This window comes from Ascaphus truei, chromosome 5 (assembly GCF_040206685.1).
Source record: "Ascaphus truei isolate aAscTru1 chromosome 5, aAscTru1.hap1, whole genome shotgun sequence".
Classification (NCBI taxonomy): Eukaryota; Metazoa; Chordata; class Amphibia; order Anura; family Ascaphidae; genus Ascaphus; species Ascaphus truei.
This window is the reverse complement of record NC_134487.1, coordinates 110,861,467-110,999,032: the sequence shown is the minus strand read 5'-3', so window position 1 is coordinate 110,999,032 and position 137,566 is coordinate 110,861,467. Positions and strand designations below refer to the sequence as shown.

General features: G+C 41.2%; 3 protein-coding genes across 16 annotated transcripts in view; 1 reads left to right on the top strand and 2 right to left on the bottom strand.

The window, feature by feature from the left end:
- Positions 1-29,597: 29,597 nt before the first annotated feature.
- Positions 29,598-88,181, bottom strand: C5H12orf50 (chromosome 5 C12orf50 homolog). 7 transcript variants are annotated; one of them, XM_075600475.1, is made up of 19 exons: positions 87,804-88,181; positions 87,355-87,397; positions 86,867-86,898; positions 86,586-86,661; positions 84,193-84,279; positions 79,402-79,515; positions 77,513-77,636; positions 76,788-76,946; positions 72,615-72,695; positions 72,420-72,536; positions 70,928-71,035; positions 59,163-59,267; positions 56,782-56,886; positions 55,114-55,323; positions 47,240-47,347; positions 39,710-39,925; positions 36,704-36,802; positions 34,855-34,947; positions 29,719-29,947 (listed from the first exon to the last, which is right to left on the bottom strand). In XM_075600475.1, exons 6-19 carry the CDS (start codon positions 79,405-79,407, stop codon positions 29,922-29,924), a joined length of 1,557 nt encoding a protein of 518 aa, XP_075456590.1. In that variant the 5' UTR covers positions 79,408-79,515; positions 84,193-84,279; positions 86,586-86,661; positions 86,867-86,898; positions 87,355-87,397; positions 87,804-88,181; the 3' UTR covers positions 29,719-29,921. The 7 variants fall into 7 exon arrangements, with proteins under 7 accessions (XP_075456589.1, XP_075456590.1, XP_075456592.1 ...); XM_075600477.1 differs by lacking the exon at positions 86,586-86,661; XM_075600476.1 differs by lacking the exon at positions 87,355-87,397.
- A 56-nt stretch (positions 88,182-88,237) lies between these two features.
- On the top strand, positions 88,238-111,517 carry RLIG1 (RNA 5'-phosphate and 3'-OH ligase 1). 4 transcript variants are annotated; one of them, XR_012801705.1, is made up of 8 exons: positions 88,238-88,408; positions 89,170-89,287; positions 94,694-94,789; positions 97,979-98,095; positions 108,074-108,271; positions 109,366-109,535; positions 109,982-110,696; positions 111,434-111,517. XR_012801705.1 is itself a non-coding variant. In XM_075600480.1 (7 exons), the coding sequence occupies exons 1-7, from the start codon at positions 88,319-88,321 to the stop codon at positions 110,156-110,158; spliced, it is 966 nt and encodes a 321-aa protein (XP_075456595.1). In that variant the 5' UTR covers positions 88,238-88,318; the 3' UTR covers positions 110,159-110,782. The 4 variants fall into 4 exon arrangements, 3 of the variants coding, with proteins under 3 accessions (XP_075456595.1, XP_075456596.1, XP_075456597.1); XM_075600480.1 differs by lacking the exon at positions 111,434-111,517 and having other exon boundaries at positions 109,982-110,782; XM_075600481.1 differs by lacking the exons at positions 88,238-88,408; positions 111,434-111,517 and adding an exon at positions 90,567-91,093 and having other exon boundaries at positions 89,172-89,287; positions 109,982-110,782.
- A 5,714-nt stretch (positions 111,518-117,231) lies between these two features.
- The window catches only part of CEP290 (centrosomal protein 290), a 137,300-nt gene continuing 116,965 nt past the window's right edge, over positions 117,232-137,566 (bottom strand). For 3 of the 5 annotated variants that reach the window (XM_075600465.1, XM_075600464.1, XM_075600468.1), the window contains 12 exons: positions 136,556-136,664; positions 134,857-135,825; positions 134,456-134,590; positions 133,492-133,578; positions 132,754-132,918; positions 131,842-131,964; positions 131,048-131,220; positions 128,812-128,953; positions 126,990-127,063; positions 125,973-126,076; positions 123,514-123,623; positions 117,232-118,719 (listed from right to left, as the gene is read on the bottom strand). In XM_075600465.1, the coding sequence (XP_075456580.1) occupies positions 118,531-118,719; positions 123,514-123,623; positions 125,973-126,076; positions 126,990-127,063; positions 128,812-128,953; positions 131,048-131,220; positions 131,842-131,964; positions 132,754-132,918; positions 133,492-133,578; positions 134,456-134,590; positions 134,857-135,825; positions 136,556-136,664 (2,380 nt within the window). In that variant the 3' untranslated portion in view covers positions 117,232-118,530. The remainder of the gene's footprint in view (positions 118,720-123,513; positions 123,624-125,972; positions 126,077-126,989; positions 127,064-128,811; positions 128,954-131,047; positions 131,221-131,841; positions 131,965-132,753; positions 132,919-133,491; positions 133,579-134,455; positions 134,591-134,856; positions 135,826-136,555; positions 136,665-137,566) is intronic. The other 2 variants (XM_075600466.1, XM_075600467.1) reach the window with 2 other exon arrangements.

The window sequence follows — 137,566 nt, the reverse complement described above, 5'->3', positions numbered from 1 at the left end:
GGTATATTGCAATTCATCTTACAACGGAATATACAGTATATGATGTGTATTTATTATGATATAACAACAGTATACCGTATTTATATAGTATATTTATTATATTACAACAGTATACAGTATAGTGTAGTGTATGTGTGGTCAATTTATATTTTTTGTGCAGCAGTATACACTTTTGGTATATTGCAATTCATCTTACAACGGAATATACAGTATATGATGTGTATTTATTATGATATAACAACAGTATACCGTATTTATATAGTATATTTATTATATTACAACAGTATACAGTATAGTGTACTGTATGTGTGGTCAATTTATATTTTTTGTGCAGCAGTATACACTTTTGGTATATTGCAATTCATCTTACAACGGAATATACAGTATATGATGTGTATTTATTATGATATAACAACAGTATACCGTATTTATATAGTATATTTATTATATTACAAAAGTATATAGTGTATGTGTGGTCAATTTATATTTTTTGTGCAGCAGTATACACTTTTGGTATATTGCAATTCATCTTACAACAGAATATACAGTATATGATGTGTATTTATTATGATATAACAACAGTATATTTATATACAGTAGTATATTTATATTACAACAGTACTGTATACTGTATATTTTGTCTATTTATATTTATAGTACAGCAGTATACATTTTTTGTATATTTATATTTACTGTATACAGTATTACAACATTACATGTACAGTATACAGTATACATTTTATATTGCTGCATATTAATAACACAATATAATTTCTTTGCATTGTAGGGAGACTACTCTTCTGGTGGACAGAATAAGTGAGGAGAATGATGAGAGGAGCGCATTAAGTGTTAAAAACACTCTGCAGGAAAACCACAATCTGACTGTATCCGAGAGCAGCATAAAGAACATGAGACACAGAATTGGATGGAAATATGGACGTGTGAGGTTAGTACTGGACAGTACAGGAGGTACTGTAAAGTAAAAGTGTTGTTTTGCAAACTGTACTGCGCTGTGACGCTAACATTTTTTATTCATTGTCATTACAGACCGTACCCCATGATACGGGACGCAAACAAAATCAAAAGAGTGCTACAGGCCCAAGCATGGATCGACAGCGGTGAGACTTTCCAGGATTGCATCTTCACTGATGAGTCTACTATGTCGCTGGAGAGATTTGCAAGATTTGCATTCCACAAAAAAGGCCGCATAACTTTGAACCCGCGGCCAAAACACCCTGTGAAGCTGCATGTGTGGGGTGCCATCTCTAGGCGTGGACCGGGATGCATTGTCGTCTTTGAAGGTACAATTTCTCAAATATAATGCCGCTTAATGCACTGTACTTGACTAGTGTTGCCTTACCCTATGCACTGTACTGTACTATTGAGCACTTTTCTTTTCTTGCTATAGGAATCATGAATAAAGATTTCTTCCAAGACAACATTGTGCCCGTGATAGTGCGATACATCACACGAGACTTTCCCAATGGTCATCGCTTTTCCCAGGACAATGATCCCAAGCACACCGCGTCGACGGCGCATATCCTTGAGCGCGGCATCAACTGTGTGAAGACGCCAGCGGAGTAAGTGCAGTAGACCATGTCCCATTTATGTTCCCCGCTGTTTTTACTGTGTACTGTATCTCTTAAACTAATTGTCCTTTCTTTCCAATCACAGATCGCCAGACTTCAATCCGATCGAAATGGTCTGGCATCAGCTGAAGGACCACATCCGTAAAGTGGCGAAACCCTCCAAGAAGGACGAGTTGTATAAAGCCATAATGAGTTTTTGGAACGATGAACTCACCGTGGAACGCTGCAATAAATATATAGACCATATTGCCACTGTGTTGCCCATTGTCATCGCGCGCAATGGGCAAGCATCAGGAAAGTAGTACAGTGCTGTAGTATTGTACAGTAAGTACAGTATGATACAGGTAAGTATGGCACAGATTTTTTCTTTCCCAATAGTCAGAGTATACAGTAGTTCCAGTATACAGTACAGTAGACTAGTTTGACAGTACTACAGTAACTGCCTACTAACTGCTCCATTTTTTTCTTTCCAGAGAAAGCTGCACCAGCCACCTACTGTACAGTAGTTCTACCATAATACAGTACGCACATACAGTACAGTACAGTAACTGAACAAAGTTTTTGTTTTCTTGTCGTTCCAGGAAAAAGGGTGCCCAAGGGGGAGGGGGGGCCTTGTGTTCCGTCAAATCTGCTTGTGCAGTCAAATGTACAGTATATAAACAGCAGTAATGATGTACACAAAACCTCTCCTCTCTCAATGAACTACTGTACCGCAGACACAATGAGGATACTGTTACAGTATGAAGGGAAAAAGAACAGGATGGGTTATTTAACATTATACTGTGCAATATTTATACTGTATATTTATACATACTGTATTTTTATTCTAAAGGTATTCGAGAATGTACTGTACTGTATGAGGACCTGGTGACTTTCAACCCTCTCAGACCCACAGAACGGATTATTTCACATTACTGTATATTTATCCTGTATATTTTCAGTAATTTAGAAACAGTGGCTGTTCTGAACAGAACAGTTACTGTAAGCAAACGGATGCACATCAGATTTACATTTCCAATTCGAGAGGGGATTTTTCCAAAGCAGGCAGGCCTCCCTCTAAGGGAGATGGATGGTGGGATGATACTGTACTCTGGCTGGCCTCCTGCTGAATCTTGTTACCGTAGCCAGCCCAGGGCCAGATTAACAAAACAATGGCTTGGATTGGATTAGCCAGACGATTGATGCTTGGCCAGGGAGGGATTAAAAACTCTAAGGGAGGGGGTGGGTGGTGTAGCTACTGTAGGATTGTACTGTGTCAGTATTTCCAACGGCAGGTCACCCTAATAATTGCATGGCTAAACCCCCAAAGACAAGGCCCAAATATAGTACAGTATACTGTATACTGCATATACAGTACAGAGCTGTATACTGTATTATAAATAAATAATCATACAGTACTGTACAGTATGTATTATTGTGTGTTGAGGTTTTGAATTGCTGTTAACTTGAAATGTTTCACCATTGTATTGTACTGTATTTGTAAATAAAAGTTTTTTGTGGCGACTTCAGCAATAAAAGAACTGGTTAATTTATCTCACATAAAGTCCGTGAATACGACCGCAATCACTATTGTACAGTAAATGGGTGCATAGGATGAAACGACAGGTGCTAAAGGGGTATAAATATGATATTTATCAGTCTTGATCAAAGAGAGTTGATCAGAAGGATTCCCCTTATAAAGTATACAGCACTCTATTGTCATTCATACAGTATACTGTAGTAAAGGGTAGACAACACATGGTCTTGCAGTATACTGTATTACTACAAATCTGTCAGGTTGACCAGAATCACTGCGGATATCGGAAAATAATACAATTTTATTAATTCTACGTAGAATTAATGAAATTGTATTATTTTCCGATATCCGCAGTGATTCTGGTCAACCTGACAGATTTGTAGTAATATACTGCAAGACCATTTGTTGCCTACCCTTTACTATACTGTACTGTATGAATGACAATAGAGTGCTGTATATAAGGGGAATCCTTCTGATCAACTCTCTTTGATCAACACTGATAAATAATTTATCTCACACTCAGTACTACAAACTGCTTTTTGCTTGCAGACTGCAAAGCCGCAAGACCAGCAACATTGTAAAAAAAGAGCAATGAGCGCGAAATTGGCGTGGGAACTTCTGTTCTAGGGCCCCTAGAAATAATATTCTTTATTTTATTTATAAACTCACATTTATAAACCCCGTCACCCACCCCCGCTACACACAATAAAGCGGGCACTTACAGTACAGTATATATTTATTTCTCTTCATGTATTTATTTATTTATTTAGATTTATTTATTAATTGTGGAGCTGCTGTGCGTGAGGGGCCATGGCCAGGATGGGGGGGGGGGCGGTAATGGTACAGTATGTGGGTAGGGGGTGAGGGTGGTTAGACCTCACAGTACATTATGCACATTGGGTCCCCCCCCTCCCCACATTTACATACACTGCACGACATCAATGCAGGGAGGGTTTACCAATGCAGGGAGGGTTTACCAATGCAGGTAAGGCTTTAGGCTTTTATATCTCTCTCCCTTCATTGTAATCTGTTTAAAGGGGCCTGTATCTCGGGGGGCACGGGGTCCCCAGACCTAAAACCAACGCGATTCAGCTCCGGAGACCCCCTGCACATCTACACTATCAATAAAAATGTATTTCAAATGTATTTATTGTCATTTATTTATTTATTTATTTAGATTTATTTATTTATTTTTTGGCGGCTGCTGTGTGTGTGTGTATTTTTTTATTGTGGGTAGCGGGAGGGTGGGTGAATGGGGTATTAGCCCCAACGATGGTTGGGGAGGGCTTGCGGGGGGGGGGGGGGTAGCGGGAGGGCTTAACCCCTTCATGACCGTAGCGGTATTAACTGCTACGGTCGTGAAGGGGTTAAGTGCACCCGCAACCCCCCCCCCCTCCCGCAAGTCCTAAACTCACACCAAGGGCCAAATAACCCCCTCACCCATCCCCACTACACACAATAAAGCGGGCACGGTGGGTTAACCCCTTCATTGCCTTAGCGGCTATCCGCTATGGTAATGACGCAGCATTTTCTGTAATTTTAATAATATTGAGCAGGAGCAGGGGGGGTCCCTGAGCATTAATTTCTGGCTCAGGGAACCCCCTGCTCACTGTACAATATTATTAAATCTCTCTCTCTGCTGCAAACACATCTCGCCCCCAGTATGTGCAGTAATTTACTGAACATGTACTGTAGAATAAATGCATAGTTTTATTTATTCGGGTTTATTACACAGTATACTGTTCGGCCGGAAAACATCAGCATACTGTACAGCACAATATTATCCATCGAAATCCCCCCATTAGCCGTTTTCTTTTCTGAGGAAAAACAAAATGAAAAGTTTTAATGTACAGTAATGGTCAGCCCCCTAAAGAAGTACCCAGCCTGCCCCACCAAAATAATACGGCAACAATACAGTACTCACCATACTGTATTACTGAATTTCCCATTCAGCTTGCGCCGGCGCCGGGCCACTGCCAGTCCAGCTTTCATCATCACCCACGTCGATAGTTTGCAGCGGGACTAGCCCACCTGTAGTCAGCAGGTGAGGCGGGAAATCGCTTAGGTACATGCAAGCTTCATCAAAACTGGCCGCGAAATCCGACTCTGTCTCAGGGTTGTCACTGACGGCGGGACCATCATTAGAAGTTGGTGCTGGTGCTGGTTCTGGTTCTGGCGCATTGCTTGGCAGGGACTGTCGCTTCTTAGTTGGTTTTAACACGACCCTTCGCCTTTTGCCGCCTCCATGATCATAGATACGGGAAAAACCCTGTGACACACACCAATACCCTCCAACAAATTGGGGCTCAATACGGTGAAAATAGGGGTCACTCCATAACCTTTTCCTTATTGCATGCTTCCACAAATGAGGAGTTGGCGAAAATCTGTAAAAGTCATAGTTTTCGATAAAATACTGATAAATTTGAACAACTGTTGCCATCTTATCCTCTGTTGCATTAATAGCGGCCCATATCAAATAAGCATAACTTCTGTCAGGTTTTTGGAACACGGGCTGCATTTGAACACTCATGTCTCTGGAGAATAGTGTAAGCGAAAATGGTCTTTGTCTTTATTTAATACAGTATGTAAAGCCTAAATTGATACATTTTTTGCAACGTCTTCCTTCAGTCTCAAGGCCAAGTTACAATAGCATACTGTACTGTGGTGCAGTATCTTTTTTTAAACGAAACAACTGCAAAGCCCACACATTACTTAAGTCATGAGTTTATGCCATCTGGTGGACAAGTGAAACATTGCAGCCTAGTAAATCCTTCTCATTATCATTTAACAGATCAGGCCCCTGTAAGCCAGGCATGAACCGTGGCTGGGAAGGCAAACGCAACGAAGCATGCAAGAGGTGAGCAGCGGCGGATTCCAGGTATCTGCCAGGTACAAACTGGGCATTTGCTCGAATAAAGTGTGTCGGTGCAGTACATAAAGACTATCTTTACGGAGGCCACGCCAAGCAGCGACTGCGGCCTACCGGCTTCAGACGGAAACCCTGCAAGGTATAGACGGTACGGTGCAAGTAGGTGATATTATCCACGCTGGAATTCACCCCACGCGTAGGAGGACGTCTCATCGGATCCGGCGGATCCACTTCAGTTGTATTGCGGTACCCGTGGCTGGAGCCCCGGGCTGGTATCTATAAATAGTGCACCAACACGTCAAGGGATAGCGCTATCTCCAACACACGTGGGTGGGTTTGGACATAAGGTACTCTGGGGAATACTTATGGTGATGCGTGCACCCGGTGCACTTCCATGTGTGGGTTATATGCATCTTGCTGTGTGGTACAGGGTACCAAAGTTATAAGTAGTAGCAAAAGTAAAACAGTTGTTAGCATACACTGTGTGCGTGTCTTATTATTGTGGTTCCTGTAAGAGGACCATCCCACTCAGGTGGGAACCCTTACAGGTGGAGGCGCTGTGTACGACGAATCAGGTAACCCCAGGCTCCCAGTGGCGGAGGTTCAGGTCTTCTGTGAGCCTATCAGGTAACGCACCACACCCGGTAACCCAAGTGTATTTTCCCACATGGTCCCCATCTGCGATAAGGGGGGGGGGAGGGGGAGGGACAAGGTGTTACATACATTACATCACTTTATCACCTACAACATTTTTCATCTCAGCTTCAAGGGTTATACTCCTCTGCCTCTGCTTATGCTTATTGTAGAAATTATTATGTACAAAGGTAGCGATAGCCATTTTATTTTTGATTTGGCTAATGATCTACATATCTGCCATTAGGGACCAGTGGAAACCTCAACTAATAAAAGAGAATGCACAATAAATAAGGCTTTTCTATGGCTTAGTTCTGCTGTGCTTCCAAAACTGCAACGATTAGGGCTGAGTTGTAAATACTTTTTGTAAAATTTGCTCAAGAAAGAAATGTTACAGGCCTTGTGATTATTGAAGTGAAACTTTTTTAGCGGCACCTACCACATGAAAATTTCCCTGGCAGTAAATTGCCTTGATGGTGACGGAAGTACAGTGCAAGACGTGATGTCACTGCTGGCAGAAGAGGCCATCAGTGTTGCCAGCACCCATCCATTACTGGAGAGAGGGTGAGACACACACACCCCCACACCCCCCACCTTACAAAATCTTCTGTGCCCCAGCTCCCCCGAGATCTCCTCAGTGCAGCTCCACTGGGGGGGAGGAGAAGGGGGGGCTGCTCCGGGCTGGGGGACTCAGAAAGCTATCAGGTAACGGGGGGGGGGGAAGGGAGAGCGCACCGTGTTTCCTTCACCACCGAAGGGAGGAAGGGAGGGGAGAGTGCTGAGTGCCGTGTCTACACAAACATTGAAAAACACACACACACACACACACACACACACACACACACACACACTGAGACACACAGTGACTGACGCATGCACACACCCACACACTGACTGATGCGCACACACACACTAATAAGTGTGCACACACACAGTGACGCACACACACAGACTGACGCACACACAAGGAATTCAGTGTTACTATAAATATAGAAGTGCAAATAGCTAAAACATGCGTTGTAAGTCAAACTTCTTTGCATTTTGGCACTGAAATTGTGTTTTGATTTTTAATTAAAAACATCACCATCACAAATACAATTTCTGTGACAAAACACTGACAAAAGGCAAAGAAGTTTCACTTAAAATGCACGTGCTCGGCACACACACACTTTTTTACATTAATATTCCTCCTTAAAAAACAAAAAAATCAACAAACATTTTTAGAATTAAATCACGATCTTCAATATTATTGGAGATTAAGGAAAAAGCTGAGGTAGTAAACAAATTCTTTGCCTCTGTGTTTACCAGGGAAGAATCAAGTTCAATAGTAGTGCCGCAGGAGGAAGCCACAACTTCCATATTAATGAACAATTAATGAACAATTGGTTAACTGAGGAAGAAGTTCATAAGCGACTTGAAAAAATTAAAGTAAATAAGGCACCTGGCCCTGATGGCATACATCCAAGAGTTCTCAAGGAGTTAAGCTCAGTAATAGCCAAACCATTATATTTAATATTCAAGGACTCCATTTCCACAGGCTCAGTACCACAAGATTGGCGTAAAGCAGATTTGGTGCCTATATTTAAAAAGGGAGCCAGATCACAACCGGGAAATTACAGACCTGTAAGCCTGACTTCAATAGTAGGGAAACTACTTGAAGGTTTAATACGGGATAATATTCAGGAATACCTAATGGAAAACAAAATTATTAGTAATAATCAGCATGGATTTATGAAGGATAGATCTTGCCAAACTAACCGTATTTGTTTCTTTGAGGAGGTAAGTAGGAATTTAGACCAGGGTAATGCAGTTGATGTGGTCTACTTAGATTTTGCAAAGGTTTTTGAAACGGTTTCACACAAGAGTTTGGTGTACAAAATAAAGAAAATTGGACTCAGTAATAATATATGCACCTGGATTGAAAACTGGATATAAAGGACAGACAACAGAGGGTTGTCATAAATGGAACTTTTTCAGGTTGGGCTAAAGTCATGAGTGGAGTACCTCAGGGATCGGTACTGGGACCCCTGCTTTTTAACTTGTTTATTAATGACCTTGAGGTTGGGATAGAGAGCAAAGTCTCCATCTTTGCTGATGATACTAAATTGTGTAAGGTAATAGAATCAGAGCAGGATGTAATTTCTCTTCAGAAGGACTTGGAGAGACTGGAAACATGGGCAGGTAAATGGCAAATGAGGTTTAATACAGATACATGTAAGGTTATGCATTTGGGATGCAAGAATAAAAAGGCGACTTACAAATTAAATGGTGATATATTGGGGGAATCCTTGATGGAGAAGGATTTAGGAGTGCTTGTAGACTGCAGGCTTAGCAATAGTGCCCAACGTCATGCAGTAGCTGCAAAGGCAAACAAGATCTTATCTTGCATCAAACGGGCAATGGATGGAAGGGAAGTAAACATAATTATGCCCCTTTACAAAGCACTAGTAAGACCACACCTTGAATATGGAGTACAATTTTGGGCACCAATCCTAAGAAAATACATTATGGAACTAGAGAGAGTGCAGAGAAGAGCCACCAAATTAATAAAGGGGATGGACAATCTAAATTATGAGGAGATTTATTTACATTAGAAAAGAGGCGTCTAAGAGGGGATATGATAACTATGTACAAATATATTCGGGGACAATACAAGGAGCTTTCAAAAGAACTATTCATCCCACGGGCAGTATTAAGGACTCGGGGCCATCGCTTAAGGTTGGGGGAAAGGAAATTTCACCAGCAACAAAGGAAAGGGTTCATTACAGTAAGGGCAGTAAAAATGTGGAATTCATTACCCATGGAGACTGTAATGACAGATACAATAGATTTGTTCAGAAAAAGGTTGGACATCTTTTTAGATGGGAAAGGTATACAGCGAAATACATATATATATAAGTATACATGGGAAGGATGTTGATCCAGGGATTAATCCGATTGCCAATTCTTGGAGTAAGGAAGGAATTAATTTTTCCCCTTAGTGAGGTTTTTTGTTTGCCTTCCTCTGGATCAATAAGTAAGTATAGATATAGGATAAAGGGCCTTATGCAGAGAGGATAGAGAATTTAATGTGAAAACGGCAAGAAAATAGCCACAGAATTGGAGCAAGTTATGGTCGTATGCAGAAAGCTGCGTTACCTAATTTTTCTGATGAGATTCAAAATTGCCAAGTTTTTCTGGCTAGATTGAACTCACTATAATATAGGGCAGAATGGCGAGTTGCAGTGCATCTATGCTACCTGCATACCACCCTATTTTAACATGGCGAATTTACCAATCTCTCCACGTGTTTGGCAATTTTTAAAGTAAAGAAACCTGCTGTGGAGAATTTTATGAATCTCTCCATGTTCTCTGCAGGAGAAGCTTCTCTGGGAAGTATTTTCTCCAAAATATGGTGCTATTTCCCTTCTCTATCCTCTCTGCATAAGCCCCAAAGTATCTGTTGTCTAAAATTAGCATAGGTTGAACTTGATGGACCTATGTCTTTTTTCAACCTCATCTACTATGTAACTATGTAACTATGATAAAAAGCCAAAAGTGAAGATGGATCAACATACAGTAAAGAAGTTTTTCTTGACACATATTACAATTACAGTTACTTAGATTGTAAACTGTAAGGGTCATGAATTTCATTTCCAATAGTGTGCTTTTATTTTTATGTAATATAATTCCCTTTGTTCTGATATGTATTTCGAGAAGCGTTACGTACATTGTTGTGCTAAATGCAGACTCACTGCTCCCGGCACCACGTGAAGAAAAGCAAAACACAGCAGCTCCGGGGACATTAAAAGCTGCGGCTGCCAGCGTGGGATCCATTCTTCCAAACGGGACCCCCCTATAGAGAGATTTCCTGCTGCCAGGTGATTCCGCAGGTTCCACCAGCAGCATGAGCAGTTAGTCTGGCTACATCTGTACATAAAAATATAAATATCTACATTATTTACCATACAATAATAATAAAAATAATAATAAAAAAAGTTATTAGCTCAATTTGAAAATATTAATGGATGCCACTTTAACCAACGCTCATTATGTTAGGAACATCTCTAGTCCTTCCTATCCACAATTTGTTATCACAGAAAGTGCCTCTACTTTATCTTTTTTTCCCTGATCACATTTTTACTTGTTAAATCCTCCACCATAAACCCGATCTCGGTCACTGCTGATCTGCAGATTTGAAAACCCTTGTTGTTAATTTTGTGAATGTTCACATCTTTTTCAAATAAAGAGAACTTGTCTATAAAATGAGGACCTATGACAGAACTAATTATGTTTTTGAATTGATTTCTACAGTATGTGTGGATTTCCACAGACAGCAGCTGACTGCATGAATGCCTTGCTGTATAAATGCAATGTCAAGTCTATGGAATCTTTTGAACATAAGCAATTTTGGGAAAAATTTTTGCAAAGAGGGTCATTTTAATTTTGAGACTCAGCGTCAATGTTTAAAAATCTATTTCTTAGCTTTTACCCCATGTGCATCAGCTTGCTATTTGGGTAGTATCAGAAGGAGGAGTTAAAGGGGCAGTCCAATTTGCTTCTTTTTTTTTTACATTTATTTTTTTTTACACAGGATTGAAGCAGGGGGTCTCCAGAACTGAACTCTATTAATTTCTACTCCTGGGACCCACCACTCCCAGAAATACTTACCTCTGTAGCGGTGCTGGTACCCACTCTGACTGGGTAGCAAGGTTCCCATGATGACGCTTTTCAAAGCTCCTGCACCCTGTGGACCAATAAGAAGACATGATGTCATCCGCTGCGTCTTTCTATTGGCCACGTGATGTGGAGCTTTAAAAAGCAGAGAGATACCGGTGCCCTCTTCGGAGGTCTGTATTTCTAGAAGCAGGTGGTCCCCGGAGAAGAAATTAATGGGGTCCAGCTCTGGAGACCCCCTGCTTCAATCCTGTGTAATAAAAAATAAAACTAACGCATTGATTGCCTCTTTAAGAAGGAATTGCATGACACACAGATTATTATGACATACAAGAAATTGAGTGCCACTGCACAGCACTTTTTCTTCATTTATTATGCATACAAAATCTGCCAGGTTTAAAGTGGTGCAACTATGTACCTTCAAATAATCTGTGCCAGTTGTTTGAAATAGTTCCTACCTGTGTCTCTATTGCGCACCAAAAACACACCTTCACTGCTCCAAAATCACCTAGTCCTGTACACAGACCTCTTCTTTCAAAAGTGCTGTTAGTGGCAGTAAGTATAAAAACACTGTAATCTCTATGCACACGCATATAAAACATAAAAACAACAAGAGCAAAAATATATATTTTTCGGTGCTCGAGATTAGAAGGCGGTCTCACATAATCTAATAGATTTAATCAAATAGAATAAAAATAGAGATCAATCAGTTAACCCACCATAACATTTGCAAATTAAAATACCATATTTATTAGGAGTGCAATCATGGGAAGCCTAGTGCCAATCTTTCAGTCCCTAGGGACACTCAGGGCAGAGAGGACAGGGTGTGAGGAGAACCCACCTGTATACCACCACCAGGTAAGTGTACAGTAGCAACATATTGAGAATGCAGTGGTATGGGGCGTAGGATGCCGATGGTGATATTATTCTACTATACTTTTGTTCCATCTTAATATTTTCATTATATATATATATATATATATATATATATATATATATATATATATATATATATATATATATATATATATTGTGATAGAGTATACTATTGTCAATGGGAAGAATCTCCAATCCATATATTATTAATTACTGTATTTGGGAGCTTGGGTTATCATTACTGGTTTGCTTGCTATAGTCAACCTATTATTTTTAATCATTATTACAAGCCTGCACTCACATCTGTGGGTTTGTTTTTGAAAGGGAAGGTTTTTCAATATGCAGTTTAATGAGCTACTATTCTTTCTATTTTTGTTATAATTTGTATTACATTTCTTATAGTGTAACATTCAGACTTAGATGTTTTAGTTTTCACTGGTTACACTCCTACTGGCTGTATTGTTACTATGGCAACATTAATATACTCTCATGCTGTTATTTCTTCCCTTCAGCTTGCAGCCCCACCTCACATGTGGTGACATCATCACACTCCTGTGTGTGCTGCCACATCATCACGCCTCATAATGCAATCATACATCATGATGTCACTCCACCTCGTGTTGCCGCCGGCGTCCTACACTCCAAAACGTTGCATTCTTACTGTATCGCTTCACTTACCTTGTGGTGGTTTATAAGGTGCATTCTCCACACCCCTTTTTCCCTACGCACTGAGGAAGGTCCCTAGGGACCGAAATGTTGGCCCGTCACCCCATTATTGTACTCCTAATAAATGTTTTTTTATCTACTAGTGTTATGGTGAGCTGATTTACCTGTAATTTGAATCCATCTGTTAGCCTGTGTTAGACAGGCTTCTAATCTTGAGCACCCCAATACAGTATATATATGTTCTGTTTTTCTTGGGGGGGTTGATTAGAAATTATAATGTTTTTGTACTTTTGAAAGAAGAGGTATATGTGCAAAAGTGATTTTGGAGCAGGGAAAGTGTGTTTTGACGTACTGCACAATGTTTGATTCAGTGGTAGTGAGTATAGTATACCTCCTAAATCCTCATTATCAGGTTTAACTAGGGGCGGATTGGGTCGCCGGGACACCAGTAAAATGCCCAGTGGACTGGTGGGTTCATGCACCCATTTAATGTCGTGAAAGGGGGGTTTGATGCCGGTTATAGAGGGCCCCGCATTCTTCCCTACAACAATTAAACTGATTGCTGGGGGAGAACGCAGGGAGTCTGCAAGTGTCTTTCCGGAGCAGCATCTCCTCCTGCAGCGTCGCATTGTCATGATGACACAATGTCACATGGCGATGTCGCCATGACGTGTCGTGGGAGGAGGGCCGGTAAGATAGATATCGCCCAGACCGATATCTGTCACCAATCTGCGCCTGAGTTTAAACTTTCCTCATGTAGATGATAAAGTGATGTGTTCTGCTCTTTAGGTGAAAGTGAGTGTTTAAGGTATGAAAAACTATGGCAAAAGCAAAAGATTAATAACAAGGTTTTATTAATTTCAGGAGTGTCTACTTTTTTGCATGAAAGAGAAAGGAGAGCACAACAAGGAGGATGATGTCACAGACAGGATCACATCAACGGCCAGGCAGCACCTGTGATGGTGCTCGTCTCCAATCAGGACGCAGAACCGCAGGGCTGAAGTAGGGATGCAGAATAACCTACCAGAGGAGCCCAGGGACAGAGTCCTGTTAGAGTATCCGTAGTCAGTAAACAGGCAGGAGATCAGGGCAGACGGCAGTGGTGCAAAGTCCAGTAAACAGGCAAAGGGTCAGGGCAGGCAGAAAGCAGCGAGGTTGGGGTCACAGTCCGAGGTCAGCAACAGGGAAATCCAAACAGACAAAAGGGTAAAGCGTGACAGCTTAGACAACAGGAACTGCAAATGTTAAAACCTTGCTCGGTGACTCCCACCAGGAAGTGCAGCCATACACTACCGACACACTTTATTGAAGTGTGGTCGGTACCGCAAGCCGGGAAATCTCCCGGCTTGCTAGTGGCCGCCCCTCGGCGTGCCGCGCGTCATAGACGCGCGGTCACGCGTCATCGGGAGCGTGCGCCCGCTGCACGCGTGTCCAGGGGCTCCCCGAGGGAGCCCTGGTGTCCCGCGATCGCGGGACAGCGGCAGGGGGTTCCGGGGGACCCGGCGGACCCGGCAGCGGTAGGGAGAGCGCCCCGATCGGAGGGCGCTCTTCCGCTGCTTCGGCGTGCGCCCGTCACACTCGGGCGCGCGCCAGGCTACTGCTGCGGCACAGAACGGGCAAATGCTCGAATAAACTGTGCCGCAGCAGTATATAGCAGGCTGTCGGTAACCAAAATGGCCAAATTGAGCAGAAAGGGCAGGCAACCTGGAAAAAACGAACTGGCAGCAAAACCCGTCACGGATCGAGCAGAATCGTTACAGCACCATGTGGAAGCGGAGGAAAGGCCTAGAGTAAAACATGGTCTACTGTGTGATCCTTTTTAAAATTTGAGGTGTGATTCGAGGGTTATCGAAATAAAATTACATTGGGATCTAAAAAAACAATTGTTTGTGACAGTAAGGCTCTGTTAAAATCTAATGGAAACATGATGCTAAGATTACATGAGACAGTCTTCCAATGATGGACACCATTGTAAGGTCACAATCATTTAAAGTCAGTTTCTCACACAGAGATGGTAACAATAGCAAACTTAAATCTTACTAATGTCAGTGAAATATTCACTTGAATGTTGACCGTTACGGATTAGAGATACTTTAAAATATCAGGGGATGGTAATGCAATCAGCCCCTTTCATGTGTCTGGGAGTAAATTTATAGGCTATGCACTTCTTTAACCCATGCTGTGCTGGAAAGCTGTGTAATACGGTAGGCATAAGTTTATAAGGGTCCTCGTTAAAATGGATAAGAAGCAAACGGTGACACTGTATGTTCATTTGCCTGTCATTGCCCAGTCCCTGGCTGCAGTGGAAGCACTGTATGCTAAGGCTAGGTCCCCGCTGCCTGCTGCAGCGCGCGCTATGGTGTGCGCTGCAGGGACAAGAACCACCCCTCAATGGGGCCGGGCCTGCTACCTACCTTGGCCTCCTCGCTGCACAGCCAGATTTTTCTGAAGAGAGAAAAACGGTCTTCAGAACTGGCAACAGAGCACTGGACACGCCCGGCGGTTCAGCCAATGAGGGCAAGCCTGCCGGGTGATGTCATGATCACGCCCCCCCGCCATGTCCGTTACACCCTCCCCCCCCCCGTCTTTCCCCCTGCAGTTCTGCACAGAGCTGCACGCACTGCCAGCCTGGTAGGCGCACATGTAGCACCGACACTGGGGCTGTAGCCTAAGGCCTTGTTCAGGGTGGCACCGAGTGGGCGGGCGTGATCCCGCTGGCCGCGATGAAACACATTGCGGCAATGTATGTGGCCAGCGTGAGCAAGCGCCTGAGCATGCACGACGCTTACCTGCTTGCCAAGCAAGCAAATTTTAATCTGCCGCTCGCTCGCGCGTCACGTGAGCGGCTTGTCCAATGAGGGCGAACCGCTTCTGTGACGTCTTGGCCACGCCCCCCACGCGCGCACCTAGCCAGCCACAAATCGCCCGGCCGAGCAGGGCGCAGCGCACGAGCGCCAGCTCGCCCAATCCCTGCCTGGCCGCAGCCTAAGAGATAATGGTGAAAAACAGGTCTGGAGACCTGTCTGTGATGTGAATGTGCTCACAAGTGAAATCTGTATTTGCTATAATTCTTTCACAAACTTGAGCATTACCTATATTGTGCCACTTTGACTGTCACTTTTCGTCAGTGTATGAAGGTGCTTTGCAGCTATTTTACTCTTCTTGTATCAGTTAGCGATTTGAGAAGTGTTTTTTTGTATTCAAATGTGCAAAATGTTCCCTAAACTTAGTGAACCAGGCAAAATGTCCCTTTTTTTTTTTTTAATGTAGTGAACATTTTAATTTTGCAAAAATTTTTTTTGTCAAGCATTAAAAGTCAAGCTGTACTTCACATGACCCTAAATTCAGCTCATATGAACGTTTATTATACACAGTACTGCCATTTTAACATAAATTGGCCCAAACTTTGAGGAGTTTCACCCTCCATGTAAATTTCACAAAAATGCAAAATTTAAGAGACATTTGCAAAACAATTTCACGAAGTACATTTCAAGACATTCACACATTTCTAGATTTTATACCAGGTAGGTGATGAGTTGCTTTGGACAATAGTATGATGACATGTATCAGAGTTGTTATCAATAAATTGTGCACATTTGTGTTAAATATTTCAGGTCTGAGGTGTCAATAAGCTCTTTCCTCAAAAGATATGAGAAGCTTGAATAACAATAAAAATGTGTGTTCCTGGGCAACATACAAATGTGTGTGCACATATTGAAATGAAGCATCTTAGCACTGAAAATATTATGCAACTAGGCTTGTTTTTATGAAACTCTCTTAAGCTAAGTAACAGATATAGGTATATAGTACATAGTTATACGTTCCTATGTAATGTGATAAACCATATAAAGGTTTGCTCAATTTCTCTTTTATAATTTAAATGTTAAGCATACATGTTAACCAGAAATGGTATTTCTCTGTGAATTATTACACTTTGTTGGCCTATTGCAATCAGGAGAGTTGTGTTTTTAAAACTTGTATGTTACATCCATGTGTATTTCCTTTGAACTATCATTTTTATTTTTGCGAATCTGCTGACCTCTTCTGGTCACTGGATATAATTATTTTACCATAATTAAAGATGCGAAAGCATACTGTCTAACTAAAATGAATGTACTATCAAACACAAAATCATCAGCATACATGTGATCTCCGTGAAATCTCAATCTTAAGATTTGTGCAGAAAGTTGCCTTAGATGGAATCACCTGCCTCTGTCTTTCTTAAATGTGGGTAGTATAAACATATAAATATACATTTTTAGAAAATGAACAAATGTTAATTTCCAAAATTTCATAAATACATCCTTTTTATTTTGCACTATATCACTTACAATACAAAATAATAATAACATATTATTACGTATATGTATTATATACTGTAGCTGAAAAAATCCTCTACTGAAGCCCCTCAAAGCCCGCGCCAACCCAGCTTCCCCCGCCTGTGCCAACCCAGCTTCCCCCGCGCGCACCAACCCACCTTCCTTCGCTGCCCACCTCCAGCCACACAATCCGCCAGTTTCTGCTCCCCCCCAGCTGCCCACCTCCCACACCCCCCCCCCAGCCGCCCACCCCCCGTGGCCCCACCTAACCACCCACTTCCCGCGCCCCCAGAGCCTACCTCCCACCCCGGGCAGGAGCCGCGGGGATATCAGGGGTAGGGAGGGAAGCGTCTGGCAGGGCAGGAAGCAGCACCCAACCCATCAAGGTCAGTCACCCACCCAGGCAGTCACCCAATTCGCCCAACTCACCCACCCAGTCACTCAGTCAAGTCACCCACCCAGTCACTCACTCACTCACCTACCCAGTCACTCACTCACCCACCCAGTCACTCAGTCACCCAAGCAGGGGTCCCTGGAGCTGAAATTAATGCAGATCAGCATCCGAAACTGCCTGCTTCCAACCTAGGGGGGGAATAAATATGTACTTATTTTTAAAGGCAAAGTTCCTGTAACAGTCTAGCAGCAGATCTTCCATCAACAGATTGAAACTTAACTGTATTTCTTGTGTGTCCAGGATGCTGTCTATTGTCTTGTCGCCTTTGTCTTTCTCCTGTTCCTGTAACATATGCTAAGCGGACACAATACAAATACCACACAGGAATCTGGAGTACAAAATCAGAGGAAGGTTCACCTGTTCCTCCAGCAATGTCGTGTACCTCATCATGAGCATGAAATGCCCAGGGGGCGGCTGCTACATAGGTGAGACGGGACAGGGGCTAAACAAGAGAATGAATCTGCATCGCCACAGCCTCACACGCAGAACAAGAGTCAGTTCTGTCGGCGAACATTTCTCTGACTCTGGCCATAAAATTAACAATCTAAAGGTGGCCATACTCAAAGGTAATCTAAGAACACCAAAAGAGAGATGTTGAATGAATATAAATTTATGCAACTGTTCGGGACACTTAACGGTGGCCTAAACATAGACTGCAGTTTCATGAGTCACTACTGCCACAAGAGAACTCTCTTCCCATTAGTGATAAAGGCCATGTCTATACATACTGCGCTATATGAATGCACACACAGCTGTCTCTTACACATACAAATACACAATGTAATTCCACTATATACCAATAGGAACCACATAATATCCACACACACTTATAGTATTGCAACACCCTCTTACATTTCTACACCTACCCACACCATTGGTATACACACCCACTCCACACACACCTTTTGTAAAGTGCTGTATACACAGTGGGTGCTTTATAAATGTATATTTACATACATACTGTGGCAGGACGGCCTTGTGGCAGGGTCAGTAAGAAGCTAGACGCAGTGTAAAGCTTTAACTGTAATGGTTTATTAGCCACAAACAAATAAACATAATGGGTACTGTCCCTTTAAATCATAATAAAACATAGAAAATAAAAACCTATTCCCTTTAGGGAAAGCTAATTACACCATAGCTTTCGCCCTCACTAACTGCATGGCCAGCTAAGCTGGTTCCCAAGCCAAAACATGCACTGGCATATGCAACCATGTAACACAGTCTCTGCATACAACAATCTTGAAAAAGAAAAAGTGTGCGTTGTCCTCAACTTCCCATCTCTTCACGGCCTATATGATTCTCCCTGCAGCTCCAAATCTCCCGTGATCAGCGGGGCAATATCCACATGCAAATAAAACCAAAAATGGGCGCATAAGAGAAATCACAGAGACAAAATAATGCAATTAAACACAATTTATATGTACACTAAGAACCATGTACATCACGCTTAAAAATAAGAACTAGATGGGCAGGGAAATACATGGAGATATTTTATAGGGAAGCTTTGGCACTCTTTTTACTCTTTAAGTACCACAACATGATTGAGGAAGCACACCACAATTACGGAGGCGCATGTTGGTGGACGTCTGACGAGCGTTTCAGGCAATCAATGGAGGCTCACCAGGGCGAGATAGCTTGGAACGTCAAGGACGTTGATCTTTATTTACAGTTTGTTTCTAGAGGAAGGGCGGCCTCCTTTGGTGGGGTTAGCAACAAAGGTTGGGGTGCATGGCAAACTAGCATTCCAGGGGGTAATGATACACCGCGCAGCCACTCAGGCGTCTGTTGGGCGTTTAACCAGTACAACTGCATGTTTGACAACTGCCGTTTCTGGCATGTCTGCTCCATGCAGAGTCAAAGTGTTTTAAAAAGAGCACATGCGGAGGTAGAGGTACAGGGCGGAAGATTGGGCACGAGAGCGGCGACACCGGTAATTGTCGGAAATTTGGCACCGAGGCTAGCCAGGTACCCCATATAGGGAGGCAGCCCAGCTACTATTATCTGGGTTTAAGGACGGGTTCAGGATTCCATTTGAGTATCAAGTGGGATCAGCGGGTGGATGGAATTTGAAATTGGTCAGTGTAACAGGGGAGTTATCCCTGTTCAGGAAACATGCCTCTAATCCAGCAGTGTGGTGGTTAACTGCTGGTAGTCAATTAACAAACACCACCTGCCTGATTAGGTTGCTTAGAAAAGCCTGCCCTTGAAACAGAAAGGGAGTTTGTGCCTGAATCTCACACAACTTTTGAGACTGACATGGGGACACATATCTTGAGCCTGCCAGAAGAAACAGCAGTGCTGCTTTCAAGACACAGGGGAAACTTTTAAATCTGAATGCTGACCAAACCTGAGGAAAAAGGTAGCAACGCAGGAACAGAGAAGACTTTCCCTCCAACCACAAGGAACAGATAAGACTTTCATTTACAAGACTTTTTATATCTGCTCATTTCATGATATATGTTTGGGGCTGGGAGACATGCTTTTCTAAAGGGAGTTGTGGACTGCATAGTATTTCACTAGAAATACTCCCAAGTGAATAGAATCTTTGTTTACCCCTTGTTTGGATGGTTTCCTGATGTTAAGGAAACAGGCGCAATAAAAGCCTTATTTAATTTCACCATAACCAGTCTCCCTTGCATAACTATGTGAGTGTCCGCCTACATATGGTCATCAGAAGTGGGACGAGAGGTGGTCTTTGAAGTTAGAAGGGACTGGAGATTTCCTGTGAAATTTTTTTTTGTGCTTTTTGCCTTCAAACAGTCTGCGCAACATAAACAAAAATCTCATGCAGCAGATCCAGAGTTAAAGTGATACACACCCATACAGGAAATCTACACTGCACTGAAACTTCCAAAACCACAGATGGACTCTATTCCCCAATCCCAAGAGGAGAGAGAGGGACTGCTGAAGCAGGTAAACCTTATTTGCCTATGACAATAAAGTGTAATAGGGTCTTTGAAATAGGGGGTTTACCTTCCAGCCATAGTCAGGGTTCAAGAAGTGAGTTAGCCCTTAAAAGGGATAGGCGTTTGTTGTTTTCAAATGTTTAGCTGAAGCAGTGAATACAGATGGTGACCCACGAGCGGTACTAATTCTGCAAGTAAAGGCTGCCACACCGCATAGGACTACCAGTTGTGAATGGAGTATATGCAGAAAAGTGTGAAAATTGATGCAAGACTGTGCTGAAGCAGGTGAATTTTCAGTAAACAAGTGCTGAGGGTAAAATTGTCCACTAGAAAAAAGGAATTGCTGAACTGTGTAAAAGGTATCCCAAAGTGTGAAGAGTGAATGTCATAATACCCAAAGTTGAGACTGAACTCAAGCAGAAAACCACATTATTTGATGCAGCAGAGATTGTACCTAGCAAGTAAATGGTGTAAAGCAAACAGAAGTTTTTACCTAGCAACTGCACATCCAGCATACCTAATGAGAGATTAAACCTAGCAAGTAAATGGTGTAAAGTAAATAGACGTTTTTACCTAATAACTGCACATCCCTTATACCTAATGATAGAAAATGCGTGCACAGAACTGCTGATATTGTAAAACTTACCCAAGAAAGAAAAAATCTACAGAGATGCCTGTGAGAGCTACGACCTCTACAAGCAAAATATGCCCACCTGTAGGACTATCACAATTGGGGGTTCTAGCAAATACAGTGGCAACAGCTGCAATAGTGCCTCCTGAGGTCAGGAAGAAAATTACACCTGCTAGCCCCAAAATGGAGGACAAGATGCAGCGTTCCTGTAATGAACCCTACCCCACGGAATACCCCAGTCCAATAAAGAGGAAAAGAGTGGATAGAGCGATGCTAAAATACTGTGTGTGTACACATGTGATCTTCCAATATAAGCACAGAAGTCCAGAAAAGGAACACTGTATGAATCCGATAAGCTGATATAAGTAGCTTCATCATATACAGGGAGGCAAAAATGAAGACCTAGCGGTCAGTCTGCATGACTACCGCATATATGGTCAATATTGCACATCCCATCAATTAGCATAGAGACCCCATGGATATAACAGGTAATAAAATAAGGGCTTTGATGCCCATTAGCTGTCCTTAGGATGAGCTGGAGTCCAAGATGCCAAAGCCAAATGAAGGTTCCTCAGCGTGCACTCCTGGTGTAGTAGTACCATAGAGATGAAAAAGAGCAAAGGATGCACTGCAAACTGGATCACTGTATGAAAAAATACGGGCAAACTCCAGAATAAAATCGAGGGTTATTTATTAATGAGCTCACTCATGGGTGTATACAGCAGCCGCACCAACGCATTTCGTCCAATACAGGACTTTATCAAGGTGTATGATGAAACAGGTAGCCACTCAAATATATAGCCCATAATTCGCGCAAAAACGTGCAGTGGCGCCCCACGCATGCGCGCCGATGCCGCTTCGCTGAATAAGGACGTGATCACACGCCCCACCAGTCAAATCGGAGTAGAAGGTGACATCAGAAGTGCGCACCCAAAACCACCCTGAAACGCATGATACACATGCGCAGCAGTGTCCCGGCGCACAGTCACAATGACACGTCCCACCCAATGACTGGTAGAAAGGCAGGGAACCACGGCCAAGCCAGGACCCGGATGCATCTCTAGGCGCATGCCTGTGCTGTCAGTGCACGTCTATTAGCCGTCATGGTTAAAATAGAACAAGAAAAACTTTATTTAAACACAAAATTATAAAATGAACAAAATACTATAAAAATTCAAAAGGACAACAAACAACAATAAGAAAAACAGAAAACTACGATAAATATTGGTCTCTTGATAAATAAAGAACATATAATAAAGAAAACATACAAACTGACAAGCACAGTCACAATTATTCATAACACAACAAAATGTACATCTATAAACTACTCAGAAATGGTGATAATTAATGAGTCAATGTACATCATGTGAATACTGATATAAATCAAATGGCTGTGCTTGCCAAATGTGCACGCTTCATCATGAAAGAAATCAAATACAAGGTAGTATAATATATGAAAAATATATATAATTTAAACAATAAAATAATGCTACATCACTAATTCATAATGGTGGTTTATAATAATAATTAGTAACCTCGTATAGATTTCTTATGCTGAAGATGTATACAGAATTGTATAATGGATTGCAGCAGACTTGAAATGTAATATTAACTTTAATATAGATACATTTTGTAAAAAATTAAGTCTGATAGATAAATGTGAAAATCACAGATAGAGTGATACTTGTCATTGATGATGGAGGAACCCTCAACCAGTCATCCCAGGGAAGCGGAGCCGGAACCAGTGAGTGACGATCCCTTGACCAGCCCTGAAGACGCCCTGAAAATTGCCAGGCGTGACTATGATCTACTTCGGGAACAATTGAAACTTGAGAGAGACCAATGCTGAGTTACAGAAGACGGTGCTCGCAATGTACTCTGAATCTGGAACAGAATTGGACGATCTCAAGACTGAGCTAGATACTGCAAACGCTACCATTTCTGCCATGGATGAAAAGCAAAGCCAATCTGATAAAATGATGACTAAGCTGAAGCGGAAGTATGAGGAGGAACTAAAGCAGATGATAGTCTTTCAGCAAAAGGTTCACACTCTTCGCGTAGAGCTGAACGCCTCACAACAGGAGGTCAACAATGTCCGGACAGAGATGGACGTATCTCAGAAAGAGGTTCAGACACTCAGCAGAGCACTGGATGCCTCACATCATGAGACCAACAGCTGCCGCACAGACCTGGAAGTCTCCAGAAAGGAACTACACAGTCTCACGGAGGAGCTGGACATTTCTAAAGAAACGATTGTCAATCTAAATACAGATCTCCAAGTCTCTCAGAAGGAGCTTCAGACCCTCAACCTAGAGAAGGAAGTCTCACACCAGGAGACTGTCATTCTCATAGCAGATGTGCGTAAATGGAAGGAGGACAGCAAGGAGGCCCTGAATAGTACAGAGACTGAAAAAGGAGAAAATTTAAGATTAAAAAGGGAAAACTTAAAACTGGAAGAAGAAAATTTTCATTTGACAGACGAAGTCAAGGAAAAGAATGAAAAGCTGCACGAGCTTAAGGAAATAAATAGACTGTTTGAAGGTGAGAAGCTTGAAGCAGAGCACCGACTGCAGAACCAACTGCAAGGTCTGCTTACGCACCTCCAGATGTCCGAGGAGAAGCAGCGAACTCTGCAGGAAGACAATCTGCAGGCTGTTAAAGAAATACAAGTACTGCAGGAACGTCTGATTACCCAGTATGTCCCCGCAAAGCAGCATGAGAAACTGAAGGCTACCCTGAGCATCACCAAAGCATCGCTAAAGGCCAAACTTAGAACCCAGGTGACTCGGCACAAAAGGGAGCACAAGAAGGTCCAGAAACTGAAACAAGTAACTGTGGCCCAAGCAAAGAAGTTCATAGTGCTTCACAGTGCAGTGAAAATGTGGAAGCAAGCTCAGAAAAAACAAAGTGTACAGATAAACTACCTGAGAAGAGACTTGCAAGACGCACTCAAAAAACAGGGATCTCTCGCGAATGAGATTACAGTTCTACAAGGACAAGTATTGACCCTGACTAAGCGTCAGTGTCCCACAGCCACAAAATCCCATGAAGACAAGAGTGCAGTGAGAACTGGGAATACTGCTCATCTGAAAGACAAGGTTGCAAAATTTGAACCACCTAAAGAAGCACTAGCAAAACCTTCAGCCAATCAACAGGCAACAAAAGAAGGTGCACGTGCTGAATCAAAACCAGAAGAATCCTTAGCTGATGAAGCTGAAAAGATGGGACATTCTCTAGAAGTGGATATGGATTTGCAACTTAATCCCAAAGAGGATGAACCAGCAACGCCATTAAGTGGAAAAAGTGCAGAGAGACAGCTTCAAGAGCGGAAAACTCAAAGGGCTGTTTTTAAACGCTCTGCAACTGCTGCCATACAGTCTACCGGCAATAAAATGAGCACCCGACGCGAGGGAAATCTCATGATTGCGCATGTAGCAAAAAGACTATACTTAGAAAAAGTCCTCCTCGAGTGACTGAGGAGTGCTGATCTCAAGCACCTTTGGGAGGAGACACGAATGAACTGGAGAAAGGGCTCCAATCCCAGCGGGACTGAGGGTTCTCTTCCTCCATCCACTCTCATTCAAGTCACAGAAATATCTAGAATGAGAGTGGAAGGATGGGCTTTGGCCGTGGCAAGCCCGAGCTTCCCACAAACCGGGGAGGTATGTAACAGGGGAGTTATGCCTGTTCAGGAAATATGCCTCTAATCCAGCAGTGTGGTGGTTAACTGCTGGTAGTCAATTAACAAACATCACCTGCCTGATTAGGTTGCTTAGAAAAGCCTGCCCTTGAAACAGAAAGGGAGATTGTGCCTGAATCTCACACAACTTGTGAGATTGATATGGGGACACATGTCTTGAGCCTGCCAGAAGAAACAACAGTGCTGCTTTCAAGACACAGGGGAAACTTCTAAACCTGAATGCTGACCAAACCTGAGGAAAAAGGTAGCAACGCAGGAACAGAGAAGACTTTCCCTCCAACCACAAGGAACAGTTAAGACATTCATTTATAAGACTTTTTATATCTGCTCATTTCATGATATATGTTTGGGGCTGGGAGACATGCTTATCTAAAGGGAGTTGTGGACTGCATAGTATTTCACTAGAAATACTCCCAAGTGAATAGAAGCTTTGTTTACCCCTTGTTTGGATGGTTTCCTGATGTTAAGGAAACAGGCGCAATAAAAGCCTTATTTAATTTCACCATAACCAGTCTCCATTGCATACCTCTGCGAGCGTCCGCCTACAGTCAGGATACACGGTAAGTAGCTAGGGTGAAAGTTTGGAAGGAAATCAAATTGGGGAGAATGGCCGGCCCCCTTTGATTTCCCCCCCCCCTTTCCTAATCTCAGGATTTCCCCATTGTGGGTGGTCCCCAAGAAAGAGGCGGGGCCCATAGGTTAATCCAATACCTATCCTACCCAGAGGGGTCGTCAGTGAATGACGATATCAATCGAGAGTTGTGTTCAGTGGCTTACGCAAACTGTGGTCAGGCGGCAGCACTAGTTGATAGGATGGATAAAGGGGCATTAATGTCAAAAGCAGACATCAAATTGGCATTCAAGCTTTTTGCCAGTTCACCCAGAGTGTTTCCACTTCTTAGGCTGCATACTCGAGTACCAGTACTACGTCGATTTATGCTTGCCGATGGGATGCGCGCTTTCTTGTTTTATTTCGAGACGTTTAGCACCTTCCTGGAATGATTAGCGTGAAAAAGGGTACAGGTATCGGGGGCTATGCACTACTTGGACAACTTCCTTTTTTTTGGCCGCAGGGATTCAGATTTATGCGCAGGGTGGCCGTTTGAATTTTCAGCCATGGCGCGAGTTTGGTGTTCCCTTGGCCGACGAAAAAATGGTGTGTCCGACAACCGTCCTTACTTTTTTGGGCATCGAGATTGACTCAGTAAGGATGGAGTGCAGGCTCCCGCCGGGAAAGCTAGTCGCCCTAGGCAAGCTGCTCCCGGAATTCATGGCCCTCCAAAAGACTTCATTGAGGCATTTCCAAGCACAGCTTGACCACTTCGTTTTTGCAGCACAAGTCATGCCGGAAGGAAGGGTGTTTGCTAAGTGCCTCAGTTGGGGTAAAATGTCCTAGCCACTTAATTCGGGTAACCGCTGAAATCCGCAAAGATCTGGCGGTTTGGCTGGATTTTAAGGGATTATAACGGCAGAACCTTGGGACGAGGGCGCCAGCCCATAACACCAAGCTACAATTGTTCACAGATGCATCAGGTTCCGTCGGTTTTGGGGCTTACTTTAACAGAGCAGATTGCGCGGAACAATGGCCTCTCCACTGGAGGTAGACTCAGCTCATTAGGAACCTAACATTCCTAGAGCTATTCCCCTTGCTTGTTGCGGTGTGTCTGTGGGGTCATTTGTTTGTAAATAAGGACCATGGGGGTAGTAGAAGCGGTGAAAATTTTCGGTTCACACTCCCCTCCAATACTGACCCTTCTGCACAATTTTGTACTTTCATGCCTGCAATTGAACATTGCGTTCAAGGCACGGCATGTCCCGGGGGTTGCAAATAACATTGCAGATTCTTTATCCCGGTTACAGATGGCGCAGTTTTGGAAGCTGGCACCGGAGGCAGACCCAAACGGCAGGCCATGCCCAGTAGTCTTGTGGGAACTGGCGATGGCCGAGCTAGTACGATTCTCTCTGGCTCCGGGTACGTGGGGCGCGATTATCGAAGCCTAGCGGGGGAATTGGGCCTGGAGGTGTCAGAAATAGAGACCTTACTGTCATTTGTTTTAAACTTAAGAGCAAAGGGCTTCACAGGAGGATCCATAGGGAAGAAACTGATGGGGTTTTCCTTCTTCTTGTGGTTAGAGGTCAAGGAGGATCCGACAAAGGCATTTATATTCAAAAAGGGTGTTGGCAGGGTTTAGAAGGGGGAAGACATCAAAAGGCCTGTAACGCCAGCAATATTAGAGGGTTTAATGCAGACAGTAGAACGTATGTGTTTTTCCACGTTCGAGGCATAGCTTCTTCAGCTGACATTTGTGTTGGCCTTCTTTGCAGTGTTGCGAGCCAGGGAGCTAGTCTGCGCATCACGTAAAGGTGAGGGAGGCTTGCAGTTCAAGAACGTAATTTTAGGGGACAGGTCGGTTAAGCTGCACATTCAAAGGTCAAAATTGGACCGGCGGGGGAAGGGAGCGTGGATTTCATTGCTAGGCCTACCAGGGACCATTTTGGCCCAGTTAACACGCTTAAGTTATACATGGAGTTCAGGCCAGGTGGGCAAGGTCCACTACTCCTACACGCGGATGGTGTACCGTTATCTAGATTTCAGAACCTGCAGGTTTTCCGCATGTGCCTTCAGCACCAGCTCCTAGACGAGTCACAGTACAGAACACATTCGTTGCGGATTGGGGCGGCAACGGAAGCGTTGCGCGCGGGGCTGTCAGTAACTGCGATACAGAGGATAGACGTGGAAGTCTAACAGATACCGGTCCTACATCAGGCCCACGTTGGCAGGGGAATAGCGCTTGTTGGAATAAACCTCCACCACCCCTTATACCTGGAATTCAGATCGTTTGGTCAGACAGTCTGCAGGGTGGTGGGGAGGGGTGCGCGTGCCCCTGGCGCTGTTGACCGAGGACACCTAAAGTTGAAATGGTGTGAAAATTTGTGACGCAGCGCAAAGGGTGGCGAATCAGCCACTCGGATTTCAATTGCAAATTAGTCGGCCTATTTAGGGCTGACGGCGTGCATTTATCAGAGATTGGGGCAGACTTATTTAAAGAGTTGCAAGAAGGGTTGGAGAGGGTCCTACTGAGTTTGGCAGAACAGGCCTAAATTAAGGGTGTTAAATAGACCCATTGTTGGCGGAAGTTTGGGGGGTAAGTGATTGTCCTTGCCAGACGGGGCTTGGGGCTGATAAAGCCCGGGGGGTAGTCATGAGTGGGCGTGGTTCAAGTAAACGTGACTCCCAGGAACCCAGTCGCAACAACGGCTGGCTCTTGGGTGCAGCGGGCCAAGGCCTGGCTGACCCCCTTCCCTTAACCCATTAAGTGAGCACTCTGGCAGGGACTAGCGGTTACTCTATTATTGTTTAATAAACAAAGCCACAGCCCTTTATACCTCCAAACCGAGTCTGTCGTTGCTTGTCTGTTATATGTGGGTATCGGTTATATGTGGGTATCGGAGGGGGGGGGGTCCCTTGCATCCTACCTGGTCATGTCATGGTCAGCTAATGAAAATAAACCATTTATGCTGTACGGGAATTACTTTCATATAAACTTCACACGAGTCATATATACCGAACTAAAATATTACACTTGGTACTTTTGTCATTGGCCATAAATTACTTTATTCTCAAAGGTAAACTTATGTATCATGCATATACTGTGGCAGTATGGAGTCCCAGCTGACGGAATGATAGCAGAGGTTAGAAAAGGAAATAGAAGAATCCTGACCAGGATAATGTAATGCCAACAGCTACAGTCACTTCAAACACATAGCTCTAAAAGCTCTGTGTGTTCTACCTGGGAAGTTATATCAGGTTGCTTTTAAGGTGATGGGAAACCCTGACTGCAATAAGAAATCAAACCCTGTACAGGCATACCCCGCATTAACGTACGCAATGGGACTGGAGCACGTATGTAAAGTGAAAATGTACTTAAAGTGAAGCACTACCTATTTTCCACTTATCGATGCACGTACTGTACTGCAATCGTCATATACGTGCATAACTGATGTAAATAACGCATGTATAACAGGCTCTATAGTCTCCCCGCTTGCGCACAGCTTCGGTACAGGTAGGGAGCCGGTATTACTGTTCAGGACGTGCTGACAGGCGCATGCATGAACTGCCGTTTGCCTATTGGGCGACATGTACTTACTCGCGAGTGTACTTAAAGTTAGTGTCCTTAAAGCTGGGTATGCCTGTAGTTAGAGAAGCAACCTTTTTGCATATACTTTGGCAATAGAAATCAGGATTTTTTTTAAGGACTTGAAGACTTACTCGGGAAAACATAATCCAGTTATCTTTTCACAATTAATTTTGAATGTACTTTCTTTTGTGTTTTTCCAACTTCTTTCTATACCCCATATTCTAATTTATTGTTTACAGTATATTTAATTACTTTACATTGAATTCAAGTTATGCATACAGCCCAAATAATATGTTATATCCATATGTGATTTCCTGCTTAAAAACATTCATAATTACAGTGTACTTTTATGGAAGCCTATTTATAATTTCTAGCCTCAAGCAATAGTTCTCAGAGAAACAATGTTATGACCATTGTGTGGTAATATGCATAGATTGGGGGACTTCTATAGTATGTGCATGGAATTACCTTCACCCAGCATGAGTAAAGGAACTACAGTGGTACCCCTTTTTATGTACATAATGTTGGATGATGTCACAACTATTAGAAGCATGAGTAATGGGCTTTACCGGTGTTATAATGACATGGTTTATAATTGATTACATGGGAATGGAGATGTGAAGATCCTTAGTGTTACCTGACTAAAGCCAATGCCCTCACTTTTTAGGTATCTCTCTTTTTAGTGACCAGCACACAAAAGCTCAAAGCAAATCTGCAAACCTCGAAGGACATTATTTATATACATATATTATTTTAAGATACCGTACAGCGATATTAGAAATATTTGTCATTTTTATTGGTCATCATTATTATATATACATGGTGAGAGATATTCCTTATTTCATCAGATTTTTCAATATCACTCAGATCAGCACTACATATGGGTTTTTGATGCATCATGGCATTTGCATCATTCTTCCTCCTTGTTAACCATGATATATGCGTTTATTTTTCTTGGGATTTCTTTCTACTTGCTTCCATTTCTTCTTTGCTCTACAAAAATAAATAAAAGAATATGAATTTCTGATCAATGTAAAACGTTCTACAATGCGATTAGATAGTTTGTCTTCCCATGTGAGCTCGTTAGCCCCATTATTTATTAAGTGGGGCTAAGGAGATCTTATGTGGCAGCTGCTAAATGAGTGAATAAGGGAGTAAATGGTCATCAAAGACATGTTTCAGTTTATAACTTGAGTCTTAAAAGTGATGTAGACTGAGTTACCAGTAGGTGCAGAAAGTTCAAGTTTTTAAACCAGGTAAGGAGAATTGAAGACTTGAACTGGTTTAGTCTTTCTATTTATTATGGAGTGTGACACAAATGAAATCTTTACTCTGTTTGGTATTTTACATCAGGTATCATATTCCAATGACTGAACCAACTTAGAAAATAAAAAACAAAGTACCAACCCTAGTCAGCATATACTGTACTTTAAATACAGTAATTTCCAACAAGACACTTTGTAACAATTTTCTGACTTCCAACATAACTGTTGCTTAAAGCAGGGGTGCGCAAACTTTCCTGTCAGCGCACTACTGCCTGCTCCCCCCCCCCTGCTCACGCCCCCCCCCCCCCCTGCTTACCTTGTCTCCGGCGTTTCTGACGTTGCAGCGTCATTTGACGCCGTGTTGCCAGAAGCTGCCGGAGACAAGGTAAAGGAACTAACAGAGGCTTTGCGCGCTCCCCCGGCATTTAATTTAACTGCTTTGGGGAAGAGCTTAGGCCTGCTGAAAGTGCTGCCCCCCTCTCCCTTCCCCCCCAGAAAATGTAGCGACTACCAGTTTGCCCGCCCCTAGCTTATGGTACAAAATTCTAACTTTTCAAAAAACTGTATTTAAACAGAAAATCCTAAAAGCTAAACAAGTTTCAGAAATGCGTTATTATTTAATTATAATAATACAAAAAGGGGAACATGACTTTTGGTGGCTCTTAAGTAGCATCCTAAGCGGCATATTCATTAAAGCACACACTGTGGAAGTTCACTTTTTTGTTTTCTTTACTCTCTGCCTCTAAAACCCGGGGGGTCACAGGAACTGAACCTCACTATTTCCAGCTCCAGGGCCCCCATGGTTCCCAAGATACTTACCGGTAATGTTACCAGCGTTCAGTCCCCTCCAAGGGAAAAAAATAGTAGTTTAAGCCTCAACATACACAGTCTTAATAAGCGCGAAACCAAACACAATTACTGTGTGTGTGTATGTGTGCACACACATATATATATATATATATATATATATATATATATATATATATATAGTGAATAAATGAGAACAAGGCACTCCGTCAGGTAGATATTGGTGGGTGCAAATCCTATATAAATCAAATAGGCTATACGATACCGTTTGAGCGAATATCAGAGGCAGCACTCCAGAAAGTAGTCAAAAAAAATTGTATTTAGTGTGACATATAAACCAACGTTTCGGTCCTCCACACGGGACCTTTCTCAAGGTGATATATAGATATATATACACACATATATATACACACACACTATCACAACTGGACTAACACGGCTATTTCCGTTATAACGGAAATAGCCGTGTTAGTCCAGTTGTGATAGTGCAGAATAAATGAGTACTTCAGTATTAGGTGATACCTTTTTTATTTGGACTAAAAATATGTCATAGGACAAGTTTTCCTCTCTTCCTCAGGTCTAGAGGAGAACTGTCCTATGACATAAATTGTTAGTCCAAATAAAAAAGGCATCGCCTAATACTGAATATATATATATATACACACACACACACACACACACACACACACACACACACACACACACACATATTTGTGTCATTTGGAGTGCTACTGGGCTTGTAACCTTATGTATACAGCCATGTAGACAAAAAAGCCCCAATGCTGCATCCGACTTGATAAATCATTTAGTACATTAATATGTATTTTATCTATATTCTTTCTTTATAACTGTGGGTCATTTACTTCAATCCTTTGGCCAAAGTATTTGAAGCCTGTGACCACATCACGGTAATCCCATATCAGCAAGTCCTACACTACCGATATTATATTGTTTTATGTATTTTATTCACTGCATAGAGAGGAGAGGAAAAAAACTTTAAAATTATCAAGAGCTTAATACAGTATATTCCACCAACAATGTCTGTTACATATTTGAGAGGGATAGCAGGGGAGTTACATAGTAACAGCATACTTTTATAATCTAAATGCAACTATTGTTTACATTTGTTACATAGCCACTTCAAATGAGTCTTAGGCCTCGGGCATGGTCAGCGCCCATGCTGAGGCGCGCTCTCGCTTACCAGTGAGCCCCTGCAGCCGCAATGAGAGCGGCATTAGCAGGGGCTCGTGCACGCTTCCGCAAGCGTGTGGAAGCGTAGGTTTTAGGAAAATTTTAGAGTCAAGCGCTCACGGGAGCGCAGGGCCGGTCACGAGAGCGGTTCGCCCAATGAGGGCGAACCAGCTCCGTGACGTCACTGAATCGCCCCCCGACACGCCCCCGGACGGCGCGCTAACCAAGGCCAGGGAAAACACCCGCTTTCCCTCGGCCTCAGCGCGCCTCCGCACGGCTGCTGCAACCCTGGACGCAGCCTTAGGGGTCAATTTATCAAAGTCAACACAAATTTACCACATTAATCAAAAGGAAAAAAAAGAAAACAATTCTTTCAATGGGATTCCTTGTCTCTGAAAACTGCCATTGATTTAAATGAAACCACTTCAGACCTTATGGTATTCGTCAAACGAAGATGGGGGTATTGCCCAATTCCAGTGTTAACTGCCATTGACTTGAAGGGTAGTTAATGTCGGATCAGAGTGCAATACCCCGCATTGCAACTTGATGAATCCTGGACTTAATCTTCAAGTAAATATAATTTATTACATAAACAAGTGAAGCCAAACGCATGCATCTAGTGCCAAAAAAGTCACGTGGGGTCATTTATTGTATATAAACAAGACATGTGGTCAAAAACATTTCAGGGCACAAAACATCCCTTCCTCAGGTAAAAGTAAAAAGACCTTAGGGTGACTTACAGTAGGGCTTACCATAATTTAGTAAATAGGTGGCTTAATAGGAAAAATATACCAAACAGTATAATCCTACAGTATGGATGCTTTTTTGTGCCATTTTATAATGTTTTACTGGTTTAAATAAAGCTCTTTTGCATGTGCAGTTAGGAAGATTTAAAGAGCTTTACCAAAAGGGACAGTATAATATAGACAACTACAAAAATGAAATTATAACACATACAGTTAGGTCCGGAAATAATTGGACACCGATACAAGTTTTGTTATTTCGGCTGTGTACCAAAATTAATTCAAATTACAGTTAAATAATGAATATGGGCTTAAAGTGCAGTCTATCAGCACTCTATCAATACTCTATATTTGAGAGTATTCACATCCAAATTGGAGGAAGGGTTTATGAATTACATTTCTTTAATATGTAGCCCCCTCTTTTTCAAGAGACCAAAAGTAATTGGACAATTGACTCAAAAGCTGTTTCATGGACAGGTGTGGGCTATTCCTTCGTTATTTCATCATCAATTAAGCAGATAAAAGGTCTGGAGTTGATTCCAGGTGTGGCATTCGCATTTGAAAGCTGTTTCGGTGTACCCACAACATGCGGTCAAAGGAGCTCTCAATGCAAGGGAAACAGGGCATCCTTAGGCTGCAAAAAAAAAAAGAAAATCCATAAGAGAGATAGCAGGAACATTAGGAGTGGCCAAATCAACAGTTTGGTACACTCTGAGAAAAAAAGAACGCACTGGTGAGCTCTGCAACACAAAAAGGCCTGGACGTCCACGGAAGAAAACAGGGGGGGATGATCGTAGGATCCTTTCCATGGTAAAAAAAAAAAAAAAACCCTTCACAACATCCAACCAAGTGAAGAACACTCTCCAGGAGGTAAGCATATTATTATCCAAGTCTGCCATAAAGAGCAAATACAGAGGGTTCACCACAAGGTGCAAACCATTCATAAGCCTCAAGAATAGAAAGGCCAGATTAGACTTTGCCAAACAATATCTGAAAAAGCCAGCCCAGTTCTTTGGACAGATGAAACTAAGATCAACCTGTACCAGAATGATGGGAAGGAAAAGTATGGAAAAGGCTTGGAACGGCTCATGATCCGAAGCATACCACATCATCTGTAAAACACGGTGGAGGCAGTGTGATGGCATGGGCATGCATGGCTTACAATGGCACTGGGTCACTAGTGTTTATTGATGATGTGACAGAAGCAGCTGGATGAATTCTGAATTGTATAGGGATATATTGTCTGATCAGATTCAGCCAAATTCAGCGAAGGTGATTGGACGGCGCTTCACTTTACAGATGGACAATGACCCAAAACATACTGCGAAAGCAATCCAGGAGTTTTTTAAGGCAAAGAAGTGGAATATTCTGCAATGACCGAGTCAATCACCTGATCTCAACCCGATCAAGCATGCATTTCACTTGCTGAAGACAAAAATTAAGGCAGAAAGACCCACGAACAAACAACAACTGCAGACAGCTGCAGTAAAGGCCTGTCAAAGCATCACAAAGGAGGAAACCCAGCGTTTGGTGATGTCCATGCGTTCCATACTTCAAGCAGTCATTGCCTGCAAAGGATTCTCGACAAAGTATTAACATTTTATTTATGATTGTGTTAATTTGTCCAATTATATTTGAGCCCCTGAAATAAGGGGACTGTATATGAAAATGGTTGCAATTCCTAAACGTTTCACACAATATTTTTGTTCAAACCCTTGAATTGAAGCTGAAGTTCTGCACTTCTATTGCATCTCAGTTGTTTCATTTCAAATCCATTGTGGTGGCCTACAGAGCCAAAATTATGAAAATTGTGTCAGTGTCCAATTATTTCCGGACCTAACTGTATGTGTCCAGAGTAGCTTAATGCACTATTTCATAAGAATAAAAAGAATACCACTAGTCTTCTGCTCTACTTGAGAATCTTGTTTTGGCCAAGGGACTTTTTTTCTCCATGCTGGCGCAGTATAATTACCCGGGTTATAGTTATCTGAAAGAAAAACATATTTTTGCTTTAAGAGATTCATCATGCTGTACCAATAAAAACAATGTTTAAAAAAAAGGGGGGGCACAAAAGGTGTATTTTAAAGGACCATTCTCAATTTTGCAGTTTTAATGGATTGGGCAGGGTTATGTTTACCCGATAAAATAATAATTCCGAAAATGACTAGTATTTGGAGACAATGTATCCATTATTATGCCAGTTTATGTTGTCTGCTAATAAAAATGCAAAGGTGATATTCCTGTATCTGGTTTACTCAGAACACCTGCGCTGGCATCTCCAAACCACATACAGTAGGAGAGGGGAGAGTTGGTGGTATGAAGGAAGAAAGGCTGGCACTCACAGGACTTGGTGAAGAAATCATTTATTTTATTTACCTACACAGATCGAGGTTTCAGTACTTTTCTTTAAAAAAGGTCCCAGGCAAGGACTGAAACGTAGATCTGTGTAGGCAAATAAAATAATTTATTTCATCAAGTCCTGTGAGCGCCAGCCTTTCTTCCTCTTTTGGTCGCCCTCTCTATCTGAGGAGAGGGAGTGAGTGTGTGACCCCCAAATAGGTGTTTATAATCCATGTGGAGAGATACCTGGGAAATATGATAATATACATGTGCTAATTTCCAAAGTATCAGATTCACAGGTATCTCTTCATGTCAATAAGCGACTATTTGAAGGTACAGTATATAAGAAAACGGGTTCTCTAGCACTTAGACTTTTTATCTCCCTTCTAGTCATCAGCCCCTCCCCTCTTTCTTTTCCCCTTTCTCCTGCTTACCACGTCACTTATGATGTAGCTTGTCTTATAGGTTTACAACATATACACTGGCGACACACTTTATTCGAGCTCGGCTAGTCCCACGAATTCGGGTATACCCGGGTGTATTGAGGTTTGTGACTGTTTTCTGCCCGAGTGCATTGAGGTATTTTCAGGCAGGGATTGAAGCATTTTATTCCCGCTGGCTGCAATACTGCACAGTATATATATATATACTGCATTACAATTCATGAATTTATGCCATCTGGTAGACACGCAAAGCATTGCAGCCTATTAAATCCTAATCATTATCATTTAACAGATCAGCCGCCCATCAGCCAGGCATGAACCCAGGCTGGGAAGGCAAACGCAACGGGGCTTGTCAGAGGTGAGGAGCGGCGCATTCCAGGTATCTGCCAGGTACATACTGGGTATTTGCTCGAATAAAGTGTGTCGGTGCAGTAATTTTACTCCTGTCAGATAATTTCTTTATGGTGTCAGGACTGTGAAACCTTAATGTTTGGTCTCCTACAATTGTGACAAGACTTGAGGTCAAAGAAAATAGAGGTTTACCGGTCCAAAAAAGCACTATAAGGATATAGTCTCACATATAGGATGGAGTTTTATATTTGAGTATACTACAGTGTGACTTTGTATCATTTCATCTCACTCTATTTATAAAATGTTGAAGCCATTATGTACTATATAGGTTCTGAGTTCGTCTTTCAATATTGGCACCCTGTATGGGGAAAGATTTCACATTGTTTACGTGAATGGCCAGGATCCAATATGAATTTTAGTTCTTTGATGAGGTGCAGAGCACCTTATGTCAGACCCCACAATCCTTCAGTGTATCATGACTACGCTTTGAGACATTATGATGATGAACCCAAAGCCTATTGTATCCCAGCAGTTTTGAACTTGATTACAGCATCAATAATTGAGAATGATACCCCCCTTTCACAGGTGTTGTTTCAAACAGGATATTACCATGTGTGTTGTATCTTTTGTCCATTTTGCAAGGTGCTGTAGTAGGCTGCATTCTTTTTCTCCAGCCTGGAGCATTAGACCATGGTGACGATGATTGATCTGCAGATAACAAAATTGCTACAATTTTTTTATGAGCTTTAAATGAAGAAATAAAAAGTATTTGGATGTAAGGGGGAGCATGTCAGAAACAGCAATGCATTTTTTTTAATGTCCACAGAGATAAGTGCCCTGGTGAATAAAGTGAGCAAAGATCATCTGATAAATGTTAAGAAGGCTACATATTTGACAGACCTGGGCCTAATTCTAATGAGCAGATGTTCACGTCCCACAACAGATGCCCTTTATTGCAGTAAGATAATGTTAGCTGGGCTTATCATAAAGAGGAATAACATTCTTTAGTAAAATGCTGGGTGTCTCACTAAAGAAACATAAATTAGACAAATAATAGGAAAGCATTTGTTAAATGAAAGCTTATATTTTAGATTTATAACCTCTTTGCTCTGCTTTATTAGCGCATAACTATGCTATCTATTGTAAACAACAAGTTAATCATTTAAGATTTAATCTTTAATAATATGTTCATGGTACACAGATAAAACTGATCAGATTTTGGCCAAAATTGCCACGAAATTATCAATGAAAATAGTGTAGATACATTGTAAAATGTCCTTTGTTCCTTTCAATAGATTACACTAGCATACAAGTACTCAGCCTTTTGGTCTTAGAACATAAGAAGAAATGTTTATTTTGAAGATAAATACTCAAATACAAAAATAGTACAAAAAGCCGGTGACATCAAATAAGTTACAATATCTTCAAAGATGGTTGCATATTTATTTTGTTTCAGAGTGGAATACTTGTATTTGATCTTGGTATCGTGATGTTAAACCTGGTTCCGCCTTACTCGTGGTGTTAAGCCTTCTCTCCTTCATCTCAGTGTAACCCCTCTGTCCTCCCACTAGCTACTCACTATAAGTATTTATCCAGATAATAACCCTTAGTCATCCCGTGCTTCTACTAATTCTATTACCAGATAAGGTCCTACAGCTTGTAATTGATGTCATATCTGATAAGGAACTGCCCACCCTCAATACAAGTTTATTACCAAATATGGCATGTCTTCTGGAAAGATCTCAGAGCTTCTATCAATCCAATATGTCATACACTCCCACAATTGCATCAGCCCCAACCTGTTGTCGATAGACACGCAAATGTCACCCACAGGGCCTCCCTCCTTCAGACAACCTAACACAGCTGTAATTCCCATTATAACTCCAAATACTTCCTAATGTGTCTGAATCTATCAAAATATATTAATTAACTACCATTAGAATATCATATTGTATATAATATGTATTAAAGAAAGAATCATTGCAGATCAGACAATATCATCCTGTATGCTAGACATTTTGTCTCCAAATACCAGATTCAAACCTAATTACAATATAATAATGTAACTGAACTGGACTTCTTACATACATGGAAATGCATTTGCATCAGTTCTGGTGGAGAACCTTGCTCATGTTTCTTATGTGTATGTAGCATAGCCTCCTGGCCGCTATGCCTTTTCCTGGGCCCTACCAGTGTAAGACATGTTAGGTGCAGGCAGTGGATGGGTTAATTCTTCTCTCCTTTGTATGCTTTTTGCAGCATTGGATACAATTGTAGGTATGCAAGGGCGGGCCATAGCAACAGCCAGAAAGTGTCAGCCTGAGACAAGGATACTGATTGGGTCACACATAGGATGTGATGACTTATCAGTATTCAACCTGCTCTGTTAAGGGGCAGGGTTACAAACACAAACTCAAGGCTATATATACTGGCACTTTCCTAAAGTAGGTGTCTCTCTTTCCTCCCCCTGCGGAGTTAATACAGCTACCCTTTGTATCACTAGGTGACAGAGGATGAGTCCTGAAGGCCTGGTCTGGGCCTCAAGCCCTAATCAGTGCACCTTCATTAGGGGAAGTTAGGAGAAGAATGCCCCTGCTCTGTACATCTGATCTAACTGCAATAAATACCACTGAACTATAAAGAAGTGTGTTTCACTGTCTTGAGCTGAAAGAAAGGCATCAGTCTGGGCCATACTGCTGCTATCCAGAGGATCCATGCTTACTGGAGGCGCTGCACGAAAGAAGTAAGGTACCCTGAAAACCTGTCCTGCCTGTTCACCCCACAACACCGCGGAGCACTCAGCCCTTCTGTTGCCACACAAGTACAGTACCACACCTTAAAAAAGTAGCCAGAGAAGAATACCCCACCCCAATCTCACTTAGTGCTTAAAATGGGGTTTTGCCTGCCAGGGGGAGCTTCCCTACAGAAAAATGCCTATTACAGTGTGGACCACATGGATGATTTGCCAAATGCACCCTTTCTGTGCTGCATACAGTAGGACTTCTGGTTTCACCAGAGGGAGCAGACAGTGAGGACATTACGATTATGTGTTGGGCTGCAGATGACGTGCCTGCTCTCAAGCCTGTGATAACTAACCAAGTTAGACCTGTATAGGGAGTGGACTGCAGTTCAATCCAAACGAAAGAAAGGTTTCAGTCTGGGCCATCCTGCTGCTATCCAGAGGATTTAGGGTTTGTAGCAGGCATTCTTTCGTGTTTTATATATATATATATATATATATATATATATATATATATATATATATATATATATATATATATATATTTTATTAACACTTCGAGTATATTAAAATAGAAAACGAATTTTCCACTATTCGGAAAAGAAAAATACAATTTTATAGGGGTATTTAAGAAAAACAAATGTAGTCACAAGGACAAATAGGCCGTGTTATTTACATTTCAAAACCACACAGGATTTGTTTTACAATCATAATTAAAGTATATATGATGCTAATTACTATGTTTTCTTTTTATTAGATAAGGCGAAATCATGGGAGATTTATTTTCCCTCTAATTCTTACTGACTTTTATGTTACATAAAAGTAGAGGTTTCTTGTGACCACTACTCACATAATAAGGCAAATAATGCACATACCTCTTGAATAATAACTGGATTCTTCTACATTACTGGTTCTCTGATGGCTGAAATGAACTGCTGATCTGTTGGACACTGAAGGATTCTGGTAAGCATTCCTAACATTGCCTTTCTGAGTCGGTTCTTGGGAAAATTTCATAGTTGTCTTGGTTTGATTGTTACCTTCCCCAACACTTTGATATCCTGGTCTGTTTTTTGTGTTTCTCTGAATGGTTTCTGTTGGTAAAGGTCTGTATTTAGGACATGAAAATTTACCACACAACTAAATAAGAGTAGAGTGAAACCATGTTGCACAACTACGCTGGTAATAAGACTCAGAGTCCATTAAATATGGATGTCTACAAAGAAAGATATCTCATGGAATAGCAATAATTCATATCTTAATAAATATGGCCCTTTGTCATTAAAATTATATTCCATATTGTCTTTTAGAATATTACACGGTCCTTTGCAGAAATGTTACCTAACTTGCAACATGCGATCAAAAAGGTGAAAGCAACAAAGGAAGTGGTTATAGGAGCAATATGACCTGTTAGAAGAGGACATATCTGACACACATTTGTTAGGAGTATCACTTTAGCATATCATACCATAATTTTTCTATTTGACTTGACACTTAAACTAACAAGTCTATGATAGCATTAACCTAATTTAGCAGAACACCATACTTCAGGACTATGGTATTTGTATAATGCTTTTTTTTAATACTGGATGTATAAAAGGGAAACTAAACAAAAGAATAGTAATTGACTGATATTCTACTTGTTTATACATTCTACTGTATGCATAGTCACTGTAGCCAGACATGTAAAGTCATACATGAAAAAGCCAATGTTAAATCCCAGAATCCTCCCTTCTTATATTTACAATACATAAATCCTAGAAAAACTTTAGTGTTAAACTGTTTGGGATTTCAGGATTAAAAATAAATCAAATATCAAATTATGCACTAAATGTTAACAGTGGTTGAGAGAGCTACAGTACATGGACAAATGCTTCCCTCATTACAATTCCCTTTGCATTTAGCTGTATTTAACTTGAATATATTTGTATCAAATACATGCAGTCATTTCATAACATGCTGAACAGAGGAATAAGACCCAAGCATACTTGAATGAATGTTTTGTCATGTCCTATTCTACATGTTAGCTTTATAATGTATTGTATAGGTTTGTAACAGAACAAAAGAGAATGCTTGCTCTATCTGTAGGGTGCTCACCTAGGATATCAAGCTTCCTAGAAAGCTTAATCAATGCACAATAAAAGGGGGGGGGGGGGAAGGTGGAAATATCCTTTTGTAGGGTGCACTCCTAAATAAACCCAAATATAAATCGGTATAAAGATAGATAATCTATAGATGATCGTGACAGTTAAGGTGTCTCTTGGCATAAATAAATCCTTGTCCTGACATCTAAAATAGGTTATTGGGTACTAGAACAAATACCTTAATGCATAGGGTACTTTATTTGTTGGATCACAAATTGTTCAATTAAAATAAACTTTAATCCATCATGTGACGCATAAACTACACTCAAACTTTTAAAATCAGTTAAAAAGAGAGGGTGACTAATTCATATATGTGGCTAATACAGACTATTAATAGTGCATTTAAATTCTCTTGTGATCACAGCTACAATTGCTAAATAGCAAGTAGAGATGTATCCACAGCTATTATCCCTTGCAACATAGATACAATGTGTACATATTGCTACTTGTTATAAGAGAGCTATTCCAGGCAGGTTCTATAGGTTTGAGAATCTGCAGCTTTATAAGCTGAATTAAAGGAAAATCCTTGGTAGAAAGTTACTTAAGATCTCTTTCAAATAGGTTGAGAACACTTATATGAAGATGTTTTCTATTGTGGCAATTCAGATTGCCATTAGATACCGATTGACAAAATTGTGCAACTGGTAGACCTGGTAAGGGTATACAAAAAACAGTCCTAGCCTTAGGTAATACCAGACAGATATTGCTGGTATCACTTTGATAGATCAAAGGTAGACTGTGTATCTCATAGATGAAAAGGTAGCACTTTGTTGGTATAAAGAGCAGAAAGCTACAGAAATGTTGTTATACTATTCCCTTATTTTAAAGAAGAACTTTAAATACTAAGTCCAACAGGGGTATAAATCAGGCTGTCTGAATATAGCTTAATACAGGCTGGTGATTCTGATTGCCCCTTAATAGATCTGCTTACAAACTGTTAGCTTCTATAGTGTACTGTAGGCATAGAAACAACTACAGACTCTGAATAGAGATATGAACAATACTATTATATTGTAATGAAGAAATCTTCACGTACGTATTGCAAGATGTATGAGGGTATGAATTGAAATGCCTGTCCATATAGTACATGGCACAAGATTCTGATTCCCCCTTTTGCCTTAGGCTGCTATTTCATCTTCCTTTGTTTTTCCTTGTAGTAGATAGCAGTATAATAGTGCAACCGGTCAGAGCAGGAGAAAAAATTCAAAGCTGTGCAGCAGGATTTTCTCGTGCCTGAGCGCTCTGTGTAAATCACTCCTGCTGCTCCTAACCCTCATGCAAAAAATGCCCATTGGGTTTATTTAGGAGTACACCTGTAGTATAGGTTTGCCATAATTATAGCAGAGCTATTTTTATGAGGAAACAGAGGAGCTAAGTTCTGGCACATTTTTTTAAAGGATATTAACTAAAAACTCCATTTAGCGATTATGATTTTATTAAGAATGGGGCTGGAATAGGAACTGTGTAGGAATTCTACGACATCTTTATTTATAAAACATTTTTACCTTTGAAGTTATTCTTGACTGCATGTACTGTACCTGAAAGGTTGTTTTTAGAAACTGTATGACACTATGTATAAACAGCAAGCAACAGAAAGCTAGCTTCGGATGGGGGCACATTGTACCCAATGTGCAATTTGAGACACAAATGTTTCTTGCTGAGAACTACTCCACAGATTGTTTAAAATACAACCCTAGCATTTGTCTTTCTTAAACGACTTCTCAGTTTGGTACAGACTAATTCATACGCTAAAGAAAGAGCTACCACAGTGAATTATTCCTCAGAAAGAACTATTGTGGTACAGTAGCTGACAATTAAGAAAATTTAAAAATCCAACATTTTATTTGGAAATCAAGTGCAACAATAATTTTTTATTTTTTGGCCAGTTAATTTTAATGATTATATTTCACTTAAATGTTTCAGAAGCTATACACCAGTGTTTTTCAATAGGGGTTCCTGGGGCATCCCTAACGGGTTCCCTGCAATTTTTAAAATTGTATCAAATACAGAAGAATTTACAATGCATCTGATCTCAGACACATTATTAAGAGAGGGTTGGGGTTCCTTACAATGCATCTGATCTCAGACGCGCTATTGCTATTCGAGAGGGTTGCGGTTCCTTACAATGCATCTGATACAATGCATCTGATCTCAGCCATGCTATTAGAGAGGGTTGGGGTTCCTTACAATGCATCTGATCTCAAACGCGGTATTAGAGAGGGCTGGGGTTCTGTAGAATTTACACATTATAATTATAGGGTTACTTAATGCAGCATTACATATTTTTTAAAAATAGGTTTGAAGCAAGGGGTCTCCAGGCTGAACTGCGTAAATTTCAGCTCCGGTGACCTCCTGTTTCCCGAGATACTAACCTCCGTAGGTGCTACCGGTATCTCTGCTCAGTTTAAATGTCCCGCGTCACATGAGCCAATAGGAAGCTGCAAGGGATGACTTTGCGGCTTCCTATTGGCCCGTGGGACATTTAAGCTGCCATTATGTTAGCCCCAACTAGCCCAGCCTGAGCTGCTACCAGCACCCCCTTGGATATGGATAAGACAACAGAGAGTTGTCATAAATGGAACTTTTTCAGGTTGGGCCAAAGTTGTAAGTGGAGTACCTATGGGATCGGTACTGGGACCCATGCTTTTTAACTTGTTTATTAATGACCTTGAGATTGGCATAGAAAGCAAAGTCTCCATCTTTGCTGGTGACACAAAATTGTGTAAGGTAGTAGAATCAGAGCAGGATGTAATTTCTCTCCAGAAGGACTTGGAGAGACTGGAAACTTGGGCAGGTAAATGGCAGATGAGGTTTAATACAAATAAATGTAAGGTTATGCATTTGGGAAGCAAGAATAAACAGGCGACTTACAAATTAAATGGGGATAAATTGGGGGAATCCTTGATGGAGAAGGATTTAGGAGTGTTTGTAGACAGCAGACTTAGCAATAGTTCCCAATGTCATGCAAAGGCAAACAAGATCTTATCTTGCATTAAATGGGCAATGGATGGAAGGGAAGTAAACATAATTATGCCCCTTTATAATGCATTAGTAAGACCACACCTTGAATATGGAGTACAATTTTTGGGCACCACTCCTTAGAAAAGACATTCTGGAACTAGAGAGAGTAAAGAAAGGAGCCACCAATTTAATAAAAGGGATGGACAATAAACATATGAGGAGAGGGTAACTAAATTAGATGTATTTACATTAGAAAAGAGGCGTCTAAGAGGGGATATGATTATTATATACAAATATATTTGGGGACAGTACAAGGAGCTTTCAAAATAACTATTAATCACAAGGGCAGTACAAAGGACTTGAGGGCATCCCTTAAGGTTGGAGGAAATGAGATTTCACCAGCAACAAAGGAAAGGGTTCTTTACAGTAAGGGCAGTTAAAATGTGGAATTCATTACCCATGGAGACTATGATGGCAGATACAATAGATGTGCTCAAAAAAATGTTGGACATCCTTTTACAAAAGGGAAGGTATAGAGGGATATACCAAATAAGTAAACATGGGAAGGATGTTGATCCAGGGAGTAATCTGATTGCCAATTCTTGAAGTCGGGACGGAATTTATTTTTCCCTTTATGAGATATCATTGGCTGATATGTCACTGGGGTTTTTGTTTGCCTTCCTCTGGGTCAATATACTGTACTGTAAGTATGGATATAGAATAAAGTATCCGTCGTCTAAATGTGTCATAGGTTGAACTTGATCGACACATGTCTTGTTTCAACCTCATCTACTATGTACCTATGTATATATATATATATATATTGTTTTTTAAAGTGTCACCAGGACTGCTGCTTAAACCAAAACACTGCTACTGTATGCACTGTTCTCTGCAAGAAGTATCAAGGATTCCAAGTCTGCAACATTAGGAGTGCTTGAGCCCAAAATGAACTAAAACATTTGGAAAGGACTACAGTAAAAGAAACAATGTCATTAGGGCTGTTATTACTACTTACAGGCAAAGTTGGGGTAAGGCCTATATTTTCTTTTATGCTGTCATTATCATTATCACAATGTTAATGGTGCAGTAACTTCCTTTCAATGCATTCTTAACTGTGTGTTACACTGCTTCTAACTGTGGGCTAAAGTCATTAAAAGACGATATATAGTGGTATAAAGTTTGGCGTTAGTAAAAAAAAAAAGGATTGTGGTGACATTTTTTAGAATTACCGCTGTATGCACTGAACATTAATGATTTGCATGTGCACACAAAATTGCGTTAACTCTGTGTTGTATTTTATTGTATTGTATGTCTTTATTTATATAGCGCCATTAATGTACATAGCGCTTCACAGTAGTAATACATGTGGTAATCGAATAAATAACAGATAATATAAATAACAGATCATGGGAATAAGTGCTTTAGACAAACATAACATTAAGGAAGAGGAGTCCCTGCCCCGAGGAGCTTACAATCTAATTGGTAGGTAGGGAGAACGTACAGAGACAGGAGGAGGGAGTTCTGGTAAGTGCGTCTGCAGGGGGCCAAGCTTTATGTATCATGTCTTCAGAATGTTCACAGTGCTATTCGTATGCTTCTTTAAGCAAGTGTGTTAAGCAGCGCTAGCAATACAAATAAGCAATAACGCAAAGAAATAAGAGTTAATCAGATAGGATATATAACCCTTTTCAATCATAAGGTTATCTAATAGGATTTTGTACAAAACCCTATGGCAGAAAAGGATTTAAGCCCTTTGATGCCTGAGGCTATCAATGCAGTGCAAAGAAATGACTTCAGCACAATACAACACATCAATCACCCTACAACTAAAACACAAACATCATAACATCTAATGTGCATATATTAAGCCTTTAGTAGCACAAGTGGCAATATTAAAGGGCAATTTCCTCTGGTCCCATTTGTTGTAATAAATGCAGCCGTTCCTCTAAAAAAGTCTCACTTTCTGATCTTACAATAAATATGTTTTAAACCGTTTTCTTACCATGAATAAAATACTAGTTTCAAACACTTCTTTCTCAATACTACTTTAAGCATTGATATTCCTCTACATTACTACCTTCTCTTTATTACTAATATCCACTTTTAATACGATATAATCCAAAAGAATAAAAAACCCTTCTTCAGTATAACATTCAAATTCAATTTATCATATTAAAAATAAAATTGCCATCTCTTCCTGAAACACACGGTTCAAGTAGAAACCTTGGTTTTAAAACATGTAGATGTTTTAGAGTTGTGAGACTAATTAATGAACCATTACTACATATCTTTATAAATGTAGGTCAAGAATGTCCAGGTCTCTGCATCAGATGTATTTCTGTTTGTGCAATATTTCCCCATCCCTGCTTCAATTTTTACCTTATGGAGCACATTAAATGAAAGGGTTATGAGCAAAATGTCGAAAATGATGGCCTGCCATAAAGGTAATGAGAACAACACACAAGCAAAAGAGAAATCTAAAAAAAAACAAGTATACACATTTCTTTAAAATGACAAATTATAATAATAATTAATTTGATACTATTTCATTTATGCCTATATATGCTTTCTTTGAACACTGGGATAGGCACATAAAATTCAAGAGTAGAAGTAAAGGGCCCTTGTTCAGACTGGGTACATTTTGTAATCAGCAGAAAGAATAGAAGACACAGCATGTAATTAGAAGCAGGACTTTAACAACCGAGTGACTGATTATTGTGACATACTCTATCTAGTATTCAGATACAGCTGTGCAAAATTATTTTTAGAAGACCTCATTACAATTTCCCTATAGAACCATACACATTTCAATATATATGTGTTTAATCTGAACAATCTCATTACTAAAATAGCAATACCTTAAAGGAGCCTCCCCAAAAAATGTTGTCACCTAGGTGGGAAGGATGGGGTCTCTGGAGCTGAACTGCACTGATTTCCCCTCTGGGGACCCCCTGCTCCCCGAGATACTTACCCCCGTAGATGATACCGGTACCAGCTCCACAGGTTTAAATGTCTTGGTCACACAGGATAAAAAGGAAGCCTTAAGGGATGACGTTATGGCTTCCTATTTGCCCGCGTGATGCAGGAGCTTTAAATCTGCAATTTCAATAGCCACACATAGCCCAGCTGGAGGTGCTACCGGCACCCCCTATGGAGGTAAGTATATCGGGAAGTAGGGCAGTTCAGTTTAGAGACCCCCTGCTTCAATCCTATAACTATAAAAAAAAAAAAGAGGAAAGTAGGATTGCTGCTTTAAGTAGTAATTAGATTTAATTGAACCTCTTCCTTCTTAATGTTAAGTACCTTTTCTTCCAACGTGCTGGGTGTAACTGTTTTGCTCTTCATAATTCCATTGCTTCTTCTTCACTCTCTTAAAATGTTGCTTCTTTGAATGTTCAACATCACTCATTGCTGCAAAGAAAAATGTGGTTGTTCATTACAGGTAATTGAGATAATAAAGAAAAAGTATTCCTGGCGCTACTGTAAAGTAATTACAAACAAATGTGTGTGTGTATATATATATATATATATATATATATATATATATATATATATATATATATATACATACATACACACACACACACACACACACACACACACACACACACACACACACACACACACACGTCAATATAATTATTAATACCAGTGTAAATATAATAAAATTATATAATTAAATATCTTCAAGAAATACCAAAGCAGCGCATTCTTCTTTGGACTTCAAATGTAGATAAGTTGATAATTCAAAACACACATACTTCTCTCAGTTTTTAAACTGAGAAATAGAAAACGTAACATTTAACTAATAAATCATAACCAATAAAAAAGCAATTCAATAGTATAATTTACATTAGTGTTATGCTTTGCTTGTTCTACCTTGCATACAAAGAACAATATTTATTTTTAAATTAAGATACATGTATCTACCATGATTCAAACAATAAAAAAATAAATTATGCAAACAGTGCTGGCGCAGAAATATTTGAAAAACAATTATATAGCATCAATGTCTTTTTTTTTTTTTTTTTAAGTCCTGTGCTGTTTGCAAACAAAGTTAAAACATAGGAGGACTAATATGGAAACAAAAAAAAAAAAGTTGTTAAAATTTTTTTTGATCTGCTGGATACGCAAAATATTTGGCATATTTCAAGTACCAATGTAATTGATTTTACAAGAAGAACCATATACATTTCAATATATATATATTTTATATTGAAAGGTCAACCTTTATACAATGGTTCCTAATTGGTAAATATTTAGTTGACCCATATGTTTCAAGGAACAATTGTAAATGGTGATTCCAACTGCTCGGCATTAAAAGATTATAGAATTACCTTGAATTCTGACTGTCAGGAATCGGCGTTCTCCTCGCTTCCCACACAAAGCACTCCCTCTCCGCAGGGAGCCTTTGCACACACAAAACAAGCCTGCTTTACCGTCCTCCACGGCTCCTCGCCCCTGCCGCCGTCGCGGGATCACTCCCCTCGGCGATTCCTCTACTCAGCGCCGGGCGCGCCCACACCCTCCTACACGCACGCCTATACGCACGCCAGCCTCAGACGTTATGTGCATGCAGTCTCAGCTTACAGAGCACACGCCTAACAGAGCACTTTTAACCTCTGCTTCTGCAGTGAGGTGTCGCCCCCAAGCATTACACAGTTCAATGCAAAGCAATGATTACACTCAGCTGGGCTGTAACACCTCTCTCCTATCAGGGAGGACTCCTTGCAGTCCTCCAGGCCTGCCCCCTTTTCCCATTGGCCTGCCCAGCTTTATTATGCCTGTGCTTCCCATCACTCGTCGCTCGACATAGTTCTCTATGGAAGCATTTGACTATTCTCTCAGTGACTCCTCAGGTATCGACGCGGATTGGACGACTACCCCCTCTGGCTCTCGACTTTGGCTCTACTTGGACTCCGTGACTTCTGGCATCCCTGACCTTGGCAACGGCAATAACTACTCCTTCTCTACTACCGGTTCCGGCAAGTATTGTCTTCACTACTATACCTGGCCTGGCAACAATAACACCACACTCCGGACACGCTCCCTTTGCTGCGGGTGCGTGTATCCCTACGTCCCACCTCAGCACAGGGGACGGGTCTGGTCTGCGGGCAGCACCGGCGTAACATTATGTCGAGCCCACAAGATGCAGACCAGACCGAACTACAGCAGTTTCTCTCTAATCTGCTTCAGCATAACCAGGCCATGGCGGATCAAATTGTGGCACTTACACGCCAGGTCGCAGTACTCTCAGACAGGGTACCGACCGCGACCCCGCCAGATGTAAGCCCCCACTCCGCAAGCGCAGTTAGCAGCTCAGATATAAGGATTCTTCCTCCCAAGCCTTATGCAGGTGAACCGCAAGATTGTAGGGGTTTCCTAAACCAGTGTGAGGTGCAGTTTGAAATGGCCCCCCATCTCTACAATACTGATCGCAAGAAAGTAGCCGACATTTATATCCTCCTCACTGGCAGCGCCCTGGCTTGGGCTTCCCCGGTTTGGGAGCGACGTTCTGACCTTACCCAAGATTACCCAGCATTTAAAGCCGAGTTTCAACGGGTATTCGATTCCCCCGCTCGTCGGGAGATGGCAACTGTTTCTCTCCTCCAGATCACGCAGGGACGGCGAACGGTGACACAGTATGCTGTGGAATTCCGGACTCTAGCAGCCGAGACTAACTGGGGACAAGAGGCTCTCGTCTCCGTATTCTGGCAAGGCCTGGCAGATCCCATCAAGGACGAACTCTCTCGCCAATCCAGGCCGGATCAACTGGAGGTCCTGATTGATTTGGCCGACCGAGTGGATCAACGCATCCAGGTACGCCGCTCAGAGCGTCAGCGCGCTCGCTTTCATAACTTTCAAGTTCCGTTCTCCAGTACTCTCAGCAGCACTCCTGCTCCCTCAAGTGCTACCACACCTCTTCGTCCTGCACTGGAGTTGCCAGAGCCAATGCAATTGGGGGTACAACGCATCCACACACCGATACGGCAGTTCCGCCACGCCGGGGGATTGTGTTTCTACTGCGGATCCATGGAGCATCTGGTTCGGGAGTGTCCATTGTGTCCGGGAAACGGGAACACCCAGTGTACAAGGGGGCTCTCTCTGGGTGTAATGTCTCCACGTCCCCTTCTTAAAGGTGAACTCCCTAAGAAACTTACATTTCCAGTCTCCCTTTCAGGCGATAAGTTCAAGACTTCTACCGCCGCTTTCATTGACTCAGGAGCTGGAGGAAACTTCGTGGATCTAGAATTCGCCAGGGTTAACCGAATACCACTAGTAAGGAAGAAGGTTCCCATCGCACTCGTCGGTATCGATGGACGTCCTCTTACCCCGGCCCACATCTCCTTAGAGACGGCTCCCTTGCTTCTGTCTTCACATCTACACAAGGAGACCTTAGTTCTCGATGCCATTCATGCTCCTGGGATACCCATCACCCTTGGTCTTCCTTGGCTACAGCTTAACAATCCTCTCATTGACTGGACTTCCTCCGCTCCCATTTCCTGGAGGCCGAGGTCAGGCGAGACTCGTCAACTGCTGGCCAATACCTCTGTTCCCGAAGTTATTCTACCTTCCGTTTACCATCAATTCCGGGACGTTTTCAATAAGGTACAGTCAGACCTCTTGCCGCCACACAGGACTTACGATTGTCCAATCGATCTATTTCCTGGTTACTCCCTACCCAAGTCCAAGACCTACCCCTTGTCGTTACCAGAATCTCACGCTATGGATGAATATATCCAGGAGAATCTCAAGAAAGGCTTTATTCGTCACTCCAATTCCCCAGCAGGGGCTGGGTTTTTCTTCGTCAAGAAAAAGGATGGGTCGTTGAGGCCTTGCATCGACTACAGGGGTTTAAACCACATCATTATTAAAAATCGTTACCCCCTTCCCCTTATTACCGAACTGTTCGATAAATTACAGGGGGCCAAGATTTTTTCCAAGTTGGATCTATGTGGTTCCTATAACCTGGTGCGCATCAGGAAGGGGGATGAATGGAAGATGGCCTTCAACACGCGTAGTGGACACTACGAATATCTGGTAATGCCTTTCGGCTTATGTAATGCTCCCGCTGTCTTCCAGGATTTCATCAACGACGTCTTTCGTAAGGTACTCAATATTTTTGTTATTGTATACTTGGATGATATCCTGATTTTTTCCAAAGATCTCCAGGACCATATACGCCACACCTCCTACGTCCTTTCCCGTCTCTGTGAACACCATTTGTACGCCAAACTGGAGAAGTGCACCTTTCATACGACCTCTACTCCGTTCCTGGGATATATCATTTCCGATGAGGGGTTTATGATGGACTCTGGTAAACTTCAAGCGGTCACTGAATGGCCAAGACCCAATTATCTCAAAGCCATACAACATTTTTTAGGCTTCGCTAATTATTATCGTAAGTTTATACAGAGTTTTTCCACCATTGTGGCACCCCTTACTGCGCTCACCAAAAAAGGAGCTGATCCTTCTGCTTGGTCATCCGAGGCCATTTCCGCCTTCGAGACACTCAAGAAAGCCTTTATATCCGCACCTATTCTCCGTCATTGAACTTCCCTTCGTTCTGGAGGTCGACCCTTCTGATTGCGGCGCTGGTGCCGTTCTGTCTCAGAGACCCACGTCCCAAGATAAGTTACATCCCTGTGCATATTTTTCCAAGAAATTCTCGTCTGCCGAGAAGAACTATGACGTGGGTAACAGGGAACTTCTGGCCGTGAAGATGGCTCTTCAAGAGTGGAGACACCTGCTGGAGGGGTCGAAAGAGCCGTTTACTATTCTCACGGACAACAAGAACCTTCTTTACATAGAGAACGCTCGACGCCTTGGTCCACGACAGGCTCGTTGGGCTCTTTTTTTTCCTCGATTCGATTTTCACCTATCCTATATCCCCGGGACCAAGAACGACGTAAAGGCAGACGCACTCTCCCGAATACATTCTTCTGAAGAGAGGCCAGAGGAATCGTTGGAGACTATCCTTCCACATGAGAGGATTCTTGCCACGTCTACTTTCAAGAATCTTGACAAGAATTTGCACTCCCAGAGATGAATTCCCAAGGACTTGGTCGTTCCCGACAACAAACTCTTTGTACCATCCAAATTTGTTCCAGAGGTCCTGTCTTGGGGTCACTCCTCTAAATCTGCAGGTCATCCAGGTTTTAAGAAGACTACTGATCTCATTCGTCGTAATTTCTGGTGGCCAAGGATGTCTCAAGATATTCTGGAGTTTACCCGCGCATGTCCCACGTGCGCTCAAAGCAAGACTCTCCGTCAAAAGCCTCAGGGTTTTCTGTTACCCCTTCCAGTTCCTGACCGCCCCTGGTCCCACATTTCTATGGACTTCATCGTGGAGTTGCCCAGGTCCAGAGGAATGAACCCTATCTTGGTGGTTGTGGACAGGTTCTCGAAGATGTCCCATTTCATTCCACTTAAAGGATTACCCACCTCCCCCGCCCTTGCTGATATCTTTACGGAGCAGATTTTCCGGATTCATGGGATTCCTTCGTCCATTGTTTCTGACAGAGGTTCTCAGTTCGTATCCAAATTTTGGAGAGCTTTCACGAAGAGATTGGGCATCTCTTCTTCATTCTCTTCCGCCTATCATCCTCAGTCCAATGGACAAACGGAGAGAATCAATCAATCCCTGGAGAAGTACCTGAGATGTTTTAAATCTGATTTCCAGGATGATTGGGCTCAACTCCTCTCTTGGGCAGAATATGCCGTCAATTCTGCAAAAAACGAGTCTACCCGGGAGTCTCCCTTCTTTATAAATGATGGGTTCCACCCTCCCTGTCTTCCCATCCCCAACATTCCTTCTGGAGTACCAGCCGTAGATGAATGCATTTCTTCCCTCCAAACCACATGGTCCAGGATTCAATCTACCCTTCTCAACTCCTCCCGCAGATCGAAACTACAGGCCGATCGTCATCGTCGTTCGGCACCCAGTTACAAACCAGGGGATTTGGTATGGCTCTCCTCTAGGAATATCCACCTCAAGGTACCATCTCCTAAACTGGCACCTAAGTTCCTGGGTCCCTTCCCTATTTGTGAACAAATCAATCCTGTGGCATTCCGGCTCCAACTACCACCCAGTATGAAGATTCCCAATGTCTTCCATGTGTCCCTCTTAAAACCATTTATCTCCAGTCAATTCTTTCCGGATCAGACTCGTATACCGGATCCCATTACTGTACAAAATAACGAGGAATACGAAGTTCACTCTTTTTTGGATTCTCGCCTATCCAGGGGTCAGCTTCAGTTCTTGGTGCAGTGGAAGGGCTTTGGCCCTGAAGAGAGATCCTGGGTACCTTCAAAGGACATTCATGCCCCGGCCCTTCTTAAGTCCTTCAGGAGAAAGTTTCCAGAGAAACTGTTCTTGGACCGTCCTGAGGCCGTTCCTGAATAGAGGGGTACTGTCAGGAATCGGCGTTCTCCTCGCTTCCCACACAAAGCACTCCCTCTCCGCAGGGAGCCCCTGCACACACAAAGATACTCCTGACGAAGCAGTGTGCAAAACGCGTAGAGTTAGAGTTTTTGGAGAGAATTTGCGCACTGGAGGACTGGCAATCTACTGCTGACATCAGACCCATTTCGGCTTCCCGCCCTCACCCGTGACGCGAAACCGGAAGTGACGCGACGGCAGAGACTGATGCGGAACTACACTGTGAGGTGCAATTGAAGCACCGGGCAGCAGCTTCACACTTCACCAACCTTCTATCGGCGGTTCTCTCCACCACCCATCTTATTTATGGAAAATGTGAGTTTCCTTAACATCTGTGACTAATACATATTTATAGTTCATACAGTATGCACTATTTGTGGTTTCTTTTACTTGCATATCATCCACTCCACTGAGAGGTATCCTGACCCCAGCTACACAAAGGGCTCCAGTCAGAGAGAGATGGATCTCTGACATGCAGTAACATAATACGATTTTTGTGAGTTCATTTCCTATATTGATTATCTTTTTAGCAGTGATCTACCATCTGCACTATATATATATTTTTATTTTTTGCATATCACGAGTTTATACTGCGCTCCTCCTCAACCCCAAGAAAAGAAAATTCTACATCCTGGGACTTGGAACTGTCCCACCAGAGGAAGTTGAGCTGCTCTTGTACACTATATTTTATTAATCACTTTGTGGTGTAAGGTTTATTCTGTGTACTTAAGGTGTGTCACTAATTACACTAATTTAACACTATTTGGGAAGCGCCCAGTCCATCCACTTTCCCCACTCCCCCACCCACTGTCACACACAAAACAAGCCTGCTTTACCGTCCTCGACGGCTCCTCGCCCCTGCCGCCGTCGCGGGATCACTCCCCTCGGCGATTCCTCTGCTCAGCGCCGGGCGCGCCCACGCCCTCCTACACGCACACCAGCCTCAGACGTTATGTGCATGCAGTCTCAGCTTACAGAGCACACGCCTAACAGAGCACTTTTAACCTCTGCTTCTGCAGTGAGGCGTCGCCCCCAAGCATCACACAGTTCAATGCAAAGCAATGATTACACTCAGCTGGGCTGTAACACCTCTCTCCTATCAGGGAGGACTCCTTGCAGTCCTCCAGGCCTGCCCCCTTTTCCCATTGGCCTGCCCAGCTTTATTATGCCTGTGCTTCCCATCACTCGTCGCTCGACATAGTTCTGTATGGAAGCATTTGACTATTCTCTCAGTGACTCCTCAGGTATTGACGCGGATTGGATGACTACCCCCTCTGGCTCTCGACTTTGGCTCTACTTGGACTTCGTGACTTCTGGCATCCCTGACCTTGGCAACGGCAATAACTACTCCTTCTCTACTACCGGTACCGGCAAATATTGTCTTCACTACTATACCTGGCCTGGCAACAATAACACCACACTCCGGACACGCTCCCTTTGCTGCGGGTGCGTGTATCCCTACGTCTCACCTCAGCACAGGGGACGGGTCTGGTCTGCGGGCAGCACCGGCGTAACACTGACATTGTGTTACATTATGGCATTGCCCCTGATAATATTTCAGAACTCATTAAACAAATATCTTCTAGTAAGAGTAACAATAACAAAAGAAAGCAAAACATTTTTGCCCCTCTATTTTATTTTCATTGGCAAATTGTTTCCGATGTCTGCTAAAAACAATCTAAAAACTATAAAATGTAGATGGAGTTCTGAAGTAAATACAATTACGCAAACTCACTTTTTGGTGCATTCTCTTTCAATGATTTTGCAACATCTGTGGAAGTGTTTTCCAATTTGTTTTTAACTTGTGGTGCCGTATTTAAGAAATTGTTATAAGGAGGGGATGGTGTGCCGGTGTTATAGTAACAACATATCTCTAAATCTGTGCAATCATGTTTCCATCTCTGGTTGTAAAAATGTCCCTTAGGTTTTGGTCTTCCATGCGGTGCTGAAAAAAAAAAAAAGTTAGACATTGCTTTAAAAACAAAGAAAATAGAATCAGTTTAGTTTCAGCCTCTAACATTTTAACTTGATTCTTTCTTGTATCCTATTCTAGCTGGTATGTTAGTGTTAAACAGCGAAAGTCTCATATTAAATAAATAAACAGATATAGCATGACCTGTGTTTATCTACGAAGTCTATTGTTTGAGCACAACCCCTGTTTCATGTTTAAATGACAAGATTTCTCTCCACTCTCCAACTCTCCATGCGTTGGGTAAACCAACAGATATGAGTAGGTGTTGAGCTAATCTGTCGGAGAAATATGTCATGGCTATAAAAATTCAAAGATAAATCTTCAGCTTGGAGGATTAAGCTAGGGAACAGATCATTTTTCATCTGGCTGACAAAACATATATATACTGTACATTTTTAATAACTTATCAATGTATGGCAATGTATTACAGTCCAGGGTCCTGGAAAAGATCAATGTTTTTATTGTAATTGGTTCTGTGAAACTTTTATCTTAGATAATTATAATCCCCTTCCTAGCTCACTGGCTTTTCGTGCCATCTTCATTATATTGCATATCAAACAAAGGGAGTAAGCTAAGAAGAATACAAGTCAACAATCTTATAATAACAAAATAAGTAAAGATTGTATAAACCCCTTAAGAATTTAGTAACCCTGAAAACATAAAAAGTTTATTCAAAACTACTGTAGTCGGATATTTTCTTGCGGAGTTGGATTCACAGCCCAGCGCTGTGATAAAAATGTGGACAAAGAACCTGAAATTGCCTTTAGCATGACTATAGTGCTGTAGTGCCCATTAGGAATAAACATTTACTGTGCACACAATGATAACCAATTAGCACAACGTAGTTTATATACTGTATGGTTCCTACCTATATATTATTAAGACATGTACCTGTACAAATGCATTACATTTTTGCTGTATATTATTAGTTATTAATTCATACATTACATATTCAGTATTTCTCTAATTTCAAACACCAAGATAAAAACATAAAAAATGTGTGGATTTAGATTTACAGTGCAGTTATTATTTTGGTAACTTAATCAGCCTCTCTACATGGTAGCATTACAACAAACCCACATAATTGCACCAAAATTGTTTTGTCTTCATTTCTGCTGTAAAGATTTTTAAATAGTATGTAATTATATGTTGGACTTCATGATAAAGGGCACATGTTGGAGTAAAATAAATGGTCCAGAAATAGCAGTGTTTAAGTGCTCTGGATATTTTCTACACAATGGAGTTTATTCACAAAAAGATAACTGTTAATGGTAATTAAGAGTAATTCACTTGAATGGCAGTGAAGAATCACAAATGGTTATAGCCATTGAGTGAATAACCGCTGAGGAAAGATTTTTATACATTGCCACTGCTAAACAACATTCTAGTATAGAGTGCAGTGTACATGGTAAGAAATTATTTTTAGTCTACCTTTTCCATTTGAAAATTTGGAGAAGGGTCTTTGCGTATCTTCAACTGTCATCTTCCTTTCAGCAATGTCTCCATTCATTTTTTTCTGTACACGGTTGATGGCCTCTGTTCAATAGGAACATTAAAGTAATATTACATTCTTCTTCACATAAAACCCACATTTGTAAAAACATGAAATATGATCATGGCAAACTTGAACATATATTTATCATTGCACAAAAGAGTTAAGCCTGATCTGTAAAAATCTGAGTGTGTCATACTCAGGGTCTGAGTCAAGTTTGCCAATGGACAAAGTGACTGAACTGATCAGAAGATCTTGAGGCTGGATGTTGTCTTTTCAATTACAGCCCACTGTATTTTTTCCATCAAAATAATAGGGTCAGAAAGCAAGCAAGATGCTGAACTTTCTGTAATTGACACAGAGGTGATGTATCAAGCAAGCCTTGAAACACAATTTACTCAAGAAGCATAATTTTAATTTGGACCTTATTCTGTAAACTGCGATAGAGTCAATTCTGTGCTATTACATAGAAAGCACTAGTGATATATCGGGTACCTGGAAATTTCTCGGTACCTGGCCATATTTTTAGTACCTGGAAATTACCCAGACCTGATAGGGTGCTAGGTACTGGATACTTCCATCCTGCTCTGCTCCCTCTGTCCTCCTCCTCACTCACCGACCTTACTCCATGGTGGTGGGAGAAGAGGGCGGAGAATGGCAGGGCAGCAGAAGAGGGGGAGGATGGGAGGATATCAGCCGGCAGAGGAGGAGGACGACAGCGGGCGGTGGAGGGAGAGAACGGCAGCAGGCAGAGGAGGAGGATGTGGCAAAATGTGATACGTACATGCCATTATATTATGTAAATCTTACCTAATGTTTACTATTAAACATTTTTCAAATTGCACATTCACACATATGGTATAAAATTAGTCAAAAAAAGGAGATGGGAATAGACTTGGCAATTTAAGCAGTGGCAAAATTTGATACATGCCATTATATTATGTAAACTTACCTAATGCGTACTATTAAACATTTTCCGGATTGACATTCACACATATGATTCAAAATTGGTCTAAGTAGATGGAAAGACCATTCTCTAAACTGCGTTAGTGGTGATCTGATGCCATTTCACAGAAAGCCCTATTGAAATCAATGGCACTTTCTAGTGATGTACCGGGTACTAAAAAATACATGGTACCTGGGGGGGAAAGAAAAGTTACCCGATCAGGTAACTGGTTACTCGGTCGGGTAGGTATGGGGGGGTTGGGCGGAGGTATAAGCGCAGGGCAGAGGTGGCGGAGGAGGATAGCAGCTGGTGGTTTAGGAAGAGGAGGAGGATGTCAGGCGGCAACGGGCAGAGGATCGCGGGAGTGAAGAAGGGCAGCAAAGGATGGCCGGGGAGGAGTGTGCTGTAGCAGTGGCAGACACCAGAAGTCAGTGAAGACTTCCGGGTCAGACCGTTGAAACTCGCTCCTCCCAGGTTGTCCTGCTCTGCTTCACTCCCACGATCTTCTGTCCTCTTCTCCCACTGCTGCCTGACGTCCTCCTCCTCTCCCTCCGCTGCTGGCTGCTATCCTCCTCAGCCGCCACTGCCCTGCGCTTATACCCCCCACTTCTGCCGCCCCCCATACCTACCAGACCGAGTACCTGGATACCCGGCCCGGTAACTTTTCTTACCCCCCCCCCCCCCCCCCCGGGTACCAGGTATTTTTTAGTACCCGGTACATCACTAGAAAGCACCATTGATTTCAATAGGGCTTTCTGTGAAATGGCATCAGATCAGCGCTAACGCATTTTAGAGAATGGTCTTTCCATCTACTTAGACCAATTTTGAATCATATGTGTGAATGTCAATCCGGAAAATGTTTAATATTACGCATTAGGTAAGTTTACATAATATAATGGCATGTATCAAATTTTGCCACTGCTTAAATCCTCAGTAAAACCAAACTTTAAATATAGAGTACAGTTTCTGGGCCTCTTTCCACAAAACAGACATTATGGAACTGGAAATTGTGCAGAGAACAGCCGTTAAATTAATAAAGGGGATTGAAAGTCTGACGTCTGAGGAAAGGCTATACAAATTAGGATTGTTTGTTTCAAAGTTTCCCTTTCTTACTGCTTACTGCTCCCCCTCTCTCTTTGTCTCCCCCATCTCAACTCTATTACTTTCCCTGTCATTCTCCTATCGGCACCCCGTGTCTATCTTCGCCCCTGTCTCTTAGCCCCACCTCCATATGCTCTTCCAGCGGATTGGAAGGGAGGAAGTGACCGTGGAAAGAGTAGGTTGGGGCCGCAGGGGAAGCCGGCCACCTGTTGCCCACCAGTGATCTACGTACTGTAGTTTCTTTCTAATAACTGAATAGATTGCCATGTATACCTTTATCTTGACATTCTGAGACTTTCTGTTGAATTTCTCCAGTAAAGGACTTTGATCTATGTTGTTTATTATATAGCTTCCTTTGTTGCACATAGCAGTCACCACCTAGAAAGCATAAATACTTTAGTGTGTGTATTTACACACATATACACACACACAAAGCAGAAAATAGCCGAGTTAGTCCAGTTGCGATAGTGCAGAATAAATGAGTTCTTCAGTATTAGGTGATACCTTTTTTATTGGACTAACAATTTATGTCATAGGACAAGCTTTCGAGAGTTATCCTCTCTTCTTCAGGTCAAGCAATACTGATATACAAAGGATTCAATGGCTGAAACAGTGTAGAGAAAAAAAAACAACAGATATGGACTGTAGATAAGGTAGGGTGTTAAAAGTGTTTGAAGCCAAGGGACGGTGACAAGGAAAGGTGGGAAGGGGGAGGGATGCTGGGGGGGAGAGAAAGTGTGGATAAGAATGGAGGCAAGCAGGATAATTACAAACAATTTTGATAGGGTGTGAGAAAACCCATGTCCGCATTAAGTCCTTTGGTTTTAGTGTCAAAGAGCCATATCATTCTGAGTTCAAATGTTTTCCGTTCTTGGGTGCGTTTAAACATTCCATTGAGGATTTTGATTTTTAAATCATTTATGGAATGATCTGGTTGTGAGAAGTGATGTCCCACAGGTGAGCAGTATCTTCCTTCTTCGTGATGGAGTATGTAGTGTCTGTGCATATTCATTCTTCCTTGTAGTTTTTGGCTGGTTTCCCCAATGTAGCAACTTTGGTCACATTTGTTGCACTGAATCATATATGATAAACGTGGGTTTACGAAAAATAATCAAAGATCTGCAACCCATGCTGGCAGAGGATGCGACATTAAAAGAAATCTTTCCCAAACCCCCCATTCTTGCATTCAGGCAACCACCAAACCTCAAACAGAAATTAGTGAGCAGAAAACTTCACAACGATTTTAAAGACACTGATAATGGCACAAAACTGTGCAACAACAAACGCTGCAAACTCTGCAAACATATTTGCCAAGATCCCACCGCCAGTCACAACCATAGAACATTCAATGCTAAAGGATCATACAGCTGCACATCTAGGAATATAGTGTATATGATTCATTGCAACAAATGTGACCAAGGTTGCTACATTGGGGAAACCAGACAAAAACTACAATGAAGAATGATTATGCACAGACACTCTAAACTCCATCACGAAGAAGGAAGATACTGCTCACCTGTGGGACATCACTTCTCACAACCAGATCATTCCATAAATGATTTAAAAATCAAAATCCTCAATGGAATGTTAAAACGCACTCAAGAACGGAAAACATTTGAACTCAGAATGATATGGCTCTTTGACACCAAAACCAAAAGACTTAATGCGGACATGGGTTTTCTCACACCCTATCAAAATTGTTTGTAATTATCCTGCTTGCCTCCATTCTTATCCACACTCTCTCTCCCCCTCCTGCATCCCTCCCCCTCCCCACCTTTCCTTGTCACCGTCCCCTGGCTTCAAACACTTTTAACACCCTACCTTATCTACAGTCCATATCTGTTGTTTTTTTTCTCTACACTGTTTTAGCTATTGAATCCTTTGTATATCAGTATTGCTTGACCTGAAGAAGAGAGGATAACTCTCGAAAGCTCTTTTGATAACAGACAATGAATAAGCAATGTATTCAGACATTGCTTGTATTGGGAGAAACACATCCCAAAATCATGCCACTAATATGTCCTGCCCCTAAATCACGCCTCTAATCAAAGCTACACCCAAGACACACCCAGGTTACGCCTATGTTAAGCCTATGCTACGCCTCTAATCAGTATCTTCTTTTTCTGGTATAAAAGTCATTACCCTATGAGTAATAAATTGAGACAAAGGATTTGAAACCTGGCTTGCTTTACGTTTCATTTCTTTCGTATTCCCGGGCCTGTAAGTTCATCAAAAATCGGAGATAACAAGTGGCAGTGTGTGAAAGCTTCCCGGGGAAGTCTGCTGCAATATGGTGCAGATGTGTTTCCAGTCACAAGGCCTTCAGCTTTCTTGGCAGAGGAAAGGTTCCTCTCAGTTCTGAAGCCTAGGCGAGGAAAAAGGTTTTCCTTCAGTTTTGGTGTCAGAGGTCTGGATTCACAGAGGCGGCAAGTGAGTATATGTGATTTTTACATTGTCTCACCCCCCCTCTGGGAATTTAAAAGACCTAAATTGTGACTGTGGATTGGGTCAGAGTCCCTTGACAACATTTTTGGTTAGAGTCCAGTAAATTTTGTGCACGACTGGACTGTTATCTCTGATCTAGTTGAACGACCATTGTATATTGTGTAAAGTATAAGAATTGTATTATTATTTATCTGCAATTATTTGTCATAATTTAGCTGTTTTTCTATAAGCTACCAATGGTTTATGCTGGTCCCAGAAATCAATCAGGAAGAATAGCTCAGAATAATGGTGTCTGTTCTAATTGTGGTGGTTTTGGTCATTGGCAGAGAGTGTGCCACTATCAGAGTCAGAAGCAGGGAAGTGCTGCTTCGCCCGTGGGGGCTCAGAGTGAAAGTCTCTGTAAAAAAAAAAAAAAAAAACACGCTACCTTATGTAAAAGAGTTTGTTTGTAACCCTGATGAATTTTTTCCTAAATGATTTCTTGTGTGAAAGATACTGTGGGTCATGCTGATTATCATATGTGTATAGGTCACCATCCATGCATTTGCAGATAATTACAAAAAATATGAATATTAGTTGCTCATGATGAAATCTAAATTTTAAAAGGTTTTCAAAAGGTGTACGCAAAATATAGAGAGAAATACCTCACAACAAAAAGGGAGTGTATTCAGCTCTGTCCCTGGTTATAGTTTGAAAGGTTTATTCGTCCTGGCCAGGCGAAGGCTTTTTAAACCGGACATTTTCTTTTAGTTTGCGGTATTTCTATCTTAACGAAAGGAGGGGCACAGCCTCTACCTTACAGTTTAAAGAATGTGAAGCATTCACATTAAAATTAACTAGCTCTGTGCTTAAGCAGTTTATTTATGTGAACAAGGTAATGTAGAACTGTTTTGTTATCTGTTTGTGTGTACGAGCGACGTTTTTGTGTTGTGTGTCCTGTATTGTGTGTAACCAGTAAGATAACACATTTCAATTTTATTTCTACAGGATTAGGATATGTTTGGGAATATTTTTGTTTAAAAAGGCTGGTAAAAGCTCACAAGCACTGTTTGAATTAATATATTGTATTATATATGTATGTAACGCCATTAATGTGCATAGCGCTTCAAAGTAGGGTGTCCGTGGTGGCAAATGCTGCAGAGAGGTTGAGTAATATGAGCAGAGTGTAATGATATCTGTCTTTAGCAGCATGGAGGTCATCAGTTATTGTAGTGAGAATTGTCTCCGTTAAATAAGCAGTGTAAAAGCCATACAACATAGGTAGGGTCAAGCTTGCAGTTTTGTTTTTGTTTTTTAGTCATGGTAAAACTGTTGCATGTTTGAAGAGATTTTGTTTTAGTTTAAGAGAGGGCAGAGTTGAAACGAGATAGCATAAAATTGTATTGATGGAAGTTTGCAGGAATATGAGATTTCTTTCAGAAGGCATTCAGGGGAATGAGTGGAAGAATATTGCATGCTCTTGTTGGCATAGATTTGGTGTTTATAAGTAATTTGAAATATTCCCGTTATTTAATTTTTGAAAGGCCATACAAAATGCAGTTTTAAGACAACGAAACCCATTATCTGCTATACATACTTTGAGGTTTCTGGTGAAAAGCCTGGAACAACTGTCTGTTTGCCCAGAAAGAAAAAAAAGCGTTTTGAAAATTATTATTTTTTTTAATTCAGAGTGTCTTTAAAAGTTAATGCTGGCCGTGTGCTCAGCACTTTGCAAAGAGTTCAAAATGTGTCTATTTTAAAAGGAAATCTCTTGTTCAGGATTTTTATTATATTTACAGGTTCCCTATAGTTAATGCTACAGTTGTTAAAAGACCTACTGCAGGCTCTTTTTCTTTTAACACAAGCAGTAAATATTTTTATAGTCGCTACACATACAAATCTATTTACCAGTTTAATTTTGCTATATCAAGCAACCTGTTTTCATAACGATTTTTGTATTTTTGTTCACATAATTATATAGATAATATATGAACAAAAGAGGGGAGATACATAGGTTATTGAAGGACTCTCTGAGATCCCGATAGAGGATCCAGAACTTGATATGTTGTAAATAATACACAATGCACAGCAGGTTCAGAATTTATTATATCAATGTTAACTCCAAGGGCTCTTGCAGTAATAAAGGTTGCTGCAATACTAACAGGGCTGACAGGCCCCAGGTAAAAAAAAAAATAATACCTTTGCAGATGTCACAGCAAAGCAGGTAGCAAGCCGTCCCTATGTTGAGGGATATATCATATCTGCCAAATTTACAATTTTGTAAACATTTATTCATTTTTGGGTATGTCCTGGACATAGAGTTAAAGGACAGGGGATATATAATTGCAAGTGCAGTTGCATAAGTGAATAGGATATACATTATATACAGGGCATTTCACATTTTTAGCAGAATAGTTACAGAATCCAAGAGTGACTGTGGGTGTGGGACAATAGCCATGAGTGTAGGCTGTTGGGATGCTTGCTTTGTGGGGCAAGTTTTAAGGTTAGTTAGTAATTAAATGACTAAAAGGTTGACACCATTTGCATCAGAGAAAATGGCAGATGGCAGTTAGGTATGAATGAGAGCAAGTCTGTATTGGGAGAAGAGAGATTGATCTGTAGTTCGAGACAGTGTTTTTGTCCCCATTTTTGAAGATTGGGACAACTCTGGCAGTTTTCCAGGTCTTAGGGATATGGCCTGCAGACAGGACAGAGTTAATTATGGAAGCAATTGGTTTGGCACAGGCTGAGGTACCAAGTTTTAGGAACTTGGATTGTAGCAAAGTCAACTCCATATTGGTTGCTTAGTTTAAAATTTGAGGAGCGTTAATAGAGGATACCTCTGTTAATATGCGGATGCTAATAATAGTAGTAACCATATTAATACAAGAATTTATTTCTAGGTATAAATTCTCTCCCTATGAGACACTTATGGGATGAGTTATGACCATCAGTAGTTCAAAGGAACGAATTAAGGACCATGTTATTGGTAATAAAACAATTAATAAGTATTGCATGCAACTAATATATATTTTTGAGTCTCTCTAGGCACAGGTTAAAGCTGAAAGTGCACCTACGCGAGACGGGTTAATGGTCAAGCATTTTCTACGCAAGCATGCTCTTCATCCCAGATGAAAAGGCCATTTAAATACTACTCATCACCAGCATTGCAGTAAAAAAAATTTTGCTTATCATCATGGATACACATCACGCACGTCAAAATAGTGCCAGCCTAGCCACAAACAGCTAATAAAGACAAAGACATAGCGCCTGCAAATTAGTGTTTTGATGGACAAAATACTCTCTGACCACTAATCATCAAGGGAGAAAGGTCATAGGCAAAAAAAGTCCAGGCCTCAACACACGAACTTTGAACTTTTTATTTTGACAGGTTTTTATTATTTTTCAATTACAATGTATGCTCCATTATGTTTGTGTAAGTGGCGTCCCATAAGGATGACAAAATAGTATAAGGTATTATTTGTTTAACTCTGTTTATTTTGTTTGGATTTATAGGTTAATGGAATCTCCCTGCAGAATGATATCCCGGTGGGAGAATGTTTTGTCAGTCAAACAAACGGTTATGTTAATTGCTCACAGGTAGAGTTAGAAACAAAAGAGAGACGCCCAATACACAAGTGCTAAAAAGTAGTCTATGGGAAGAATAAGTTTCAGGGAATTTATTCCCAAATGTAGGAGTTGGGTTACTGTATGACAGGTTTACAGGGATATCCTCAATCATACAACCACAGACATTTACTCACTTAACCAAGAATAGGTTTAGTTTAAATTAATGACTCTGCAGAATAGAATAGCTCTAGACTATATTTTAGCCTCAAAGGGAGGGGCATGTATGTGCCCTAGTTAAAGCGCAATGTTGTGTATTTATCCAGGATTCAGGAACCATTGGGATTTGGTGGTTGGATTGATTTGCTTTGAGTGAAGCTAGCAAATGTTTTTGCATGTGTGTTTGTCCGACTCATTGCTCTCTATGTGTTAAGTACAGCAAAACTCTGATCCAGAAGTGCGTTGCAACCCCCACCGACGCTATGCTTCTCTGTGGTGATGATGTCGCCAGTCCCCCAGAAGAGACCGAAGAAGAAATCAACTGGGCTGATATAATGGCCAGAAAAGAAAGCAATGAAGTCATGCACAACTTGGCCATCTTGGTCCAGCCGGACTATGAAATGGTTAACTGTTCTGTTCTTTAAATAGACTGTCTCTTAAGGATATGGGGGGACTGAGAAGACTGGATATGAGGAAGGTGGGAGGTCACCAAGGGCCGTGAGTCAACCACAAGGAAAGGATCACAAGTCAGCCATTTTGACCATAGCAGCCATCTTGGTCCGTTTTGCCATTCTGAGTAAATGCAGTATGAAAGATGCGTGCAAGAAGAATGTTTGTGCAGTCGCTCTTAGCAGAAATTAGCCCCCACCAATTCTCACAAATAGATGACCCTTAAATTATGTGCAATATTGAGACGTAAGTAATTTTCTAATCTATAGAATTATTTAATGTTATATATATATATATATACAGGTAAACCCCGTTATAACGCGCCTCGTTATACCGCGATTCGGTTATAACGCGGTTTTCCCGTGGCTCCCGTTTTTAAAAAAAAAATAATAATTTTTTTTTAAATTTAATTTTTTTTTTTTGCACACTGCACACACTGCACACACTGCACACACTGCACACACTCTCACTGCACACATTGCACACACACACTGCTCACTGCACACACACTGCTCATTGCTCACACTGACACACACTGCACATTGCTAACACTGCACACACTGACACACTGCTCATTGCTCACACTGCACACTGCACACACACTGCTCACACTGACACACACTGCACACTGCACACTGCTCACACTGACACACACTGCACACTGCACTCACACTGACACACTGCACACACTGCACACTGCACACACACTGCTCACACTGACACACACTGCACACTGCACACTGCACACACACTGCACACATACCTCCGAATACACATATACATAAATCAGCCTTACCTTGGGGATGATTGGTGAGGCATGTGGCTGCAGGGGGGGGGGCGTGCCAGTGGGGGTGGTGCTGTGGTGGAGGGGGATGATGGCTGCGGGGGCCCCCGATGCTGCGGGGGCCCCCGATGCTGTGGGGGCTGGTGGGATGGCCCGGTGCAGCGCGGGGGGGCATGGGGGAGGTGGCAGGACGACCCTGTGCTACGGCGGGGCCAGGGGGCCCTGTATTGCGGCGCGAGGGCCCTGTGCTGCGGCGGGGGGAAGCCGGACCGGAGGGGAATCCCCCCTCCCATCTCCTGTCACGCGGTGACAGGGGAAGCTGAAGCCGGAGGGGAATCCCCCCTTCCATCTCCTGTCACGCGGTGACAGGGGAAGCCAGAACCGGAGGGGCATCCCCCCTCCCATCTCCTGTCACGCGGTGACAGGGGAAGCTGAAGCCGAAGCCGGAGGGGCATCCCCCCTCCCATCTCCTGTCACGCGGTGACAGGGGAAGCTGAAGCCGGAGGGGCATCCCCCCTCCCATCTCCTGTCCCGCGGTGACGGGGAACCCGAAGCCGGGACCGGAGGGGCATCCCCCCTCCCATCTCCTGTCCCGCGGTGACAGGGGAAGCTGAAAACGGAGGGGCATCCCCCCTCCCATCTCCTGTCACGCGGTGACAGGGGGAAGCCGGGACCGCGGGGTGAATATGCGCTGATGCGGCGGCCATTTTTAAAAAAAATTAGCGCGACCCCGTTACTAACGCGGTGGTCTCGGGGTGGACCCCGAGGACCGCGTTATAACGGGGTTTACCTGTATATGTTTCTATTGGTCACTACAAGGCCATAGTCATAGAGAAGAGTACCAAGTAAGGGTATTTGTTCTTTTAGGAGAACAAAAAGGAGGGAATTGTTAGGACCAGTAGGTCAGGCCAGAATCTGCACTTGTGTTAAGCATCCATGTTGTCTGTTCATAATTAAGATTCTGTAGTCAGCTTTTGCTGAAATATAATTCCTAATGCACTCAGTTTCTGCCAAATTACATTTCCTTTCTCCCTGCTCAGGATATTGCTAAGATACTTTTTGTATTGTCAGTTTCCTGCTTTTTTAGTCAAATATACAAAAGACTGGTTCTCTGAAAGAGGCAAAATAGTATAACTTAGTTGCTAGAGATTCAAGGTCTCTTTTGATAACAGACAATGAATAAGCTATGTATTCAGAGATTGCTTGTATTGGGAGAAACACGTCCCAAAATCATGCCACTAATATGTCCTGCCCCTAAATCACGCCTCTAATCAAAGCTACACCCAAGACACACCCAGGTTACGCCTATGCTACGCCTATGTTACGCCTCTAATCAGTATCTTCTTTTTCTGGTATAAAAGTCATTACTATATGAGTAATAAATTGAGACAAAGGATTTGAAACCTAACTTGCGTTACGTTTCATTTCTTTCGTATTCCCGGGCCTGTAAGTTCATCAAGATAGAGATAACAAGTGGCAGTGCGTGAAAGCTTCCCGGGGAAGTCTGCTGCAATATGGTGCAGATGTGTATCCAGTCACAAGTCCTTCAGCTTTCTTGGCAGAGGAAAGGTTCCTCTCAGTTCTGAAGCCTAGGCGAGGAAAATGGTTTTCCTTCAGGGTGCAATCTAAAATGCATTTTATAGCTCTGCTATCCAAAATGAATTTTGAGCAAAACTCATGTTTTGATGCACACTTCAAGCATACCCCTTTTTCTTAAAAAATAAATAAAAATAAAAATGAAAGTATGTGGTAATGTTTTAAATGTTTTTTTGCTTTGAGGTTTTCTGGCAGTTACTGGCAGCCACTTTAATGCATTCCTGAGAACTTGTTTTTCTGGGCTCGATAATTCAAGAATTGGAAACGGCTGAGATACAAAACAATTATCAAAAACTCAGGGCTCAGAAGAGCTCTGTCACGTACCCGTGTGTGTGTGTGTTAAAAGGGTTATCAACAACCGGTCGCGAAGTTGTGTCACTCAACTCCACGCAGACCCAAAACCCTCATTTTGCCACCACAAGCAGAATTAATTTAGCAGTTACACCACAGGAAAGAAACAGAAAGTGAACTGCGCTCTTATAATCATGAATAAAGTGCTTAATGGTGAATATTAAGTAAAAAATAAACCTGTTACTTTAAATGTGAGGTTTGTGCTGCTGTATTCGTGGAATGGCTCCACAAACCAAGTGCTAGAGGAAAAACGAAAAAAGAAACAGCGCAAAAAACCTCATAGTGTAGCATATAAAATTATATTGTGATATAAAACAGGTGAGTATTGCACATACATCAGATTTAAAAATTACTAGCAGGACATGTATATGGACATGTTACCAATCAGCAACAACTGGTAGGTTAGTAGCGATCACCGGGTGGAATCTCCTCTCACGTCTCCCGTAAGTAGTCCCAGCAACGCTTCACTCGCTCAGGTAGAAGTCAGCTGCTACACGGCATGGGTACAGCAACTGCTGCGGGAAGGTTAGCTTTCCCTCTGGTTCCTTGGCGTCGATTAGCGTGCACGGCATCCACTGAGTGCGCGCGTTGATGACGTCATCAGAAGGCGCCAACGGATGTCTCACGCAGTCTCGGCCAGCAAGAAGAGTACAGGGGATAACCGGAGATTGTCCCAGTATGAAGAGAATGGCGGATAGGATAAAGCCACAGCGGGTAGTGCTAGGAATGTGCCCTCTTAATCCATATAATGTACTTTGTTAGGGATCCCTGATCTGATGACGTCATCAACGCGCGCACTCAGTGGAGGCTGTGCTGAGCGAGTGGAGCGTTGCTGGGACTACTTACGGGAGACGTGAGAGGAGATTCCACCCGGTGATCGTTAACCTACCAGTTGTTGCTGATTGGTAACATGTCCATATACATGTCCTGCTAGTAATTTTTAAATCTGTTTTATATCACAATATAATTTTATATGCTACACTATGAGGTTTTTTGCGCTGTTTCTTTTTTCGTTTTTACATCACAGGAAAACCTGGTGCCCTCAGAAGAATTTCCAAATGAACAAAAATCCAATTTAGCCAAACGTGTACAAAAATGGGGGGAAAGCTCATGAAAGGTAATACAGTACCAACAAGATCAAACAATTTATAGTATAAACATGAGTAAAACAGAGAACTTATACATTACCATACAAAGTCCTTTGAGACCTACACAAACACAGTGCACCCAGTTAAGTCTACCCTTGTGTGTCTCAAATACAAATTCTTATACCTCATACTCCTTTAATCTGAGAGTAAATCTAGATCTGACTGGCCGGTAGGCTTGTGCCCCATGGTCTCTGGGTTTCAGGGAGGTTATATTACTTGACTTTGAAGCTTAATATACACCTCTGGGTACCTGCACCCATTCATTACACCCATCCTGTCATTTTAACATAAACAGTTAGGGAAACTTTGTTACTAAATTCATGACTGATACTCCATCAGGAGTTAAATCACCTTTCTTCTGGCTACCTGGCACTGGAAGGGAGCAGTTCCCCTGAGAGACATCGGTGAGATGAATGTTTGATTCAAGGTAAATCCCTTACCAAAGCAGAATAGAGAGCTCTTTTATATAGACAAGAGGAGATGTTTTACCTATCTGAAATCTGATTGCCTGCTCAGAAGTTTGTCTCACACAATCACAAAAGTAAAGGGAATAATACAATTTAAGAAGAGAAAGAAACAAATATGTTCATCTTGCTTTGTACAATACCCCAAGAAATTGTAATTTACCTCTTTCAAACTTATACTGTACTGCTGTTTTTCTTTCACTGTTGCTCACATGACACCAGTTCACACACACATCTATATCTCATATTTGCAATTCAGATTTTTGTTTAGTATGCAAATATAGATTAGTGTAATGTGTGTTCATTTTGTACGGTCTACTTCAATGATTTAAAATGCACATATCTTGCCTAACCTATAACATTTTTCTAATTAATTTCACACAATTAAATCTGCTGCCCATGTATAACTACAATTGATAGCAAATTATACTTGCTGAATCTTTACAACCGACAGTGCAATTTTTAGTTCATAATTTAATGATTTTAAATGAGTGGTCTTTTTATGTACAGTTGGTTTGTCACAATAGTAGGTGTGTTGATTCCCTACAGTAGTGGCAGTAGCCACTTTTGACAGGTGCTAAATTCCATGGTGAATTTAGGTCAGTAAAAGGACTAAAATAAAGTTCTGCAAATAACTTAACATTATGTCTACTCCCTTTATTGTATAATACTGATAAAATCAGCCATTTCAGCCTGTATTTGCCAAGTGGTGGTTTGCCATAAAGTATGTATGTATACGTTTGTAAAGCCATCCATGTATATAGCACTTAACGGCGGTAATACTGTAGACACAACAAAACAATATGAGATATAATGAAAATAAGTACTTCAATCATAAAATGCGGAGTTTACAGAGACCGTAGTAGGGCGTTATGATAAATGCGTGTGCCTGTGGAAGTACTATGGGGCTACCAAATGCTTAGTTACTCTTATTACATAGCAACACTTCAAAAACATGGGCTTTAAAGTAAATATTCTGGTATTATTGTAGTCCTCAAGTTGTAGAAAGATACCATTTAAAATAAAGAAACTCACCTCCTTTCGCAAAAGAATCAATGTTTGTCTTGATATATTCATTGGATGATACTGATATTTTTCTCTCTCTTTCAAGATCTAATTTTGTTGGAACTGTAAGGCCATCCCCTATTCAAACAATATATGATTTTGACAAAGTTAATTGTTCATTAACAAGGGTAAGTGTATCTTTGAGTCACTAATAATTTATGGAGATGTAGATCCAAGAAAAATATTGAATTCACCCATTTAATAATTATGGTGTAGCTGTTTCTAATAATTCCATATATTATTGGGGGTTTTATTTAGTTACAGTAATCAGTTGCTGCTATTTTTGTTTTTTATTTCCTAGATTGAAGTGTGAAATGAAAATGGGCTTTGTTACCCAAGATAAACTACCTGTGGACCCATTCTATTTAAGGCAGCAGTTCAAGCAATATCCTACATGTTTTTTTGTTTGTTTTTAATAAATCAGTTCTGTACTATGAGAAAATACTTGTAGCATTTAAAATGTTTTTAAAAAAAATGTTTTAAATACATTTTGAATGTTTCTAATGTAGGAAGCATTTCCAAAGTGACAGCCCCCTTCCCCTTCTGATAGGCTCTAGCTCTTGAGCCCCACCCTCTTTCTGGCAGTGCACCAATTGTATCTAGTAACTGCCCAGTCAATCATATTCCAGGACTACATTGCTCAGAATGCTGTGCAAGAACTCAATTAAATAACCCGGAGCAAGCGATCGATTACTGGATAACGGATCGATCTGCAGCTTAGCTAATCACTTGTCAGTGTGCAGATTGTATAGATGCACATATTGAAGGGAGAAATATATATTTCTTTTTTAACGGCTTCTTTAACTGCAGCTTTAAGTCAATGGAACTATTGCAAATTGACACAGGGATTAGTATAGGGTTCACCTATTTCAATGATGTGCTCATACCACTAAGCTACTTATTTTGATGTAAGTACTTGTGCTGTGGCATGTGGCAAGTAATCCTGCTTATGATACTACCACAGTTATGTCATGGTCATCATTTTTATTTCCACATAAATAATTACTTTATAGAGAGCCTAGATCTAGGGTTGCTAGACATCCCGTATATATGAGATTGTCCCTTATTGCATTGACATGTCCCGCTGTCCTGGAAAAGTCTGTTGGGACACATAATTCTCCTGTATTTAAGTGTATTGACGTGAAATGCCTGAACTGAAAATTACTGTGATGAAATCATTCATAAAAACGTAATACTGTAGATGTATACTTGAATGTAATAGATTCCTTTTCCGATAGATGTCACCTTATTAAATTATGAAAATAATAAAGTTAGGACACTGCCTGGTCATGTTATAATACCATGACACTCACCACTATAGGCGTTACTTTTTCTCCCATCGCTACTTGTTAGTTCAGTGCACTGCCAATAGCATAGAGATGATAAAAACCTTAGCAGTCAAGCACAAGATACCATTCAGTAATAAAGAAAAAAAATCCCAAATAAAAGCAATAAATAATACCTTCCTGCAAGTCTCTGCTAGCTTCCAATGAATTTTGAACCTTTAGCTCAATTTCTTTTGATATAGAGCTTTTTCTACTGTAGATCTCCTGAGAAAACTGAATTTTATAATACTCTCCTGGAGAAAAAAAGGAAAGTGCTATTAACCTAGTTTACAGAATACCTGATGTTAACCACTCAACATCTAAATAACTACCTGCTTTGCAGCACATTTCCATTATTGTCCTTTCTTCTTCTATTTCCTCTGATGTCTTTGTTCTCAGTTCGCAATTCTCTACTGAATACAAGAACAAGGCTTACTTATGTATGTACAAAGATTTTGAAGCGTCCTTTTATACAAATAGAAATATGGAAACAGATCAAAAACATATATAGTACAAATTGAAATAAATATAAATCAAAGAATTAGTTTAATCAAATAAATATAATAGAGTTTATTGACCTGTTATTCAGGACCAGCCATATTAATTATTTTAGGGAGGAAGAGTCAAAATATAAATTCTACAGCTTTTCTCAGAGCAATAAGTAAAAGTGCACTTACCATGCAAAACAGATAACCACGATATAACTTTTACAATAGAATATAATTAAGAGTGGTTTTGAGCTATTCTGAGGGCACTAAACAGCCTTGTAATTAACTCAAGTAATAAGAAAAACATAAGTAGGAAGGGGGGTGGGTGGGGTGAGGGGGTAACAAGGGGAAACAGTGCAGGCTAGACCTAGCCCCAGAATTCTTGATATGCAGGTGTAAATAAGGGGTTGGCATGGCTGGCTCGACGGGGTGTGCATGGCAGTTCGGGGAGGGTTATGAGGTGGACAAGCAGGCTTAAATTGTAACAAACTTAGGCCTTACATTTAACAGAGATCTTAAGCCTAATTAATGGCCTGAACCTGTAAATGAGAGAAAGCCTTGCACAAAAAGACAGAATGGGTATTAAAACAGGAGAAAACGTGTTTTGCAATGTGTTTTGAGTTTTAAGATACGAAGGCAAAAACATCTCTTAGCGGAGATCTGGCTAACCGAAGGCTACAGGTGGTCAGGAAGCTGGAACACTGCAGCTCCTGAGGAAGGGAGCGCTACCATGGTAAGTTGGGTGCACCGCAGGAACATACCAGTCATATGTGCTTCTCTTGTTGATTAAGTAATTGAGAAATTCCTCCTGTCTGATGTGTGACTTTTGGCAGACACCTATTAGATCAGGTTAGCTTGGAAGCCTAAATTCCTCTAGGTTCAGGGATATGCATAAGATGCAGCTCCATTCTTTCCAAAAAGACAGCGAGATCATCAAGATCATTCAATAAGACCTATATCTCATTGCTAAATGTGGTCAATTTAAAAAGAAACCCTCACTTAAAGTTTATATTATTATCCTGAAGAATATCTGCGTTTTGTTTAAAGCTACATCGGCATGTGAGGCTGGGGCTGTGTTGGCGTGGGGCATCAGTTCAAACTGATTTTTTTTGCGCGGCAGGACGGTCATGTGAGTGGTTCGCCCAATGAGGGCGAACCAGCTCAGTGGCGTCATTGGCACACCCCTAGACACACCCACAGACGGCACGCGGCCAATGGCCAAAAAAAAAGCACCCGCTTCAAGAGGGTGACGTCACGGCCACGCACGCCTCCGCATGGGCGAAGGCACCATGGCCCCAGCCTAAGCCTTAGTTGCAGGAGCGGTGTTTGGGGGAGTGGCGGGGGCGTGGCGAACGTGTTACTCTCACATGTTACATCAACGTGTTACTCTTACATCACGTGATGCGACTGCAGCCCGAAAAATCCATTTTGGTTGTGTCGGCAAAATGTAGCAGCGTCAACGCTGTACTTTGCCGCCAAGGGTCGTTTCTACTCTGAAAACAGGTATTCTCTTTCACAACTTTGTCCCGAACGTGCGCGCGCACGTCGCGTAGTAACCACGCTGAACTCAGCCTAAGTGTAGTTGGTGCTAGATCAATGACAACTCAAGAGTTGGGTCTCTGCGAAAGTGATGGTGGACTTAGATCTGATTGACGATAGAATAGGTTGGTTATATAGAAGCGAAATAAGACAATTGTCTTGTGGATTTTTACCATTAAATGATATAGACCTCAATGCTCTACAGATATGTCAAAAATCCCACAGAAAGTAAGGATATAACCGATACATAAATTGTTTTAACAAGCCCTATTTTAAGAGTCCTCTTGTCTTTTCAGTAAATCAGAAACTTGCGATTGAAGTAGGGAGACGTCTTGGTCGGTTATGTTTTGAGAAATAATAACTTTGGGTTAATCTGTTTTCAAGAGTGTTGTCCTCTCACCAGGAGAAGTAATTTCAAGTCTTATCATTCAGCGGGCTTTTTAAGTTCTAGCTGGAACACTATCTTAATGTTATCAAAAAAAGCTCCTCAATGTCCCTTTTGGTCAAAGGCTAGCTGCAGGTAATGTAGTCCGCTTCTGAGATAGACTGAGCACGTAGTGAGGCTCTGTTTTCATGCGCTAAACGCGTCTCCTGAAAAACTTGGACACCGTGCCTTTTTTTTGTTTTAAAGAAAAATAAATCTATTTGAAAAGGCTCAACCTCTTTCTGTCCTAAGATAAATTCTGCATTGGTTACGAGGTACAGGCAGTCCTCGGTTATCCTACACAATGCGTTACTCAAAATGGCATTGGATAGCGAAACGTTGTAAAGCGAAACACGTTTTCCCATAGGAACACTGTTTAAATGAAAGGTTCCGTTTCTGAAGGCATTTTAATGCTAAAATACACAAAATATTTTACGCAGATAATAAGATATGCAGCACACACAAATTATATAGTGCATATACTGTATTATATATATATAATATAACATAATATATAATATAATATAAATATATAATATATTATATAGTATAATATAGTATAATATATATATGTATATATATATATATATATATATATATATATATATATATATATATATATATATTATATACACATAAACAACTTTGCAAAGCGTCGTAAGAGTGTTGGATAAGCCATTTTGGCGTTGTAAAAATGAACACAGGTATGCATTGCATAGCGTTGGATAAGCCATTCGTTGTAAAACGAAGCGTTGTTAAACGAGGACTGCCTGTATAGAATTTCTTGCAATTAGGTATAGGGTCACTTTTTTTAAAGGCACTCAAGCAACTGCAAATAATAAATAGTGTGCAAGGAATCCGCTTTAATTTAAACCTAAATATAATGTTGCAAAATAATAACATATATTATAGTGGAACAGACATTCCAATATCTTGAAGGGCTGAAACATTGATTCCACTATCAAGGAAAATGTATGTCGTTGGCAACAGTATCTTACACTGCCATTTCCATAGCAACACCAATCTCAAATGGATGTGTGAGATGGCACGTAGAATATTTTTCAAAGATGATGAAGAAAGCAATTCAAATGATGAGGGAGGGGGCACAGATTAACAAAAAGAGGCAAGAAGGGAGCCATGGGACAGGAGATAAACAGAGATTTTTTTCACAGATACATCTAGACCTCATTACCAATGCCTGGATGTAGTTATATTCCCATACCTGTTTATCATATGAAAAGAATATTTTGATTCTAAGGAATTTACTATTACAATTTAATCCGGGAGGAAAACTTTTTTGTGTTCATTAAGATAAAAATGTATTGCTGTCTGAATCATTTGTAATGTGTTATACAGAACTCATTACAAAATTCATTAAGTACCAAATTCTGCAATTTAAATGTTAAGTAATGAATTTTATATTAATAAAATTCAAATTCGTTTTTGTGTATGCGGTTGTAGCTCTTGCAGGTCTTTTGTTTCAGGGTCTTTAATCTAGATTTGTAATAATGTGTTTGTCAACAATCATCACCATATTATCTGTATACTTAGTAAGTAGTACAAAATCATAATGTCTGAGTATATACAAATGAAGAATGCAACAAGTACATTACACTAAAAATGACATATTCTACTAATCAGATTTCATATGCAATTACTTTATAACTTATGTATACAAAGTATTAAATGCTTTGTGTGCAGCTAGTAATTAAAGGCTAATCTATATTTTATATTAGAACATTTCAGTTCCATCCCGGTTTAAATATTTATGGTACAAGCTGTACAATACTGCCGGCTGAATCCTACATAAAGGTGCAAGGTTTGTTTACTGAAACATGGAATCCTTTAAATCTACACTTGTAACGCACCTAAGCATTTGGGACAGGAAAAACGTTGTTATGTGAATGAAAAAAAAACCTTTTCTATACAAATCTGTAAAATATTAATAGGAAAAATAACACTGAAGGTAGAAAACAATCTTACAAGTAATCTAATCAGAACAAAGCTATTTGATTTTTTAGATGGCTTTTGTACTAAATGTAAAATATATTTACAGCTATTATCTTCCTCTTCTTCATCATCCTCTTCAGATAGATTTATAGTTATGATTAGAGGAGGATGGATTGGTCTGCATACATTCTGTTTTTTCTGAAAATCCTCAATCTTTGGACATGGTTCCACCCTTTCTTGGGTATCTGCTTTGGCCATGATATCTGAACAATGGAGAATCCAAAAAAGGTCAACACAGTATAAAAGGGATCATTTAATATATTGTATTGCTACAGTGGAGCAAATTATTGCTTTGCTATGTTCTAGACAGCAACATTATTTGAACCCCTTTGAGAAACATGTACAGGCATACCCCGGTGTAAGGACACTCACTTTAAGTACACTCGTGAGTAAGTACATATCACTCAATAGGCAAACTGCAGCTCACGCATGCGCCTGTCAGCACGTCCTGAACAGCAATACCAGGTCCCTACCTGTACCGAAGCTGTGCGCAAGCGGGGAGACTATAGAGACTGTTACACATGTGTTATTTACACCAGTTATGCACATATATGACGATCGCAGTACAGTACATGCATCGATAAGTGGGAAAAAGGTAGTGCTTCACTTTAAGTACATTTTCGCTTTACATACATTCTCCGGTCCCATTGCGTACGTTAATGCGGAGTATGCCTGTACTTAGATTTCATTTTAATTGTGGACAGGGCATAAGCAGCCATACTAACATAGGGTAATAACCCCAAAACACATCAGAAAATGGCATACTTACTGCTCGTGGGGGGCAGAAAAAGGCCATTAATAGTACGGGGCTTGGTATGATAAAAGAGACAACTGATCTTCACACAACCGACTGGCTGATTTTCCCAGAAACATGGAATGGTGCAATGTTGTAGCTAAATAAACAGAAAACATTTTTAATACATATTTTTATTTCAAGCCATTTCTTAATTAAATAACAAATAATTCACATCAATTTTGCTGGTACTCAAACCAGGTTTACCCACTTGAGTGGTAGTAGTTTTACCAGTCAGCTACTTCTTCATATATTGTAAGACATAATGGGTTACTGTATGCGTAAACCTGCGATAGTGCCAATCAGGGCACTATTGTAAGGGAAAAGCCATTAAAGTAAATGGCAGTTTAATGGCTATAGTGCTTGATTGAATATTGGATTTGCAAAAAGTGAAAGTACCGTAGTCAACTGTGTAATTGTGTAACAGATGCCCTGGAATTTTTGACATTCGTTTCACAATTCAACCTTGTGACATAAGAAACATGATGGGATTTGGTACATGGCTGGTCCTTATAGCATTCCAGGAAGATCATACATTTTTTATGTGTGTTTAATGCTGATCACTGCTATGACTCTCAGGGAGGACTTGGAACAGAAGAGGAGGGCAACCCTAAGGTCTTCATGGAGGAAGTCAATGAGAGTGTCTGTGTGATAGTGCCCTGATCACCACTACCAGTTTAATGAATAGCCCCATGGTCTCCCAACACTGAAATAGAAGAATGTGCATCAGGTCTAAATGCAATGTCTGACAAAATCCACTTTGTTATTCTTTCCTGCCAGTCTACTCTATCCTCCCCTTGAAGTACAGTAAACATTATTTAAAAAAATGCAGCATTCTTAAATGAAAAACTGTTTTTTTTTTTTAAGAAAAACACATGAAACAAGTAACCATTTTGTGTTGTTTTTTTTTTTCTCCTTGGAAAGCCTGTCCTACAAAATCATTTGACAGCAAAATTCTTGTGCCGAGAAATTAAAGTAGCAATAGCTCCTAAACAAAAGCCCTTTTTTTCAGGATTGTAGCAAGGGGGGCCCTCTACTGCTGCACTGTTTTAAGGAGACCCCCAGGGTTCAGAGATCCTTACCGGCAAAGTTAACAGTATTACTTCCTGCCTGTAAATGGCTGTCCAATAGAAAGTCGCAACTGAATGATCCGCAATTTTATTTCCCCTCGAGGGAGATTGAACCCTTTCGTTGCCCTATAGATGTAGCTTCTGCGTCATGGGGTCTGGCACTCGAGACCCCATAACAGTAGCTACGTTATAATCTTACAGCTAGTTTATGTGAGTGGAGATCGTGTTCTGCGGTCCACAGCCGGATTTATCAGGAAGTGGAAGCAAAGATGAGGACCCCTACTCTACCGTCCTCAGCGAACACAATTGTCACACAAAGGGTTAAACCCAGTAACTTCTCCTATATGTATCTTGGGAACAGGAGGGGCAGGATGCGCCCCGGAGCAGAAAATAGCACAGCTCAGCTCTGGAATACCCCCGTTCCCATCCTGTAAAAAAAATTAAAAAGACGGGGGGGGGGGTTCTGAGTGAAACTTTTGTATTTTGTCTCTGAAATTTAAGTTATATTTTGATGTTTTTGTTTGAATGAAAGACTTTTGAGAGTATAAAATTACTGGGTACTGTGGCAGGTTTGGTTATATTCAGCAACAATTTTTAGTGCTGTGAGATTAGCCAGCAGTGTGCGTGCGTTTGTGCACGCGCCTTACTTCCGTTACGCATTTTGTCCATTTACCATTTTTTATACAGATTCAGATACAGAAAGGCTCCACAAAACATGACTACATACTTGGGTATGGAAAGGTGGATGGCAACTTAGGTGTTTTATGTCTTATTATTCAAGAATATCAATACTACCTGCATGTCCACATGCCTATATTGAGAGACTGAGCGTTGTTCCTCCCTCCATTTCGGACACAGAGCTGCACTGCTGTGGGAGGCTTTGGAATGATGGAATTGATAAAGGGAGCCCTAATAAAAATGGAAAACAATCACTCATTATGTTAATGTCAGTTGCTTATGGTAAAATCAGGGCAAATCAGAATACAGAAAACCTCAAATAAACCAAATTATTATTAATGCATTATGTCTGTGTAATTCTTTTGAAAGACACTTGAATGCCATGAATCTGTACCTGTGTGATAAAGAGTGATAGTGTCCAATCTCAGAAGGTACCAGACTGGAGATCGTTTCTCCTATTTAATTGTCCTTGTGTTTGCCTATTGCAATATACAGTAGTATTGTGTGTGTGTGTATATAAATATATATATAAATATATATAAATATATATATAGCCATGTTAGTCTAGTTGCGATAGTGCGGAATAAATTAGTTCTTCAGTATTAGGTGATACCTTTTTTATTTGGACTAACAGTTTGTCATAGAACAAGTTTTCGTGAGTTCTCCTCTCTTCCTCAGGTAGGAAATTTCACCACTGTAGCAATCAACTCTAACTCACAAGAAAGTGTATGTGTATGTGTATATATATATATATACACATACACATGTATCTGGCACAGATATTAAACCCACATTCCCAGTGTCAAAATGTCTGTGGCCATGTCACCCTCCTCCTCTGTTCCAAGTGCTCAGCCCTAAATAGCAGAACATGTTTTATGATAATGTTAGCACACTTACCTACACGAAAGTGAAAATATCAGTTTCTTTTAAATTTCTTATAAAATGTCATATATATATATATATATATATATATATATACAAAATGTACTTTATTTTCTTGTGAGTTACAGTTGATTGCTACAGTGGTGACATTTTATAAGAAATTTAAAAGAAACTGATATTTTCACTTTCGTGTAGGTAAGTGTGCTAACATTATCATAAAACATGTTCTGCTATTTAGGGCTGAGCACTTGGAACAGAGGATGAGGGTGACATGGCCACAGACATTTTGACACTGGGAATGTGGGTTTAATATCTGTGCCAGTTTAGGCCCTCAAATGGCTGTAAAAAGAACAATATCAAATATCACAAAATATACACTACAAACTGCTCTATGTGAAGTGTGGAGGCATCTATCAAAGTAAGAATGATGCAGGAATATAAATTACAGGTATAACATAAAATAAAAATCAATTTACATGTTTGCAACTGAATGGGATCAAGATGAAAAGACAAAAGAAACATTATTCTACATTAAAAAAAATCAGATACACTAAATGGCACCAAATTGCATAACAGTGTATTAATCACCACTTAGGCACTATTCAAAATGTTGTGTAGTTGCATCCCCATTATTGAGCTCATCTTCATTCAATGGCTGGAATTAAAGTGTTAACAGCACAGGGAAGCAGCTTCTGAGCATATAGAATAGTGGCCCTGAAGGCAGCTATCCCATGCTGCATGTCTAAAAGTACTGTAGATTTCCTTTTCTTTTTTGTGATTCAGATCCAGCTCTAATGAGAACGGTCTTTGCTATCGTTCAGTCATTTTCCCTTCCTGAGATACTGAGCATGAAAAAAACAGCTGCCACAGGTTGCAATTTGCAAAACAAGAACACATGGTTATACTTTAACATGAAGGCTTTAGTATAAAATGAAAATAGACATGAATCCATGTTGAGGAGACTGTTTTAAGAGATAATTTGCAGCGTAAATCTGAAATTTTGGGATCAAATATGGGGTATAGTGCTTAAATTATTATAGTGCAATTATGTGTGAAGACTGGATTTTAATTTTTAGTGAACTCATGGGAACAAATCTGCTAATTGGATAAAACCATAAATTGGTCCTGGCATACAAGTAAATTTTTTTATAGATTACAAGTTTTTGAAACAGAGTATAGTTATGTAGTATATTTTATTTTCTGCTCAGACCTAATATGGCCCCAAATGCACTCAGCAATGTGTCGTATTTTTCTTTGGTAAGGAAATGTATTTGTGTAGGCAAGTTTAAATAAAAAAATACCTTCATACATGCAGAATAGAGGTTGAAAATGCAGCAACTATCAATGTCTTTACCTCTTCTTGGTAATCCATACACAAAATGGTGTGAACGTAAATTTAAGAACTGCATAGATGAAATTCCCTTTACATATGTGATCGTTTAATTGTTAGTGATACACTGTATTTTGCCTCTATTACTAATAAGTCACTACATGTTTCCTACAGTATATTAGTGCTATTGTAAAAACATAAGATACCTCTTCAAGGTTGTGGAAGCGTTGGAAGTTTTAGCTTGTTGTTACACTCACATGGGCAAGTCTTCCCCCATTATTACAATGTGTTTTATGACATCATCAGCGATGACATATTTCAGCCTTATAGGCTGAAAAATACAACTAAATGATTTTACAAGATAAATATGCAGCCCAAAACTTATAAGTTACAACCTGATACAACAAAAGATTGCATAATCTAAGAATGATTTTATGAATGCACAACATTAGATGTGAAAAGTGACATTTTTTTTTTCTAGGAGCAAATCATTGGTCTTTGGTCACCTGATCAAATAAGACAAAAATTCCAGTTTTCACGTATGCATGGCACTCTGATTTGTGTTAATTTACATCATAAATGTGATACATAACATATAGAATAATTAATACATGTAGAAATGGCCAGTTTAGCATTTAACCTAACAGGTAATTAAAACACCCATTTCAATGGACTAATTGTATATAAAAGATCTAAATTGTCTCTATAGGAACAGAGGAAGATACTCACATCCCCATAGGTGGGCTTTTGCTGTAACATTAGGCTATGTCTGCTATGGTAGAAATCACTTAAATCTGCTCAAGTTAAATTCAATGTAATCTGCTCCAGTTGAAAAAGATTGTTTTCCCAACTCATTATTTTTTAAAATGTGCTACACAGCACATCAGCTAGTTCTCAGTGATTATGACATATTGTATGATGGGTTGTCACATGACTTGAGATGTGATGTCATAATAGAACCCTCAAATTATTTTACCAGTTAATCAACTTGTAAATAAACAAACAGCTGCTATGGCAACAACTTTAAAAACACCACAGATATAAATCAATAGGAGTTATTTATTAAACTGTGAAAGTGCTGACTGGACACTATCACATGAAAACGCCTGTTGAAGTTAGTATTAATGTGAGTTTCCATGCAATGGTACCCCGATCAGCAGTTTATCAGCACTATTGCAGTTTAATGATAACCCCCAATGCACTTATTTTTACTTTTATTATTGTCAGCACCTTTTTCTTTTATAGTGCTGTAAACATTCACTAATACACCAGTTTAGGATTCATGTGTAAAAATACCAAGATAATCATGGTACTCTGGAGACATGTATGCATGTTATCTTTGACCAGTTCATCTCAAATCACTTAACTGAATATTTGTTCTTGATTTTACATATTTTACAGTGAAATCCTCCAGTGGGTAATTGAGAAAAAAAATCACGCAAAATAATATTTATGAGGTTTATTTAATATGTTATTTTCTCAGAAGTTATTAATATTATGGTCTGTATTTAAGTTTTTTAAAACCCTATTTACTACATTTGATAAATGACAGAGTTCTTTATTAAAAGCAGCTTTAATTGCATCTTTTCAGGTATTTGTAATGGGGCATTCAAGCCCACACTAACATGGTTATGAACATGTAATATGACACAAACATGAAATAACTGAGACTTATAATAACTTAGTGTTTTTAATGTACTGCATTTCTACGGAACCTTCAAAAAAGGACTTTGTTTAAAAGCTGTACCATTATCTCTCTCTCTCTCTCTTTCTCATACAGTATACACACACACACACACACACACACACACACACACACACACACACACACACACACACACACACACACACACACACACACACACACACACACACACAAACACACATATCTCTCTCTCTATTTTTTCTTTTTAAATCTTACTAGTATAGGTGGCCATGGTTCCAATAACTTTAACAAATATATTCCCCAGTTTAATTCATATCATTTTAGCATTTTAACCTATGAGCATGTCCTGCTCTCTCTCTTCTTTCCCCCAACATTGTTTTAGTGTTACAAAGGATATTTTGTTTAATCTCCAGCTTCTGAGGATACTAACGTTTAAACTGTATTGGGCTCTGAGTTAACCTCCACTTGACTGAGCCACTGATTGACCCACCGGTGCTGAAGCAGGAATATCCTTAAACCTGACCTGTTGGTGGTCATGAAGACTGGAGTTGGCCACTCCTAGCTTAGTCTTTCCCAGATAACAGAGACGTTTTGTTTACTAAAATACTATAAGGAGCTTGTACTGCAATTCGAATACAAGAGGACTACCGGTTTCCAATGGCTGTGACCTTGTCTAATAGTAACACTGGAAATGTGCGGTGGTGGTAGGCAGGGGAACACTGTAAAAATTCATCCCTATTTCTTAAGTCCCATTATGAAGACATTTTACAGCAGTATTCATCATATAAGAGAAGAGTTTGACATGTATTGTCAGTGGTTGACAAATCACCAAAAAATCTACTCGCCACACAAAAAAATCTACTCGCCACCTAGTACCAAACGTGTGCTGCTTGGGCCAATATTTACTCGCCCGGGGGTTAAATCCACTCGCCCGGGGCGAGCAAATGTATAGGTTTGTCGAACACTGTGTATTGTTAATAACCACGTTCAGATGAAAATCAGATGTAATGCAAAGCACATGTAAACTTACAAGTCAGGTCTTAATGCCTCTGCCGTTAATTGGCACATACTAGTTTTCAATTGCTCTCCCCTCCTTTAAATCCGAACTGTTTGGATTCTAGATAGAAAATGAAAATAAAGTTCATCAGTTTTTTACATACATATTTAAAAATCAGCTTAGCCATTGATAGGAATGTACTGTTACAATCTTATGAACCGTTCCATCCACGTGTTACTCTATTTAACAAAACAAATGTTTAGATGATATTTAATGTAACTATGTATTGTTATCATAACTGTGCTCAGGACAGAAAAACTGAAAACGGGAGGTAACTCTCAATGCATTTCTTCCTGGAAAACTGTTTTATAAATAAATACTTTTCAACAACAAACCTGTTATGGCCTTTTCAGATATTTGTTCATGATGTATGTATCACATCAGGGATATCTGCTTGCATATGTGTACTTAATAATTGTTAAGGGAGATTTTAAATGCTTCTGTTCACATGGTTTTTTCATACTCCTTTCAAGCGCCAAAGTAGTCTTCAATAGGTTGCTGAGCAACAGGTTCAAGGACTTTTCACACTATACAGTAGTATGGTGCTAACTATGCAATTTGTCTCTAGGCCAGGCCTGCACAACCCGCGGTCCGCCTGCATTTACTGTGCGGCCCGCGGCGGCTTTCTGCTCTCCTCCTCCCTCCCGTGTCCACTCTCCCGCGCCCCCCGCCCCCCCGCGAGACCGCTGTCACCATCCCCCACGAGTCCGCTGTCACCATCCCCCACGAGTCCGCTGTCACCATCCCCCACGAGTCCGCTGTCACCATCCCCCGCGAGCATGCTCTCCCCCTCGCAGGGTAGCAGCGCACTCTAGCATTGAGGCACTTCCTGCCTGCTGCTTGCTAGAGCGTGCGTGCACTCCTGCCTGCTCTGCCGCCACCTCCTCCACCGCAAACCAAGGTAGGGTAGGGAAGGGGGGGAGCGGGCGATTTGAAGTGCAGGGGGGCCAACTTGAAGTGCAGGGGGGCCGACTTGAAGTGCAGGGGGGGGGTTGACTTGAAGTGCAGGGGGGGGGCGATTTGAAGTGCAGGGGGGGGGCGATTTGAAGTGCAGGGGGGGGCGATTTGAAGTGCAGGGGGGGGGGGCGATTTGAAGTGCAGGGGGGGGCGATTTGAAGTGCAGGGGTGGCGATTTGAAGTGCAGGGGGGGGCGATTTGAAGTGCAGTGGGGGGCGATTTGAAGTGCAGGGGGGGCGATTTGAAGTGCAGGGGGGGGCGATTTGAAGTGCAGGGGGGGGCGATTTGAAGTGCAGGGGGGGGGTTGATGTGAGGTGCTGGGGGGGTTAATGTGAGGTGCTGGGGGGTTAATGTGAGGTGCTGGTGGCTTGATGAGAGGTGCTGGGGGTTAATGTGAGGTGCTGGGGGGTTAATGTGAGGTGCTAGGGGGTTAATGTGAGGTGCTGGGGGCTTGATGTGAGGTACTGGGGGGTTAATGTGAGGTGCTGGGGGGCTTGATGTGAGGTGCTGGGGGGTTAATGTGAGGTGAGGGGGAGTTGATGTGAGGTGCAGGGGGGGTTGATGTGAGGTGCAGGGGGGGTTGATGTGAGGTGCAGGGGGGGAGAGTGATGTGAGGTGCAGGGGGGAATTATGGGAGGTGCAGGGGGGAGAATGATGTGAGGTGCAGGAGGAGAGTGATGGGAGGTGCAGGGGGGAGAATGATGTGAGGTGCAGGGGGGAGAATGATGTGAGGTGCAGTGGGAGTAGATGTGAGGTGCAGGGGGAGAGTGATGGGAGGTGCAGGGGGAGAGTGATGGGAGGTGCAGGGGGGGTTGATGTGAGGTGCAGGGGGGTTAATGTGAGGTGCTGGGGGTTAGTGTGAGGTGCAGGGGGGTTGATGTGAGGTGCAGGGGGGTTGATGTGAGGTGCAGGGGGAGTTGATGTGAGGTGCAGGGGGAGTTGATGTGAGATGCAGGGGGGGGTTGATGTGAGGTGCAGGGGGGTTGGTGTGAGGTGCAGGGGGGGTTGATGTGAGGTGTAGGGGGGGTTGATGTGAGGTGTAGGGGGGGTTGATGTGAGGTGCAGGGGGGAGAATGATGGGAGGTGCAGGGGGGAGAATGATGGGAGGTGCAGGGGGGTGAATGATGTGAGGTGCAGGGGGAGAGGGATGTGAGGTGCAGGGGGGGTGGGATGTGTGTGGTGTGCAGGGGGGGTGGGATGTGTGTGGTGTGCAGGGGGGTATTGTGTGTTTGATGTGGAGGGGGAGTATTATGTGTGTGGGTGAGGGGGAGAGATGGGGGGTACGAGAGATAGATAGGGAGGGGGAGATATATGAGGATGATGATGATGAGGTGCTGGAGGAGAGATGATGATGATGATGATGATGATGATGATGATGATGATGATGATGATGATGATGATGATTTTACCCGTGCGGCCCAATTTTTTTTTCCTTGGAGCAGTTCGGCCCTTCTCACGTTACGAGTTGTGCAGGCCTGATCTAGGCTGTGAAAATACAGGGGTAAAGAAAATGGATCAGCACTCAACAATACATCAAGTACAAAAATAAATAAAGAAACATGTAACCAAAGCCAATTTTAAAGCAGCCTGGTAGCTGATATTTAATGAGTATCCCTCACAGGGTGTACAAAAAAAACAATAACTCAGCAGAGTCCCAGAAGATGTTAACAGTTTGGACACATATACTTACAAAGTGCAACGTTTCTGGGCGCTTTATTCTTTCTGTAAAAATACAAGGACATTTTTAATAGTTTTTTTTTGGCTGATTGCGGTGTGATCGGCTGCTTATATTGAATTACCCCATAAAAGTGAGAGGTTCATATCTGAGGGGATAGATTTCTCTGCTCATAAAATAGCTGTAGTACATCCTCTATTTATAATTAACTTTACTGTACAGGCATACCCCGCATTAACATACGCAATGGGACCGGAGCATGTATGTAAAGCGAAAATGTACTTAAAGTGAAGCACTACCTTTCCCACTTATCGATGCATGTACTGTACAGCAATCGTCATATACGTGCATAACTGATGTAAATAACGCATGTATAACAGGCTCTATAGTCTCCCCGCTTGCGCACAGCTTCGGTACAGGTAGGGAGCCGGTATTGCTGTTCAGGACGTGCTGACAGGCGCATGCGTGAGCTGCCATTTGCCTATTGAGTGAGATGTACTTACTTGCGAGTGTACTTAAAGTGAGTGTCCTTAAACCGAGGTATGCCTGTAAAGAATACATTAATTAATGATATAACCAAGCTCCAATGCATACCTTTTCCAGGGCCTGTCAGGATGGTCTAAGGCCAACTACAAAATAAACTGAGTTTTGGTGGGTTCGCATTGTAGTGTTGAAAGACCCTACAACATCCAATGGTAATTTATCTTATCGCTCCAGAGATACAAATGGTCAACAACTCAAGTCTCAAAGAGCCATATTCAGAGCAGCTGCATCATTTTACGGTCTACTTTCAAATTTCTTGAGCTGCATTTATGGGCTGAGGTAGACATGATCCCCCCTCCCCCCCCCCCCCCCCCCCCCAGTGTGGAGATGTCACAACCATTTTTACCACCCTCACACCCCTAAACACATCATCTGCCCTCCAGACATTAAATAGGATAAGCTTCATTACCTCTTTACTGCCAGAGGGGCCTACTTGCTCTTGCTGCCAATGATATGCGACCTCACCCAAACGTGCCAGCAAATTAATACAAAGCTGGTTTATTTGCTGCCCCTTGTACAGTGGAGGGTTTTCGTCCCTATTTTTGCCCAGTGTAATTTTCATTGTGACTGACTCAAAAGTATTAAGTGAAGCACTACACGCTGTCACAAGCACTACACACTGTCACAAGCACTGCACACTGTCACAAGCACTGCACACTGGTACAAGCACTACACACTGGTACAAGCACTGCACACTGGTACAAGCACTGCACACTGGTACAAGCCTCCAGCCACAAAACTGGTCTCTAACCGGCAAGTACTACAGCTACATGCACAAAACTACATATCCCATGATCCTCTGCGTCCAACGTCATGTCGCAACGGTTCTTCAACGGTTGTCATTGGCTGTTCGAGGTGTGAGGCGGAAGTGGTGTCAGGTTTAGGTGCGTGCTGCCGTGCTAGAGATGACACCGTAAGCTCAGCATGAGGCGCCTGGGAGCTGTGCAGCAGAAGATACCATGTGTGTTTATTACCGAGGTGCAGGATGAGCCCTCTTCAAAGCGCGAGCACCAGGTAAGCAAGTGTCTGCAGACAACAGCTACATGATGGCATGCTAATGGAGTGCAGGGTGTTATCATAGACCAGCCCTCCTGTGCACATTACATCACACATCTGATATATGCATCATACATCTCGCATACATGCTATTGACATGCACATCTCTACATACGGTACAGGGCAATCGGTGAACATCCATCCTATACAGAGATGTGAAAAGCTTCTACAAATAGGATATCATCCTATTAACCAGCCACATAGTTAGCTTGTTAGCAATAGATAATGAATGTTTAGTTTATTCCAGTATAAAGAGAACGATATATGAAACAATTCATCCAGTGGAAAGTAATGTCGTTTTGTCTTTGAAATTTAAGATGCTGTTTTTTCTCTAGTTTCTTAGTGTCAAATTTCCACCTTTCATTCATAGTCACATGGCCTACCCGGGTATGACCCAAAAAGCCATTTGGTGCAAATGCACTTCAACATATAAAGGGGGAAGAATGAATCCACAATCGCATCACCCATATATACTTTTGTACTTACCTAAAGCTCTTCAATGTAGCTTTCAATCATAAGCGTATGGAACTGCATTTATTATAGTTGAAGCAACTCTCAATGTCTTTCATAGCGTGTCTGAAATCAAGAATCCCTGTGGAAAAACACTGGGCTAGACAGCACCAAGTTTTTCATTAAGCAACTGTTCAGTAAACAGGACACCTAGCATTCCTTCAGTACTAGAGAATGTGTTTACAGTACAATTATTCTCTTCTTTTTAGTCGTTCAAAGTTGTGGCCACTGAAACTCTCAACCCTTTAGCAGTGAATGCAGATATTCAGAGTGCTCTACCAACTGAGAAGGTGGATGGGACATGCTGCTATGTTGCTACTCATAAAGGTAATACAGCAATTTTATAGATAAATGCAACAAAAATAAAAGGATACAATCAAGTTAGTCAAATACATAGAGCACAAAGTAAAATAATAACTGCTGCTAACAGCATGTACTAACAGCTAAATAAATATATTTTGCGGAAGGGAGGAAAAATCCCATAAAACAGGGATTAGTCACATACATACAAAGATTACGTAAATGATGTTTCAAAGGGCTTGAGGCCCATTTTTCAAGATGTGGGAATTATCACTGTCTTTTATTATTAAGTGACCAAGAAAGTTATACTTCCTTATGAAAATATTCCTAGCGAAACCAAATCAGATTACATTTCTCCATTAACTGGTTTAGTTTTTTCCATCACGTTCCTTATACAGTGGTTTGCAGAAGTATTCACCCCATACCAATAATGTCACTAGTTGTTGAATTACAAATAATGTATGCACATTTTTTTTCAAAACTTATTTATTCAACGCTACAAAGTTGGAGTTGTTAAACTGAATGTTATATGGGGAGGAGGTTAAATGTCAACAAAGAAAGAAAAAAGGTGAAATATACTGGTTACTTAAGTCAGTACTTGGTAGAACCACCTTTTTGCAGCAATTACTATACATTTTTTAGGATAGGTCTCAATTCGCTTTGTGCAGTAGGATGATATTTTTGCCCATTCTTAACGGGAAAATTGATCCAGTTCTGATTAGTTTGTTGGGGATCGTCGAAGGACTGCAATCTTCAAGTCCCATCATAAATGTTCAATTGGATTCGTCAGGACTTTGACTGGGCCACTTAAGAGCATTCATTCTCTTATTGTTCAACTACCCCAGTGTGGCTTTGGCTAACTTTTTTTAATATAAATGTCAAGAGTCCAACAAACCTCTCAGAACTGGATCAATTTTCCTGTGAAGAATGGGCAAAAATATCACCATCCTCCAGTGCAAAGCTAGTAGAGACCTATCCAAAAAGACTCATAGCAGTAATTACTGCAAAAGGTGCTTCTACTAAGTAGTAAAAAGAAAAACCGGCGCCTTACAAGTCCAATTGAGTGAAATTCTGGAAGTCCAATGAGTGGTGGAAAAATGTCCAATTGTATAGACCCTTCTAATCTTAGGTATCAGATGGTTAGATGCGGCTTCCGCCGTGTGGTCCGTGATATGTGAAGAAAACACAAGGAAAATATAGTGTAATGTTGCCAACAGATAATGACACTAAATATACAGAGACAAACTCTACACAACAAATATGACAAACATTAGCAAGGCTGAACTGATAAAAACTAATTAAACAGGAGTCTTCAACCTCAAGGTCCGCCCCCCAAGTGACTAAGTATCCGCCCTAGGGACGTGGGAGATCGCAGGAGTATATTCAAGATACGCTCCAGCGTGACCAGAGGGAGATCATCACCCTTCCCCGGCCGACATTCATTGCCTGCATACTTCCTTATTTCTGTGAGTAGGGTCCCGGTTTTAGACTCTCCGGACCGACGGTCTCATAGTCTTCCGCATATTAACCATTTTATGTTGTTTTATCATTATATTTAATTCGCTTTTATCAGTTCAGCCTTGCTATTGTTTCATATTTGTTGTGTAGAGTCTTGTTTTGTGATGTTTGTTTTGTAGAGTTTGTCTCTGTATATTTAGTGTCATCATCTGTTGGCAATATTAAACTATATTTTCCTTGTGTTTTCTTCACATATCACGGACCACACGGAGGAAGCCGCATCTGACCATCTGATACCTAAGATTAGAATGGTCTATACAATTGGACATTTTTCCACCACTCATTGGACTTCCAGAATTTCACTCAATTGGACTTGTAAGGCGCCGGTTTTTCTTTCTTTTGCACCTTGTATTTCTGATTTGTACCTATCGGTATTTCACCAGGCAGCCTAGCCCGTCAATAGGGGGCATTTCTATAGAGGTTTAATATTATAATCATTTTTCCATTTAGCGCTAACTATACACCATCTACCAAGTAATGCATTGATATTAAGGGGCTAAATACTTATGCAGCCAGTAAATTTCACTCCTTCCCGCACCCCCCCATTGCTTTCATTTTACCTCCTCCACCTATAACAGTGTTCAGTTTAACCACTACAGCTTTGAAGCTTTGAATAAAAAAGTTAGTTAAAAAAAAATGCACGTACATTATTTGTAATGAAACAATTTATGACGTTATTGGTAGGGGAGGTGAATACTTCTGCAAACTGCTGTACATTGTAGTAAAATATCTGAGGCAGGAGGGTCTCGTTTTTTTCCAAAAGTTGGCCAGAGTGCATCTGGCTGCTGTTAAGAGATGTATAAGAAGCTTACATATATTAGAAGTGGTCATTTTTTTTGTAGAGCTTTCCCAACAGAAAGAGGCATGGATCTAAACGGATATCTATCTCCAAAATATCTGAGAAGAGTATCTGGGCTTCAGTGTAATATTTCGTAATAATAGGGCATGACAACCAAATATGCATCATTATGCCAGAATGTCCACAATTACTCCAACATAGACCACACGCTGATGGGTATGCTTGGATTTGTGTTAAATGTAAGCAGGTGTTTCTTGCATCTGATACAAATTGTTAGCTAGAAAAGTATAATCCGCCTCTGAGCTGACAAATTCTTTTGACCCAAATGCAAGATGGAAAATAGATACACAGACAGTGTGGTGTGTCTCATTACAATCTGTGCATCACGTGATTTTTTCCTATTGTCACTCCCCAAATCACAAGCTGAAAGCACTTAGTGCCAAACATGGAGCAGAAACCCTGAGACATCAACACAGAATCAGAGATGAAAATGACTACTTGTGTCCATGATTAACTCTGAGACAATAGTTAACCTGTTTATTTTTTATTAAGAACCCTAGTTATTCCTAAAACATGATCTATCTCTATCTGGCAATATGTTAGCTAGATGCATTTTTGAGTTTGCAAATTGTTTTTCTCCAATGGAAAGTATCTGCTGAGGATGGAGCTTTTTCTCTGTAGTATTGCTGTTGAAGCTTAAGGCCGCGCGTATAGTGCCAGCGACAGGACGGGTGACGTCGCCGCTAGTGAAAGTTATATGCGTACTGGCATTTGATTTGTTCAGGGGCTGTCACATGAGGCGACAGCCCTTGAAAAATCATATATTGCCAGCTTCCAAAGTACGCGACCTCGCTGTCGCGCTTACTATAAGCGCACGCGGCGGCAATGTATATGTTTTTGGGAGACGTCGTGTCCCCGTCGCGGGCACTATACGCACGGCCTAACTTCATGTTGTTCCAAACAAATTTCAGTGCGATTTTTTTTTTTTATTTTTATTTTGGATTTGGTATAAATGTGTCTTACAATATGGAGCTATTTGGTCACCTTAACTCAGGGGTGCTCAACTCCAGTCTCCCCCTACAGGTCAAGTTCTCAGGATAGCCCTGCTTCAGCACAGGTGACTTAATCAGAGGCTCAGTATTTGACTGAGTCTCTGATTGAGCCACCTGTGCTGCATCTGGGATATCCTGAGAACTTGACCTGTAGGGGGGACTGGAGTTGCGCACCCCCGGGTTAACCCATTGAGAGCTAATGCAGCATTCAATGTGATTCTCTACAATAATGAGTAAGCTGTTATTTGCTGTCAATTATGTCTTTGTTTAATTGTTTATGGACATTCGTTTATGAAATCAAATGATCTCCCTTCTACACTCTCCTCATGTGAACGTTGTACACAACAAATTAGTTTTACACATGAGGTAACTGCAGAGACATCAACGCATTTTCAAATGAATAAGCACAAATAAACACGACATACCCACATGATGCAAGGTTATATTTGATTAAATTCGACAATTGCTGCATATTAAATAAACCAAGTAAGTGAATAAATGTCCAACAAAATCAAGAGTTTTATCTGTGTATAATATGCTTACTAGTAATATTTGTTAAACAAAGCTGTAGAACAGGCTTATGCTGCAGTTGAAGATGTCTATTTCTATATACACCGTAAAGCAAAAAGTAAAACGCTGGGGAAAAGTGGTCTGGAAACTGTCACTGCATTTGTTTGCGTCTCCCTGTGTTAATTTCAGCTCCTGGACCTGCCTCCATGCTTCTCGAGATGCTTGCCTCTGAAGGTGCCTCCTACAGGGGAAACATGGAGGTTTAAATCTCTTGCGTCAAGCGAACCAATAGCAAGCTGCAACATCGTCAATCGCGGCTTCCTAACGGCCTGCTTGATGGAGGATTCAAACCGGCATGAACGACCAGCACTGTCTTCAGTAAATATCTTGGGAAGCAGCAGGTCCCCGGAGCTGAACAGAATGTGATTGAGCTTTGCAGACCAACTACTTTCTACACATGAAAAAAGGGAGGGCTCCGAGCATGGGTGGGAAACTCTGGCTCTCAAGGGCCACCAACAGATCAGGTTTTCATAACATTCCAGGTTCAGCACAGGTGGCTTCCATTGAGCCATCTGTGCTGAAGCTGGGATATCCTAAAAAACTGACCTGTTGGTGGCCCTTGAAGACTGGAATTGGCCAACCCTGGCACAGAGGGAAACCCTTTAAGCGGTATCTTCTTGTTCCTTTTCAGAGATGTTTTAATTTTTAAAAACTGATGTTTCTTTCTGGGGATGTATAGGCATTTGAAATATTAAGTGTCCAGGAGGTAAAGATGTAGCTTCCAGAGGAATTAAAAGATTACCAGGGTAACTGTAGAAGCTAGAGATTAAAGTAATGTTTCTTAACACTAGAGAAACATAAAACAAAGAGGAGCAGGCTTAGGGGGCAAGATACTAACATTATATAAATGAAACTCCTGTAAGCTTTTGGGGAGGGATTGCTGGTCTCAAGGTTGGTATAATTGGTTAAGTATGTTAACTTGTGGAGTCTTGAAAACCTGACTGGTTTATACTGTACAAAAACAATATTCTTTCCATTGATCTGCCAGTTAAAATTACTTTGTCTGGAACTAGCAATCCCCAATCGAATGCTTAAACAGCTTTTTGTAAATTTACTTGCTGTGATCTCATCTCGCACTTTCAAAGGCTGTTTTTATAAAAAAAAATAAAAAAAACAGATTCTGAGGAGATACAGTACAGTACTGTATGTGTTTCAAATATTAAGTGGTTAAAACGGAGCTCAGTGCTGTCTACTGGTTACCATGCTAACCTCAAACCTAGAGATTTTTTTTGCAGGTTATAGGACTATTCAGGTGACAAAATACTAACATTATGAGCTAAACTCCTATAGGCTTCTAAGGGAGATTGCTGCTTAAACGAGGGCCAAATACTATTTTTAGGTTGTATTTTTCTTCGTGGATGTTCTTGGTGTAAAATGAATTTCAATATTTATATATTGAAATGTATATGCACTGCAAATATTAATTCTTGTTTATGCTATGAAACTCATCTTGAGTACAAAGTATTACCAATGATTTATTTTCCCCTCCTACAGGTGTTCCCTATCTGTGGGCACGATTAGATAGGAAACCCACAAAACAAGCCGAAAAAAGGTTTAAAAGATATCTTCGCTCAAATGGAAGTTCAAAGGGTTAGTTCAATTAATTTATATACATTAATCTGTTTTTGGCATTTAGTTAATTTAGAGGCTTATTCTAGTAGCTCTGACGCTGTCATTGCCCTACCACACGGTTTGACATGTTCACAAGATGCGGAATAAAATGAGGAAAAAATAGTATTCTCTATTGCAAATCGCATTGTCTAAACTGCTTCTATAAAAAGTGACAAACCTCCCAATTTCTACTTGCTTGACCTGGAGGTGGTGCTTACTCCCCCCAGAGCCTGAAATAGGGCTTTGAGTAGGAGGAGGTTTGGTCAATGCTAGAGCTGCTGCCCAAAATTGCAGAGGTTGTGGGTTCTAATCCTGTTGGGTTTGACACTAGTACTCTCTGTATCACAAGGACCCTTATACTGATTGGTCTGAAGGATATATATTTTAGGATGTGACATTTAAATATGCTAATGTCTATACAATGTATATCTCCCAGGGTACATATCAGGTATGTTCTTTTTTTCAGCACCATCCTCTCTCCCTAATTTTATTTGGAGGTAGGTTTGAGGGGCCATACAGTATAGACAACTGGATATTCTATTGGTTAACCACCATCACACAAAAGCCCTATTTCAGACTCTGGTGGGAATTTGCATTTTTATCTTACCTGCTTTAAGGTGGTGAGAAAAAAAAATCTGAGTTGTTTAGAAGCGATTTAGCCCTTTGCTCTTTTCGGAGCTACTAAAATTTAGCGATTTTGCAAAAAAATGTGAGTTTGGTCGTCCGCCTGGATTTGCACAGCCTGTATGAAAAAGTTTCTAAAAAAAAAAAAAGCTGTTTTCACAGTTTGGACATGGTGAGAGGGCTTAAAGAATAGCAAAATGTGGAGTGCTGCTTTAAAATACAATACACATTTTTTATAGGCATGTTTAGTATCTCAGCTTGGTCGTAATGATGATGTTGTCCAGAAGATTCTAGACCACATTTTACCATTATCCGTAGCAACCTGTATTATCTGCTGGTTACTCGCCAGTAATTAAGTGAACGCTTGAATTCCGTTTTATTCACTATCCCTACAGCACTCTCCAGGACATGTTCTGGTGCTAAACTAAAGTAAAACTTTCCGATTAAAAAAAAAAAAAAAAAAAAAAGATTTATACTGTTAACTCATTGTTGCAAGGTTTCATTTCGACGAATTTCACTTGTTATTGCTGACACTTTCATTCCAATGGCTGTATCCTGATTCTTTACAGGTAAATATGTGATCTGTACAATGTAAATGATACTACAGATAATATAATGATGGTTGTAGTAGTAATAAAAGGTTTTGGGGTTTATTTTTTAATTATTATATTACCGTATATTCCGGCGTATAAGACGACTGGGCGTATAAGACGACCCCCCAACTTTTCCAGTTAAAATATAGAGTTTGGGACAGACACACACACACATATACACACACACATCACTATACACACACACATCACTATACACACACACATCATTATATACACACACACCACTATACATATATACACACACACACACACACCACTATACATATATATATATACACACACACACACACATCACTATACACACACACACATCACTATACACACGTACACACACACACACACACACACACACACACACACACACATCACTATATATATATATATATATACACACACACACACACACACACACACACACATCACTATACATATATATACACACACACACACATCACTATACACACACACACACATCACTATATACACACACACACATCACTATATACACACACACACATCACTATACACACACACACATCACTATATACACACACACATACATCACTATACATATATATATATATATATATATATATATATACACACACACATCACTATATACACACACACACATCACTATATACACACACACACATCACTATACACACACACACATCACTATATACACACACACATACATCACTATACATATATATATATATATATATATATATATACACACACACATCACTATATACACACACACACACACATCACTATACACACACACACATCACTATACACACACACACATCACTATACACACACACACACACACACACATCACTATACACACACACACACACACATCACTATACACACACACACACACACACACATCACTATACATATATATACACACACACACACACATCACTATATACACACACACACACACACACACATCACTATATATACACACACACATCACTATATACACACACACACACACACACACACACACACACATCACTATATATATACACACACACACACACACACACACACACATCACTATATATATATATACACACACACACACACACATCACTATATATATACACACACACACACACACACATCACTATATACACACACACACACACACCACTATATATATACACACACACACACACACCACTATATATATATACACACACACACACACACACACATCACTATATCCACACACACACACACACATCACTATATATATATATACACACACACACACACACACACACATCACTATATATATATACACACACACACACACACACATATCACTATATACACACACATCACTATATATATATATATATATATATATATATATATATATATATATATATATATATATATATATATATATATATATATATATATATATATATATATATACACACACACGCACACGTACTACTGTACTGTATGCTCGGCTCCCCACGCTGCTGAACACTGGAGGAGTAAAGACAGGAAGAGGAGGGCTTGTGGCTTGTGTCTGTGTTCAGAGGGATGCCCCGCCCCCTCTGCAAGCACAGGGAAAGAGCAGCAGCACGGAGCTTCTGCCTGCCACTGCTCTGCTCTGCCCCCAGGTTTCGCCGCACAGGCTGCTGCGCCCCCCAGTCGGCGTATAAGACGACCCCCGACTTTTGAGAAGATTTTCCTGGTTTAAAAAGTTGTCTTATTCGCCGGAATATACGGTAGTAGTGGTATACTATTGCCCTTTAACATACACATGAGCTACCCTGCTTATGTGGCATCAAGCCAGTGTACCCTTTTCTTCCTGATTGCTCAACCTGTGTGTTAGTCCAGCCTGCAAGTGTCCTTTGTATTTATTTATTTTGCTGCCTAATTTATTAATTTTTAGAATTTGTTTGGAATGTTGATGAAGACTTCAAGTCTGTGTCTGATTTTTGGATACCAGCAAAAGAAGTCAAACACTGCAACGGGAAACCATACCCAGATGGAAATGGGCATATGCCAGGTATGTGCTTAGTAGTTCTTCCTTATTCGGTTTCAATGTTACATAGTCCCATAGTAGGTGACGTTGAAAAAGACCTTACTGTATGTCCATCGAGTTATGTTTAATTTAGACGACTAATACTTATCCCATATTATTTGTATTTACAGTGTATTGATCCAGAGGAAGGCAAACAAAAAAAACCCAGTGAAACATCCAATGTTTCAAGGGGAAAAATAAATTCCTTCCTGGGTGGCAATCAGATTACTCCCTGGATCAACATTCTTCCTGTGTTTACTTATTAGGTATATCCTTGTATACCTTTCCTTTTCTAAAAAGATGGCCAACATTTTTGTAAGATGTCTATTGTATCTGCCATCACAGTCTCCATGGGTAATGAGTTCCACATTGTAACCCTTTCCTTTGCTGGTGAAATCACCTTTCCTCCAACCTTAAGGGATGACCCAATGTACTTTGCACTGCCCTTGTGGTGAACAGTTCTTTTGAAAGTTCTTTATATTAACCCAGAATATATTTGTAGATAGTTATCATATGCCTTTTTAGGTGCCTCTTTTTTTTTTTTCTAATGTAAACAAATCTAATAGCCTCTCGTATAAGTCGGATTTTCCTTCCCCTTTTATTAATTTGGTGGCTCTTTGCATTTCTAGTTTCATGTGGTGTGTGTTTGTTTTTTTTTTTTTTAATGGAGTGGTACCCAAAATTGTACTCCATATTCAAAGTGTGGTCTTGCTATTGTTTTATACAGTGACAAAATTATGCTTTCACGTTCATAGCGGTGACACGTCTGGGTTGCTGCCCATCAGAATTGAGTAGGACAGAGAAAAACTTCTGCAGAAGTCACATAAAAGGCTCCTCCTTTTACCTGCAGACAGTCTTTTTTTGTTCTATCGTCCGCAGAGTCTATTATTTTTTGGCTGTTCGCCCTAAGGCTACCAGGGTTAGTTCAGCCAGTGGAGAAGTTGGATCTCTGTCATGGGACAGCTATCTGGAGGACCAAAGCAACTAGAGCGGACCGCAGAGGCACCTGCATTGCTGGAGATATGCCCCATGTGGAGAAGCACGCACAGTCATACCAAAATGCAAGTGCGCTAACTGAATATGACAGCCGGGAATGGAAGTGCTGACCAAAGGTTAAACAAAGGCTCATGGGGGCTATATAATACTGCTGGTGAGCTCTGAAGGAGGCTGATTGTATTCTGTAGCCAAGGGGTTGCTGCCAAAACTTTCTGGGCGAGTACTAGCACATAGTATAAAATAAATAAAGAGTGCCGAAGGCTCATAGGCATTACTGATGTGTATTATTTTGAAACTGTAGATCTGTAGAACTTCTGGAAGAGGGAGCATTGAATTTAACACTGGGAGCATTGCACCACAAAAATAAAAGAAGCTAAAAAATCTGTTCAGCATATGACAAGCCAGCATTACAGGGAAATAAATCGATTGAAGACGGCTTAAAATCTGCATCAGTTTAGGCTCCGGATCAGATTAATACCTTTCTCCAGTGGATGCAGGACACAGTTTCGCAGACTGTGGAGACTAGTATTGTGGGCAAATAAGGGACCTTCAAAAAGGTCAAGGTTGCAGACAAGTCTGGACATGGGGCTCATCTGAAGATTCAGAGATACATATATTATCAGAAGGGGAGTGTTTGGACTCTGGTCAGGAGGAAGATGCAGTATTTGACACAGTTGGTAGCACTATTAATAAAGGCAATATGAGCGGTATTAGAAATGGAGGCTCGGGGAGAAGGATCCCAAAGGGACAGACTCTTTTTAGAGAGATGCAGACAAAATAAGAGGGTTTCCTCTCCATAAAATACACAAAGATATGTTAGAATCAGAGTCAAGCCAGACAATTTTATTTTCGAGAACATTTTATAAAAGTTACCCTATTTATAGACGAGGATGCAAAGACGTGGGAGACGCCACCAAAGGTTTATGTGGCAATTACCAGGATAGCAGGGAGAATGACACCATCTCATTTAAAGACGCAATGGAGAAGGTTTGAAAAAGTTCTGAAGTCATTTGCAACAACGGGGGCAGTATGTAAATCTGCAGTTGCCACAGTCTCGGTATGAAGAGCAATGCAATCCTGCGTCGCAAATATTGAGGTTGCTCTCTAGAAAGGTTTTAAGAGAACCACAATCTTGAAGGCATTGGCTGAGATAGATGCCTCCGCTATATAATCTGTGGCTAACTATCGATGCAGTACGACATCAAGATCCATGGCTTTATTAGTAGCCGCTTGGAGAGCCCTGGTTAAAGCCATAGATGGCGGACGCAACCTTCTAAGAATAACTTATTTATACTATCCTTCAAAGGGGAATATCTGTTTGAGAGATTAGACAATATAATTTCGAAAGAGGTTTTTTTTTGTTTTTTTCCCACAGGAGAAAAGATTCCGATGCCCCTAATTATGAGAGTATCAGCCTGACGGGATGAGTTATACAGAGGCCAGATCTTATTGGCTGGGAATACCTTTTTCAAGGCAGACTACTTGGTGTAACGGAGTGCTCACCACAAACAGAACGAGGCTGTGGTGGGGGTTGGATAAAACAGACCTCCAGCTGCGTGAGCACGTCCGGAGTGCAGGTCATAGTCGCTAGCCCGGTCGGGGTTAGAGTTGCGGATCGTCGCAGGTACTTGTTGTGGTCAGGGGTTGAAGAGTTGTGGATTGTTGTAGTACTTGCCGTGGTCAGGAGCAGAGAGAGTCTGAGTCCGGGTACAAGCCAATAGTCCGATGTGGAACTAGAGGTAAACACAGAACAAGGTAGCGAGGCAGGGATGCATTAAGCACTTCGTACTGAAAGAAGTCTTATGCTCAGCCATCTACCAAGGGGCTGACTGAGCATATATACTACCAGGAACCAATGGGGAGCCAGCAGGGAAGAACTCAGCAGTTAGTGGTTGTGGGGAGGAGTCCGCAAGGGACGTAGTGTGAAGCAGAAAGGACAGGCTCTGTTTGTCTGTGTGCGCGCCGCCGACACCAGCACAGGGGCGGAAGTGAGACCTGCGGCGACAGTCTCTCCAGCTGCGCCGCGGCTGTGCGTGGGGTGAGTCCGCCGGCCAGAAATTACGAGGCTGCAGGAGGTGCCAGGGAGAGGAGGCTCGACGAGGCGCCCGATTGCGGGCTGTGGCGGGTTTGCCCTGCGAAGTGCGTGACCCTGACCCACGCAGGCCCTTACATTTGGAGAGTTTGGTTTGGATTTGGAGCTTGCTAGGACTGTATGTCTACTTGGAGAGGTCAGAATAGCCTTTTTCAAGGCTGCAGAGGTAGAGGAGCGTAGTTTAGAGGAAGACCTTTCTGAAGCAAGGTGCGTCCAACAGTCCCCAGTAGGTGTAAAGCTTGTTTCAGTCAGGGCTGTTTGGGCTCAAACAATAAAGGATAGGTGGGTCCTTCAACAAGTTACCACCTGGAGTTCTGTTACATAGTTCATAGTAGATGAGGTTGAAAAAAGACGAGTCCAAGTTCAACCTATGCTAAATTTAGACGACAGATGCTTTATCCTAGATCTGTACTTACAGTATGTTGATCCAGAGGAAGGCTAACATAAAAAGCCCCAATGAAATATCATATAATATCTCATATGGGGAAAAATAAATTCCTTCCTGACTCAAAATATTGGCAATCCGATTACTCCCTGGATCAACATCCTTCCCATGTTTATTTATTTGGTACCGTATATCCCTGTATACCTTTCCTTCCTAAAAAGATGTCCAAGCTTTTTTTTTTAAGATATCTATTGTATCTGCCATCAGTCTTCATCGGTAATGAATTCTGTGTCAAAAAACAGATTTTTAGCATCAAGACACCCAAGAAGCAGAGAGACGAGAGGCTTTAAGGCGATCGTTAAGGAACTTGCAACAAAACTGTTCTTGAAAAATGTTCCACACAGTGAAAGGAAAAGAGGCATCCTGGATTTAAGAACGGTCAATATGTTCCTACGGGTAACAAGATTGAGTCTCTACGATCTGTTATGCCGGTGGTACAGAAAAAAGGTGACTGGTTAGGCTTCATAGATCTCAAAGATACATTTTTATACACTCCAGTGACAAAACGGCATAAAAAATTCTTGATATTGGCTGTTGGAAACTCTGGTGCAATCAAACGGGTTCCTGGGGATGTTTTATTTGTTTAAAAAATAAAAGTTGTCATAGTACCTCCAGTATAAGGTTTAAGACCTGACACATGGTCAGAAAGTTTCGAAAAAGAGTAATGGCAAAGGATTGTAGAGCCTATTGGGACAGATGACTGCTACCCTCGAGGTAGTAAGATGGGCAAGTTTTCATATGAGACCATTACAACACAATTTCCTATGTCACTAGACTTGGCATGAGGTTTCGTTGTATCAAGACACCAGAGAGAAATTACTAGGGTGGGAACAATGGAAAAACCTGCAGACAGTTTCATGATCATTCACCAGTCACGTGATTAATACAACAGATGCAAGTATGTCAGGCTGGAAAGCTCACCTAGGTGAAAGAACAGCGCAAGGGAACTGGTCGGCTCAATACACACCATATCACACCAATTATCTGGAGCTGAAAGCAATCAAGGAGGCCTTGCAGGCTTTTCAAAAATAGATACAAGGTCGAGAGGTCTTGATAAAATCAGACACTCGTACAGCAGTAAAGTATATACAGGGACAAGGAAAATATGAAGCAAAGTATTGATGCACACAACAGCAGCTATCATAACTTGGGCCAAGATTTGACAGCAATGTATCTCCCACGCCAGGAGAACATGACTGCCGATTTCCTGAGCTAATGACAATTGCATCCATGAGTGGTCCTTGAACAGGACAAACTTTCAGCAGATACAGGAGCATTGTGGTCAGCCAGAGGTAGATTTATTAGCATCCATCTCGACAAGAAAGTACCGCTTTTTTGCTGCGGGATAGACCATCATCAAGCCTTCCAGATAGATGTTGCGTCTCCAATGGAACTTCAGCTTGTCATATTTCTTCCCCTCCACCAATTCTGCTCCTACCAAGAGTACTGAGGAAAGTCTTACCTGAATGGCCAAGATCAGGATGGTGTGTAAATATGTCTGTAAAAATTCCTATGTGCTGTTTACTGTGTACTATACTGTAATTGTGAAGCGCTTTGAGTCCTATTGGGAGAGAGGCACTATATGAAATAAAGTTATGGCATGTTCAGGCAGTACGCATGAGGTTAGACAGACCATGGAAACTTCCACAGATGCAGTCTTCTGGAGCATGGGCCTATAAAGCACCCAGACCCGCAGGAGTTGGCACTAGCGGCCTGGCTTTTGAACAGCAGCTTTTAAGAGGAAAGGGCCTACCTTTTTAGAAAATACAATTAAAATGCTGATACTTATCAGAAAGGAGTCCATTTTCAAGGTACTACCGGGTTTTGTTAGGTTTCCTACAATGGGGCAAGGTAAAGGATCAGAACTGCGATAACTCTTCTGCAGAATTGGTTAAGTTCCTCCAGACAGGGTTTGATAAAAGACTCTCTTCGCTCCTTCAAGGTCCAAGTGTTGGCTTAACAGTACTGTTACCGGATGTGGCCAGCGAGTGGCTCATTATCAGATCTTTTTACAATCAGCAAAAAGATTGAGACCTCAAATTTGCAATATAGTACCTACATGGGATCTATCGCTAGTCCTCCAAGCAATGGTAGAACCTCTGTTCAAGCCATTAGACAACCTATCACTAGCTAATGCCGAAGATCTGTGATCCTTGTGGCTAGGAGAGTAGCAGAATTGCAGCCATTATCCTATGTATAGCCATTCTTTGTTATACATCAGGACAAAATTGTCCTAAGACCTGTGACCCATTTCCTACCAAAACTTATGTCAGCAATTCATCTAAATAAAGAGGTCGTCCTGCCTTTTTTGTTCTACAGACAAAGAATACAAAAGAACAGCTGCACAAACTAGATGGTGACTCATACATCTCATCACATCTAAAGCAGGGGGCATGACTTCTGGAAATAAGACAGGCTGTTTGTCCTTCTACAAGGTACCAGAAAGGGGAAGGCAACATCAAAGACTACAATTTCTCACTGGATCTCCACCTGTATCTGGGATGCATACAGGGAGACAGGTTCCTGAAAGGTTGAGAGCTCACTCAACAAGAACAATAGCTATGTTGTGGGCACTTAAAGCACAAGCATCTCCCTCGGAGTTGTGTAAGGGCTGTTATATAGTGGCCGCGTGTGCTACGCCGTGCGTGGCACTTATAATTGGCTGAGGTTAGTCGGCCCTTCTATACAAGGGCCGCTCACGGCAGTGGGCGTGCATCCGGCCGACAGCAGGGAATAGCATGATTTCGTGCTGCTACCTGCGCTGAAATATGTGTATGTGTGTGTATGTGTTTCTGCACAATGTTAATAAATATTTTATTTTTACCAATGTGTTTTTTTTTTTTTTTTTTAATAAATTACACATACACATACAAACACGCAGTGCCTTCACAGCTCACAGCATACAAACACACAGCATACGGCATGTGCACTGGTGCGCGCACAGACTATATAACAAGCCTAAAGCAGCACGGTGGTCCTCATTCCACACATTTATAAAGCGGAAGTTTGACATCCAGTTCTCAGCTGATGCGAGCTTTGAATGGAGAGTGATACAAAAAAAACTGACAATGTTATTAAGTGTCTTTTTTTTTCTTCTCTTGGTTTTGTAACATTTATCTTTCTTGCCCTCTGACTGCTTGGGTATGTCCCATACATGACACCGCCATGAGATATGAACAGGAAAAGAGAATTTATTCCTTACAATAATAATCACGGAGAGTAATTTCCCTTCCCTGTTAAAAGATATGCAAGGTTTTTTTTTTTTTTTTTAGCTTTGGGAAAATCCATAGTTTCTAGAGGTGAGAGGAGGAGCATTTTATAGGAAACCTGCAGAAGTGTTTCTTCCCCCCACTCTCCCCCCCCTCCCCTCCCTCCCTCTGTCCTACTGAAGTATATCTATACGTGTCACGGCCATGAACAGATTCTGGGAAAATTACAGCAAGGAATACATTTTCTCTTCCCTTCCATCCATACCCCGTTTTTATGCAAGATATGGTCTTACTATATTTGCCTTTGCAGCTACTGCTTGATTTTGGGCACTACTTCTAAGCCTGCTGTCTTCAACCACTCCTAAATCCTTCTCCATCAAGGAGTTACCTAAATTTCCTCCATTTTAATTTGTAATGTATGTAACCTGTTTATTCTTGCTTCTCAAATGCATAACCTTACATTTCTGTACTGTATTAAACCTCACCTGACATTTACCTGCACATTGCCCAGTAGAGAAATTAAATCCCACATCCTACATCCTTTGTCATCGGCAAAGATGGAGACTTTGCTTCTTTCTTTTTTTTTGCCAACCTCAAGGTAATTGATAAACCAGTTAAAAAGCATTGATCCAGTAACCTTGAGGTTGCAACTTTAGCCCAACTTGAAAAGGTTCAATTTTTTTGACAACTCTATCCTTGAACCAGTTTTCAGAAAGACTCCTTTTCCTTAATGTTAATTTTATGTCTAAAGCACTTATTCCCATGATCTGTTATTTATATTATGTGTTATTTATTTGATTTAAAACAAGAGACGAACATGAAACACAGACATTTTGGGGGTTCAACATGAGCTTCTGGGTGTTCTATATGTGTTCTTTATTTGATTACCACATGTATTACTACTGTGAAGCGCTATGTACATTAATGGCGCTATATAAATAAAGACATACAATACAATCCAAGTGCAAATATTTGTATTATGACCAATTTTCTTTATTTTGTACACCAACCCTTTGTGTAACAAGGTATCATAAGCCTTTGCAAACTCTAAGGCTGAGTTTACACTCGGCGTGATGGTGCTGGCCCGCACGAGCACCAAACACAAATGGCATAATCCCTATGCGACCTCCCCTAGTGCGCAGGCGCAATGGTGCGACCACATTTTGAAAAAACAAAAATGTGTCTCCAAGCGTGACGTCAGTCACTTGAGGGCGAACCAGCTTTGTGACGCGCCTGCCACGCCTCACCAATCTCATGCAGCCAAGTTCACACATTGCTGGGGCTGCAGGCATGCGTGAGACTATGCAGTCCGTCACGTGCACGCATAATCAAGGACTATAATCTTAGCCTAAGTAGACCACATCAACTGCACCTTGTCTAAATTCCTACTTGGCTCCTAAAAGAAACTAATAAGGTTAGTTTGGCATGACCTATCCTTCATAAATCCATGTTGACTATTACTAATAATGTTATCCATTACAGTGGCGGCCGAGCTGAGTCTTCAGCGGCCGCCACCGCAATGTGGGGGCAATGTGCGGGCAGACGGCGGATGGTTTTGTTTTTTTCCTGGCACGTGCCGCGCGTCACTGTGGCGCCGGTCACACGTGCCAGGGTTCCCCGGCATCCCCGAAGGCTGAAGGGGAAGTAGGGGTAAGGGGAAACTGCGCAAAGCTGCGCGAAGCAGAGGAGCAGCCAGGGGGTCGGAAGGGGAGGGGAACAGCATTTTGATTTTGCACGCGGGGAGGGGAAGATGCGGCTGGCGCGCGGCCAAGTTTGGCGCCAGCCGGAAAAAGCCCCGGACAATTACGGGCAAATGTTAGACTCAAGTTGGCCGCAGCAGTAGGTATTCCTGACTATTATCCCGTACTAAACCTTCCAGTAGTTTCCCCACTATTAATGTCAGGCTTACAGCTCTGTAATTCCCCGGATGTGATCTAGCTCCCTTTTTTTTAATATAGACTGCTCATCTGCTGTACGCCAATCTTGTGGTACTGAGCCTGTTGAAATGAGTCCTTGAATATTAAAGATATAACGGTTCGGCTTTCACTCTACTTGGCTCCTTAAGAACTCTTAAGTGCATGCCAGCGGTCCAGGTGCGTTATTTACCTTCATGTTATCAAGCCGCCTTTGCACGTCTTCCTCTGTTGACCAATTTGTTAATATTTTTTTTCCCTGCGCCCCCCTGCCGGCAGTTCCCCTCTCAGCGTGCCACCCCCCCTCCCCTGCTTACCTCAGCTCCGGCGTCATGACGTCACGTCGGCATAGCAACGTGGCGTCATTTGACGCCATGTTGCCAAGACGAAATGTCTAAGAAGCCGCCGGAGCCAAGGTAAGTGAGGTTCACAGAGGCCTTCGGCGCTCCCCCGGCACTTAATTTAAGTGCCTTCAGGAAGCGCGCGGGGCCTTTGTAAACCCTGCGCCCCCGCAGTCAGTCTCGCGCCCCCCAGTTTGCACACCACTGGTTTACAGCATATCTCGCAACCCCCCTCCACCCCCCCAATTATTATTTTTTTTAACCACTGCTAATTTCTTTCCAGTCTCTACATGTTCATCAATACCTTCATAAACCTCTTCCCATATAAATTAAAATACCATTTTAAAATTATAAACTGGATTTAATTTATAAATTCTAAAATTTAACATATAAACATACTCCTCCGCCTTTTCTATTTCCTCTATCCCTAAAACATAATTTCGAGGGAATAATTATTACCATTCTCTGCTATTGTTGGCTTATCTGCTCCTGCCTTTCTATTCCCATTGGTTTGTCACTAGAAGCAAACTATTATTTGAATATACGATATCCCCAAAAGTCAACCCTTTGTAGCTGCAGCATCACAATCCATTGAGTTTACTATACCGCAATCTCAACAAAATACATACTGGAAAGTATTGATTTAGAAATATTGTGGTTCTGCTTTATTATGAAACATGCTGTTTTCAAGAAAATTAGTTATGATAGAAGTAAAGTGGTTTTGATGTAAAAAGTCAATTTGATTGGCTGTATAAAACCTAGTGACCTTTACCAAATTAATTTTACAAGAAACCTTTCTTGCTATATTACAAGGTTAACCTGTGTTACTTGGTAAATGTTTTTGATGTTTTGTTACTGTGCACTTCAATATAAAACAAATGACTTTTGTATGGAAATAGATGACGACTTAAGAACCTATGATCCGGCGTGTGTGGTGTATTGTAACATTATTACTGTTTTAATGCAGGCTGGGTGCCAGTAGAAAATGGAAATAAACAATATTGCTGGCATTCACGTGCTGTAAACTATGAGAGAGGTGTAGCAATAGTGCTAAGACCCAATGCAGAGGACCCTGGATGTTTGGAAATCTGTCTTGTTTCATTGTCAGAGATTCTTGAGCAAACACTGGAACTTATAGGCACGAATATTAATGGAAATCCATATGGTGAGTGTTTTTGACTAGATTACCAGAGGAGGTATGGGGTGACTTATGTAAAATCTATAGAAGCTCTATTCATTACATTTGCAACTTAATGCATAGCAGTGATTTATTCTTGTTTTTTTCCCACATCTGGAATTTAGCATGCACTTTTAAAAATAGTCCTTTTAAATTATATTTTTGGGGCAATTACACAAACAGCAAACTATTTAAATTCCTCTGTTTTTGGAATGTAGTTTTCGAAGTAAGCCGTCTAGTGTTTGTACATAATATAAATAATGATTTAAATATGAGATGCATGTGAGTACCTCTATCCAGGATACTTACATTTATTTGATCATGCTATTACATGTTGAAATTGATGTGGACAACTATTATTATTTTTAAACACACAAACTTGCAGGAGAAATAAAAAAGTGGCTTTATGCCTTTAAGTGTAATTCTTCACAATTACTTTCAGAACTGGGAAATCTACATTATGTTCAAAAGAATACATGCTGTTTGGTTACATACGAGCTATATCCTGAATTACTAATTAGCATAGTAAATTACATTACGAATTGCATTTACAACTCCATGTATAAACTAAAAAATTGCCCAGAAAGGTAGCAGGCATTAAAAGGTTAGGTAGCCTATATTATTTAAATTAATTCTTTGACATTGTTCTGTCCTAGGCTCCCTGGGGCTCAGATTTGACAAACCGATGAACTTCTCACCTTCTTTATGCAAATAGAGTCCAACTTGGATTTGTGATAAGCTTTATTAATGAATAGAAAACGTTGGCGATGCATAAAATTAGGAGAAGGTGAAAAAACAATACTATCGCAGGGAGAGCTGTTTGGGGCAGACCACTAGCAATGGCTGCAAGATGAACCGCCTCACACCAGGAAATAAGGCAGGGTTGTGCTAAGGCTCTAGGAATATACCATTATCTGAGGGGGGAGATAAAAAGGGTTGCCTAAGCAACAGACAAAAAGGAACAAAACTGAACAGGAGACAGAACAAATACATTTGCGAAACACTGCATATGTATACTTTCCATTTGAATGTAATTATTCTAGTATGTAATTAATTGAATTGGATATTTAATTTTTGTTTAGGCATAGGCAGCAAAAAGAATCCCTTTCATCTGCTTGTTCCTCATGGCGTTTTTCAAATTAAGGATCTGCCTCCTCTGAAGCATAATAGTCTTGTTTCCTGGTTTGATAGTTGCCATGAGGGGAAAGTTGAAGGAATAGTATGGCACTGCAGCGATGGATCTTTAATCAAGGTAAATAATGGTTGGGGTGTTATGAATATGAGGGATGTTTTTGTGCATCTGTATAAATATTTAACCAAGATTGATGTATTGGCTCAGTGAGTAAAGGTATGGGCTCGGACACAATGACACTGAGTTTGAAGCAGAGGAGCCTGGTTAAAATCCCAGTGTCTGCTGCTTGTGAACTTGGGCAAGTGACTTTATCGCCTTATGCCCCAGACATCAACTTTAGACAAAGCTCCACTGGCTAGGGACTCATCGTGCCAGCAAAAATTCTATGTACAGTGCCAATGCTAGGAGGGAGGGAAAAAATTAATGATACTGCTATATTGCTTTATGGCAGCCTAGCAAATCGAATAAATATCAATCTGCCTCTTATTGTCACTGTCCATATTAACTGTTTCAAACTATATCCACAGACACAGTATTAACTATTCTTATTTCTTTCTTTCTCTCAGCTCCATCGTCATCATCTTGGCTTACGCTGGCCCATCCCAGATTCATACCTGAATACTCGACCAGTTACTGTCAGTGTTAATGTGTGTGAAAGTGAATTTGCAGCAAGATCGTTGAGTCAACTTTCAAAGGACACTCATCGGTTTGACAGACTCCAAGACATTTTCTTAGATGTGTAATGAAAAAGGGGGGGAAAAAGGAAACACTGATGGTTATTGGCCGTTTACCACATTCCAATATCAAAGATCACGTTAATTGCAGCATAAATCACAGAAATTGGACCGAAACATCACTGTCTAATGAGACTTGTATATACCATGCAGGTTGAGGCTATAAGTACCTCATGGCACTAATGAAAGGACTCCTAATGCTTCATTGTCAGCCAGTTTAGATGACCAAAGAGATTGTTAGAAAGCTGCATTCATCAGTGTCATCAATAGTGGCATATGTGAATTATTTAATAATCTAATGTACAGTATTATGTGTGCTTCATTACTTAGCATTTAGAATTGCATGTTTGTAAAGTATTGTAAGCAGTGCAATTATTCCAGTAGTTTTACTTGTTACAGTAAAAGGTATTTTCAAAAGGCCAGCTATATATATGTACAATGCATAACTTTGTCCTTTTTTATGGCTGTGTAGGACCAATTTCCCAAAAAAATACTTGGTAAATTTGTGAAATTACCTTAATATGGTAACAATCACTTGACCAGGGAGGTTCCAAGCGGTTCCCCTCTTCCCCCCGCCCCCCCCCCCCCGCCTTGTACCCACATGTAACATACAAATAAAGACAGGAAACGGGAACTGGAGGTAATATGGTCGCGGCTATTTATTTATACAGAAAACCTAAAGGGGTAAATGCACTCCCTGCCAGAGTGCTCCTTTGACAGGAGGGGACGGTCAGCCGGCCCTCGAACCGCTGACCTCGTGTCCCCTACGCGAGCGGGCTCTCGAGGTCATGGATAACTGACCTTGCCCACTCGTACTCCCACCGGGCTCAAACAGCCCAGCTCCCAGTCTGGCAAGAACAAGCACCTACCCCCCAAGAGCCGCCGCGACAAAGGCAAAACTGGACAATGACCCCTCCTGCTCGGAACCTCGTCCTTTCACTCAGCACAGCATCAGCTGTTCGTGCTGTAACAGAACAAAGAACCATTAACACGGCATACAATGCATATGTCCACATTCCTGGGAATACCTGCCCTGCTCAACCTTCTGCTGCCGTTCATTACATGATTGCAATCAAAATCTAAGGGGATGGGTGGGCGGAAATCGTCTGGCGGGCAGCAAAAGAGGACGTGCTGCCCGCCAGCCTGGCCTTAAGTAGGCCTTCTGGAAACTCCTCCCCTGTGCTGGGGAGGGAGGTGTGGGGGCGGGCCAGCGAGGGGAAGGCCAGACCCTCCTGGTCATGAAGCCCCCCCACCTATGGCTAGGGAGGCCGCTTGACCAGGGAGGTTCCAGGCGGTTCCCCTCTTCCCCCCGCCTTGTACCCACATGTAACGTACAAATAACGACAGGAAACGGGAACTGGAGGTAAAATGGCCGCGGCTATTTATACAGAAAACCTAAAGGGGTAAATGCACTCCCTGCCAGAGTGCTCCTTTGACAGGAGGGGTAGGGTAGGGGACGGTCAGCCGGCCCTCGAACCGCTGACCTTGTGTCCCCTACGCGAGCGGGCCCTCGAGGTCATGGATAACTTACCTTGCCCACTCGTACTCCCCCGATGGGCTCAAACGGCCCAGCTCCCAGTCTGGCAAGAACAAGCACCTACCCCCCAAGAGCCGCCACCGATGGGCCTATTTAACCCCCCTTAAAGTAGACCTGTACCACCAACCCTGCCAGAACCCTCTCAAAGCCCTCCCGTAAACTTAAATAAGTCTATCCCATCTGGTATGCCTAGCAGCATGAACCATGCTCCTCTACCAGCCCGGTCTGTCATTACCATTCCACCTGGGGATGCCAATCGCGCCTGGAGCAGCAGTTACTCAACTTGCCATGCTTCTTAAAGATGCCCTGAGAATCACTTTCTCCGCTGTGCTATCCATCCCCGGTCCCAGACCTGCACCGCCTCCGGAGCCGCAGGACGCCACTGCCCAGCGCTATCTGGGATTTTTCCCCTGCTTGATCCTTGCCCGCTGCCCAATCCCCCTGCGAAGCTAACCAACCTGCCAATGCGCTTATCCTGTCTCACAGCCGGCCTTTTTTTTTTTTTTTTTTTACTGCTGCAGGCTTCTTACCCGCCCTCAGTGACCCCTGGGGAAGCGACCCTGGCGGTGGACTGGGCCACGCCTCTTCCCTTGCTCGTTCTGTGTCGAACCCTGCAAACCGTGACGCTTCGCCATATAACCTCGATGCCGCCTTAAACGCGACTCCTTACCATTACCGGATACGCCATATGCCATACCTTCCATGGCGTGTCCCCATCAACCGCCCGCAGGGGCTGTCCCACCGTCTGTGCAGCGCGTGATGCTGCCGGGTGGGTCAGCTACCGTGCCCATGACCCCGGCCGTGGCTGAAGAATTGAAAGACACCGGGGTCAGGCTGATGGCTGTTGGTACTGGGATGGGATCCACGGTGCCAGTGACCCCGGCCGTTGTTAAAGTTGGATTAAGAGACATCAGGGTCAGGCTGGAGGCTGCCGGAACAGGATCTAGTGCCACCGTCAACCGCCCCACCGATATGCCCCCCATGCTGCCGCAAGTAATGCTCCGCCTGACTTCCCTGCGCCGAAGGAGACTAACGCCCGAGGCTCCAAAGCTTTCAGTATGCCTATTAACGCTGCCGTGAAAATTACCTTCCTCGCCGTCCCCTCCGCCGCTAGTGTAGAGCCAGCGCAGGCCCTGGTGTTACCCGCCTTACCCCGACATCTGGGACTTCTGCCGCCAACCCAATTCCTAAACGCGCTCGCCGTGCTGTGCAACTGCCCCCTCTTTACCGCCGCAGGTTCCTTACATCTGGGTCTTTCAGCTGCTGCTACGTCCGTCGAGTAAAGCATTGGTGCCACCCGCGCTTGCGGGTGGCCGTCCTGGTCGTCTCAACCCTGCCGATTCTGCAGGCGATCCCCCTATAGTGACACCGCCCGCGTCGGCAGCGGGCGGCCGTTGGCGTGCTGTGACACCCTGTCCCGCGTCACAGCGGCAGGAGGACTCCCCCTCGCCGCTGGGGCCCGACCTCCGTGCCGAACTGCCTTGTCCTGTATCACAGTGGCCGTAAGCCTCCCCATCACTGCTGGGGCCGACATACCCACCGTGACGCCCTGCCTTGTGGCCTGTGGACGAAGGCCGCCGCCCTGCCCACGGCTCCTAACTCCTGCCTCACGCATCGCGCTGCCGCACCTTGCGCTGCAACGCCCCCTTCCCACGGGGTGCAACCCTGGCGCCTGACTCCTGCCCAGCACGTGACCTGTGGAGAAGCCACCACGACCTTGTCTGCCATCATGCGCTGGCCTGCTTGAAACAATGCACACAGCCGCCGGTCCAACCATGCCTCGTTAAGTTATCGCGGAAGATACCCACTGAACTGCGTGTGCCCCGGACCTTCACTGTAACTACGCTGCATTGTGTGCTTGCCGAGACTGTCTAAATGGCGCGCTAAGCTAGGGCAACTATGCTGACCCCCAGAGCCGCCATAAATCCAAGAGGGGAAAACACCGCTGAAATAAGCCATGCAAGTATCAACAGAGCGCTGTCCTGTTCCGCGCTTGAAAATCACACCTCTGCTCGGGCCTGCACTAGCAAGAACATTGAAGCGCACCCTTAAACCGGCCTCCCCTGCCACCATACCTGGCAAAGGGACCATAATGCCTCCCCCGCCACCATACCTGGCCAGGGGACCATAACATAGGTGGGGGTCACCTTTCACCATATCATGGGATGAGGTAATACCTCTGATTGACTCAAAGTGTCTTGAGGTGTGTACACCGTCCTGTGAGTCACCAGCACCTCACACCATCTGTGCTCTCAAGGCAGCACCACACCTCCGTCAAACGAAAACCGCTTAACCAGAACATCAACCCAATACCCGTATCAACTATCAAAACCGCATCCACTATTAGACAGCTTAAATAACAAAACGGTCACATTAACAGAACTCCTAAAGACCTATTCAACGGAAATGCAGTGCAAATTGCTGCTAACCAATTTTAAAGAGTATGTCACCTGGCTGGACAGAGGTAGACAAGATCAGCTCAAAATCAATAAACTTTCCTCTAGCCCGTTCAAACCGATTCGCCATCAACATGTGGCGCAACTATAACGTACCTCTGTCCCCATTGCCCCTGCAGCACCATGCAACACCATGCAATTACCTTACTCATTATTATAACTGCAGTAACATTTACTTATCTAAAACCTGACAGGCTTAAGAGTTTATTCCTCTACCCGTGCCCATACACCTGTATACATCTACATGTGCCCAGCCTACACACCTGCTTACATCGACACGTACCCATGCACATGTCTACTCGCCCCAGCGCATCCCCATGCACATGTCTACAGCCCCACGTGCCCGAATGCACGCACCCGCACGTATACCCACGCGCCCGTACGCATCTACGACTGCCCGCACGCCCCAAGTGTGCCCATACGCATGCGCGCGTCTCCGTGTGCCCATATACACATGCGCGCATCTCCGTGTGCCCATATACACACGCGCGCGCATCTCCGTGTGCCCATATACACACGGCGCGCATCTCCGTGTGCCCATATACACGCGCGCATCTCCGTGTGCGCATATACACACGTGCGCGCATCTCCGTGTGCCCATACACACACGCGCGCCAATATACACACGCGCGCGCCAATATACACACGCGCGCGCATCTCCGTGTGCCCATATACACGCGCGCATCTCCGTGTGCCCATATACACGCGCACGCATCTCCGTGTGCCCATATACACACGCACCAGCATCTCCGTGTGCCCATATACACACTCGCGCATCTCCGTGTGCCCCTATCCACACTCGCGCATCTACGTGTGCCCCAATACACACGCGCGCATCTACGTGTGCCCCGCGTCCATACACACGCGCATCTACGTGCGCCAAAACCCACTCGCGCATCCACGTGCGCCCATACACACATACACATCCACGTGCGCCCATACACATGCGCATCCACGTGCGCCCATACGCACCTGCACCCATCCCCGTGTGCCCATACGCATTCACACACATCTACGTGTGCCCATACACACCCGCACACATCCACGTGTGCCCATACACACGCACACATCCACGTGTGCCCATACACACGCACACGTCTACATGTGCCCCCCACACACGCACCCATCTATGTGTGCCCCTACACAAGCTCACACATCTACGTGCATTTATTTAGTTATAAAATATTTTACCAGGAAGTAATACATTGAGAGTTACCTCTTATTTTCAAGTATGTCCTACACACGTATACATCCACCTGTGCCTACATACATTCATCCCCATGTGCCTACCCATATATTCATCTACCTGTGCCCCACACCTATCCACCTCCGCACGCACACATCCACATGCGCCCATCCACATGAATTAATTGGGGAATTCAGATAAAAGTAACCAAGCATAAATGCTAAACATTGTGATTCCCATTAACAAGTATTTATCATCTAATAATTACTACAGTATATTTATATAGTTTATAATGTCACTAGATAAAGAGCTCTATTGACCTCATATAATTCTCCGCACCGTATGAGACCATAAGTGGGGGGGACACGTCGCCAGTCAGACCGCGCTCCCTCATAAGGAAATCTAGTGCCAGTCTTTCTGTCCCGACTTCGCCATCCCCCCGCGCGGGCGGGCAACTGCTACCCACGCACAGGATAAATCCAGAAGGAAGCGGCCGCTGGGAGCAGTCAAGCACCCACTTGCCATCGCTCCGAGCGCCTCAGCGTGTCCCACCTGCCGAAACTTGACCAGCGGGTACAGACCGTGAAGGGCCACCCTTGGCCGCCCTCCCCCGGGCCGCAATCACTAAGAGCGGCTGCACTAGCATATACATGCATGTATATATCCACCTACCTATACATGCCTATATACGCATACATACATATATACACACACACACACACACACACACACACACACACACACACGTGTAAACCCACAAACACCTATGTCTGTTTGCACATCCTAACAATAGATATACATATACATATATGCACCTACGTATACATGCCTGCATACACATACGTATGTACAGATTCACATAACTCCCTATACATACATACACACACACATATATATAACCACACATATGCATATATATATATATAAATACACATACACACATATATATATACCCGTGTATGCTTTTTTTTATTTTTATATTTATTTCATTTGAGGTTTATCCAGGCCGCGGGAAAACCCGTGGGGACAGGGAGGGGGAACTGACCAAGGCCGCGCCTCTGCCCTCCGAGCGGGCCGCGAGCGGCCGCTAGACCCCCTGCCACCGCCCGCACCACGTGGGACCGCAGGAGGCCGCGCCTCAGCCCCCGCGCGGGTCGCGAGCGGCCGCCAGATCCCCGGACCAGGCCGACAGCACTGAGGTATGCGGGAGGGTTGGGGGAGGAAACACGTGTTCCTCCGGGTCCGCAACCTCTCCTGGGAACAAGGGCATGAGAGTGAGGTGGGGCCGTGCGGGAGCCCCGCGCGCGCCCACCAGCTGTCCCCGTCACAGCTCCCCCCCGATCCCCCCTGGAGGCTCATTGGTGATCGCGGGCCGGAGGACAACTCCCCGCGCCCCCACTGAACCACCAATGCAGCCCAGGCAATTCTAACGCGGCCCCAGCTTTCCCCCAGCCCCCTCAACCAGCCCAGTACGGGCAAGTATGGGATGGGCAAGCATGGGGCCAGCCGTGCTCTCGCCGCCCGCCAACCCCGCACTTACTTCCCAACTGGGGGGGAGCCCCAAACAACCAACCACGCTCCCACCTCCCTGTCCGCGCGGGCAGCAGCCGCGGGATTTGGGAGAAGGGACGACACGCGGGGAAACAACCTTCCCATGGACTGGTCAGTCCGGTCAATCGTCTGGCGGGCAGCAAAAGAGGACGTGCTGCCCGCCAGCCTGGCCTTAAGTAGGCCTTCTGGAAACTCCTCCCTTGTGCTAGGGAGGGAGGTGTGGGGGCGGACCAGCGAGGGGAAGGCCAGACCCCCCTGGTCATGAAGCCCCCCCGCCTATGGCTAGGGAGGCCGCTTAATAATTCAATGCTTCAAAGTATGTACTTAAATACAAAAACAGAAACCAAGCTTGAGTATCTTTATTTAGATATGTAAACACTACAAAAATAAATCTACAAAAATAGTGCTAAATTTATTAAATTATTTAAATGTGAAACAGTTGTGTATCCTTTAGGTAAATATATGCTAATCAGTAACTATTTAATAACTGATGTGCAAAAACTTTTTAATTGGTTATGTCTGTTAACCATCAAAGTAGTAGTCATATCAGTGAATAGCCCTTAATGATTTCAAATATCTACGGTTATTTGCTGAATAATCATGTAGGAGCTTAAGGGTTTGTTGAAAATGTGGACCTCTGTTTTCAACTTTATTCAAGATCAAGAACCCAATCGTTGTGTATCAGTTTCCAGACCTGCTTCATTCACCCCATTGTCACAGGCTAGAATTTGTTTGTGGCAAATAACTCTTGACATATCACTTGGCTTTTTATCCATTCTGTACATAAATTCCCTATAGCGCTAGCTTAAATAATCTTTTAATGGGGGTCATGTATCAAACGCCTGACACTTCTGCCCTAAGTCTTAAGTAAATTGCTCCTCGATGCATTTATACTGGCATCACGTGAAACAAATTTGATTAACTGTTATAAAAAAATAAATCTCTAGGTGACAAGAAAAATACAATCAGAAAAAGTAGATTCAATTGCGGCAAAACAAAAAGCATTGAGGCCCAAACTTATTACCGTACAATTGGATTTATGAATCGCCTTAAACCAATTCCAACATTAAATAACTGGTGCACTTTATACATCGATCTTAAAGCTGCAGTTCAAAAAATACCCTACTTTTTTTTTTTTAAATCTTCTGTACTATGAGACATATTTTGAATGTATTCTAATGTAACGGGCATTTTTGTTGTAGAAACCATATACAAAGTCACATCACCTTTTTGTTCCCGGCTCTCTCTAGCAGTGAACCAATTGAATATAGTGCCTGCCTGGTCACATTATCTTCCTCACTGAACTTTGGCTGTCAGTGCAGCAGAAGATTACCAAAGATGCATTTAGTGAAACCGCAGCTGAATTTCAGTGATCGATCACAGGAGAACCGATTGATCAGCAACTTAGCTGATCACTTGCCAGTGTGTTGATTGTATTGATGCACATATTGAATGATGGGGGGGGGGGGAAGCTTCAAAGTGAAAATTCCCATTTACCTCAATGGGTGTTTGTGGCAGGGTCAGGTCTTATTGAATACACACCTAACAAATATAATGTGCATTTGACACAGTGGTTTTGTCAATTTTGTGACAAAACAGCATTTTGCAATACTTCTTACATGGGTTTCATGTGTCCAAAACACGTTTCACTTCAACCCACCGAGACATTAGCAGGGATATCAACATGAACTCCAAACTGGTCTGAAAGTGCTTTCAACTTCTCTTCCAAGAGTATATTCTTCTTTACTTCTTCATTATAGTTATATTTCAGATCTTCAATTTCTTCAAAAAATGTAGGGTCAAAGTTATCAAGCTCCTTTTTCAGTCTTTTGATCTCTTCCTGAAGAAACAAGATTCAAACATTTCAGTTGTCAAAATACAAACCCCAGTGTGGTTTCTTGCATCCTTAGTGGAAGTCTTCATATTTATAAAAAAGATTTTTGTATCAACGACTGATTGCTACCTAGGCTTTTTAACGTGTCTTCATATTGCACAACATCAGAAATAAAAGGATGGAAGAATTAATAATTGCATACATGTTGAAATCTGATTAATGTTTATTATTAACCAGTGAAAAGAGTAACTGCTATTTGTACACATTCAACTTAAATTTTACACCGCTTTTCTCATAGAATGAAATTAAAATGAAAGGTGTTATTTGTAAGCTCTCCTGGGCAGGCATTGCCTATACTATTGTGTGATTTTGTTTGTTGCACTTTGTCAAGTGCTGTGTACATTGGTATATGTACATACATATAGCACTACCAATGTAATAAGTATAATGAAATTACTCCTTTCCCATAATGTTTTATTGGTATTGTTCACTGAAATTTAATAGTGTTATAATGTCCCTACTCAGCCCCTCTATCAATCTGTGGAGGGCTGTTAAGACTGCACATTAACAGTCTGTGTGGACCGCTGTTTGTGTTTATTACTTCCAGGCCCCTACCTGTATGTATACAGTGGTTGTAGTTTAAGGTACAAATGACTAACGTGCATCTTAGGCAGAGGAGCAGAGGAGCAGAAGAGCGCATACAGTATTTGTTTATGATATGCGAACATCCAAAAATACACAGTACTGTAAGAATTGACTTCACACGTGGAAATAAAACGTTTTGTAAGAATAACCAATAACACCCCCCACCCCAGTAAATTCTTCAAGGAGAAGTCATTCTTTGTTTAGAGGAACTCTATGTAAATTTAACAAAAGGCATCTCTTACCTCTTGTCTACTGGCTTGGTTTTGTAAACAAATTAGTTATATGGTTTAAAGGTGTAGTTTAAATTTTATTACCTGTATTAATGCAACATGAAAAAAACCATGATAGGAAGTTAGTATTAGTGTGAATTTGGCCTCAATGCTCTTTAATGTTAAGCAAGTAGAAAGAAAACGCAAGAGCACAAATTTAAAGTAGCATTCCTAGAGGCATTTGAGTACCTTTTGATGAAAATAAATGACCTAATCTTATGAAATATGTGAATAACCTGCTCCCTGCATTCACCTCATGGCCACCTGTCAATATATCCTTCATTTGGTGTAACAGCTACAATATTTATTTCAAACTTTTTCTAATGTTCTACTCGCCAACAAAAGTCAGTACTAGAACGCGTGTGGGAAATTAGGGAGGGCACCCATCACAGATCTACCGAAGACCATATAGGGTAATGACAAGGAGGACTAACAAAGAGCAGACAACATGAACAGGAGAAGGAAAGCTGTCTGCCAAGTTATTAGGGTCTCTTTGCCATGTTTTGCTTAAAAAGGAAGGAATTCCTTTCTGAATGGAAGCAAAGCATCCCGATTTCTTAAAGCTGCAGGGAACTTATTCCACAGTCTTGGAGCGATCCTTCAAAAAGCTCCCCCTCCAACTTTATTGACCTTTATGCCTAGGCTCAATCAGTTGAGATGCAATGGCAGATCTAAGGACCCCATTTGGGTGTGCAGTCAGTCAGTTCTGAAGGTAAGGGAAGGTGGAACCATGTATAGCCTTTAAGGCGAGTGCCAAGATCTTAAAATTAACTCTTTGCTGCACCAGGAGCTAGTGCAGATCTTGTAATACAGACAAGATGAGGTCTCGCCTTGCCTGCTATAAGATGGGCAGTGATGTTTTGCACCAACTGCATGGCTTTGATATTATGTTTTTGGAGACACATCGACCAAATTTTCTAAATCCAGACTGGAGAGGACCAATGCCTTGCTACTATCTGTAGATTGGTTATTGAGAGAAACACTTGAATGTGTCTCAGCCGATGGATTTGGCACTAGCAGTTTTTAACAATACTGATACTGATCAATTATGTTTTTGTCAATCGCTCAAAGGCTTCTCTCTCTCTTTCCTTGGAATGGTGGAGTTATTGATTTTTAGAGGGTAGAATCTTTTACTCACAGCATCTGTTTGTGCTTTGGCACCGAGCACGAGCAACTCAGATTTAGAGGCATTAGGTTGTAGACAATTCAATGCCATCCAATTAGAGATGTCGCAAAAGCAATCATTCAGGTCGTTCACAGTTATGATAGGATCACAGGAATTGACTGTGACATCATTGATGGAACCAAGTTTGTTAGCAACAAATTATGTCCCCTAGGGTTTTAAAGGAGCCAACCAAGCAATTTCCTACATGTGTTTTTTTTTTGTTTGTTTGTTTTTAAATCCGTTCTGTAGTATTGGATAATACTTCATATTTTTTTTTTAATTCAACTCCATGTAATTTTTAATGAGTTTTAAAGCAGCAGTTCAAGCAATATCCTACATGTGTGTTTTTTTTTTTAAATAAATCAGTTCTGTACTATGAGAAAATACTTGTAGCATTAAAAAAAAAAACATGTTTTAAAGACATTTTTAATGTTTCTAATGTAGGAAGCATTTTCAAAGTGACAGCCCCCTTCCCCTTCTGATAGGCTCTGCTCTTGATCCTCGCTCTCTCTCTAGCAGTGCACCAATTGTATCTAGTAACTGCCCAGTCAATCATATTCCAGGGCTACATTGCCCAGAATGCTATGCAAGAACTGAATTAAATAATTTGGAGCAAGCGATCAATTACAGGAGAACGGATCGATCTGCATCTTAGCTAATCACTTGTCAGTGTGCAGATTGAATTGATTCACATATTGAAGGGGAAAAAAATATATATATATATTTTAAAAATGGCAGCTTGAACTGCAGCTTTAATGTACTCAGTATTCTTTGATTTCTATAGCAAGTTTTAGCACACTTCCCCAACAGTGCAATATTTTGCAACACTTTACTATTTGTGATCATTTATTGCCAATAATCCCAGTTTCAGCTGTAAACTGTATTAATAGATAATGTTACCGTAGTAATATAATAATACATTGTAGCTGCTGAGTTATTCAGACTGAAGGATTGATTGAAACTGAAAGGAAGCCATTTAATGAACCCAGTTTCTTTGCTGATTGATAATGGGAGAAAGAATCAATCAGCAGCTTAGGTAATTCGTTTTCAATAAAAGGTAATCAAAGGCTGCATATAAAACTTTTTTTCTTCTTTAAGTGCAGCTTGGACTGCTATCTATCTATATCTATCCCCAAGGGATGCCACAAGTCAGCAGGATTGTGTTTGAAGATTCCTCTTTGAGGGTGACTTTCTGACTACTGTCACTAAGAAAGGACTGGGACCAGTCCAGTATTTTACCGTTCAAGCCAACATACAATTTAAATCTGGTTACCAAAAGTGTGATAGACTGTCTCGAAAGACGTGCTCAGGTCGAGAAGAAACAGCTGCGGCACCCTCTTTGTCTACAGTGACACCTACTGTAATAGGGTCCTCAGTGCTGTAATTTTTCTACATCTAGATTGGTGGAAGTCAAATAGATTAAATTGGGTTAGGTGGTTCACCAACTGTTTTAACGCTAGTTTTTTCAAATTTTTGCTAAAAATCGAATATTAGAAACCGGTCAGTAGTTATCCATGTTCAGTGGATCGAGGGAGGGTTTCTTTAATAGATGTGAGATAAATGCTTCTTTTAGTGGGTGGGTAAATAGCCTGAAGACTGATAGCAATTTTGAGAATGAAAGGGCCAGTTCTACAACAGCTTCCTTATTAGGCCGCGCGTATAGTGCCCGCGATGGGCGACGTCACCCGTCGACGCTAGCAAAAGTTATATTTTGCTTTGCGGCGGCGTCGCGGGCGTACTAGCATTTGATTGGTTCAGGGGCTGTCACGTGAGGCGACAGCCCTTGAAAAATCAAATATTGGCAGCTACCAAAATTCGCGACGCGACATCGCTCCGTCACATTGTCGCCGTTGTGCTTGGTATAAGCGCACGTTGCGGCAATACGTTTGTTTTTGGGCGACATCGCCGTCGCGGGCACTATATGCACGGCCTTAGCCAGGCAGGACAAGGGCTCCCTGGACAGCTAGATGGTTTGAGCTTTCTGATCGCGCTAAGTAGCTCGTCCGTAGTGATAGATTGGAAGGTGCTCCACCAAGTTTTAATCCGTTCAATTGAGGAAATATCAGACTTGTGTATCAGTTATTTGGCTATATAACCTTATATTACGGAGTGTAGCATTGTCTATTGTTACAGCTTTCAAGGCAGCAACAGTCTCCTGCTGGGGATGCTGTAACAAATCTGTGATTATTTGTTAGTAAAGCTTTTGCACTGCTGGGTACAAAAAGAAGTGTGCCAGAACCTGCTAAAGCAACCAAAAGGACATTAAAACTCATTACAAATAGCAATAAACAGTGGTCGACAAATCACCAAAAAATCTACTCGCCACCTAGCACCACACGTGTGCTGCTTGGGCCAATAGGAGCTCGCCACGATGTTAAATCCACTCACCCGGGGCATGCAAATGTATAGGTTTGTCGAACACTGGCAATAAATATAATTTTTTTTAAATACAGTAAGTTATATATAACTACAAAATCTCTCTAATGCTTCTTTAAATCAAAGCATACCACACACCTAGGTTCACTCCCAAGAACTCCAGTATTTTATCTTGGTACAAGGTCTGGAAATATCACATTTCCTCCACCTATGACGGTTAAAGATTTATACACCAGGGACAAATTAGTCATGGCACTTATTCATATTCAAAATGTGAGTCTGAACAATCTGGCAATCATTGGCTGTACATAATCTAAACGTTAAAATAGTTGCTTCATTACTTACCTTGAAGTGTAGTTTCTCCAAATCAGACGTTTTAATGTGTGTTTGTAGATCGATTACTTCCTCGATTAACTTGTCATGTTTTCTGCCTTTTTCAAGCAGTTCATCGTATCCTAAAAAATATAATCATGGAAGAAAAAATAAATGAATAAAAGGAGCTGTAAATGGAACGTGGGTGGGCATGTATGCATTATATATATATATATATATATATATATATATATATATATATATATATATATATATATATATATATGTGTATCTATATATATATATATATATATATATATATATATATATATCTATATATATGTATCTATCTATATATATATATATATATATATATATATATATATATATATATATATATATGCAAATACAACTGTATGCTCATTGTGTTTGCACATTTGCTTTCCTGTGGAGGGTTTTTGTCACTTTTTTTACTCACCATAACTTAACTCAGTATTATGGTATATATATATATATATAATAAAATAAAAGACTAAGGATGTCTGCACATCCCTCTGAATGGCCTCTCACTCACCCAGCAAAAACTGGGGGTGGGGATTTTAATGGCAGTGGGGTGCAGAGGGAGTGGGACAAGTGTTAATGTCCTAATGCAATCTATGAAAAAGGCTAAGGATATCTGCACCTCCCTCTGTGATAGGCTGAATGGCCTGTCACTCACCAAGGGTTTGAAGGATAATGCTTCACTCCCCAAAAAAGAAAATAATATAAATACCGGTGTTCCTGGTTCAGGAATCTCTGCTAGGTACTCCTAATATCATGCATGAAAGGAAAAAACCTGGACACTGCGGATTTCTGCATAGAAAATGTATTAGCCAGTAGTTGACGTTTCGGCCTCAAGGGCCTTTCTCAAAAGCAAATGGCATAGTCTAATGCCCAGGTTTTTTCCTTTCATGCGGTCACTCGCCAAGGGACAGCCAATGAGACTGCACTTCCCTCCTCTGTGAATGGGATGGAGAGCAGTGTGCACATGAGGCAGGCGGGAGTGTAAAGAGAGAGGAAGAGACCGCAAGGTGCATAGGAGGAAACAGAGACCGCAAGGAGAGGAGGAGACAGATGAGATGAATAGGAAAAGTGGGAGTGTACTGTGTGCAGAAAGAGGAGCAAACACAGTAAGGTAAGGAGTACAAAGAGAGGGAAGGAGAGTGTGCAAAGAGGAGCAGGGCATGATCTGGGAGAGTAAAGGTGGGGAAGAGGGGACCCTTATTATGCATTCAAATAATACTGATGTGTGTGTAAATAGAAATGTATTTCATTTTAATGTAGGGATTCAGCCATTAATAATACTGTACTTTAAAAGCATCAATGATTGCAGGTGATTCTGCTTTAAGGGAAATTTCTCTAACAAGCAATAGGGGTTTATCTTAATTAATGCTGACCTTTTTACCCACCAAAAGCAACTTGTTTGGCATGAATGACAGTCTAATGATTTAAAAATCTACAGCTTGCCTATTTTCTGGAAGGAATTGAACTACTAGTAAAGAAAGCTTTGAGTTTTTTTTCTCTAAATGTTTAAATGCATAAAAATCCTGATAAGAGGACAACTTGCATTAGTGGCTTAAACTTTTTGAGCAGGGGAAACCTGGAGGATTTAAAAAAATCTCTGCACTCCTGCTCAGACCTCAGTCACCTTTCTTTTCACACTCAAACTCACCATACACACTCCAATCACCCCCTTCTCACATGGCACATTTTCCCCCTTTCTCAATTACACACATTCACCCCACCTCCTACTCCACACCCACTTACCTTCCCTCTGTCCCCACACAAACAGACCACACCCTCACCCCTGCACATACAATTACCACCTGACATTTAACCCTAGTTACACATACCACACTCATGTCTCCTCTCATACACGCCACACACTACCCTTCTTTTATTCAAACCACACCACTTCCTTCCTCTCCACACACAATGCACCTCTTCATCCTCACCGCCACACATAGCACTAGCTCCTTCTGCACATAAAGCTCGTAGAATGTTTCCACGGGGAACTGCGCTTCCCCGTGTAGAGGACAGCGGTAGACGAGGGTACCGTGTCACCCTGGTTGAGAAACACTGACAAATTATAAAATTTACATTTTTAAGCTTTTAGATGCCGCATCATATTTTAAAACCAGTTTTAATGAACAGTGGTAATCCAAGACTGATGTTACTTTAAGGTCTTTGAAGCAAAGGTTCTTGTTTTTTTGTTTTGTTTTTCTTGATATTTCTTCCTCCTGTATCAGAAGTGCAGCATTTATTTCATTTTTATGTACAACTGTAATGTTGCTTTTCAGTCAGTAATAAGTTAAGAAGAAACAGAACTCTACTAAAGAGGATCAATACTCCTTGACACAAATAATTTTGCTAACTCTAAGATTCAACAAATGGTAAATAAGATGTAGGAAAAATGTATTTAATGTTCATATTACTGAAAATAAAATACATACCAGATGTACTGATTGCATGTGTAGATACACCAATTTGCTGTCTATAAACTTCCATCTGGTGAACCAATTCAGCCTTTTCATTCTCCAGGCGACTATTGGCTAATCTGTAACACAGGTAATCACTTCAGTTTACTGCAAATAAAATATAATAATAATATTTTAGTTTATCCTCAAAGAAGCAGGATCTATTTGAATAAGGAGTACATGCAATCATCAATACAAAGTGAAAGGTTAGTATAGAGCAGTGGTTAACAACCTTTTTTACATTGCGCACCTCCTGCAAGAAAATATTTGTTTCATGAACCCTTATTTAATAAATCTGATTGCCTACTCAGACTATTGTTAAAAATAAAATAAAACTGATTGATCCCAATGTCCTGAGCACAAGGGGGAACACAAGCTTACCAAGGCCCGAAACTGCAGCTCTGTGTGTGCAGAGAGCATGGGTGGTGTAGCCATCAAGTACTGCCGGAGCGTCAAAAGTCACACCCCCCACAATGTCTTGCCACTGTGGATGCAAAGCATTGGGGAGAGTAACTTTGGACGCTCCTGTTGTAGTTGACAGCTACACCACCCATGTTAAGGTTCAGTTTTCGACATGACTAAGAAAGAGAAGGGTTCTTCAGGAGTACCTCCAATATGTGCCCAAGTGTAGAAGATCATCTTTAACACTGAGACTATGCACAACATCATAACAAAAAACAAACCCAACGCGTTTCTCCCTCTGGGGCTTGTAGAGTGTGTGTGTGTCATGTGACCCTCCTCTGCACTCGAAAGTCTATGTAATTGCAGCGCACATGGACACAGCCTGATGAACAAGGGAGAGCTGCAGAGACGAAAAAGCTGCAGATGCCGGTAAGTCCTTGCACGGCTGCAAAATTTTATAACGCGATCCCGAATATAACGCAGTCTCATTCTGTGGACCCCGAGGACCACATTATAATGGGGTTCAGCTGTATATATAGTGTATATGTAACAATCTATAAAACAAAGCTACTGTAATTGATATAGTTTTACCGGAGTATCTGAAAATCCCTGGTGAGGCCTTCTTCTGTTTTTGCATCTTCAGGAAAATGTTTCAGTAGCTCAATCTTTGGTAACAAATACAAAATATTAGAGGCACACATTCATATTTGTTTTTTTGTTTTTTTATAAGATGTATTGTTTTAAGAAAACCATGTAACTTACATTTTAAATATATAAAAACAATGATGTAGAGCAAAGCATATAGGTTACCAGCGCTCCGAATGTCAAACTTCTTTCAGTGGATCAACAGAAAACAAAACCCTCAAAACTGGCATAATAATAATAATACGAAATAGGAATATACAGGCATACCCCGCATTAACGTACGCAATGGGACCGGAGCATGTATGTAAAGTGAAAATGTACTTAAAGTGAAGCACTACCTTTTCCCCACTTATCGATGCATGTACTGTACTGCAATCGTTATATACGTGCATAACTGATGTAAATAACGCATTTGTAACAGGCTCTATAGTCTCCCTGCTTGCACACAGCTTCGGTACAGGTAGGGAGCCGGTATTGCTGTTCAGGACATGATGACAGGCGCATGCGTGAGTTGCCGTTTGCCTATTGGGCGATATGTACTTACTCGCGAGTGTACTTAAAGTGAGTGTACTTAAACCGGGGTATGCCTGTATGTATAGACTTTTGCCTCATGAATCTTTCTCTTCAACCATATTGCTTCTTTATGTTTACCCTGATATGTTAGTATGTTTATTAGATCTTTATTATACTTCAGGCATGTTTAGTTTATTATACTACACACTAGCTGCTGTATATACATTTACGCAATGACTTTAGACGCCAACATGGCGGCCGCCTTAGAACAGCGTGTACACGTGCAGGGATGAGAGTATTTAAACTTGGGCTATAATATGTGCCAGATCATACTCTTGATAAAAGGCTACCTTTGGCACAAAATGTAAAATCTGTTTTCCAGGGTGTTGGCCTGTTCATTTGTTCAAATTTGGTAAGGGAGCACTTATTATTTTGTTTATGCTGAAAAGGTTTTTAACATGAAACTTTATACTTTTTGCAACATATATTATTTCAGTAATATTTTTTTGAATGGATAATTTTCTTACTCCCCTACTTTCTCCTATATGATGTACAGTATTACAGCAAATGAGACAGCTACACTGGCGACACACTTTATTCAAGCTCGGCTAGTCCCACGAATTCGGGTATACCCGGGTGTATTGAGGTTTGTGACTGTTTTCTGCCCGAGTGCATTGAGGTATTTTCCAGGCAGGGATTGAAGCATTTTATTCCCGCTGGCTGCAATACTGCACAGTATATATATATATATATATATATATATATATATATATATATATATATATATATATATATATATATATATATATATATATATATACTGCATTACAATTCATGAATTTATGCCATCTGGTAGACACGCGAAGCATTGCAGCCTATTAAATCCTAATCATTATCATTTAACAGATCAGCCGCCAGTCAGCCAGGCATGAACCCAGGCTGGGAAGGCAAACGCAACGGGGCTTGTCAGAGGTGAGGAGCGGCGCATTCCAGGTATCTGCCAGGTACATACTGGGTATTTGCTCGAATAAAGTGTGTCAGTGCAGTACTGTACAGTATTTGGGATTGTTGCCGTTTCTTTGTTTCTCTTATTTGCTCCCCATGGATAGAGGAACCAGTTTCACACCAGAAACGTGTTAAACACACTTCACAGACAGTGCTGTTTTCTTAACAGAACACTGTTTATAAATTAAGAGTAGTTCTAAGAGAAAAGCAATACAAATATGAATGCTTTATTTTCTCCCCAGTTACTTACTTCATCTTTTAGATGTTGTATAGTTTTTTCTGTTTTTAGCTCACGCTCAGTTACTCCCTTCAATAGCTGTTTCAGATCAGCAATGCTATCATTTTTCTTTTTAAGCTCTACTTCCATTTCCTTCATCTTGGTTTCATACATCCTGACAGAGTAAGAATAGGAAGTTACTTTGCAGGTTTGGTCAGTTAGTTGAAATAGTGACAACAAGTAGACTGTGCAGACTGGAAAATTAAGACTATAAACATGTAAGAGAAATAACACAGTATCAGAAATGTAATTTCTTCAGTTTTAACAAGGGTTACCAAGGCTTATGTGAAGCATTTAATCTCCTTTACCTCATTCGAGTTTATGTAAATGGAACAAATGCTCCTTGTGGGTAACATTTGGGGAAACATTCTCGGATAGACTTTTTTTAAGCACAAGCCTTTTCAGTTTTCCAAGAACAAGATGTCAAACAAAGGTTTGCAACTGTTCTTATACAGAGAGAAATTAATCTTTAACCATTTACATATTAAAAAACCTCAATAATTTAACTTAAATCATTCACGTATGCCTTCATAAGAGGTTGTTATGGGGTGTTAGTACTCATATTGGTCCCAGAAAGAGTAGAGTTTAGGTTTTGATACCCTTTTAATGGACCAACTTATCAATTTAACAGGGTTTATGTACATAAGATTTGCATGAATACAGTTTAAGTTGAGACCACATCTAATTGAGACCTCTGCAGTCTCAAAAACGTACAGTTGTGTGAAAAAGAAAGTACACCCTCTTTGAATTCTATGGTTTTACATATCAGGACATAATAACAATCATCTGTTCCTTAGCAAGTCTTAAAATTAGGTAAATACAACCTCAGATGAACAACACATGACATATTACACTGTGTCATGATTTATTTAACAAATATAAAGCCAAAATGGAGAAGCCATGTGTGAAAAACTAAGTACACCCTTACTGCTTCCATTGGAATTAAAATGCTAAAGTAGCAGACAGGTGCTGCAAATCAAATGTCCTTGATTAATTGATCATCAGCAAGTGATCATTGGCAACTGTCTTGAATGTTTTCCACTTTTGAATAATCTTTCTCACTGTAGAATGATGGACTTTAAATTGTTTGGAAATGGCCTTATAACGCTTCCCAGATTGATGGGCAGCAACAATTGCTTCTCTAAGATCATTGCTGATGTCTTTCCTCCTTGGCATTGTGTTAACACACCTGAATGCTCCAGACCAGCAAACTGCTAAAACGTCGGCTTTTATAGATGTGGTCACACTTGCTGATGATCAATTAATCAAGGGCATTTGAGTAGCAGCACTTGTCTGCTACTTAGCATCTTAATTCCTATGGAAGCAGTAAGGGTGTACTTAGTTTTTCACACACAGCTTCTCCATTTTGGCTTTATTTTTGTTAAATAAATCATGACACGGTGTAATATGTCATGTGTTGTTCATCTGAGGTTGTATTTACCTAATTTTAAGACCTGCTAACGAACAGATGATTGTTATTATGTCCTGATATGTAAAGCATAGAATTCAAAGGGGGTGTACTTTCTTTTTCACACCACTGTATACATACAATCAATGATCAATATAAATCTCAATACAGTTATGTATATGCAAAGACTGAGGATGTGATTGTAATTCCTTCCCCCCAATAACAGATACTTATTTTGAGGATGCAGATTTTCTTAGTGGTCTTCTATAGTGGTATAGTACTACATATTAATCCAAACACATTAAATATTTACTCTAAATAATCCTATTTACCAGGAATGTGAAATTTCTCTAAAATAAATTCATAGATTCAGTATTTAGGGTAGCTCTGACTGTCTGTTTGGGTAAATGTATGTATCTTGGGATGGTGTTTTTCTCTTTATCCGTCCCTGTAAATAATTTACAAGTTCACTTGTATTATACAGTTGAACCATTGCATCTGATGAATCACTACTATTCTCCATCCAAAATCATGAGGATAAGGTATGTAAAAAAAAAATCATTTATGCAACCGTAGCACTCCAGCAACCATCAAACTTTACACACACAAAAAGGAAATTTAAAATCTATGTTATAATTCAGGAAAGTATTTTACTTATTAAAATTGCTTAGGATAGGTTATGAAGCATCTTATGTTTCTACCTGTCCACTGCAAATTTCTCTGTGGAAATGAGCCCCTGTAATTGTACATCCTTACATTTTATACAAATCTGCACAAGCTACAAGATAAATGCATACATACCTGCTTACAACAACAGATTTCCAGGCTTTGCCGTCTGCGCCTTCCAGCTGTGGTCCTCTACTTTCAGCAAAGTTCAGTCTACTTCTGGTCTCTTCTAGGTCATTTGTCATTTTCTCATTGATCATCTCCACATTTCTCTTCACTATTCTTAGCTTTTCTGATATTTCAGTTTCCTGTTTTACAATTGGGATATCGTTTGTATGTCATGTTCCAAGGAAGCTGTGTGCTGTACACTTGTGTTACAGCATCATCTGTCAGGTTCTGCTGGTTTATAATAATATATCACAAACAACCTCTTGTATTATGGATCTAGACACACAAGTAGGCTCAACTAACCAAAAAAAAAAATGTTTTATAACAAACCGTCCCAATGTATGAATAAGGCTGTAATATAAATGCTTAGTTAAGGAAATAAGAATATATGGATTAAATAATGAAGGTTTGTATGTCTTCAAGGCTTAGTCCCCTTATTCAATATCCTGTGATGCTGCTTCTCCTGGTCAGGGAAGACTAAGCTCAATTAAAAAAAATAGGGCTCACAGGCTTTCCTTATTGTGAAGTTGTGTGGTTTAAGTTTGCAAGTATCATCAGAGTCCAATAGCTCCGTCACAAAAATATTCAGACATGCATTAATAGTTTAAAGATCAAGTGTGCTATAGTGATGGATACAAGTATAGTTATAGTTTTAAAGTCCCACCAAAGTCTTATAACAATTTTCTAAAGGAATTAGCTTTGAATACTAATTTTAATCATAGCAGTTATTTTAATGCAGCTTATACATATTTCATTCATACCTTTTTCAGTTCCTTCCTAAGTCTCTCATTTTCAGCAATTACTTTTTCTAGGCCTTTTGTCTTTGCTTCATATCTCATACTTAGTTGGCCACCCGCATGTAGCTGTAGCTTTTCTTTTTCAGACTAGGGCAATGAGAATAAAATGACACAAACGCCAAAAAACCTTGATCTTTCTAGAATTTCACATTGACAAATATCTGATACATAATATTCTACCAAGATCTATTTTATGTTTCACATGGGTAAAACCATTTTTTAATAATATTGTATTGTAGTTTTGCCCTAAAATAGTATTATAGATTTGAAAATGTCTGTGCTCATATCATCTTATTAACATACTTGATTCCAAAATAATCCAATAGATTTCTACTTCTGAGAATAATTAATATGTTATTGGTGTAATTCATTAAAAGTTCAGGCACCGTGATTCATCTGTCATCTAATATGTTAAGTGGAGGTTAAAATAAGCAAAGTTCAGATGTTTCTGAAACACTAGTTCCAGAAAAAGTTTTGCAATCCTCAGTTAATATTGTTAACTCCACTTTTAATACAGTACATGGTAGTTCAGAGTTATCCTTCATCTGTCACAGAACTGCTATAATTTGTGCAACATGAAACGCTCTCCCATCCCATTTGCCTTCAAATTAATTTGATCTCAGTTATAGATGGACAACTTAAGAGTTGTAACAGTTTTTATACATTTCCATTCAATGTCGAGTCTGCCTCCTAAGAGAAAGGAATGAGGTATTGATTCTGATGACAATATAGTCTTACAATGACCTCTAAAAATGTAAAATGACAAAGATTTTTCTTCACGTGTGATGAGAAACAGATTCAAACTAAAGACAAAGCTAACTTACTGAGCCATCTCATTTCTGCCTCGGAGTATATAAATGAAGAAGAAAAAAATACCTTCAGCCTTTCATTTTCCAGTTCAAGGTTTGATAATTTTTCATTGGACACAATTCCTGGGGCTTTTTTAAGTTCATCATTCTCTCTTTGTACTCTCTCTATTACCCTTTTCATCAAAGCAATCGTCTTTTCCAGTTCTGGAATTGTTTTTCCACTTCTTCCAGACTTAATAGGATGAGAAAAAGAAATGTATTTCATGCCTTATGGTCTACCATCAGTAGCATAAAACCAATGAAGGTTATTCACTAAAGTCTGTTATGGTTAATATACCTAAACAGGCGTTAACTGCCATTGGCTTCAATGGGAGATAACGCCCATGCTGGTGAGTTGATCCGTAACAGACCTTAATAAATATGCTGCGATGTTACAATGTTGGAAATCCCATTTGTTTTTTATTTCCTTTGCTACTCCTTGTTACATTACAATTTATTTGTTTAAAAGAATACCTTGGTAAAAACGAAAATTCTCTCATTCTCTTCAAAAATTGTTTTATTACAAAGTAAAAACTTTTCAGTCATAGTACGGTTTAATTGGATGTTAACGGAAATTACTACATTCCATACATGCAACATCTTTCATAGTGAATATGTAAAGATAAAACAAATCTAAAATGTACAATCTAATTCTCAATTCCAATCTAATGGCTATACTAGTTTGTATGTGTTCCAAATAATACATGTAAAATAAAGAACTATTGAGTTTGATTACCTACATATGACAAAAAGAGAGAGTACTCACCCCTCGTACATTGCCAAGCTTGCGTTCAGCTTCAAATTTATCTGCTTTGAGAAGTTCACACATTTCTTTCAAATTACATATCTGGTCCTAGAAAGTAAAACCGGAACATTCAGCAATTACTATAACAATGTGATTTTAAATAATTAACAAATGTATATATTTAAAAACAGATGATGCATGTATGGCAGCATGAAGAGATGCAACAATATAACAACTCTGTAATACATAATGCGCAATGGGAATAAACATTTAAAAAAAAAAAGGGGGACATTAGGAGGGGAAAAAAAAGGGGGACATTAGGAGGGGGAAAAAAAAACCTGCCCCGAACAGGTTACAATCGAAGTGGTGTGTAGGGATTACTTGGAGACAGTATGAAGGTAGGTGTTTATGCAAGGGTGAATACTTTGGAGCTATTGTAAAGAGTTTTGAAACAGGCCTGGAAGGTGTAGAGGGAATGCGCCTGATGAATATTTAGGTGAAGGGCATTCTAGAGGTGTGGGTTTCAGGCAGAAGGCTTTGGAAACAAAAAGGGGTAGACAGTAGACATGCCTTAACAGAACGCAAGAGGCGAGCTGGGGTATAGCGAGAAATTAGGGCGGAGATAGAAGACTGGGCAGACCGGAGAATTTTGCAAGGAACACAGGATTTCATGGGATGCCATGAGAGAGATTTCAGCAGGAGAGAAGCAGAGACAGATTTAGGAGGAAGTAGTTATTCTAGCCGCAGCATTTAGGATAGACTATAGGGGAGAAAAGCAAGACGCAGAAAGGCCAGACCGTAGGATTCACTAGTCCCGACAGGATAGAATAAGGGCATGGGTTAGAGCAATCCACCAACTAAAACGATCTAAAACAGTCTGGTAATCACTGCTCTGATTTATATATTTGTAGGATTGTTATGACTTGCAGCAGTTTACAAGGTCTGAAATACGTTTCAGTTTATTAATGAATACTTCAGCCCATACCGTTAAACGAGGTAGATCTTTATTAGCCTGCTCCAATTGGAAATGCAGTTCAACATTTTCAGATGATAATCTTAAATTTTCTCTTTGAAGGTCTAAGTCTCTGATGGACTGGTCATCTGATCCAAGCCCTGAAGTCTAACGGGGGGAAAAACAGTGTTAGCCCAGATGTGTAATCAATTAATGTTATACCTACTAGAAACATAGTCAGAATTTTTTTTTCTGTATATTCATGTCATTTAGAAAGTGGGAGAGTACAGTAGCAATTAGTTTATTTCTTTGAGACACAGGAAACACTACAAGAAAGCGAGCAGCTATTTATCACAAAGGAAAATACCATTTCTAGCACATCAAACAAAAACTGAGGGAAATGGGAATAAAAGGTTGACATAACACGGTCAAACCTGGAGAACTTGATTGTGTTCTGAACCCACTTCTATTTTAGAGCTGTAGTCCTTCTGAAATTCATCCTCTTCTGTTGGTGTAAAGATTGAACTTTTTTTGTCTCCGCTGTTATTATTGGGTCCATTATAAGGTTCTCTATCAAGAGTTGCTGAAGTAGTACATGGCACATGAGAATTTGGTTTAAGTTTTCTACAGTTTAAAGTATTAAACACTGTCATCTCTTGCTTTCTAATTTCTCCATTCCCACTTTGAAGTCCTCTATTGTGACTGTGAAACTCTTCTTCATCTTCAATGTTATCGGCCCCGTTTTTTCTACCATTTGATATTGTGTCAAGTGTATTTTCATCAGAACTGCCATCATCAGATTCCTGTTCAGCAGTAGTTTGTGTACTTGCAGAATGTGATGCTTCACCCAGCTCTCGAGTTGCAGTTCTACTAACAGGAAGTGATACATCACCTGGCGGAGTTGCTTCTCCACATGAAGACACTGATTTTGACGTTGTTTCCGTGTTTGCAGCAACTGCTGCATTACTTGATAATGGAGTTGCATCTATGTTTTCAGCAGCTGAACAATTGTCTGGAAATGGTGTTCCTTCTTTGTTGAAAATAAATAATTCATAGTCTATCCCCGAAGGTGATTTGCAACCTAAAGCAACTGATGCATCGGCGGCAGCAGAAGTTGTTTCTCTGCCTGGAGAAAATGATGCTTCACATGTTTTAGAGATAACTACCATACTAGCTTTCTGGATTCCTGGAGTCTCTGCTCTACTGACAGGAAGTAACCTGTCTGAAGAAGTCTGAAAGCACTCATCAACATTCTTACTATTTGGTTCAATTAGAATTGTTTTACTTTCTTTTGTTCTTCTTAGTAGATTTCTTTTTTTATTTGGAAATACAACATGTTTGTGTTTACCAGTTTCAATCGTAAACGAAGGAACAGTCAAAGCGTCTGTATCTCCTGCTACGCTCTATCATATCAGTGGTAATGATGCATAGAAGGAAAATATAGAAATAACACAAGGTAGAAATATTTTTTAAAGTGGACAGTCATTTACAGATATACACACACACAAACAAAAAGGTAAAACATAACAGGTCATTCATTTTATTTCCTAAACAAAACAAGTAAAATCTGCATGCACTACATTACAACTTATTTCAATCATTGCATAACATAAAAGCATATCCTACTATACATACTGTATGAAGCTGAAAAAATCACAACTGTGGTCAGAGTTTCTTGATGCAGTATGCAGGGGTATAAGAATTCTCATCTGTGTGAGATCGACAAATCCCAAGAATCTCCAGGTTCCCAAAGTATTAGCTCTCCTTTAGATAGTTACTACAGCAATATGAAGAGCGGCAGCAGAAATTACGACATACTACAATGGAAATTATCTATTACTTTTTGCAATTTGTGACAGACCCCAAACAAGCTTCCCACTCTAATAAAAGGTTAACCATAGTAAGAAATAGAGAGGGAATTGTAAGCACTTTAAATCTTGTGTGCCTCCAAAAACGTTATACTGATATTTGTCTGATCAATACATCATGACATTAATTTGTCATACTATTGTGTTTTTTTTTTGTTTTGTTTGTCGATAAAGTAGACACCCAGAAGTTTGTAAAGATGGTACGATGAAACATGACAGCTGAGCATTCAGGGCTCAAATAAATAAATACATATGCAATACTTACTGAGGGCCTGGAAAGCTGCTGTTCTAATGCCTGAAGCTTTTCTTTTAGATATTGATTTTTTAAATGCAAGTCTTCTACCACTGAATCTCGAGGCAAAGCTTGTTTTATCCTATGTAAAAAAAAAACAAAGGCTTGGATGCAAAAACTGTTAACTGGACAAAATATTCATTAGAGAATATTGGGGCTGTGAGCCTATATTCCCAGAAGCCTGAATGGCTTTGCCCACTAACAAAATATCCCTCTGCACTTCAAGCATTAAATAAGATGGCTGAATGCTTGTGTTACAATGTGTGCTTTTAAGCGTCTGACTGCCAAGTTCCTTTTTAAATTCTCCCATCACGCTTGATAAATTGGGTATCCAAGAGCAACTACTTAAAATTTATATGTTTCCTTGATACAGGATCAGAAGGTTAATAATCATAAATCTTTCCTTATCATATGCAGAGGTTATACCTTCCCAACCAAATTATTAGATTGTGCATCCAAGTGGAATATTTTTAATTATTTCAAGTACCATCTGCACCCTCAATTCCTCAAACATATAATTAATGCCAGGGATGCATTACAGCTGTTATTTTAAAGCCTAACTCAACCAGAAATGTTGCTTTTTTCACCACACTAAAGTATTACATTGAAGTCACTTTAGGAAGTGTTTGATGTTTAAGAGAAAAGAAACCGGACAGTAAAGGGCATCTTTTCCTTTCTTGGATCACTATCTGAAATGACAATGAAGGAAATTATGTCCCTATACTATTTTGATGTTTCAGTTTTCAGGTCACAGAAATTAGATGTCCTTTAGAAAATGGTAGGAAAAAAAAAAAAGATGTGCTCACTCGACTCGCAGGTAACAGCTCGAGTGCACGTCCAGCATCCATCAGGTGCGTCCAATGTTTTGAAATGTTCACCCTTACTCTGGAAACAAATGGCACTCCAGAGGTCTTGGTTAATACAAGTGAAAACGTTTAGTAAAAGGATCATCATCCTTTAATAAAATGTATTCACTTTTATTAA

Coding starts and splice junctions, on each gene's coding strand:
- C5H12orf50 (XM_075600472.1), bottom strand. Junction 56,887..59,162: donor CTCAGAATGTCAAGATAAAG/GTATACATGGCA, acceptor CCTATTGAACAG/AGGCCATCAACCGTGTACAG. Junction 47,348..55,113: donor GAAAGAGAATGCACCAAAAA/GTGAGTTTGCGT, acceptor TTTTCTTTGCAG/CAATGAGTGATGTTGAACAT.
- RLIG1 (XM_075600480.1), top strand. CDS start 88,319: ATGAGGCGCCTGGGAGCTGTGCAGCAGAAGATACCATGTGTGTTTATT. Junction 94,790..97,978: donor CTCAAATGGAAGTTCAAAGG/GTTAGTTCAATT, acceptor ATTAATTTTTAG/AATTTGTTTGGAATGTTGAT. Junction 108,272..109,365: donor TATTAATGGAAATCCATATG/GTGAGTGTTTTT, acceptor ATTTTTGTTTAG/GCATAGGCAGCAAAAAGAAT.